The 144,179-nt window shown below is 43.9% G+C and overlaps 6 protein-coding genes across 8 annotated transcripts in view; 3 read left to right on the top strand and 3 right to left on the bottom strand.

Annotated features, from left to right (window-relative positions):
* Positions 1-4,469, top strand: part of ca5a (carbonic anhydrase Va) — a 15,015-nt gene extending 10,546 nt beyond the window's left edge. For both annotated transcript variants that reach the window (XM_063000311.1, XM_063000312.1), the window contains one exon: positions 416-4,469. In XM_063000311.1, coding sequence (XP_062856381.1) covers positions 416-571 — 156 coding nt within the window. In that variant the 3' untranslated portion in view covers positions 572-4,469. The remainder of the gene's footprint in view (positions 1-415) is intronic.
* Positions 4,470-11,113: 6,644 nt separating this feature from the next.
* Positions 11,114-38,675, top strand: slc7a5 (solute carrier family 7 member 5). Its single transcript, XM_063000310.1, has 10 exons — positions 11,114-11,739; positions 21,056-21,181; positions 30,815-30,920; positions 31,751-31,795; positions 31,885-32,008; positions 32,268-32,371; positions 32,969-33,065; positions 34,447-34,596; positions 35,567-35,744; positions 36,806-38,675. The coding sequence occupies exons 1-10, from the start codon at positions 11,202-11,204 to the stop codon at positions 36,859-36,861; spliced, it is 1,524 nt and encodes a 507-aa protein (XP_062856380.1). The 5' UTR covers positions 11,114-11,201; the 3' UTR covers positions 36,862-38,675.
* A 9,783-nt stretch (positions 38,676-48,458) lies between these two features.
* Positions 48,459-115,187, bottom strand: zcchc14 (zinc finger, CCHC domain containing 14). Of its 2 annotated transcripts, XM_063000306.1 has the most exons (14): positions 115,028-115,187; positions 110,359-110,467; positions 79,309-79,435; positions 70,687-70,757; positions 63,427-63,498; positions 63,170-63,249; positions 62,727-62,818; positions 59,935-59,971; positions 59,498-59,780; positions 56,763-56,851; positions 54,114-54,235; positions 53,823-53,939; positions 51,654-52,625; positions 48,459-51,530 (listed from the first exon to the last, which is right to left on the bottom strand). In XM_063000306.1, exons 2-14 carry the CDS (start codon positions 110,428-110,430, stop codon positions 51,475-51,477), a joined length of 2,190 nt encoding a protein of 729 aa, XP_062856376.1. In that variant the 5' UTR covers positions 110,431-110,467; positions 115,028-115,187; the 3' UTR covers positions 48,459-51,474. The 2 variants fall into 2 exon arrangements, with proteins under 2 accessions (XP_062856376.1, XP_062856375.1); XM_063000305.1 differs by lacking the exons at positions 110,359-110,467; positions 115,028-115,187 and adding an exon at positions 83,292-84,106.
* On the top strand, positions 92,456-115,528 carry jph3b (junctophilin 3b). The gene is made up of 5 exons (XM_063000307.1): positions 92,456-92,837; positions 103,071-103,875; positions 107,649-107,773; positions 109,499-110,265; positions 115,053-115,528. The coding sequence occupies exons 1-5, from the start codon at positions 92,456-92,458 to the stop codon at positions 115,131-115,133; spliced, it is 2,160 nt and encodes a 719-aa protein (XP_062856377.1). The 3' UTR covers positions 115,134-115,528.
* Positions 115,529-122,562: 7,034 nt separating this feature from the next.
* On the bottom strand, positions 122,563-131,182 carry klhdc4 (kelch domain containing 4). Its single transcript, XM_063000309.1, has 12 exons — positions 131,008-131,182; positions 129,774-129,865; positions 128,786-128,864; positions 127,930-128,028; positions 127,688-127,824; positions 127,514-127,606; positions 127,252-127,414; positions 125,965-126,043; positions 125,649-125,857; positions 124,706-125,108; positions 124,185-124,313; positions 122,563-122,752 (listed from the first exon to the last, which is right to left on the bottom strand). Exons 1-12 carry the CDS (start codon positions 131,104-131,106, stop codon positions 122,580-122,582), a joined length of 1,755 nt encoding a protein of 584 aa, XP_062856379.1. The 5' UTR covers positions 131,107-131,182; the 3' UTR covers positions 122,563-122,579.
* Positions 131,183-133,633: 2,451 nt separating this feature from the next.
* map1lc3b (microtubule-associated protein 1 light chain 3 beta) lies at positions 133,634-142,243 on the bottom strand. Its single transcript, XM_063000303.1, has 5 exons — positions 142,191-142,243; positions 142,030-142,090; positions 137,971-138,026; positions 136,104-136,210; positions 133,634-134,997 (listed from the first exon to the last, which is right to left on the bottom strand). Exons 2-5 carry the CDS (start codon positions 142,067-142,069, stop codon positions 134,823-134,825), a joined length of 378 nt encoding a protein of 125 aa, XP_062856373.1. The 5' UTR covers positions 142,070-142,090; positions 142,191-142,243; the 3' UTR covers positions 133,634-134,822.
* Positions 142,244-144,179: the final 1,936 nt, after the last annotated feature.

The following is a 144,179-nucleotide window of genomic DNA, read 5'->3' as shown; positions in this document are numbered from 1 at the left end:
GTGTGAAAAGACCGGACTAGTAAAGTGGTGGGGAGTTCAAACACTGTGCGAGGACCCTGATTAGTAGTCTGAGGCGCCTGTGCAGAAGTGGTGGAGCTTTGTGTGTGAATCCACTGAGGCACGGGGGAAAAAGAAGGGGTCGAGGAACGCAATCGGGATTCCCAGCAGCGCAAGACTGTTTGGCTATGAAAAAAGGGAGAAAATGCATAAATAAATAGGAAACAAATGTGTGTATATATTTAATTATTGATTTAGAATATCTACAAATCAATAATCACACAGAAGAACGTGACGCATGAGTATTTTTTTTTTACTAAGACCATTACTGTGAGTTTTTCCATTAATCTGTCACACTCGCGTCAACTAATTTCCTTCGTTTTCTCATCCTGTCCGTCTTCCCTCCTCCGTTCCCCAGCTGGCCGTGTTCCGTTCCCTGCTGTTCACCTCGGCCGAGGAGGACGTCCAGAAGAGCATGGTGAACAACTTCCGAGTCCAGCAGCCGCTGAGGGGCCGGGCGGTCCGCTCGTCCTTCACGCCGTTCCTCCAGAACGCGCCTCCTGCCGACCCCTAAGCGCCGAACCCAGTTCTGTGTATGGATGGAGCAGAGAAGTCTTAAACGTACCAGGCATTCAGGTCTGGGTCTGAAATCAAGGGAACATTAAGGTGCAGTTTAGTCACGAGCAGGATTCTGAAATGCTCCCAGTTTTCTAGATTTTAGTCTGTATAAACGCTGACATTTCAATCGTGTAGGATTTTAATATAGGAGGATTTTCCAGCTTTATTTAGGATGTTTTTGTTACAGTCGCAGCTTCATAACAGACTTAATTCTGTTTTATTTTACTAGCCACCGTCCGTGTGCCTTACAATCGTTTAGAATTTAGAAACGTTCCTGATGTAGAAACGGGAACGTGTTGATTTTAATGACTGCACAATTACATACGATATGTACTTTTAATACCTAGTTGTTTTATCTCGGTGGACATACTGGATCATTTCAATTTATATAAGCTATATGACCAAAAGTATTCGGACACCTGACTGAGCTTGTCGGACGTTCCATTTAAAAAAGTCTGTGGGAATTTGTGCCCATTCTGTCTAAAGAGCGTTTGTACGGCTGGGCGCTCAGCTTTTCTTCATGCAGTTGTAGCCTAGTGGTTAAGGTACTGGACTAGTAATCAGAAGGTCTCTGGTTTAAGCCCCACCACTGGCAGGTTGCCACTGTTGGGCCCTTGAGCAAGGCCCTTAACCCTCAATTGCTTAGACTTTTTATTGTAAGTCGCTTTGGATAAAAGCATCTGCTAAATGCTGAAAATGTAAACGTTAATCTTTTATCCAGCATAAAGCTGATTTGACACCTTTTGCAAACCAAAGCCTAGTGGTTAAGGTACTGGACTAGTAATCAGAAGGTCACTGGTTCAAGCCCCACCACTGGCAGGTTGCTTAGACTGTGTTGCTTAGACTGTGTACTATAATTCACCTTGGATAAAAGCGTATGCTGAAAATGTAAACGTTTATAGATCTTGCTCATGTTGGAAGCGTGTAGTTTTCTTTATATATAATTAGAAGGGGTGTCCCAATATTTTTGTGTATATGGCAAAAGTATGCGGACCATTTGTTTTTGAATAGGATGTCCGACAAGCTCACGATCAGGTGTCCAAATACTATTGACCATGTAGTGTAAATAGGGGTTCCATTTGAGAATCTGAATGACACCACGTTGGTGGTGTGTTGTATTCCAGAGTGTCTTACTGCCCAAAGTATAGAGGAACAGCGTTCCAGGAACGGTTACTGACATCCTTACGTATTAAATGCAGTTTTCCACGACTTTATCTCCTCCATGTGTGTATTATGCAAGTAATAGTTGTATATATTTAATAGTAGCACCTTATCATCCTGAAATCATTATTATTATTATTATTAACATTTTGTTTCTGAGGTTGTTTCTGAGGTTCCTGAACCTCGATTCTGCACAATATAATGATGCGCACAGTTACTGGTTCACTTTTGTTTTTGTTTGTAGTACAGTTTCCGAAGTCAGACGTCCAGAACCACAGTGCCTTCCAACACTGTTACTGTCCCAGTGCTAAAATCCTTCCATCATGTTGATTCATCCTGGTTGTAGGTGCTGTCGGTGATCACCCTCTTGTTCAAGCCTGATTTCAGCCATAAGAGGGCAGCAGAGCCTCAGGAGGGCAGTTACTTTCTCCTCTGGGTACTGAGTCTGGCATTATGCTGGTGGTGGGGTTGGGGTGTTTTTTCCTTTTTTTTTTTGTCAATAGACTGATGAGTGGAATTAGAAATTTTAGATCCAGTTAATAAATCTATAGCCAGGTTTCAGCCTTCCCTTCATTTAAGGACAGTGCAAAGTTTAGCATGTTCTCTTTGTTTCCACTTAAGTACTCCAGTTTCTTTCCACCTCATCAAAACATGCTTGTAGGTGGCTTGACACTAAATGACCTATAACGGGTCAGTGAGCATGCATGCAGGGTAAAGCCAGTCATGAATTTCTGTAGCTGCGTTTTACAGGGTTGCAGGTGTCCAACAAGCTCATGGTCAGGTGTCCAAATACTTTTGACCATATACTGTATATATATATATATAATGTGATTTCAGTCAGTGAAATGATGTGATGTTCCTCAGCGTGGCTTTAAAATCCTCTTAAAGTTTCTGCATTCGTCTGTTACGTACAAGTTGTTGCGCACAGGTCAAAAAACATCCAGAATTCAATGTTCAATCAAATAAGGACACACACAAAATCAGAAAATACGAATATTCATTCAGGAAAGCAAAATAACACACCGTGAGTAATAAAACGAAGCCCAGGGGTCACGGTAAAATCCCTCTCCACGTAAAACCCTGATCTGATCTCGGTTTATCACCAGAAGCTTCTGACCCTGCAGCAGCTCGGCTGCTTTCAGTCTTTTTTGTCAACACAGGCCTCGAGTCTGGTGTTCAGCCCTTTTTTCATACGAGGCGACTAGACACTGTCCTATTTTGTGGCTGAATGACGGACTTTCTGTACCAATCCCGCCATGGTGCCTCCAGTCTGAAAGGGCCACCTGGTCTCGTCTTTGTTGGGCTCAACGCTCAGATTCAGCCACACTAAACGGTCCAGAAAGCTGGAACCGCCACAAACAGACAATGGCTGGAGAGCGTTACCCTCATTCAAAGTTTGGGAGTGCCAGATCAGATCAGATTGGGTGAATTTATCACGCTGGGCTGAATAAGAATACTTTATATGGCCAAAAGTATTTAAACACCAGACCATGGGCTTGAGCTGAGTGATGTCTATGTGATCCTTTCAGCTAGAACAACAGCCGCTCTTCTAAGAAGCTTCTCACAAGACTTTGAAGCATGTCTGTGGTCATTTGTACCCGTTCAGTATAAAGATGACAGCATTTGTATGTATGTTGGTCAAGAAAGCCTTTATTGATGTTCTAGTTCATGTTGAGTGGGGCTGAGGTCAGAGCTGGAGCTTCTTTAAACCAAGATTTTCTTCATGTCTTTATAGAGCTCGCTCATGCTAAAACAGGAAAGCACCTTCCCTAAACTGTTGTATAGTCTGTATAGTGTATTTTTAGTTTATGGGTGTGACACTGTCCCAAACAAACCCAGTTCTTATGTCGACCTGTGCCGACCCTTGCTGTGCGTCTGTCCGGTGTTCCTGATTACATGTTCAGTCACACATTACATTACTAAAAGTGTCCTGGATCGTGTCCGTTCTTTTATCTGAAGGGTGAGGGATCCAGATTGGGCTGAAATTCCAGAGGGAAGGAAAGCGGTGAAATAATAATGGGATTTAGTATTGTGGATCATGTGATCCTCAGAGCTCCGGGACTTAAGCTGCTCACTCGCACGTTTGCCAGTGTTTCAGTGTTACTGTTGGTGGTGGAATGATTTTCTGCAGACTTGCACACATGCAGTACTGGAACTGTGTTTTCCTTATAGCTCTCGGTTTGTTTTCCTGCCTATTTTTTGGATGTTGTTTAAATAAGAAATGTTAGATTTTTTTTATTTATTTAGCATTTACTTGTCCAAGATCGTAACAGTTTGGTATTAGAAACTGGATCTGTGCATTTTTATTTACTAACAGTCATTTACACAAACACAAATGCCTATTTAAAAAATAATCACGCACAATATTTGTCGATTTGTGTAAATTGGTGTAAAATGTGACCCAACGATTGTTTGTGATGGAATGTAAGAAATGTTTTCGTGTTTTTGCTGCTGGATCTGGTTTGAATCCATCCCAGGGCGTTTTCCGGAGGTGTGCGGAGGCCTTTTCCCAGCATGGTACGATCCAGCTGCACTGTGTTTTCTTTCCTCCTGATTGGTGTCTGTCAGAAGGGGAAACATCTATAAAAACACTGCAGTCACCTGCGCTACAACCTCTCGTTCATGTGGTCCGAAACACTGTAGTGAAACGAACGTCTTTGATGTAAAAGATCAATAAAACCTAAATAACACAAGTCGTGCCTGCGTCTATTGTTTTTATTGGGGCGTGGCCAGCAGTGAAAGAAAGTGCTGTCCACTTTTTAAAGAACAATGTACAGACATTTATGAGTAGTATTTATTTTATTTACATTAACTGCTTCATCCTAGTCAGGGCTGCGTCACATCTAGCAGGTGCAGCATTGTTGGCACGGCAGTCTCGACGTGTGCAGTCTTGTTTCATACATGTACCTCAAGATAAGATAAGATAGCCTTTTATTATCCCACAGGGGGAAATTTGTAGTGTTACAGCAGCTTTCAAGAATACAAAAAATAGAAAATTACAAAGTGTTTTCACGTATGTACACATATATTAAAAAGTAAAAATATGTAAAAAAGACGTGGAAACGAAATGATCCAAAGTGGATCGTCACTATCCAAAGCGAGAATGTTACAATCCTCATACACTAGTTTGTAGCTGGCATTTCAAATAAGAGGACGTCGGTGAGCCAGGGTTTGAGCCAGGGTGTCGACTGTTAAATAAGGGAGCTCTTCTGGCTCTTTTGTTTAAGTGGAACATTTTCTTGGTTCCAGTCTCAAGACCTGGGGTTTGGGACAGGGAGAGAGCAACCGGCAGAGAATGCCACACCCAGCGAGGAGGCTAATACCATCCACGAGGAGCACAAAAACGCTATGGCACCAAATCCCGTAGTTCTGGAGTTGGCTCTGGATGAGATAGTCTCTCGGAGAGGAGATCCAGCAGGTGAGGAAACAAATTAAGAAGCTAACTATGAAGTAGAGGTTTGGCGTTCACTGTTGGTGGTTCGGACAGACTTGGATTACGAGTAGATGCACAATAATCCGACCGTAAGTCTGGGCGAGCGTTGACACGTTAATTCGTAGGCGATAACGAACAGTTGGATACGAACACCAGAAGTCAAAGAGCTAGCAGACTCGGAATGTGGAAGTAGGAGCAATCGTGTCTGTGTGGGCACCTAGCGGGTCAATAGCACGGCTAAGATTCGAACTCCAGAACCTGAGATTTTAGAGTCTGTCCATAGCACATGCCATTAAACCGTATCTTCTTAGCAGCAATATTTACCACGACTTCTTGCACCCATCAGCCCTGAAAAAAACCCAAAACGTTGATTTGTAAAACCCTTGGTCCACACAATGGGTCACTTATTCGTGAAGTGGCTCTTCAAAGGTGCGCTCGGACCGTTTGATGAGAACTCGCACAATAACGCTTGTGTAAAAGGAATTCACTCGTCTGAGACACGGACCCAGACGGCACCGGGCAGGAGGAAAAGGTGCGCAGGGTCAGGGGTGTGGACCGTTTGAGTCCCGCTTCAAAAAGATCCTGTTCTGTTCCGTGTTTATTGTGCTTCACTCAGGGGGGTCACAAAAGGGGCCAGGGTTTCTTTTTTCCCCCTCATTTTCGGAAAATCGCAGGTTTCCCATCATTGTGTGCAGAAATGAGGACTTTGAAGATCACAGAACGAGCAAAAGCAAGGACCTGGAGGGACGGGAGGAACATCTGGAACATCTGAAGAGTTCATTTGCAAAAACAGCTTTATTACTTTTTAGGAATTTGTATAAATCGTGTATATAAAGTTTGTGTAGTCCAGGTAATATAGGTCACATTGCAGCTTGTTCTGATTGAGTGAAAATACTCAACAAAATACTAAATAATTTATTATTTATTATTAAAACTTCTTTTTTTAAGTTTTTAAGTGTTGTTTTTATTTTAAAAAAGCAAATTTTTTATGTTTCAGAGTAAAATAAAGACATCATGGATACAGGATTTATTTACATTTAATATTTACATTGCAGACGCCTGACAAACTGCCTGACAGGAACTTTTTTATTGCCAATTTTGGTGAATGACTTTCCTCATTCCTCATCTTTGTACACCCTAAAGTAGAAACATGACTAACTGATGAGTGTCGTCCTCTTCCTCTTATTGTATTTAATGATTCATGTTCAAGGATTTTCGCGCCAGAAATTCCTGTCAGACAGCAGCAGCATCAAAACCGATCTAAACATGTTGTGTCACATGACCTGAATACAGCGCGCTGATTGGCTGAATGGTATTATCGTGCTGCATTGAAGAACAGCACCAGTGTTGAACGTTTTGTAGTGACAAAAACGTGTTTTGGAAAACTGCTAAACTCTTGATACCCAGCTCTTTTATTATTTTAAAGGATACATGTATCGTTGTTTTTGTTTGTTTTTTGCAAATGAGCTCTTCATTTACTTTATATTCAAACACAATTTCATTTCACCTTTTCATTCATGTACAGTATTCATTTTTACCTATGTTTTTTTTTCCTGGTCAGGGTCACTGTGGGTCCATCAGCACTATTAAACACTGGGGTCCAAGGCGGGATTCCTGTTGCGTCCCAGTCTGTCACAGGGTTTCCAACATTCACACTCACTTGTTCATGCAGGAGAAACCACTGATTCATGGTGTGAATGGAATGTTTTTAGGAAACCGGAATAACAAGCAGACGCGGGAATGTTCCTCTCTAGTAGTAGGGTAGTAGAGGTGAGATTCGAACTCTACTGGCTTTGTTTTTACATTTTACCTCCAAGGGTTGCCAGTGGCATAGGTAGTAGTCCTAGAGATTTGGGGTTAAACCTCACCTTCAATTACAGTTTGTGGGGAATTTTGGCATGTTCGCCATGTGTTTCAGCACAAAGTATGACTGGGTGAATGTGGAATGGATCGGCATCCTGTCCAGGCTGTATTTCTGCTCTGTGACCGGTGTTTGCAGTTGGTCTGATATACATTTTGACCACATTTGCATGCTGGTACTTGACAAAAACGCCTCAACCAATCAAGTTTAGTTTAAAGAACTGAATGTAGATTTTGGATGTGCTGTTTTGTCTGGACCTGTCCTGTTTTTGGTCCTCTGCCTGTCTTGTTTTATGCTTTCTCCCAGTCTATCTCTTTATGGTGTCTTCATTGTTTCCATATTCCTGTGATTTCCTGCCTAGACCTGTCCTGTCTCAGCCCAGGGCAATGTCCATGTCTCTCTCCTCTCCTGTCTGTGTGCCAGTCCTTGTGTCATTCCCAACCCAGTCTTTGGCCCTGTTGTTCTGTGTGTCCTACTCCTTCTCTGTCCTCGGTTTTGACCTCTTCCCTGCCCTCTTCTGCCTTGTGTTAATGTCCTGTCCAGTGTGATCAGATCCATTCCAGTTAAGCATGTTTACACAAGCAGAAATGAGCATATCACTGGAACGTTCTCATGATGTTCCCTGGACTTGTTGCTCTCTGTTAATTTTGTTCCCCAACTGGATTATTTTTTGTTTATCTTTTATAAACAGGAACCGGTGGCCTCTCAGAACTTCTATCCAGATGTTCTTTGTCTGATCCCAGCGGGAGGGCTATCGTTTAGCATTTCTAATCATGGTCATTGAGAGACCTGGCAGAGATTTGGGTCAGAAAAACCATAATGTGAGATAAGTGTTTTCCCCAGAAGCCTCTAAACTACTGAACACTAGTGCTTCGATTTTAACCATTTCAGCTCCATCCTTAAGTCATGAAACGGCTGTGATTTGTTCTTTTTTTCTTAGTAAAACATTTTTTTCATGGTTTATTGCATTTTACAAAATGTCCTAACTTTTCCGGAAACAAATCCAGAGAGCCACGTGTAATTTTGAATCTTTACTTTTGGACTACAGTCTCCATTTAGGTTCTATTAACTTTTATGGTATTTATCAGATGCTGTTATCCAAATTGGGAAATAAAACTAAGAGAACACATAGAACATTGAGAGTTAAGGGCCATCCTTTAGGGCCCAACAGGGTCAACTTCGCAGTGATGACGCTTGAACCAGCATGCTGATCACTAGTCCAGTGTCAAGTCAAGTCATTTTTATTTGTATAGCACTTTTTGCAATAGACGTTGTCTCAAAGTAACTTTACAGAATCCAGGACTGACAGACCAAATATCCCTGTTGAGCAAGCCAAGGGTGACCCTAAAGCAAAGTAACACAACCCAGACATGGTACCAGTTTATCACAGTATTTATCTATATTTGTTGTAGTCCAGTGTCACAATGTAAATAAAATATAGTGGTAGCCTAGTGGGTAGAGCTTTGGGCTATCAACCGGAAGATTGGCGGTTCAAATCCAGGCTCTGCTATGTAGCCACTTTTAGGCCCTTGAGCAAGGCCCTTAACCCTGTCTGCTCCAGGGGCACCGTACGATGGCTGACCCTGCACTCTGACCCCAGCTTCCAAACAAGCTGGGACATGCGAAGAGAGAATTTCATTGTACTGTACAACTGTATATGTATATATGACAAATAAAGGATATCTTATTATGAATTAATGTTATAATTAATATAAGTATTAATATTTGTATATATAATGTATATTTTGCTAGTTGATTACCGCTGGGATCCAGGGTTTGAATCACTCAGTCAGGTGTTTACATAGAGACATTGAAGATCTGTGAGGATCTACCACTGGATGGTGTTAAAGAAAAGGCTGGTGACTTTACAAGTTTGGTCTGGCCTTTGTTGGCTAGCACAGGAGTGGTGCAAACAACAGAGGAATGGGAATTGGCAATGACTAGATTAAAAGAAAAGGGCAAAAGAGAAAAGTCTTTCTAACATCTTGAAGCGTTTACAGAGCCGGTAAATGAGGGTGAGAAACATGAAAACCTTCAGTGAGTCAAAACAAGCATCGTTTACAGGAGGAAACTCGATATTCGGCTCGGTTTGATCATTCTCTTTATTTGTTTTTAATACCTAGCAGCAAAATGAAAGCTCAACAGATCAGGTCAGGAGAGTTCAGTGCTTCACGACCAGTCATGTCAGAAGAAACTGTTCCCCCCTGCGGAGTGGTGGGAGTGTGTGCATGATCCCAGCGGGTGGGTCCGATCTGTCCAGTTTAGTTTGGATTTAATATCGGTAGGACCTGCGGGGTCAGTCTGGCTTCCATCATTCCTTTACCTGCTCACAGGAAATGAACGCAGAGATCAATAATATTCTACTCAATCAAGCAGGTCAGACACAAATACTTAGATCAGACAGTGCAGGAATTCAGACGCACGGATATCCGTGGGACGGTGGTATTTTCATCTGCTTTCCCCCTTTTAAACCTTCTCATACACCTGATTCATTTCTCTTTGCTCCCCATAAAAACACGTTCTAATAATACAAGACATAAGCACAGAAAATACAACACAGTACGTCTGCCATGCCAATGTATTCACTATATGAACAAATGTATTGGGACACTACTTCTAATTATTTAATTCATGTTTAAGGCACAGCATTAGCGAAACATTGTAAGAAACCAGTATTATAAAGGCAATTATACGCATCTGACTTTGCAGCATCAGTTTAGGGAAGGTCGTTTCCTCCTGTGGACAAAGCAAGCTCTATAAAGAAAAGCCTGTCCTGACCTCAGCCCCACTCAGCAGCTCTGGAATTAACTGGAACGTCAACTAAGCCTTTCTTGACCAACATCAGTGCCCAGCTATACAAATACTCTGTTGACTGAATGGGCACAAATTTCCACAGACATATTTCAAAGTCTTGTGAGAAGCCTTTTTATAAGAAGCGTGGCTGTTGTTCTGGCTGAAAAGATCACATGAAGATCATTCTTTTAATAGTGTTTTTTTTTTTTAATGGGATGTCCGACAATCTCATGGTCAGGTGTCCAAATACTTTTGGCCATATACTGTAGCTATTTACTGCGCTTATTAATTTACTTACATTGTTTTCCATCTTTCCTCTATTTGTTTGGGTTCTTTTTTTATTTTAGGTTCCATTTTGTTCTGTTTTGTTCTGTTTCATCCTCTGGTACACAATAGAGCCAAAAATATTTGTACACCCTTTATAGTTATTAGCTTAGGTGATTGCTGCACCACCCAAACACCCAGTTCTGTTATATGCGTTTTATTTTGCTTTGTTCGAGTCAGTTTTGTCCTTTTGTACTCGTTTGTTTTGTATGGGGTGGCATGATAACACAGTGGCACAGTGGGTAGTGTTGCCTCATGGCAAAAAGGGCCTGGATTTGATTCTCCGATCAAACAGCGAGGGTCCTTTCTGTGTGGAGTTTGCATGTTCTCCCTCTGTCTGTGGCTTTCCTCCTGGTGCTCTGGTTTCCTGTGTGTGACTGGCGACCTGTCCTGGTTCCCCTGTTGTTCTACAGTATATCATCATTCTGTTGTGCTTTATTATTCTGTTTCTTTTATATTCTATTGTAAGTGAGTAAATGTGAGTTGTGCTGTGATGGACTGTATTACTGTCTTGCGCTCAGAGTTTATGGGTGCCACCAGACCCACCGCGACCCTGAACTGAGAAACATTGTGATTAAATGAATAAATGAATGGATGGCTGAATGAATGAATGCGTAATCTCTTAAACACTCTGTAGGACTGTAACATATTTTAGGTCCATCACCAAAAGCGCAAAAGCGTAAATTCGATCTCTCTGTAGAACTGAACCAACCAGTAAAACCAGTACAAACCTGATGGGTTTTCGCATACAGGAAGTGGTAAAGCTCAAGTGGAACACAGTGCTGGTTCAGTTGCTCTTTTTGTCCACAGGAGGGGGTGCTGTAAGTGGGTTGGTGGATGCGTGACGTACTGAGGAAGCGATGCGTGTTCCAGCTTTAAGGCTTCCCTGCGCGCTGACTTTCACTCATTCATCCGAACCTGCCACGCTGCGTGACTCGTGGAGCGCGACTGTACTGCGTGTTTCCTTCCACGCCGTCTGATCTGTGTGATCCAAAACTGATTCGTGGACCAAAGATGTCGGGTCTGAAGAAGAGGAGCTCGAACACGTCGGTGAACCAGGGTGAGGAGGCGGCGGAGAAGATGCTCGGTGGGGAGAACGGCAGCTCAGCCAAGGCAGGTGGCACCGAGACGGGAGAGGAGACGGTGGTCCTGCAGCGGACCATCACGCTGTTGAACGGTGTGGCCATCATCGTGGGCACCATCATCGGCTCGGGGATCTTCGTGACACCCACCGGGGTGGTGAAGGAGGCTGGATCGGTGGGCTTGTCGCTGGTGGTCTGGACGATATGCGGCGTGTTCTCCACCATAGGCGCGCTCTGTTACGCAGAACTGGGCACCACCATCACCAAATCCGGCGGGGACTATGCCTACATCCTGGAGGTGTATGGTTCTCTTCCGGCCTTTCTCAAGCTCTGGATTGAGCTTCTTATTATCAGACCTTCCTCCCAGTACATCGTGGCTTATGTGTTTGCCACCTACCTGCTCAAGCCTTTGTTCCCGGCGTGCCCGGTGCCCGAAACTGGGGCCAAACTGGTAGCCTGCTTGTGCATCCGTGAGTATTCACTCTTATTTTTGGAATCCAGTACCAAACTAGTATCCTTCCCTTTCATTCACGAGTAGCCAAGCTATGGTGGCACCAGTACCAAACTGGTAGCCTGGCATTGCATCATTAAGGATGTGCATCTGAGCACCTACTGTCCCACTTGAGGTCCTGAACTGCATGGTAGCCAGTTACTTCACCCATGACACACACCAAAGTCTGGCCTGGTTGTGTCTGGCACTGGTACCAAACTAGTTGCCAGCCTCTGTTTTTAAAAGTGACACTTTCATCCAGGAGTACCGACACTCCTAACACATAATTATGATGAGGTCCAAACTGGTACCCAGTCTCTTTAGGTAGCTGGTATCTGTGGGTATTGACTTGTACACTTTTCAGTTCCCACTAAATTGTTAACTGGCACTGGTACCAATCTAGTAGCTCAGCTCCACCCTTAGGATCTGTCCAGCAATATAGGGTTCTGAGTTCTGGTACCCTGCCTGATCATACTCTCGTATTTAATTTGGGGTTCTGTATATCACCCTGTTTTTAAGCACCAAGGTTGTAATCACAATATATTGGGGTAATATTAGTGTTCCCATTAGTTCTTGATACAGCAGTGATGTTTTAGAATGACAGGAACCCTACTTGGAAAATTTCATTCATGGCTACAGCCTTGTTAAGTACAACCATCACAAAGAACCCTTGACAGGACACTCCAGAATATTGAACAAGTGTTTTTGGATGCCTGGAGAAATTTAAGCTTAAATTCAAACACTAGTCGGTACTGAAATAGTTCTAAGTTTAATATCAGGTGGTGCAAGTTTGCATATTAAGAAGCATCTTTATTTATTGTGATTATTTTTTAATTTAATCATTATTATGAACATGATTGATGTGCTTGTGATCACAAAGCTTTAAATAATACATGTAAATTATTTCACATAGCCTCAAAAGCATAATTAAAGCTATTATAAATAAATGTAGTACAAAAATACAGTTTGTACATGTCCTGTATATTTAGAATTTGTATATCTAGTATAATCAGTATGATGTATGATGATGGACTGACATGTTTTCACCCCCTGCACACTCTCCACCATGCGCACTGATGCTCTCTCACGCTGTGTGTTTGCGCGTTTTTCCACGCGGTCTCTTTGTTGAAGCACGTGGTGGTGCACTGACGCAATAAGGTGAAGTGATTTCACTGGAGTGGGGTGATGAGTGTGATGAGTGTGAGGGATGAGTGGCGCTGTTGCTGCTGGAGGAGGAGGAGGAGGAGGAGGAGGATGCGGGTGGTGAAAACGTGCAGCGCTGTTTCATCATCTCATAACTGCGCTTCAACGAACTTCCTGTGGTTCATGTAGTGCATTATACAGAGAGGGTGAGGCTAGTAACAGCTCTGTGTAGCTCTGTGTTGTTCACTATAGGGAGGATGAGACATTATTAAAAGCTTTAAGTAGCTCTGTGTATCTGTATGTAGTGCACTATAGGAAGGATGAGACTTTATTAAAAGCTCTATGTAGCTCTGTTTAGCTCTATGTAGTGCACTACATAAGAGAGATAGAAAGATATCCTTTATTTGTCATATATACATATACGGGTGTACAGTACAATGAAATTCTTTCTTCGCATATCCCAGCTGGTGTTGGAAGCTGGGGTCAGAGCGCAGGGTCAGCCAACTTACGGCGCCCCTGGAGCAGACAGGGTTAAGGGCCTTGCTCAAGGACCCAACAGTGGCTACATAGCAGAGCCTGGATTTGAACCGCCAATCTTCCGGTTGATAGCCCAAAGCTCTACCCACTAGGCTACCACAGGCCCTAAGAAGGGGGTGAGGCTAGTAACAGCTCTATGTAGCTCTATGTAGTTCACTATATAGGGAGGACACTTATTAAATGCTCTGTGTATCTGTATGTAGTGCATTATACAGAGAGGGTGAGGCTACTAACAGCTCTATGTAGCTCTGTGTAGTTCACTATAGGGAGGATGAGACATTATTAAAAGCTTTAAGTAGCTCTGTGTATCTGTATGTAGTGCACTATAGGAAGGGTGAGACTTTATTAAAAGCTCTATGTAGCTCTGTTTAGCTCTATGTAGTGCACTACATAGGAATGGGTGAGGCTAGTAACAGCTCTATGTAGCTCTATGTAGTTCACTATATAGGGAGGACACTTATTAAATGCTCTGTGTATCTGTATGTATGTGTATCTGTATGTATGTAATTATTAATAGCTCTATGTAGCTCTGCATAGCTCTATGTAGTGCAATGTATAGGGAGGATAAGGTCAATACATGCTCTGTGTAGCTCTATGTAGAGCTCTGCGTAGCTCTATGTAGTGCACTGTATAGGCAGGATGAGACATTATTAAAAGCTCTATGTAGCTCTGTTTAACTCTATGTAGTGCACTGTATAGGGAGGATAAGACATTAAAAGCTCTATGTAGGTCTGCGTAGCTCTATGTAGTGCACTATATAGGAAGGATTAGACATTATTAAAAGCTCTATGTAGCTTTGTTTAGCTCTATGTAGTGCATTGTATGGGGTGAGGTTATGAAAAGCTCTATGTAGCTCTGTGTAGTGCATTATATAGGGATGACAAAGCATTGATAAAAGTTCTATGTAGCTCTAAGTAGTGCACTGTATAGGGAGGACGAAGCGTTAATAAGAGCTCTATGTAGCTCTGTGTAGTGCACTATATAGTGAGGGTGAGGCTAGTAACAGCTCTGTGCAGCTCTGTGTAGTGCACTGAATAGGAAGGGTGAGGCTGTTAACAGCTTTATGTAGCTCTATGTAGCTCACTGTAAAAGCAGGATGAGCTTAATAAAACTATGTAGTGCACTATGTAGCTCTATGTAGTAAACTGTAAAATGAGGATACTGTTATTAAATGCTCTATGTAGCTCCATGTAGTAAACTGTAAAATAGGGACGAATCATTAATAAAAGCTCTATGAAGCTCTATGTAGTGCACTGTATAGGATGGGTGAGGTTATGAAAAGCTGTATGTAGTGCACTCTACAGGGAGTATGAAGCATTAATAACAGTTCTATGTAGCTCTATGTCATGACCTTTAATCTTGTTAGAGTTGATTTAAAGGTTTTTTGTGCCTTTAGTCTGTATGTCATCATACATAAAGCGTAAATCACAGAAGATTTAACAGTATTTTGTATTTTGTACCTTTAATAAATGTAAGGAATCATATTTGTCCAAAAGAGTGTGGAACGGTTTTGGAATGCGCTGGAAGTTTTGCCTCACAATGAACGCATCATAAAGGTGCTCAGTGGGGTCGAGGTCGGGGATTAGCGCAGTCCACTGTGGTCCATTCATACCAAACTTATCAAACCACGTCTTTGTGCATGCCGGCACAGTCATGCTGGAGCAAGAAACGGCCACGCCCAAACTGTTGCCACAAAGTTGAAGGAATGTGGTTCATTTTCTATAATTAGGGTCGTATTTTTGAAGAGCCTTAAGGGAAGTGGTGAAGGTGCTGGTTCTGAGCGCTTAATGAGAAGCTAAACGTGCGGTTTAGTTTGGCTGCAAAATGGTGTAACCAGTCTGGATTAGTCAGGGATTAGTACTGGTGCTTATGGCTAACGGTCTGGCAAAAACACACAACCGTTGTATTACCGCTTCCACGCTACTATTGTTCCAGCGTCCTCCCCCCTCCATCCCGAAGCTGGAACCTGTACAAGCCGTACGAGAGTCTTAACGCTGTTTGTGGGATCTGATAATCTGTTGCTGTTGGTCACAGACTTAATCCTCTCAAACCAAAGCATGTGATGGAGCGCGGAGAACCTGAACCATTAAACGAGACGGGAGACGCAGAACAATAACGGGAATCCGATTGCAGGGGGACCCACGTTGCGTCCAGTCGTAGGCGAGTACGGTTAGACGGTGTGGTCCAGTCTGTGGGCGATCTGGATGGGGTCCCCATTTCTGTGGGCATCTTTACCAACTGGTGTTAAAAGTGCACTGTTGCTTTACACCTTGTGACCAAAAGTTTAACACGGGTGGGGCGCTCAGGTGGCGCAGCGGTAAAATCACTCGCAAGTTCGAATCTCAGCTCTGTTACCGGCAGGCTGGGCGCCCACACGGACGACCATTGGCTCAAAACTGCTGCAGTTACGACCTCTGCTGGCTGATAATTGAGATCAGTGTGTGACTCTCAATGCGCGATATGGATCCCCATATGAACCCACACACGTCGGCGGAAGAGTGTTAGTCACTAGAGAGGAAGCGTAATGCAGTCGGGTAATTGGATACGACTAAATTGGGAGGAAAATTGGGCAAGAAAAGACAAGAGTAATATTTATATAGCTCCCCCGGCCCTGGTTTAGGTGGAAGGACTGTTCCAGTAATTTGAAATAGAAATGTTTATTTTATATGCTACGAGTGAAAAGCTGTTCTGCAGAAGAGATGACGTTTATACTGTTAACTTTAAAAGATTTAGAAATAATTAGCGGGGCACGACGTCTTCCTCTCGCTCCGTCTTTATTAAGTAAACATGAACGTTTTTCTGAGTCCGCCATCATTTTAAAGCCATTTAAGATAAACAAACACGCCGACTGTATCTCAGGTAACGTCCTGCTGCTCGTCTTACTCTGACTGGACTCAGGTGATGCTGGTTGTCACGGTAACTTGTAGACTAAGCGGTACTCAACACATGCACGTCATTTTGGACGGGATTGCTCGTAGCGTGGACGTAAACGTAAGCACGCTAAGCAGGCGGTGCGTCCCAGAGGGGACCCAAGACGGCCACTCTCCACATTATGAACACCGAGTCTTCACCTATAATCAGAATGAATCAGAATTCACACGGATTGGAGAAAATTGTTGCATGTGAAGTGACCTTTTGATCACTAGTCCAGTTCCTGAAGCGCTGAGTTACCACTCAAATGTGATCAAGTTTTTATCTGTTTTATTTGTGAATATTTTTATGCCGGCTTAAAATCATTAGAGAAAACAGAGGGGTTTTAGAAGTGTATAAAATTCATTTCGGTTTGTCTTTACCCTGTGACTTTACCTTAATTTTTATTATTTTTTGCTTTCAACAAGTATACATGCCTGACACAGGAACAGTTTTAACATACCTCACAACCATACAAATATAAAAGAAGTCAAAATATAAAGACAAGATAAAATAAACAGACAGAAACTTAATGCTTATTTTTGTCATTAAATGACACGTATGTACAGGTGCCCAGGTGGCGTAGCGGGATATTCCGCTATAGCACACCAGCGCCGAGATGTTGCCACCGGTCAGCTGGGCGCCATCTAGCGGGCATAATTGGCAGTGCCTGCAGCAGACACGGTTCTGTTAGGGTGGGATGACCGGACTATGTGGGTGGGTTCTTCGAACGTTGTGTAAGGACCCTGATTGGCAGATAGGGAGGTGTCTGTGCAGAGTGCACGGGTGAAAAAGGGTTCCGCGCGGGTCGGAGGAGGCGTCTGCAGCAATATACCCACCACCTCGACTGCAATCAGGGATCCACCAGCAGCAGGAGACAGATTGACTACGCTAAATTGGGGGAAAATGCAGAAATAAAATAGAAAAAAATTACACATATGTGTTAAACTTGCTGTTAAAACCCAAATAAATAAATAAATACATTTTTAATATTTTTGACTTTCAGTTGTGTATGCTGTGACATTTGGCCCTAAAATCAGATGGGAACGTTTTTAGTATGGTTGTAACTTTAAACTGACCCAAGTCGAACTCGGATTCGATGTCGACCCCTGCGTTCCCGGAGCGCAGCTACTTTGCGAGCCGTTAGAACGAGGCTACAAACGCTTCGGTGCAGGATGGACGGAATCCTCTGCTGTTTGTGCGGCGGTACTGGGTGTTGGTTTAGCCCAGCCGTGTTATTTCCGTTGACCTGTTTTACACAACGCGGCTCTGATAACCGGCGCTCTGATAATGGCGCCCCTGTGGGTCGGTCAGTGAGGGGCCCACTCTCCCAGTATGTGATGGTCAGTCGGACTGTGTGCATTTGTGTGTGTGTAATTGGGTGTGCAGCAGTATATTTTCTGGCATACACTCTACATAGGTTTCTTTGTGTGTGTGTGTGTGTGTCACTCGTGAATGGTCGCTCAGTACAAGACCTCTTTGTTTTCGGGCGGCTAGCGTGCTTTGATGTGTTGAAGTGTTTGTTGGTTAATCATTTGAAATGACTTGATGTCACATGACATGTCACACACACACACACACACAAATAGGTTTGGCTATTTCAGCCTCATATCAAGCATCCAGGCGTCTTTATAGACCATCACTGACTGTAGAATGGGTACTAAGAGGCTCGGTGACCCTTACGAGACGCCCTGCTGCCGCTGCCACGCTACAGTTTGCTATTATCATGAAGTAGAAACCTCCAGAAGCAACGACAGCTCGGCCATTAAGCTTCTTCCTCTGGAACAAACGTCGGCACAAGAAATGTTCACCAGGATCGTGGTGTACGGCACACCGCTCTCGGACATTCTCTGCTTTAATAGTCGTGCTTTAATATTGCGCACCCTAGTGGACGAATGAAGGTTCAGCAGATGTCTGGAAAACGCTACTTGAATTCACAAAGCCACCTGTGAAGCGCGGTGGAGGAGGAATATTAAACTGTTTCAAGAAAATGAGCCACTAGGCTTCACCATCCTGACCTGCTCAGTATTCACCAGCTTTGAGATGAACTGTAACTCCGACTGTGAGCCAGCCTCACCAAGGCTTCTGTAGACGAATGACGTGAATCCTCATAGTCGTGTTCCATAAATCGAACCCATGTGTTTTGATGATACCACATGATGGGTACCGTGCGCCACAGGGTGCGCCACAGGGGGCGGCACACGTCTGTTTCTCATTTGTATCTGGCGAAGGATGTGAGGATTAGAGGATTTGCTTAACACCCATCATGCCGTGCTGCAGTTGGATGATGCAAGGCTGGCGGGAAGTTTCTCGGGCGTCTCTGTGAAGCCGGTGAGACGCACCGCTTCTAGGCGTGACCTCGCTCTGCCGGTCTAGTTGTTTACCTGCGGCGGCTCTGCTCCATTATATGTGTTACCTGATCGTGCTGACGTCTGTTTCGTGTCGCTGACGTTTACAAGAGCTGTGTGTGTGTGTGTGTGTGTGTGTGTGTGTGTGTACGTCACTTGGCTGTCGTTCCACATGTCACGGATGCTGTATTACCCATCTAGTGTACACAATATGGACAAAAGTATCTGGACACCCCTTTTAATTATTCAATTCAGGTTTCAGCCACAACAGTTACTAACAGGTGTAATAAATCACTAATATAAAGGAAAACATGCTTCCAGCTCATACGCAGCAACAGTTTAGGGAAGGCTGTTCCAGCACAAAGCAAGCGCTCTGCTTTAATAGTCGTGCTTTAATATTGCGCAGCCCGGTGGACGATTGTAGGTTCAGCAGATGTCTGGAAAACGCTACTTGAATTCACAAAGCCACCTGTGAAGCGCGATGGAGGAGGAATATTAAACTGGTGTTGTTTTAATACTTTGGGTTGTTTGGTAGAAGTTGAGGGAAACTGTGTGCGTCTGACTTTGGTGCAACAGTTTGGGGAATGTTCCGTCCTGTTTCTTGCCTGGAAGAGCCACCCAGCTTTACCATCCTGACCAGCTCGGTCAGTCGACTGTGAGCCCAGGCCTGAGTTCCTTATGAAAAAAAATTGGATCATGCACCTCTCTCTTCAATAAATCAACTATATAAAGGATAAATTAATCAATCAATTCAATATATAAAGGAGAGTCTGTGCTTCAGACTTTGCAGCAGCAGTTTAGGGAAGGTCCTGTCCTGTTCCAGCATGACTGCGCCCCTGTGCCCAAAGCAAACTATATAAAGAAACTCCAGTGTCCTGCACAGACCCCTGACCTCAGCCACACTCAACAGCTCACATCAACATCAGTGCCCAGACATAGAAATGCTGCCCTCTTTATATATAAATGGGCACAAATTCCCACAGACCTACTTAAAAACCTTGTAAGAAACCTTCTCAGAAGAGCAGCTATTGTTCTAGCTGAACTGGTTCGTTCCAGGGCAAGCTGTAGCCTAGTGGTTAAAGTACTGGACTAGTAGTCAGAAGGTCACTGGTTCAAGCCCCACCACTGCCAAGTTGCTGCTGTTGGGCCCTTAAGCAAGGCCCCTAACCCTCAATTGCTCAGACTGTATACTGTAACAGTACCGTAAGTCGCTTTGGATTTACAGATAGAGCAAATATATGCACATCACATATACAAACACAAGAGTCAGAACAACAGGAGACGCACCGCTACGTTATTATTACTTTCTCAACACTTAATGTGAAGTAAATACGTGCATGTCAGCGCGTGCATGCGCTTGTGTTGGTTTTTGAAACGAATAACGACTCGTTTTCTTGTTTTTTAACTTTGGGATTTGAAGTGAAAAACGAATGAAGGTACACGGAGCTGGAACCTTTTGTCTGGACTTGTTTTCGACATTCTCTACAGAATACATTATTCTGCTGCTCATCTGACACTTTGAATTCGAACCATCTCCAAATAATTCCAAAAAGAGTCATTATTATTCTTTTTAGTAAGCAGCTCCTCCTCGATAGCTTCTGTCATGTCTTTATCCGTCTCCATGCTATCGCTGCCTGCAGGACTTACTGGTGAAGCGGTGGGGAGGGGTGAGTTGTGTTCAGTGAGGGAGAGAGGCGGGGCAGGTGAGGGAGAGGGGCGGGGCAGTGAGGGAGAGAGGGGCGGGGCAGTGAGGGAGAGCGGCGGGGCAGGTGAACATGTGCAGAGACTAACTGGGAGAAGAGAAAGACGAACTGTCGGATCTAACTGGAACGCAACATCTATATCGATATATGCGATATTGTCTTATCTCATATCGCGTATGAAAATATATCGATATTTTATAAAATCTCGATATATCGCCCAGCCCTACTTCAGCCTCACTCAGCAGCTCTGAGATGAACCGGAACATCAACTGAGGCTTTCTAGCCTGGCTTTAGTTGGCATTAGAAATGCACAAATTCCCACAGACCACTTTGTTTGGGATGTCTGACAAGCTCATGGTCAGGTGTCCAAATACTTTTGGTCATATAGCGTAAATAAACGTGTTGTCGATACAGTTTGCTTTGTATGCTTTTATTCTGTTGTAGCCTAGAGGTTACGGTACTGGACCAGTAATTAAAGGGTCGCTGGTTCAAGACCCACTACTGCCAGGTTGCACCTGTTGGGCCCTTAAGCAAGGCCCTTAACCCTCAATTGCTTAGACAGTATGTACTGTAAGTCGCTTTGAATAAATAAAAGCGTTTGCTATAGGCCTAAAATATAAACGTCATCGTCATTTCTGTTTTGCTTCGTTTGCAGTGTTACTGACCGCCATCAACTGCTACAGCGTCCGGGCCGCCACCAGGGTGCAGGACGCCTTCGCCGCCGCCAAGCTCTTCGCCCTGGGAATCATCATCATCATCGGCTTCGTGCAGATCGGCAAAGGTTAGACGCCACACACTCGGTCTCTGCACCGACATCAACGATCGCTTTTTTTATCTGAGCCTCTGTGGAACTCTGTTAGCTGCATCACGTTGAGTTTCTCTAAAACGAACCACCTCAGTTTTACTTCTCCATGATTCACTATTACTATGTATTATTTTTCCAGTTCCTCTTCCTCCGCTGGAGACCCCAATGGCGTATGGAGGGTATATTCTCCTGACACGCCCTCCCGCAGACGCGTGCGCGCTCCACCGACGCCTTCTTATTCTCCTGTTCTTCGGTGAATCGGTCTCGTGCATGGAGAGTCACGCGCTGATCACCACTTCTGTACAGTCACCTCGGGATTCTAACCAGGGTCCTTACACTGCCTCGAAGACCACGCCCACTTTCTTTTTAGTCCGGTCTTTTCCCACCCAGCAGACTAGTGGTCGCTAGGGGGCGCCCAGCCTACGGGCAGCAGATCTGAGATCCGAACTCGGAGAGATCAAAACCCAGAATATCCCAGATAATACGATTCATCACGGCGTTCGGTTTGTGCTCCGGGGTCCAAATTCTACCCGTGTTTTACATTATTGGCTCGTTAGTCATCACACGGAGCTGAAAACCTGAAACCTGGCGGTGAGAGATTTGTGAATCAGCAGCCGTTAGAGCCGCCCGGCCAATCAGGAGCGGCTGATGCAACACACCTTCCACATACACACGCACACACACCTAGCTGCTAAGCTTCAGGTGTGCCCACAGAGCAGCTGAGTCAGAAGAAAGGCAGGATGTAGGTCAACCCGACAAAGAGAAGGTCGACATCAGGAAAAAAGAAAAACGCGCCTTCCTAAAAACATCTAAATAAACAGATTAAGACCGGGTGGCACCCTGGTACAGCTGGTAACATATTCGCCACACCATGACACGGTCCTAGAGTCTGTGGGAACTTGTGCCCATTCATTCAAAAGAGCTTTTGTAATTCTGGGCTCTGATGTCTGTCTATAAAATCTCAGTTGATGTTCCAGTTCATTCTAAGGCTGTCTAAAGGAGTATAGAGCTTTGCTTTGTGCACAGGGGTGCAGTCATGCTGGAACATGCTGGGAATCGGCCTTCCCTAAACTGTTCCCTAAAAGTCAGAAGCATATAATTTCCTGTTAGCAATTATTGTGGCTATTCGACGGTGTAAATTTTTCTAGAACGTCATTTACTTTGTGGCCCGGCCTCCTAATTCCTCATTAGACGTTAGCACTGGCTATAGCTGGTAACGTCTCTGTGCCCGTATAAATGTGGCCAGTTTGAGTGCATGTATTACAACTGGAAGTCGGTCAGCGGCGTCACAATTATTCACTCACATGAAAAAAATTGTTTATCGATAAGGATGAGGATAGTTGTAGTCTGATTATAATTTCATATACTTTACAAAGCCAATACACCAATGTGTGTGTGTGTGTGTGTGTGTGTGTGTGTGTGTGTGTGCACTAATCCTGCAGAAAAAGGATTAACCTCCTGCTTATTCACACAAACTTTTGGAACTGTTGAGGGTGTGTTCACGTGTACACGTGTTCATTTGTGTTTCTAAGTTAAAAAAGAGTTTGTGTGTGTGTGTGTGTGTGTGTTTGGTAAAGATAAACAAATGCTTAATAATCTGCTGTTAAGTCCTTTACAAGTGAGAACACAAACACACACACACACACAACCAGAATATTACAGAAACACACACACACACACACACACACACAACCAGAGTGTCACAGAAACACACACACACACACAACCAGAATATTACAGAAACACACACACACACAACCAGAATATTACAGAAACACACACACACACACAACCAGAATATTACAGAAACACACACACACACAACCAGAATATTACAGAAACACACACACACACAACCAGAGTGTCACAGAAACACACACACACACACACACAACCAGTGTCACAGAAACACACACACACAACCAGTGTCACAGAAACACACACACACACACACAACCAGTGTCACAGAAACACACACACACACACACACACAACCAGTGTCACAGAAACACACACACACACACACAACCAGTCACAGAAACACACACACACAACCAGTGTCACAGAAACACACACACACACACACACACAACCAGTGTCACAGAAACACACACACACAACCAGTGTCACAGAAACACACACACACACAACCAGTGTCACAGAAACACACACACACAACCAGAGTGTCACAGAAACACACACACACACACACAACCAGTGTCACAGAAAAACACACACACACACACACAAACAGAATATTACAGAAACACACACACACACAACCAGTGTCACAGAAAAACACACACACACACACAACCAGAATATTACAGAAACACACACACACACAACCAGAATATTACAGAAACACACACACACACAACCAGAGTGTCACAGAAACACACACACACAACCAGAGTGTCACAGAAACACACACACACACAAACAGAATATTACAGAAACACACACACACACAACCAGTGTCACAGAAAAACACACACACACACACAACCAGAATATTACAGAAACACACACACACACAACCAGTGTCACAGAAAAACACACACACACACAACCAGAATATTACAGAAACACACACACACACAACCAGAGTGTCACAGAAACACACACACAACCAGAGTGTCACAGAAACACACACACACAACCAGAGTGTCACAGAAACACACACACACACACACACAACCAGAATATTACAGAAACACACACACACACAAACAGAATATTACAGAAACACACACACACACAACCAGTGTCACAGAAAAACACACACACACACACAACCAGAATATTACAGAAACACACACACACACAACCAGTGTCACAGAAAAACACACACACACACAACCAGAATATTACAGAAACACACACACACAACCAGAGTGTCACAGAAAAACACACACACACACACACAACCAGAATATTACAGAAACACACACACACACAACCAGTGTCACAGAAACACACACACAACCAGAGTGTCACAGAAACACACACACACAACCAGAGTGTCACAGAAACACACACACACACACACACACACACACACACACACAACCAGAATATTACAGAAACACACACACACACAACCAGAATATTACAGAAACACACACACACACACACAACCAGAGTCACAGAAACACACACACACACACACAACCAGTGTCACAGAAACACACACACACACACACACAACCAGAATATTACAGAAACACACACACACACACACAACCAGTGTCACAGAAACACACACACACACACACAACCAGTGTCACAGAAACACACACACACACACACACAACCAGAATATTACAGAAACACACACACACACACACACAACCAGAGTGTCACAGAAACACACACACACAACCAGAATATTACAGAAACACACACACACACAACCAGAGTGTCACAGAAACACACACACACACACACAACCAGAATATTACAGAAACACACACACACACAACCAGAGTGTCACAGAAACACACACACACACAACCAGAATATTACAGAAACACACACACACACAACCAGAATATTACAGAAACACACACACACACAACCAGAATATCACAGAAACACACACACACACAACCAGAATATCACAGAAACACACACACACACACAACCAGAATATCACAGAAACACACACACACACACAACCAGAATATTACAGAAACACACACACACACACACAACCAGAGTGTCACAGAAACACACACACACACACACACAACCAGAATATTACAGAAACACACACACACACACACACACAACCAGAATATCACAGAAACACACACACACACACACACACACGCAACCAGACTATCACAAGAACACACACTTTACACACACAAAGTATCACAGAAACACACACACACACAACCAGAATATCACAGAAACACACACACACACACACAACCAGAGTGTCACAGAAACACACACACACAACCAGAATATTACAGAAACACACACACACACACACAACCAGAGTGTCACAGAAACACACACACACACACACACAACCAGAATATTACAGAAACACACACACACACACACAACCAGAATATCACAGAAACACACACACACACACACACACGCAACCAGACTATCACAAGAACACACACTTTACACACACAAAGTATCACAGAAACACACACACACACAACCAGAATATCACAGAAACACACACACACACACACACAACCAGAGTGTCACAGAAACACACACACACAACCAGAATATTACAGAAACACACACACACACACACAACCAGAGTGTCACAGAAACACACACACACACACACACACAACCAGACTATCACAGAAACACACACACACACACACACACAACCAGAGTGTCACAGAAACACACACACACACACACACACAACCAGAATATTACAGAAACACACACACACACACACAACCAGAGTGTCACAGAAACACACACACACAACCAGAATATTACAGAAACACACACACACACACACAACCAGAGTGTCACAGAAACACACACACACAACCAGAATATTACAGAAACACACACACACACACACAACCAGAGTGTCACAGAAACACACACACACACACACACACACAACCAGAGTGTCACAGAAACACACACACACACACACACACAACCAGAGTGTCACAGAAACACACACACACACACACACACACAACCAGAATATTACAGAAACACACACACACACACACAACCAGAGTGTCACAGAAACACACACACACACACACACACAACCAGACTATCACAGAAACACACACAGAGTACCAGGAACACACACACATATAGACACAATGTTGCACAAATAGGTCATTTCACTGAAACGCACACATGCCTGCACCTCACATACAACCAGACTATCACAGAAACACACACACACTCCACATAGACACAAAGTCGCACCTATTGGTCATTTCTTAGAAACACACACACACTCCACATAGACACAAAGTCGCACCTATTGGTCATTTCTTAGAAACACACACACACACACACACACAGCAAATGGAATACCAGGAACACACACACAAACACACACACACACACACCATGGATATACAAAGTCACACCTGTAGGTTATTTCACAGAAACACACATATCACACATACACACGGGTACCAGGAACACGCAACACGCATACACACACACACACACACACACACACACTCGGGTCTGTCTGTGCAGTTAGCACATATCATTTTGGTGTGAGGGGCGCGTCTGGTCATCAGGTGAACCCTAGCCCATGATCTAGCTCATAACCTGCTGAGATCCGGGTTCGAATCTCGGCTGTGCTATCAGCCGGACACGATTGTCTATGTCTGTGTTTCTGGGTGAGACTGGAACTGACACAATCCCGACCAGTATGAAGCGTTTGATGGAAATGAAATGGAAATAAGCAGCCTGTGGTCATTTTTTTTGCGTCCGATATTCCAGATTAATCAGAAATATGTAAACATGGTGCAGGACCGTGTGCAGTAAAACGTGGAAGGTGAACGGGGTGTTAAAACTTTTGCATAAGACTGAGATGTGCCACCAGGCTGGTTAAGCTTTCAGTTGACGACAGAACATGGACTAGGTTTTAGAAGGTTGCCGGTTCAAGCCCCACCACAAGCTGTTACTTTCACTGTAATTATCCAGAATTGGAAGTCATGCTGAAGGTGGTGGAGGAACACAGAGAGCGTATCATATCAACTTTGCATGGTGTTCATGCCTGAGACCTATAGCACGTGTGTGTAGGGAAATTAGGCGTATCCAAATCAGGACAGTGGATGGATGGATGGACAGATAGATTGATGGATGGACAGATAGATTAGTGGATGGATGGATGGACAGATAGATGGATGGATGGACAGATAGATTAGTGGATGGATGGATGGACAGATAGATGGATGGATGGATGGACAGATAGATGGATGAATGGATGGATGGACAGATAGATGTATGGATGGATGGATGGATGGACAGATAGATTAGTGGATGGATAGATGGACAGATAGATGGATGGATGGATGGATAGACAGATGGATGGATGAATGGATGGATGGACAGATAGATGGATGGATGGATGGATGGACAGATAGATTAGTGGATGGATGGATGGACAGATAGATGGATGGATGGATGGATGGACAGATAGATTAGTGGATGGATGGATGGACAGATAGATGGATGGATGGATGGACAGATAGATGGATGGATGGATGGACAGATAGATGGATGGATGGATGGACAGATAGATTAGTGGATGGATGGATGGACAGATAGATGGATGGATGGATGGATGGACAGATAGATTGATGGATGGATGGACAGATAGATGGACAGATAGATGGATGGATGGATGGATGGACAGATGGATGGATGGATGGACAGATAGATTAGTGGATGGATGGACAGATAGATGGATGGATGGATGGATGGACGGACGGACGGACAGATAGATGGATGGATGGATGGATGGACGGATGGATGGATGGACAGATAGATTAGTGGATGGATGGATGGACAGATAGATTGATGGATGGATGGACAGATAGATTGATGGATGGATGGACAGATAGATTGATGGATGGATGGACAGATAGATTGGTGGATGGATGGACAGATAGATTGGTGGATGGATGGATGGATGGACAGATAGATTGGTGGATGGATGGATGGATGGACAGATAGATTGGTGGATGGATGGATGGATGGACACAGAGGTTTCCATGCTGTAAGAAAGCAGCACTACGGTCTCTCAGCGTGAACGTAACGTGAAACCTCCATGTTTTATTCAGTACAGAACCACCAGCGCACCTACAGGTGTTTGTTCAGGTACCAGACGTGTGTGTGTGTGTGTGTGTGTGTGTGTGTGTGTGTTAGCTTTAGCTGACTTTACTTTTACTTTAGGTTCTTAAGAATGAAAGGGAAGCACAAATCCCATCAATTACTAACAAGCGTCCCATAAACCCCGGCTCAGATCTTCAGCAGGTTGGATCCTGGATGATCTCAGGGTTGTTATTACGCTAAACCCCGGGTTGTTCCAGGACTAACTGTCGTGCTGCAGCTGAAAACTGGGATCAGGGAGCCGTTTACCCAAACAGCTCAGAATCTGCCAAACAGGAAGTTGATATGTGCTAATATTAGCAAACGTGTGCTAAAACATCAAACGGACATAAAAGAACTTCCTGTGCTGTTACTGTCAGTCTTCTTAGAGTTGGACTTCCACCACACTGCATGCCAAACAGAAAATAAACCAGGTTTATAACAAGACACTTAACATGTTAGATCTGAACCCGGGTCCCAGTGTTGGTAAGCTGGTGTAACGGACCACCGCGCCACCTGAGCGCCCATTTGAAGGTCATGTAAAACAAACCCAGGAAATAAAAAAAGACATTTCGCTAGCAAGCTCCGCGAGTTCGAATCTCAGCTCTGCTACCGGTCGTCTGGGCGCCCCCTAGTGCCTGCTGGGTGGGAAAGGCCGGACTAAAAAGTGGGCGGGGTCTTCGACATTGTGTTACAACCCAGGTTAGTAGCTGGAGGCACCTGTACAGAAGTGGAGGGGCATGGAGATCAGCACTTGTGCGAATCCGGTGAGGTACGAGCGAATAAAAAGGGGTCACGGCACTGCACATGTGTCGGAGGGGGCATGGGGCAGGTGAATATACCCTCCTCGGGCGTGATCAGGGTCTCCAGCAGCGGAAGACAATAAAACAGGAGAAAAAATAAAAGAAAAAAAGGAGATCTGCGCGTTTCCATCAATACTAAGTATTTACACCAGTGTAAACAAACAAGCTGCTCTCTTAGTTACACAAAATATGAGGTTGCTATACATTGTGCGGTCAGTATGTGTGTGTGTGTGTGTTTAGTCGGTTTCTCTCAGGCTATATCCCTCACACATTTCCTCTCCTGCATCATGTGCCCCTCGGCCCCGGGGCCCCACAATCACACCGCTGATCACACTCGAGTGTCACATGAGCTTCTCCGAATTTCTTTCCCTCGTGTGCCACCCACACGTTCCTCTGTTCATTCACTCCACGCCGGTCAGATGACTTTCACGTCTGTGGAACTGACCATAGCTTCAGAAAGTATTCACACCCCTCGACTTTTGCATCCTGTATGGGCAAAAGTATAGGGACGCCCCTTCTAATTTTTAATGTATGTGTTTCAGGCACGACAGGTGCTAAGAGGAGTAATACATCATTCATATAAAGGAGATTTTATGCTTCCAAATGTGCAGCAACAGTTTAGGGAAGGCCCCTGTGCAACTCCAGATTTCGCCCCCTACGGAACGGCTTCGTAATGAACCGTAACATCTACGTTTTGACCGATAGGGCACAAACTCCCCACAGATATACAGCGGTACCTCGAAACTCAACCTCAATCGGTTCTGGGAGTAACGTCGAGTTTTACAGATGTTGAGTTTCGAGGTATTTTTCCCCATAAGGATGTTTGGGAAACCTGTTAATGCGTCCATGGTCCCGTGGAGCTGCAGATATTTTAGTCTCGTAAAATAATGAGGTTGTTTTTGACACTTAAACACTGAAAATAACACAAATATAGTATAAACACACTGAAATACAATTACAAACAGTTAAACATCAATAAAAATACAATAAAAGCTGCACTTTATAAAACATTTACTTCTTTATTGTTTCCTGACGCTTCTTAGTGGTGGAGATGCTTGATCTTGGAATACCGTATTCCCTTCAGCACCGGCGCATTCACACGAGAAGAGACAAAACCGCTTCTGCGATATTTGCTGTGACGACGGTGCACAAAACTCACCGTGACTTATTGTAGTAAAACAGCGAGTGAGGAATATGATTAGTGGAGGAACTTATGAGCAGTAATAATGAAGAGAAGTTTAGTGCTCCTGTCTCCTTCTTTTACTACATTAAACCACGTTAAGCTTTATTTTCAACCAGAAGCGTTTTAGACTCTGGGAGAAGCTGATTCTGATTCTCACCATTTCTCAGAAGCTGGAGCTGTAACACAAGTTTAAAAGTGAAACAGGGAGGAGAATCCAGATAAACACAGATACATGTGGAGCTGTAACCCTGGATCTGACGCTTATTCCGCACTGATGCAGATTCAGCTCATATTCACACGCTGATCAGGTTAAGGGGCGTCGAGTTATAAGGTACCGCTGTACTTCAAAATGTCATGAGAAAGATCCACCTTTGATCTTTCGTTGTTCTCCTAGTCTGGCATATTTAGATTTAGCATAAGTGCATGATGGGAGAAATTCCCAACACTGGTGATGAGTTGGAGGGATGTTGGACCGTTCTCGCCCCTGCTTTTCCCAGGACGCCCCTGTCCAAAACAACACTGCTCGAGCAGTCGATTCAGCAAGTCTGCTGGCGCCCGGGATAAAGAATGCCAATCCCTCGCAGCTCTTTTGTCTCTGACATTCTCACGTCGCTGCCCCTGTACCCCCGCGCCCACCGTAGATCACGCGTCTCTCGGAGCGACCGCCAGGGTCTGGCCGCTCTCCGGGAGGTTCTTTGTGCGCCGTGGACGTCTCACGCCGTGCTGTTCGTCACCGATAGTAAATGTCATGTTGTGTCTCTCGCCGCTCCTCAGGTGACACCGTGGCGCTCCTGCCCGAGAACTCCTTCAAAGGGTCCAACGGCGATTTCGGCAAAATCGGCCTGGCGCTCTACAGCGGACTGTTCGCCTACGGAGGCTGGTAGGTTCTCTCTTCCATACGGCCCAAAGTATTCGGACGCCTGACCGGCCCATTTTAAAAACAAACTCTGTGTGATCTTATCAGCTAGAACAACAGCCGCTCTTTTGAGAAGTATGTCTGTGGGAATTTGTGCCCATTCAGACAAAACATGAGTGCATTTGTATGGCTGGGGCGCCCCTTCTTATTCCAGTTGCTAACAGGTGTAATGAATCAATTCTATGCTTCCAATTTGTAATAACACTTTAGGGAAGGCCCTTACCTCTTCCAGCATGACCTCAGCCCCTCTCAACAGCTCTGGGATGAATTGGAACCACATCAGTGCCCAGCCATACAGACGCTGTCATGTTTTGACTTACCAGGCACAAATTCCCACAGCCATACTTCAAAGTCTTGTACAAAGCTAAAACGATCACGATTTATAGTCAGGCGTCCAGATACTTTCGGCTTCTCGACCCTCAGACGCCGGGTTTAAACCTGGGTTCTGTAGGTGGTGCACCAGCGCATTCAACTCTTTCTGCATCCATGTATCTCTTCAACATAGTTCATGTTTTGGAAGAAGCTCCAGCATCACATGAGTTTTTAATAAAGAAGAAATATTTCACCACAGCTCTATCCTGGTCAGGGTCCAGGTGGGTCCGGCTTTCCGGAGTCACCATGTGTGATGTAGTAACACCCCGAAGAGGACGCCAGTTTATCGTGAGGCTTTGGCCAGCCATTTCTTCATCAGACACAGTCGATCATGTCTATACGCAGATGCCCGACTGGCTGATGCTCCTCTAGGGATTCGAACCCTCGACATTAATTTTCTGTTTTTGTTTTTTGTTCTTCAGGAATTATTTGAATTTCGTAACGGAGGAAATGATCGAGCCGTACAAGTAAGTACGACTGAGCAATAGCGAACATTTTGAATGATCTGACTGTGTGACAGCACTAACGCGTGTGTGTGTGTGTGTGTGTGTGTTAGAAACCTGCCGCGTGCCATCATCATCTCTCTGCCCATCGTCACCATCGTCTACGTTCTCACCAACCTGGCGTACTTCACCACCCTCAGTCCTGAGGAGATGCTCAACTCTGAGGCTGTTGCTGTGGTGCGTACACACACACACACACACACACACTCACACACACATCTGTTATAATACAGATAGTATTATTATTTGATATTTCTGATACGGTGGTCTTGTGTTCATATGCATCTGTTCCTTTGACCAGTCTGATCCAGGCATGTGTACACACACACACACACACACACACACACATACATGCAGCATACAATGAGGATATGTATCGCATAATAAAACGTGTATATCATTACACCATATGTGTGGTGTTTTTTTTTATCTTTAGGATTTTGGGAACTACCACCTGGGCCCCATGGCGTGGATCATCCCGGTGTTTGTGGGACTTTCCTGCTTCGGATCCGTCAACGGCTCACTGTTCACGTCATCCAGGTACACACACTACATGGACAAAAGTATTGGGACGCCCCTTCTAATTACTGAGTTCATGTGTTTAAGCCTGAACAGTTGCTAACAGGTGTAATAAATCACTTATACAGTATAAAGGAAATGATATGCCTCCAACTTTAGAGCAACAGTTTAGGGAAGGCCGTGTCCTGCACAGAGCCCTGACCTCAGCACCACTCAACAGCTCTGGGATGAACTAGAACTAGAACTAGAATGCAGTCATGTTTTGACTGAACGGGCACAAATTCCCACAGGCGTACTTCCAAATCTTGAGTGGATGTTTATCTAGCTGAAAAGGTCCCAGTGGTCACTCTGTTTTGACATTTACTTATGACTTACAGTTATGACTGATACAGTTTGAGCAATTAAGGGCCTTGCTTAGGGGCCCAACAGTGGCAACTTGGCGGTGGTGAGGCTTGAACCAGCAACCTTTTGATTACTAGTTCAGTACCTTAACCATTGAGATACCACTGCCGGGTCGGGTGTCCAAATACTGTAACAGGAATTTGCAGTGTGTGTGTTTGTGTGTGTTTCCAAATCTCTGCTTAACAGCCTCGTCTGTGTTGTTCTGTCTTCGGTCAGGTTGTTCTTCGTGGGGTCGCGTGAAGGTCATCTTCCCAGCCTGCTGTCCATGATCCACCCGAACCTGCTCACCCCTCTGCCCTCGCTCATCTTCACTGTAAGAGCCTGAGGAGCTAAACTTTATAGTCCACACACACACACACACACACACACACAATTGAATGTAAGGTCATCTGTCCATGAGCTGAAGCTAACGTCATTTCTGAGTTCAGATATTTCGGACACACCCGTTCCTGTCAGACCATAAAATAAATTTCATGCCTCTAAATATGTACCAGCAGTTTGGGGAAGGTCGTTACCCTTTGTTCTAGTATGGCTTTTTTAATAAACATGCCATCCGGTTTGTGCAATCCCACAGGCACACTCCGAAATCTAGTGCAAAGCCTTCCCAAAAGTTAAAACAGTGTCCGAATACTTTTGACCATGTCGTGTATGAAAAGGCAGACTTGATTTTCTATTTTGAATCTTGACTCGAACCCGGTGGTGACGTGGCGAGACCCGAAATGAGCAGTTTGTGTTGCGGCGGACGGCAAATAATCTAATCTGATAGGGGGCGATTACTTTTTCACACCACTGCAGTTTCTTTTTTGAGCTGTCCTTATTTTTTTTGACTCGTCTTTCCTGTCGCGCTGGTTTTTTCCCGCAGTGAACGATAACTGCCTCGTATATGAATCCAGTATTGTGAAAACAGTTTAAGGAAGGACCCTTCCTGTTATAGTACGACCCCACTGAACACCTGTTGGGATGAATTATTGACAGAATGGGCACAAATTCCCACAGAGATCTTTCAAAATCTTGGAGAAAGTCTGTGGTGGGGGTCCATGTACACTACCAGTCAAAAGTTTGGACACACTTTCTCATTCCTGTGGTTTTTCTTGATTTTTTTTTTATTTTCAACATTGTAGATTAATAATGAAGACATTCAAACTATGAAGGAACACATATGGAATTATGTAGTACACAAAAAAAGTGTTAAACAAACCAGAATATGTTTTATATTTTATATTCTTTAAAGTAGCCATCTTTTGCTCTGATGACAGCTTTGCACACTTTTTGACATTTTCTCAATCAGCTTCATGAGGTGCCACCTGGAACGGTTTTCAATTAACGTTTGTGCCTCGTCTAGAGTTAATTTCTGGAATTTCTTGCTTTTTTAATGTGTTTGAGACCATCAGTTGTGCTGTGCAGAGGTAGAGTTGGTAAAATATAAAACATATTCTGGTTTGTTTAACATTTTTTTGTTCACTACATAATTCCATACGTGTTCCTTCATAGTTTGGACGTCTTCATTATTAATCTACAATGTTGAAAATAAAAATAATCAAGAAAAACCACTGAAGAGAAGGTATGTCCAAACTTTTGACTGGTACTGTAAATACACACTGTTAAATAACCTAATCTGCCAGGGAGCAATTACTGCATTTTTCGTGCTGTCCTTATATTTTTGACTCGTCTCTCCTGTCGTGTTTGTTCCTCAGTGCTTGATGACTCTGCTCTACGCCTTCTCCAACGACATCTTCTCCGTCATCAACTTCTTCAGCTTCTTCAACTGGCTCTGCATCGCCCTGGCAATCATCGGCATGATGTGGCTGCGCTACAAAAAGCCTGAGCTGGAACGGCCAATCAAGGTGAGCCGTGGGCGGGACTTCCACACAATACCCCGTTCTTATTGGCCTCTGCTTGAGGCCGGTATTGGAGTGGGTTAGCTGGGTTCTTTGAAGTACCCCCCTCTTCCTCGGCCTTTGCTCTGGGGGTACATTCTTTCCTCCTTCGCCTCCCTCATCCATTGTGTTCGCTCAGTTGTTTATTATCATCCCCCCCGTCTCCGTATGGGCCCAGTCTGGGGCCACCAGAGGAGCCGCTGGTGGCTTGTTCTCATTAAAGGTGGCGGAAAATTTACGACCGCGCTCGCAAAGTTGGAGACTGTGTTCCTCGGGAGACTGGGGTATGACCAAAAGTATCTGGACACCCTAAATAAATATTGACTTGGCTGCTCCAGGATCTAGATTTCAGGTGGCCACAGCACCCCCCAGTGGCTAGACCGGACAGAACCAATCATGTCTGTGCAGATGCCCTGCAGGCTGATAGCACTGCGAATATTCAAAGCCCAGATCTTACCTGTAGAGCCATGCTGACTTGTATAAAATATATGTGATAACACTTTAGGGAAGGACCGTCTGGATGAATTCAAACCCCATATGAAAGCTCTGTTGACTGAATGGGCACAAATTCCCACAGACTCACTTCAGAATCTTGCAGAAAGCCTGTCCAGAAGAGTGGAAGGCACTACAGCTCCTTCGTAGCTTTAATATCATCCACTTATGTGGGAAGCCTTTCTACAAGACTGTGGAGTGTGTCTGTGGGGATTTGTGCCCATTTGTTTGACAGTCAGCCAACTCGGTGTTCAGTTGGGTTGAGACCAGGGCACTGAACTAGTCAAACCATGTTTTTCATCTTTCAGCATATCATTTACCTTATATCATTTTCCAACTATTAGTAATGGATGTGGCAGAAACAACTACATGAACTCAATCATTATTATGGGTGTCCAAATACTTTTGGCCATATAGTGCATGAACCGTTTCTCTTCTTTGGCAGGTGAACATCCTGTTGCCGATCTCGTTCGTGTTGGCGTGTCTGTTCCTCATCATCGTCTCCATCTGGAAAACTCCGGCCGAGTGTGGAATCGGGTTCGGGATCATCATCACCGGCGTTCCCGTCTATTTCTTCGGGGTCTGGTGGAAGAACAAACCCAAATGGCTCCTGAACCTAATCTGTGAGTGACTTCTCACTTCTGAAATATTACAGACGCGCACACAAAGCCGTTAGTCTTGTGTTTAAGCTTCAGACCTTATCATGGGCGTGTAGCTGGAAGATGTCACACTGTCACTTCAAAGCAAGTAGGGTCTGGGTTCGATTCCCGAGTGGACCGGTCCGGGTCCTCTCTGTGTGGAGTTTGCATGTTCTCCCGGTGTCTGTCTTGGTTTCCTCCAGGAGCTCTGGTTTCCTCCCACAGTCCAAAGTCCAAAATTGCACCTAGGTGTGTGTGTGTGTGTGTGTGTGTGTGTGTGTTTGCCCTGTGATGGACTGGCGACCTGTCCAGGGTGTTTCCTATCCAGTGAATTGCACCCACCGCCACCCTGACCAGGATAAAGCGCTGGTAAAACAGACATTTCATTTTCATCAGCTGCTTTATTCTGGTTCGGGTCACATCAGGCATATCAGACCAGAGCAGATCATGTCTGTGTGGATGCCCAGCCGGGCGATAGCACAGCTCATATTCAAACCTGGATCTCTGCAGCGGATTTCCTTTCCATCGCTGTTACTTGATTTATTCTAGTGTATTTATTTTGTTAAAATAATGATAGTTTATTAATTTCCTTAGTGATCAATAAAGTATCTATATACACCGACTAGGCATAACATTATGACCACTGACAGGTGAAGTGAATAACACTGATTATCTCTTCATCACGGCACCTGTTAGTGGGGGGGATATATTAGGCAGCGAGTGAACATTTTATCCTCAAAGTTGATGTTAGAAGCAGGAAAAATGGGCGAGCGTGAGGATCTGGGCGAGTTTGATAAGGGCCAGATTGTGATGCTAGACGACTGGGTCAGAGCATCTCCAAAACTGCAGCTCTTGTGGGGTGTGTCTGCAGGGGTCAGTATCTATCAAAAGTGGTCCAAGGAAGGAACAGTGGTAAACCGGCGACAGGGTCATGGGTGGCCAAGGCTCACTGATGCACGTGGGGAGCGAAGGCTGGCTAGGAAGGTGGTCATAATGTTATGCCTGATCGGTGTATCTCTGACCTGATTTTTTTTATTATTTTCCAGTCTCCGCCACGGCGACGTGCCAGAAGTTCATGGAGGTCGTACCTCAGCAATCGTGAGGACGTCGAGGACCGTCTGCAAACCCTCCTGCGCACAAATAAAAAACAGACAAACGTTCGTTTCCTCCCTGTTAACCTGCTGATGTAGATCTCCGTGCTCTGTCTGTGTAGTTCGTCGCGTTCCCCCGCCGTTAAAATGGAAAACCAACCACGAGGGAGAGACGCTGGGATGAAGGCAGGTTATAGAAACACACCGGGATGGATTATTCTCCCGTTTATTTCACATTTTGTTGTATTATAATCGGCCAAAACATTCCAATTATTTTCCACCATTTTTTATAATTAGTTTTGTTTTTTTACCTGCATTGTTTGTTACATGTGTGTATGTGTGTGTGTGTGAGCGATAGTCTCAGTGTAGCTGCAGATTCGTTGTGCTTGTTCTACGCTGCAGTTATTCCGTTTGAATAAACAAGAATATCCGTTAGCCGTCTGCATTCGCTGCGGTCAACAAAATGCCTAGCACGGCACGATTGGCGAAATGGCCGTACGATACATAGCAGTGTATTATAATATACAGTATATATAATATATAAGTAATTCTTTCCACCTGTTTGAATTTAACCGAACCGGAACCTCACCAGAACCATCTCGGGATCTCTGTGACTTTTTTACTCTGTGACTTGAGGAAGCTGGGGTCAGAGCGGAGGGTCAGCGCCCCAGAGCAGGCAGGGTTAAGGGCCTTGCTCATAGCTGCTTGGCAGAACTGGGATTCGAACCCACAATCTTCCGTTTGATAGCCCAAAGCTCTACGCTAGATAGAGCTGAATATCACGTCTTTATATTTACTTTGCAGACAAACGTTAACAAGTTTAAACTTTTAGTGCCTCGTTTATCAATAAAAAATAACATTACTGTAGCTGTGTGTGTGTGTGTGTGTGTGTGTGTGTGTGTGTGTGTATGTTATGGCATCATGGGTTAAGTTATATGAATACACTATAAGGCCAAAAGTATTTGGACATCCTGTTTTAAAAACAGAGTGATCTCTGTGTGATCTTTTCAGCTAGAACAACAGCCGCTCTTCTGAGAAGGCTTCTCGCAAGACTTTGAAGTATGTCTGTGGGAATTTGTGCCTGTTCAGTCAAAATATGATGGCATTTGTATGGCTGGGCGCTGATAATGATGTTCCGGTTCATTGCAGAGCTGTTGAGCTTTTCTTCATGCTTCAACAGGAAAAGGCCTTCCCTAAACTGTTGCTGCAAAGTTTGAAGCATATTATTTCTGTTATATGATTGTTTTATGACACCAGTTAGCAGCTGGTGTGGCTGAAACACATGAATTCAACAATTAGAAAGGGCGTCCCAATACTTTTGTCCATGCAGGATGTTTTTGTCCAGCTTTTCTGAACTGAATACAGTTTGTTTAAACCTGGAGAAAAATCTGACGTGGCAGCGTTTAGATTCAGTAAATATTTACAGTAGAGAAGAAGCTGCTGGATTTGATCTGATGTCAGTGTTAAAAGTGTTCTGGACGGATTCCTGATGTGTGTGGATGTATAAAACAAGTGCAGTTTCTTTTTTAATAGTTATAAAACAGTGCAGATCGTTCAGGTTTTGGATTTAATTTGGGGTCGGTGTAGGGGATGAAGGAATTGTATGACAGACAGTAAGAAATGTTGTAAAATATAATTTTTCTGGTTTTTTTATGCTAATATGGAGCCAGAATTGCTTATAACAGAAGTTTAGACACTTTGCTTTATGTTTTAGAGAAATCAAACTGTTAAACTAACACTCCAGACTAACTTATTTAGAGATATTCAGTTATACACGTATTTATTTATTTGTAGAGACTTAGTTCTCTAATATTTTATATCAGATTAGTGCACTAATATTAGTTGGAAGTCTTTCCAGTATAAATTCTTATCAGGTTTTACTTCTTTATTGTGTTAGTGTCTTTATTTTAAGTCCTTAGATTCATTCGACTTGTTCTTTTGTACTAAAACACTGTTTATGAAACTTACTGAATCTAAACTAACAGAAAATGCAAATGTGTTCTTGTTTTCTGTATTTTTTTCCTTTATTATTTTTTGAAACTCATCAGTGGCTCTATAGAAATGTCTGCTTGCTTGTCCGAGTGTCATGACTATGCATGATGAAAAGAATGTTGCCCCTTAAGCAAATTGGTCATAAAATATACCATTAATGCACAGATTTTAAAACAAACAGGTGCCTAAACCTAACATCTTTTGGCTGGTTTGGTAAAACTAACCAGCGGTGGTTGCCAGATGGTGTAAAATCCAGCGTGGAACCAAAAACGTGTTTCTCATAAACTCACACAACACTGGGCAACAGAAGCAAACTGGTCCTAAAATAATCTGTGTAATGTACTAAAATATACTATTAATGCACAGATTTTAAAACAAACCTGTGCCTAAACTTAAACTTTTTGGCTAGACTGGTGAAACGGATAAGCCGTGGTTGCCAAATGGTGTAAAATCCAGCGTGGCACCAAAAACATGATTCTCAATAAACTCATACAACAACTGGCAACAGAAGCAAATTGGTCATAAAAAAAAGTCTAGATGTATCTAGATGTACTAAAATATACCATTAATGCACAGTTTTTGGGCTAGTCTGGTGAAACGGACCAGTCGTGGTTGCCAAATGGTGTAAAATCCAACAGACACTGATCTGTTAGTTTTTAGTACCATAATTTTGTTTGCATTCCGCTTGTTTGTGTGTGTGTAATTGGATCATTTATATGTTTATATTTTTAAGTCACATGGTGCCGTGAGTTAATATGAGTTTTTTACTGTGGTGAGTCGAGTAAAAACGGCATCTTTGGTCTCTGGTTCGAGGCGTGTGTCTATAAACCAGAGAGCCAAGCACCCTTGATCAAAATGAATAAAATGAACCGATGCTAACACTGTACTTTTCTGACTCTGTCCATAATTGCTCTATACTTTAAGTACTCTGTACTTTTGGCTGCTCTACGATCAGTTGTCTTAAAGTTATTTTATAAAGTAAGATCAATTTTAACTACGGGGATAAATGACGCCACAACATCGAGTCCAGCAGGAAAAATCTACTGTGATTTTAATACTTGTCCGTGTTTTACACAGTCATCTTGGATCAGACTTGGTGTTGGACTTGACCTTGCTGTTATGGGTCTGATCCAACATCTATCTGTCTCTGTATGGTCCTACATCGTGATCGAGCAGTTCTCAGATCTGTAGATGTATTCGTGTTGAATTGTTTGTATGGTTAGTGACACTCAGATCTGTCTTCTACAGTTTTTTTTTTTTTTATTGTTAAAAAAAAATAATGTCAGCGTCCTTCTGCTTGTTGTCCATGTAAAATGTCTACTTTGCGTTCTTTGTTGCATTTTGATTAATAAAGGATTTGATTTGATTTGACCTGGAGTTTGTCAGTTTTGTTGTGGTGAACTTTAAACAGCAGTGTTATGCCTAGTTCACACTATACTGTTCAACAATTTGATTTGAGTGGCTCGCAGACTCAAGAAAAAATATCCAGCTTGTTAAATATCTGGACCTGTCTGCGACTCAAAATCATGTAGTGTGAAAGGTGTTGCGATCAGGTTGTAATTGTTATGATCGCAAAATACAGAAGGGAAATCCTGGGGGAGGAAAGTAAATATGTGGAACAGGGGCATAGTATAGTTTATATTAAAATACATCGACACACACACAAGCTTTACAGTATTTGTGACCTTAACGTCTACGCCAAACCACAATACCCACGCTGCATTGTAAAAAATATTTATTTGACTTCCAACTCTCTCACTACAGAACAGAGCAGACGATCACTGATGGTCTCGTAACCAAATCCACTCCTTTATTTAGATTAATTTATTTTTCCTTCTTGCTTTTATGCTGCACATAAGTGAACAAACAACTTTGATCGCTTTTTGCTGGCGTGCATTTTTGGACGTGGTATTACTAAACCCTTTGTAGTTTGGGAGACCAGACAGACTTGTCTGAGATTCCTCCTGGTGATAGATGGTGTAGTGTGTGACCCCCTATCGCCAATCAGTCGTGACTTAAACGACTGCCGATTACAAGAGATCCAGTCGTGTAGTGTGAACTGTACAGAGATCTGAACAACTTGAAAGTCGTGTAGTGTGAACTTGGCATTAGCGCCCGGACCGCGTCGAGTAAATCCAGACTGATTTATGACGTCTCGTTAGGTTGTGCACATGTTGACTTTGTTTGTTTGGTGCTAATTAAAGACAGATTGGTGTTAGCTTGTCGCAGAGAAAGACCCACGACTAAAACAGCTGTCGGCTGAAAGGAATATACTGACCGCTGACACTGTAAACATTTCACTCCAGCTTTAACTCTGTCCTGAATTGAAAATATCATAACGCCAAAATATTTTTGCAAACAATGTGAATATTCCAGATTCTTTCACTTCTATTCTATTTATTCCTGTTGTTTCTCTGTTTAGTTGTTTCCAATTCCCCAGTTGTATCTCCACTATTACTGCCGACCCCGATCCTGCCCAGGAAGGGTCGTACCTAACACACAATCTGTACCAGGCAAGTCACACAGAGATCAGTATCGCGTATAAAGAGTCATGCACTGCTATCCATTATTCACCGTCTCTGTGCAGCGCCTCGACCAGCCAGCAGGGACCGCAGTTGAGGCAGTAATTCCAATGATTGTTTATAGACCAACTACTTTATAAAAAGTTAAATTATTTAATAATTACTTCAGAGATGCCAGTAAAATGCTGAAAAGAAAGTGGACACTTGAACACTTAGCATTCACTAGCAGTTGTGTTAGTACATTCACACAAATTGCTCAGTCAAGCCTAAGAAATAAAAACAAATGTGTTCATTTACACTATTGTTGTTTTAATAACTTCTGATCGAGCTCCTGGGCTTAATCCTGAGACATATAAGCTTGTTTGAGTGATTAAGGCAGGATAAACACTCACTATTTTATTTAAATGTTATTTTCCAGGATGTAAATCCGGAGTCTCAGGTGAATAAAGCTTTTTATTAGCGCCGGTTGCTTAGCTGCATGTGGGCTGTAACCCCTGGAGGAATAAATTTATGATCTGAGCCGGTGTGTACGGTTTCTCCTCAGGTGATCTAGTCACCGGGCTTCATGATTTCATGAACCTGTATACTTAAATTAGGCTAAATTGGGTCTGTGTGAAAACCGAGGGCTCTCAATACACAGGCGCATCCTACACTCCTGAGAAGAGGGCATGTCTAAATTCTTAGATCCCTAAAATGCTCCTACTGAGGCGCCTTAATTCTAAGTGATAGATGTTTTAGAAACCCGTCTGTGCTTGATCATGTTACACTGGCTGTATTAATGGGAATATAAAATGACATGTTTATATTTGTTAATAGAAGATAACATCAGTAAATAATCCAATAATCAAAGTGTGGAAATGGGAAATGCTAACAAAGGAAGCTCGATATTTTCAGCCGGGCCTGAGAACGGTCCCAGGTGGTGGATAGCTCAGCTTTGATTTTTGCTCCTGTCGATTTCTCACGCCGTGACGCCAAGAGATAAAAAAGAAAAAAGAAAAGCCACACTGTGTACAGCTCCAGCGCTCAGATTGTATTCAGGTGTCACCAGAGTGGATCGATCCGGTCTGCAGGTTGTACATCAGACGATCTTGCATCAGACGCAACCCTCCTCATATTATCAGGTCCTGGGATCAGTACTGAGATGGCGAGGCTGTTCAGCACCCCATCGTCCAATCAGACGTGGCCAATCAATACTTTAACATTTAAACTAGTAATATAACATTTCTTTACTAGTATTATAACATTTCTTTACTAGTATTATAACATTTAGACTAGTATTATAACATTTAGACCAGTATTATAACATTTAGACCAGTATCATAACATTACTTCACTAGTATTACAACATTTAGACTAGTATTATAACATTACTTTACTAGTATCATAACATTTAGACCAGTATTATAACATTTAGACTAGTATTATAACATTTAGACCAGTATTATAACATTACTTCACTAGTATTATAACATTCAGACTAGTATTATAACTTTTAGACTAGTATTATAACATTACTTTACTAGTATCATAACATTTAGACTAGTAGTATAACTTTTAGACCAGTATTATAACATTTAGACTAGTATTTTAACATTTAAATTAGTAATATAACATTTCTTTACTAGTATTATAACATTTAGACCAGTATTATAACATTACTTCACTAGTATTATAACATTTAGACCAGTATTATAACATTACTTCACTAGTATTATAACATTTAGACTAGTATTATAACATTACTTCACTAGTATTTTAACATTTAGACTAGTAATATAACATTTCTTTACTAGTATAACATTTATTGACTAGTATCATAACATTTAGACTAGTATTATAACATTTATTTACTAGTATAACATTTATTGACTAGTATCATAACATTTAGACTAGTATTATAACATTACTTCACTAGTATTTTAACATTTAGACTAGTAATATAAAATTTCTTTACTAGTATAACATTTATTGACTAGTATCATAACATTTAGACTAGTATTATGACATTTAGACCAGTATTATAACATTACTTCACTAGTATTATAAAAAATGTTACTAGTATTATAACATTTAGATTAGTATTATAAAAATTTTTACTAGTATTATAACATTTTTACTAGTATTTTATACTAGTACTTATACCACATTATGAGATCTGCCGTATACTAATACCATATTGGTGCTCCCATCCCATTTTATGTAATTATTTTCACCTCTTTTGGCCTGACCAAGGGTTCCTAGTGCACCTCGGCCCCCCGGCTGGGAACCACCGGTGTAGATGATGAAGGACTTTTGATAGATAAATGTGCTTCCAAAGCCTGATGTGCAAACACTGACTTTAAATATTAATACTAATTCCTAATATTGTACCTGAACCAACACCAGCACCTATTTAATAAAACATTGTGATGAACTCTGCTGTTCTCACCTGCACTTGTTCCATAATGTCTAATCCTAAAAGAACGTTTACATACTAGTCTGACCTTCGACTTCTCACTTTTGTTATTAACGATCTAAGTAAACATGTTTTCATAACAGACCTTGGGATCATGTCGGCCAATCACATCTCCAGTCAACACAGCAGACATGATGGCCTTCTGAAGGGAGGAGCAGAGACACTAAGCTTGTTAAACATCACGTTCCATAATCAGGGGCAAAAAATATCCAGTCAAAACCCTGAATCTCAGCTCCGCTATCGGTCGGCTGGGCTCCCCCGAGCGGGCACAATAGGCAGCAGACAAAATCAACTACTAGTCTGCTGGGTGGGAAGATAGAGGTTTTTGTCTACGCCAACAATTACATGAAATTACTTTGCCTATCCAACCCCTGCTCCTCAATAAATAAATGTATTTAACAATTTATTACCCCATCCCTCAAGCAAACCTCCATCTCCATCTTCATGCTGCCATCCTGCCAAGTGTCCTTTTTTAAAAACCAAAATATGGTCACCCTGTAAAAATGTCTGGCATCAGTATCTTCATTTCAAAGTTCCCTGCACAGATTTGAGCAGTTTTGTTTACAGCAGACGGTGTAAAAGTTCTAGCTGAACACACACTGACCCTGAGGTCCAGATCAACTTGTTTATAAACGTCCCAGGTCAAGGAATCAAGAATCCTCCAAATTTTGTGCAAACTCAGTGAATGTAATGTGTTTAAATCCTCGTGGCATTTATAGTATGGTCACTCGAGGACGCTGTAATGGTCAGTTAATGCTTTATAGTCAGACGACTATAAAGTGTTTTGATAGAACACGTGCTTTCGTCTAGACGAGGTCTTTGCAAGGTACAGTGCATTCCTGCTTGTTTTAGCAAGACATGAGGTCTGTCTGAGAACCTAGCTCTCTCTCTACACAGACGTACATCCCATCATCCTACGCTCCCGAGAAGAGGGCGTGTCTAAATTCTTAGCTCCCTTAAAATGCTCCTACTGAGGCGCCTTAATTCTGAGTGATGATCTGACTGAATAACGAGGTAGTAGGTACGAGGGAGCAGGGCGGGTCAACAGGTTTTCACACAGACACATTCTGCACGTTTTACAACAGCGTTATTTTATAGCATGGTGGTTCGGTGGGTAGCACTGTCGCCTTACAGCCAGAAGGTCCTGGGTTTGATTCCCAGATGGAGCGATCTGGTTACTCTCCGTGTCTGCGTGGCTTTGCTCCCACAGTCCAAAGACCTGCAGTGTGTGTCTGTGTGTCCTGTGATGGACTGGCGACCTGTCCAGGTTGTTTCCTACCTATCGCTCAGTGATTTGTACCCACCGTCAAACCAAATCAGTTAAATCGGTGGTAAAACAGAGCATGAATGATTTTTTTTGTCCACCTAAAGGGGCGTCTCAAAGATCCAGTTCCAAAACATCTTATGTTCCAATCCCGGGGAGAAAGCTGCGAAAACATTACGTGGAAAGACACCTTGAGAGGACCAAGCCTTAGAAAGCATCTAAACTCTTTGTGTGGATGGTATTTAGCTCTAAGGTGATGCTAAAATAAATTCTAGTTGTTCGTCTTTGGACATTATGTTCCCTGACGTGGGTGCGGTCACTTCAGATTCCCAATGACGTCCTGCAGTTATTGCGGAATGACTTCTTTACCTGGACCAATATGAATCATCCATTACAGGTAACATCAGCCTGCAGATGACCTAGGTGAGGACGTCCTTTGTCCAGCTGAAATGGCTTTAATAGCTGGACAGATTTCTAAAGTACGAGTGTCATTTATTAGAGATTAGATTTTAATTTTCAGGATTTATGGAAGCAGGTGATGAGAGTGAATCTGACGTCCCTAAATTACGAGCATCATCACACGTGTTTGTGAATGTATCCCTGTCGTGGTTTGTTGGTGCAGCAGAGAGGTGAGCAGCTCGTTTATCAGACTGTATTGTTCTCTCTAATCTGGTTCGATACGGCTCGGAGGCAGAGTAATTTCCGACGGCTCGTCTCATCTCCGGATCGTCCAGAGCGCGGTCACTTCTCTCCACAGCAACCGGCCGTCTGCGGTGAGGAGGGTTCTGTTGACGTAGGTCATGTTGACTCATCAGTAAACACAAACACACACACACACACACACTGTGTTCCAGTGTAAAAAGCATGTTTACAAGCACACTACATGACCAAAAGTATTTGGACCCCTTACCATGAGCTTGTTGGACGTTCCATTTAAAAAACAAAGGGGTATTAAAACAGTGTGACCTCTGTGTGATCTTTTCAGCTAGAACAATATCCGCCCTTCTGAGAAAGGCTGTGTGTGGGAATTTGTGCCCATTCTGTCAAAAGATGACAGCATTTTTATATCAGTCATGAAAGCCTCAGTTGATGTTCCGGTTCATCCCAGAGCTGATGAGTGGGGCTGAGATCAGGGCTCAGTGCAGGACGCTGGAGTTTTTAGATTTTTAAATAGGTCTTTTGGAATTTGTGCCCATTTATATATAAAGAGGGCAGCATTTGTGTGGCTGGGCACTGATGTTGATGTTCGGGTTCATTCCAGAGCTGTTGTGTGGCTGAGGTCAGGGGTCTGTGCAGGACAGGACAGGACCTTCCCTAAACTGTTGCTGCAAAGTTGGAAGCAAATTTTCTTTATATAATTGATTTATTACATCTGTTAGGGGCAGCACGGTGGCTAAGTGGGTATCCATCCACCCTTAAGCACTGCAGCAATCAACTGGCGCCCACCTTCACTCACATTTTTAACAGATCATTAGAACTTTGCTCTGTTCCTTCATACCAGTCCCCAAAAAAACATTTCTGGACTGAATGATTACAGACCTGTAGCCCTGACATCTGTAGTCATGAAGGTCTTCGAACGCTTGATCCTAGCCTACCTGAAGACCATAACAAATCCTTTACTGGATCCCCTGCAGTTTGCATACAGAGCAAATAGATCTGTCGATGATGCAGTCAACGTAGCCCTGCACTTCATGCTACAGCATCTCGACAGTCCTGGAACCTACGCTCGAGTTCTGTTTGTGGACATCACCTATTTCAAACTCTTCCATCTGGCAGAAGACTCAGGACAATAAAAACAAACACATCCAGACACGCTAACAGCTTTTTCCCCAGAGCTGTAACACTTTTTAACCAAAGTTGGTAAATACTGGTTAACAGTCCGTGTGCTGTCGGGTCTGTTAAATATGTTCTATGTTACATGTCATACATGTGTAAGTATCTGTACTATTATGTGTATTGTGTATATGTGGACTGTTGTGTGTATTATTATGTGTATCACCAAAGCAAATTCCTCGTATGTTTAACATACCTGGCGAAATAAAGTGATTCTGATTCTGATCACTGTCGCCTCACAGCAAGAAGGTCCTGGGTTCGATCCCCAGGTGGGGCGGTACGGGTCCTTTCTGTGTGAAGTTTGCATGTTCTCCCCGTGTCTGTTTGGGTTTACTCCGGGTGCTCCGGTTTCCACCCACAGTCCAAAGACGTGCAAGTGAGGTGAATTAGAGACACTAGATTGTCCAGGACTGTGTTCGATATAACCTTGTGAACTGATGAATCTTGTGTAATGAGTAACTACCGTTCCTGTCATGAATGTAACCGAAGTGTAAAACATGACGTTAAAATCCTAATAAACAAACAAAACAAACAAACAAACAAACAAACATCTGTTAGCAACTTTGGTGGCTGAAATACATGAATGAATAAAAACAGTTAGAAGGGGTGTCCCAATTTTTGTCCCGGAGAAAGTCAGTGCACATGTTTACGTTTGTGTTTTCACTTGTTTATCTTTATAAATGAGTCAAATCCTCAAAGTTCCAGCAAATATTGATCAATATGATGATTTCTTTGTTCTTTTCCCTCCATTTGATCCTTTTATCTTGTTTTTATAGCTGGTTGATCCTCATGTTAAGATGAAGAAGCCTCGAGCTTTCATGTCTTGATTTGAGCTTGATTTTGTTTACGTCTCTCTTTTGATCCTGATTGTTTCAGCATCAATAAAGAAAGAATGATTTTATCTACAGGCTCGATGCAAATCTCTGGACTTCTGAACTGGTAGGTTTGTGATTTTGCATGTTATCACACAGGATTAGTGTTGAATCACACATTGATAAGACCACACAACGTAAAACTTCAGCCCGAGGACTACTACTAGATCCTTATGAACATGTTGGGTTGGTTGGTCCTAATACATGGACCAAAACACAAAGCTATTTAATTATTTAAAAACGATTTAATCTTTTAAACGAGGGTGAATGTGGAGGATTTTCTCAAATGCTCCTCTAACACCCCTAGAAGCTCACTACTGAGATCACAGTGCTGCGAGTTTGGTGTTTTGGTGTTTTTGGAGAATTGGTGAATTTACCGAATAAATGCTGGTTATTTGGTGTACACTGCCACCTAGTGGACAGACTGACTCATGTGTTAACAATGGCATCAGTCAGTGAGTGAAAATACCAGTTGGTTGGCGTTGTGGTCCAGCACAAACACCACTATAAGTATCAGAAGGACATCAGGCCAAACACAAGACCAGTATAACGTGACTGGGATTAAAAGGTCGAAGTGTGACCGCCAGCAGGGGAGCTGGAATGCAAACGTATAATCCTCCACTTCCACTGAACACAGTATTTATACTGTAGTAAAACTCAAACACGTCAGTAAATCTGAATATTTTATTTCTAAAAAATCCCAAAATCCATTAAGTACAAAATGAACACAAACTCATTCAGCGTCTAAATATTAAATACAAAAACCATCAAATTCGTACAAGAAAAAACAAACGATTCAAGTCGCAACTTTTTCCTCGTAATAATAAAAATAAAAAACAATAAAAAATGCTGCCCATGTCGTCCAAACATTTACATTGATGGCACTTAGCAGACGCCTTTATCCAAAGCGACCAAACACAGTTTAAACAACTGAGAATTAAAAGCCTTGCTCAGGGACCCCAACAGTGGCAACTTGGCAGTAGTGGGGTTCAAACAAAAACCTTCTGATAACCATTCCAGTACCTTATTCGATACTGCTGCCCGTACATTTACGTAGATTTACAGAGTCTTTCAGTAAAAAACAACGTACAGAGCGCAGAAATAACATCAATGTGTTTATAAAAAGAAATAAATGTCAAAATCATCATTCTGCTGAGCGACCTGCTGTTATACACCTGAGCTCAAAAGTTTATAGTCACCTGTAAAACATACACGTTTTTCCAATCATTCATTCATTCGATGGCTGTTGAACTGGGCTGCACGGCCTCCTGATTCCTCATGAGGATTAGGACACGACCGCAGCTGCTGTAAAGCTACTATATGACCAAATGTATTTGGACGCCTGACCAATAGGCTGGTCGAACATCTGATTTTAAACACAAATGGCATTAAAATAGAATGACTCTTTTAAGAAGGTTTCTCACAAGAATTTTGGCCAAAAGTACCAAAAGTATGTAGACGTCTGGTGTGTTTTGAACACATTGTGGTAGTTTTGTCTGCTCACCGAAAGGCACTTGTCGTGTTTTGAACACATTCTGATGTCTGTTGGTGTCCAGACAAACACACATGTTGTGTTTTGAACACATTATACTAGTTTTGGCTGGTCGTGTGTTGTGTTTTGAACACATTCCGACATGTTTGTTTGGACATCAAATGACTTGTGTTGTGTTTTTGATGTTTCTGATGTGTTTGTCTGGATATTAACATACACGTGTTGTGTTTTGAACACATTCTGAAGTGTTTCTCTGGACAGCTAAGTGCACGTGTTATGTTTTGAACACATTGTACTAGTTTTGTCTGCTCACCGAAAGGCACTTGTCGTGTTTTGAACACATTCTGATGCCTGTTGGTGTCCAGACAAACACACATGTTGTGTTTTGAACACATTATGCTAGTTTTGTCTGGTCACCAAAAGGCACGTGTTGTGTTTTGAACACATTATACTAGTTTTGGCTGGTCGTGTGTTGTGTTTTGAACACATTATACTAGTTTTGGCTGGTCGTGTGTTGTGTTTTGAACACATTCTGAAGTGTTTCTCCGGACAGCAAAGTGCACGTGTTGTGTTTTGAACACATTCCGACATGTTTGTTTGGACATCAAATGACTTGTGTTGTGTTTTTGATGTTTCTGATGTGTTTGTCTGGATATTAACATACACGTGTTGTGTTTTGAACACATTCTGAAGTGTTTGGCTGGTCGAGTGTTGTGTTTGAACACATTCTGATGTCTGTTGGTGTCCAGACAAGCACATGTTGTGTTTTGAACACATTATATTAGTTTTGGCTGGTCGTGTGTTGTGTTTGGACACATTATATTAGTTTTGTCTGGTCGTGTGTTGTGTTTTAAACATATTACACTAGTTTTATCTTCTCACACAAAGGCACAACAAAAGGTTGTGTTTTAAAAACATTCTCATGTCTGTTGGTGTCCAGACAAACACACATGTTGTGTTTTGAACACGTTATATTAGTTTTGGCTGGTCGTGTGTTGTGTTTTGAACACGTTATACTAGTTTTGGCTGGTCGTGTGTTGTGTTTTGAACACGTTATACTAGTTTTGTCTGGACGTGTTGTATTTTAAACATATTACACTAGTTTTGTCCTCTCACCAAAAGGCACATGTTGTGTTTTAAAAACATTCTGATGTCTGTTGGTGTCCAGACAAACACACGTTGTGTTTTGAACACATTCCGAAGGTGTTTGGCTGGTCGTGTGTTGTGTTTTGAACACATTCCGAAATGTTTGTCTGGACATCAGCGTACCTGTTGTGTTAGTTTTTTTGGCAGCAGAAACAATTTCGGTTGATTCCCCTCTGTGATATTTTCTTTTCTCCAGAGCTGAGTAGCGAGGACGGTAAAGACAGAACAAAAATTGTAGTTTTTAATAAAAATATTCAGAGTTGGAAGCTGCCAAAGTGTAAAATGAAAGATCTAGATAAAGCTTTGCTAAAGACAGAATTGTTTGGTATGTACAGAATATTTCCATTTCCTCTGAAGTTCCTCTGAATGAAAGAAGCCAGTGCTAATGTGGACAAGCTAAGGTGCTAATTTTAGGTTCGTGAACCTACATTCGTTTAAAGCTGCGAAGGCGGCGGCTGGCGCGAATATGAGAAAGAACTAACATGAGTCTGTACATGTGAGGAACAGGATCCACCTCCGGTCAGGAAGTTTGTCAGGTTCAGGTCCGAACAAAATACGGGACGTTCAGGCTCGTCCAGCCGGCGTCCGTGCAGAAAACGGTACCGTGCGCCGAGTACAGCTGATTGTTGGCACATTTATTATGGACACGCGGAGGATTTTAAGGCTTTGAAACATCGTCCTGTAAACACTGCGTCCTCTGATTAAAAAAAAATAAAAACAGCTCAGTAAAAACTCCTCAACTGACTAGAAACGATTGTAGAAATACAAATACGTCACCAAGTCTAAATAAAAGTCGGTCGTTCCTGAAGAGGGCCGCGATTGTTGCGTGTACTCCGTCCCGAATTCCTCCGAAATGAAAGGTGCTTGTGCTTCATTCTCTCTCGAGTCCCGACAGGAAGGTGCGAGTGGCGTCTGTACTCACTGTTTAGTGCCGAACACCGCGGGGCGTGTGGGAACAGGACTGAGCCAGAGGGGGGCGACAACACACCCTCTGCAGCAAGTCCTCACGATAATTCTCCGGGCTCCGAGAAGGTCATGCACCTCCTGTCTAGTCGCCGGAGTCCTGGCTGTCCGACTGCGGGGAATACTTCAGACGAAACATGCCTGCACACACACACACACACACACACACACACTAATATTAATATTTCTGAAAATTGCAGGTAGTGCTGGGCCCACTGCAACCCTGACCGGGATGAAAGAATGAATGAATGACTGAACGGTTACCTTGCTGAGCCGAGTCCATGGGCGGTTGTTTGCAGTCGTGCGCGCGATGCCCGCTCATCCCACAGTTGTAACACGACACGCTGCCCGCCTTCTTCAGCCCCACACCTCCGTTCCCCATCATGCCGTGGGGCTGGTACATGTTAGCCCCGCCCCCTGGGAACCCCTGCACGGGGGGCAGCACCAGGTTCTGCTGCGAGTCGTGCGCCACGCCGCTGCTGTAGACGGGCGGCGTGACCAGCGGGTACGAGAACGGGGACGCGGAGGCGCCTCCCGCCAGCAGCGGGCTGAAGTGCAGGAGCGGCCCGAAGGTCAGCAGGGACGTCCCGGAGAACGGGTGCGGGAAGTAGAAGGAGCTGCAGTTCCCGCTGCAGCCACACGAGCTGCACACGCACGACACCGGGCAGCTGGACTGGGCGGAGCCGTAGCACGCCGTCTCCGTGGTGACCGGGCTAGACGTGGGAGGGGCCGGCACGGACGCGTTGCTGGCGCTGTACGTGTTCCCGGAGACGGCCGCCATGGGGACGGGCGAGAAGGTGTGTTTGGAGGAGGGCGACGAGGACATGAAGGTCGAAGTGCAGGACGACGAGGAGGCGGGGCTCGGGTACGGCGTCAATCGGGCGTGGCCGGGCGACGAGGTAACTTGGAAGTGTAGAGTGGGATGTGAAATATGATGGAGGACGTTCGAGCTCGACGACGACGTCTCGGCTTCTTGATGCCCCGGAGGTGGAACCTCCACACCCACGGTGGAGCAGAGAGGAGGAGGGCGCGGCTTACGAGAGGAAGAGGCGTGGCCCCGACCCGGGGGGAGGAGGGAAGGAGGGAGGGATGGAGGGTTCATGCTCGGATGAGACAGACAGACGGACGGGTCGTTCTGGACGGGAAGAACCTGAGCCGTGGGGCGACTCGGACCGGATCCGGCGGGACCGAGAACGAAACACACACGGTCTTTTTCAGCGGACTCCACATCGACACCTACACACAAACACACACATCCAATAATCATCAACGTTATATTAATAATAATAATATGCGTGGCAGTGCGTGTGTATTGGTGTGTGTGGGGTGTTTGTGTTGGAAAGTGCGTGTGTATTGGTGTGTATGTTGCCGTGTGTGTGTGTTGGTGTGTCTATTGGTGTGGGTGTGTGTATGTGTCGATGTGTATATTGAAGTGTGTGTGTTCATATATGTGAGTATAGGTGTGTGTAGGTGTGTGTTGGAGCATGCATGCGTTTGTTGGTGTGTGTGTGTTCATTGTTGTGTGAATACGTGTGCGCGTGTTGGACAGTGTGTGTGTTGGAGTATGTGGTGTGTTGGTGTGTGTGTATTAGCGTGTGTGTGTATGAGTGTGTGTTGGAGTGTGTTGTGTGTATTGGAGAGTGTGTACGTGTTAGTGTGTGTGCTGATGTGTGTGTTTATTAGTGTGTTTTGGTGTGTGTGTGTGTGTGTGTGTGTGTGTGTGTTAAGGATGCCGTACGTCTGTGCGTCTCTTTCAGTGGAATCCTGTGACTGGATGGACAGTGTGTGTGTGTGTGTGTGTGTTGGTGTGTGTGTTGATGTGTGTATTGGAGTGTGTGTGTGTGTGTGTGTGTGTGTGTGTTGGTGTGTGTGTTGATGTGTGTATTGGAGTGTGTGTGTGTGTGTTGGTGTGTGTGTTGATGTGTGTATTGGAGTGTGTGTGTGTGTTGGTGTGTGTGTTGATGTGTGTATTGGAGTGTGTGTGTGTGTGTGTGTGTGTTGGTGTGTGTGTTGATGTGTGTATTGGAGTGTGTGTGTGTGTGTTGGTGTGTGTGTTGATGTGTGTATTGGAGTGTGTGTGTGTGTTGGTGTGTGTGTTGATGTGTGTATTGGAGTGTGTGTGTGTGTGTGTGTTGGTGTGTGTGTTGATGTGTGTATTGGAGTGTGTGTGTGTGTGTGTGTGTGTTGGTGTGTGTGTTGATGTGTGTATTGGAGTGTGTGTGTGTGTGTGTGTGTGTTGGTGTGTGTGTTGATGTGTGTATTGGAGTGTGTGTGTGTGTTGGTGTGTGTGTTGATGTGTGTATTGGAGTGTGTGTGTGTGTGTGTGTTGGTGTGTGTGTTGATGTGTGTATTGGAGTGTGTGTGTGTGTGTGTGTGTGTTGGTGTGTGTGTTGATGTGTGTATTGGAGTGTGTGTGCGTTAAGGAAGACGTACGTCTGTGTGTCTCTTTCAGTGGAATCATGGGACTGGACGGTGAGCTGGAGTAACCGGATGATGAGCTGCTGTCCCTGAGAACCGGTAGAGACCCGGCGTCCACCTCCACACGCAGCTCTGTTCACACACACACACACACACACACACACACACACACACACACACACACACACACACACAGAACATTGTTATATAGGTTTAAATAAATGTGTAATAAAGCAAAATCTACAATACTACTAATAAAACAGTATTACAGTGTGTGTGTGTGTGTGTGTGTGTGTGTGTGTGTACCGGTGCTGCTGCCTGACTGTGTGTGTGTGATGGGACCGTTGTAGGTGGACGGTGTTACTCTGGCGACTCCGGTACAGGACAGAGGGAACTGAGCCGGCGTGTATCTCTTCTCCAACTTCTCCCTAAAACACAAACAACAACCGAGAGATGTGACATCACAACTACACAATACACAACACAACTACACAATCCCACAACACACAACCTCACATCACAATAACCAGGGAGCAACAACAGGTCCAAATCTAATTACACAACTATTCAACACAACTAAACACCACTACACAACAACAACTACACAATCCCAAAACACAACTACACAATCCCACAACTACACAATCCCACAAGACAACTACACAACACAGCACCACACACAATCCCACAACACAGCACCACACACAATCCCACAACACAGCATCACACACAATCCCACAACACAGCACCACACACAATCCCACAACACAGCACCACACACAATCCCACAACACAGCATCACACACAATCCCACAACACAGCACCACACACAATCCCACAACACAGCATCACACACAATCCCACAACACAGCACCACACACAATCCCACAACACAGCACCACACACAATCCCACAACACAGCATCACACACAATCCCACAACACAGCACCACACACAATCCCACAACACAGCATCACACACAATCCCACAACACAGCACCACACACAATCCCACAACACAGCATCACACACAATCCCACAACACAGCACCACACACAATCCCACAACACAGCACCACACACAATCCCACAACACAGCATCACACACAATCCCACAACACAGCATCACACACAATCCCACAACACAGCATCACACACAATCCCACAACACAGCACCACACACAATCCCACAACACAGCATCACACACAATCCCACAACACAGCATCACACACAATCCCACAACACAGCATCACACACAATCCCACAACACAGCATCACACACAATCCCACAACACAGCATCACACACAATCCCACAACACAGCACCACACACAATCTGACAACACAAAACACAATCCCACAACTACCTCAAATCACAACAACCAAAGAGCATCAACAGGTCCAAATCCACCTACACAACTATTCAACACAACTAAACACCACTACACAACAACACAATCCCACAACACAATGCAATCCCACAACTACACATCCTTACACCACAACAACCAAGGTACATCAACAGGTCCAAATCCAATTACACAACTCTTCAACACAACTAAACACCACTACACAATCCAACAACCCAAATACACAACACACAATCCAACAACACACAATCCCACAACGACACAACACACAATCCCACAACGACACAATTTCACAACACAACTTCACAATGACCTCACATCACAACCAAGGAGCATCAACAGGTCCAAATCCACCTACACGACACAAATAAACACCACAACACAACAACTATACAACCCCAGAACAACACAATCCAACAACACAACAGCTATACAATCCCACAACAACACGATCCAACAACATGACAACTATACAATCCCACAACACACAACCAAACATCACAGCAACCAAGGAGCATCAACAGGTCCAAATGCACCTACACGACACCAAAACACAACAACACAACACAACAATTACACAACACAACAACTACACAATGCAATAACTACACAATCCCACAACAAAACACAGGATTCTAATGTGTTTTACAGTGGTGTTTAGGTTTGGTTCTTTCAGGTCACTGAACCGAACAGCAGACCAAACGGCAGCAGATTCAGGATTCAGATCAGCTGGTTGCTACTGGGAATCGACTCCTGATTCGGTTCAGATTCGGTTTTAACACTAAATGATGTCGTTCTTTGTCCTAATTCCAGTGTTAACCACTAGATGCCGATGTAGCGCCACAAACTCTACAGGACAAAAACGTCTCGTTTGATTCACCACACTCAAACAGATAAATTATACTAAATGGTCTAAAGTATGTGGACACCCATCTGAATAACTAAATCCAGATCCAAATAAATAGCCCATAACATTTTATTTAAAGGAACTCCAGTGGCCTGAACAGAGCCCTGACTTCAAGTCCATTCAGCAGTACTGGGATGAATGGGAGTGCCGGATCACTGCCTGGCCTTATAAATGCTCTTTTATAATGTTTTTGGCCACAAATTCCTACTCTGACATTTCAAAACCTTATGGAAAGTTTTCTGAAGAGCGCAGGCTGTTAGAACTGCAAGGGAGCAGACGGATGGAAAAACACTTGATAAAGGCCTGTAGTTCTTTATCAGGTCGATATCAGACCTGCCGGAGTGGAAAAGGTGCTGATGGTCGGCGTGGAAAAGAGATTAAACCGCTGCGTGTTTTATTGGTTTTCCTTACTGTGTTAACCCGCCGTCAGCCTGACCTAAAGTTTGATTATTCAGAGGAGGTTCACACACAGATCAACGGAAAACGTGACGTGATCAGCCGGATTAACCATTCACTAAAAGTGCTGGTGAGAACTTGGCCTCCTCTCCACCTGCTGAAGTTCAGAGATAATGGAAGGAAAAGCTCCTGCAGGGTTCAGGGTGGAGCTCTGGCGCATCAGCTGTGGAAGTTTTTGTGGAGGGACCGGGACCAGCGTGTAATTTAGGGCATAAACAACTCACTTCTGCAGCTCCAGTTGGGTCTTCAGCTTCTTCTTGGCTCCCTGAGTCAGGTCGTACTTATTCAGGTCCTCCTCTGTGAGAGCAAGGAACTGTGGGAAATGCGGGAGGGGAAAAAGTGGATTTAAAAGCGATTAAAGGCGCAGTGAGTGAACTATTAGCTAGAAAAGAGAAACAGTCAAGCATAGAGAGGTTTCTGATTTTTTTGTCCACTCCAGTAAACAAATATGAAACTGTAGATAAAGTGAAATACATGTAAGAGAAAATGTCTCAAACTTTGTATATAATCTTTTTGTTTTAAATAACATAAAGACCGCCAGTGCTCGGGTGGCACAGCGTTCTATAAATGGATCAGCGTCCTGGATCAGGGTATTCCTGCCCTGCGCCCAGTGTTCCCTGGTGAAACTCACCCACCGTGACCCTGACCAGGATAAAGCGGTTGATGTAAAAAATGTAATAATGTATCCGCTCAGGTGGCGCAGCGGTAAAGTACGCTAGCGCACCGGAGTTGGGTTTCTAGATGCGTCGTATCGGAACTCAGCTCTGCCTTTCCGACCGGGTTGGGCGGCAGTATGAACAACGTTTGGCTGTTGTTCGGGGGCTCAGGGGTAGAGTCGGAGCGTAGGTCCTCATAACTGGTGCGACTGCGGCCCCTGCTGGTTGACTGACGGCGCCTGCACAGGGCCGAGGAATAACGTCGAGGGGGGTGCGGCCCTCCGTGCACAGTGTCGCTCGGTGTATGAACTCGGTTCGTGCGGGTGAAAAATGCCGGCTGTACTGACTGCGTGCCGGAGGGGGCGTGGCGTCCTCAGTCGGCGGCAAAAGGGTCGAATCAGTATAGAGGACGAAATCGGGGTAACTGGACACGATTAGAATGGGGATAAAAGTTGGGGGAAAAAAGTGGGAAAAAAATAGATAATTTAAAAAAATAAAAATGTAATAATGTATTAGATAACGGGTCTATCTAAGAACCTTGTGATCTCTCTACAGACACATTTTCCCATCATCCTATGCTCCCGAGAAGAGGGCGTGTCTAAATTCTTAGCTCCCTTAAGATGCTCCTACTGAGGCGCCTTAATTCTGAGTGATGATCTGACTGAATGACGAGGGAGCGTCCGGCGCCTCCTCAGCGCTGCAGATCAATCCCAGCATTCAGTATCAATAAGAATTTATTTACATTTGAAAGGAACTCCGTTGGTTGCTCTGCATTCATTCGTCCACCATGTTTGTAGTTCTTTGTGAGAGAAGTCGTGCCCTCTCACAAAGAACTACAAACATGGTGGACGAATGAATGCGGAGCAACCAACGGAGTTCCTTTCAAATGTAAATAAATTCTTATTGATGTGCACAAGTGTTGTTTATTTGTAAATTGGCTGGCATGCTAGCTGGTTGTGCCACCTGAGGCTAACTGTGTTAGCTTAGTAAGCTAAAACTGCGGGGACGTAATCTCTAAGTAGAGCATCTAAATAATCTGCCTTATGACAGTCGAGCCAAAACATTAGGACCACCTCTCACAAATGTGCATGGCAATCAGATTTGTGTGAGGGATCTGTTAGATGTTGGGCTGATGCCGACTCCCCATAGTTCTTGTGTTGAATGCATCAGATCTGATCAGTAGAAAGACCTGAGGGGTGTCTCAGCCAGTCGTGGTTCGAGGAGTGACTAGCCACTGACAGGTTCCTGGGCAGCCAAGACTCAGCGATGTGGTCATATGATGAGTATGTGATTTTATTAGAGATGGAACGATCGATCGGCTATGTATCGAAATCGGCCGATTTTTTATCAAAATATGCGATCGGCGATCGGTGGATATTTCCTAAATTCAGCAGATCCGATGGTGTGATGTATAAAGATCACCTCCATGTTAAGCTTAACAGCTCAGTGGATCGATCCAGACTTTCGCATCGTATCACCATTCAACAACCATCGCATTTCACAACCTAAATTAACATAATTAACGTTGTGCATCGTACATACGATGCAATTTTGCTGATTGAAATATTTACTTTAAAAAGATAATTCAACCCGGTCACATCTGAGTCGATTCTATCAGCACGTTATATAAACTCCTGGTTCACTTTGGTAAATCGTGAGCGGTTCTTGCTTGTGATGTAGATGAGAACAGAAAACGTTACAGAGCCAATCCGAGGCAAAAGTTTATTAATTACTAAATTGGTTAGTTCAGGATCATCTGCTCTGACTGACAGAAAACGTTTAGCACCACAGGCAGAACGAGTCTGACTCGGTTACCGATCTGTGGTAATAGCAGTTTATTTTTTTAAAGCTTTTTAATGTAAGAGAGTCACACAGAATGTTCTGTAGTAGCTGGTGTTTATTTAAAACCACGACATTTATTAATAACAGTAAACACGGAGAGATAACTGAGAGGAGAAACTTACGCTTCACATAAAATGAACCGACTCCTGAATCACTTATATCGATAATGTGAACAGAGCGTCTCAAAGACACACACACGCCGTTTTTAAGGTTTATTCAGACTGAACTGGATAACATTAAACCTGCGTGTGTGTGTGTGTGTGTGTGTGGTCAGTTAGACTAATGAAATATGTCTCCTGTGGGTGAAAAAATTAATTGCTTTAGTTTTCGAAGTGATCCCCCCAAATCAGAATCGGCTATCGGCCGATCGCCCTGAAAGGAGATCGGAGATCGAAATCGGTGCCAAAAACCCCGATCGGTACATCTCTAGATTTTATCACACCAAATTACGCGGTGCTCACCTCCTCCATGGTGAGCTGTTTGAAGACGGGGTAGTACTTGTGGAGGCGGAGCTTACGGAGCCAGTCCAAGATGCCGTTCTGCTCGGGGCCCGGTGGCGGGTGCTGGTGGTGCAGCGGTTGCTGCTGCGGTTGCTGTAGAGCGGAGCTGTTCTCTCCCAGGGGTACGGCGGGGGTGGGGTGAAAGGGCTGGATGGGCGGAGGGGGCGGGTGTGCAGGTGAAGGCTGGGGTAACGAGGCGAGGACGTTCACCACCGGCTGTACGCTGGCCACGCCGCATAACGTCCTGACAAACGGAGAGAGAAAAGCGGTCAGTGATGCTGCAGCATTAACAGCGTGGTGCAAACTGTGCATCAGATTAGTACCCGTGCTTTTATGCTAGTCAGTATTCTATACATTAGATCTTCAGTTCTGTGATGAGTTGTGAGTGTAACACTCACCTGCTGGATCCTTTATACTGCAGCAGACAGCTCAGATCTGTAATCCATAAAACACACTCGTAACATACACACTCGCATGCAAACGTTTGTGCACCCCCGGCTAAATGACACACGTCGCTGTTGACTTCCTCTCGTAAGTAACACACGCCCCCTCCGACACACGTGCAGTACCGACCGCTTCTTTTCACCTGCGCCAAGCGGGTTCATACGGAGATCCGTATCGTGCACGGAGAGCCACACAGTGTACGTCCCAAACCTGTTTTGTCAATCAGACAGCAGCTTAAATGTCCAAAAGTACGCGGACGCCTGACCATGAGCCTGCTGGGCATCAAAAATCGTGTGTATTTATATATATTATATTGCTCAGTATTTACTTTGCAGCTTTAATATCATCCACTCTTCTGAGAAGCCTTTCTACAAGATTTTGGAGTGTGTCTGTGGGAATTTGTGCACGTTCAGTTAATAAACTCAGTGACTGATGTTGGAAGGCCTGGCTCACAATCCAGGTTGTATTCATTCCAAAAGTGTTGAGCTGGGTTGAGACCAGGTGACTAGAGCTCCTTTGATAGATGTAGTCAAACCATATCTCTATAGAGCTCGCTAAAAGAGAAAGGGGACTTCCCCAAACTGTTGCCACGATGTTAAAAGCCTATGATTAACCTTATATCATTTTATACACCTTTAAGCAATGGATGTGGTAAAATGATTAAATTTAATCACCTACTTTTGTAGGTTAGAGGTCAGTCTTGTCCACCACACACATGTATTATTGTATAGAAACGAATGGCTCGGGGGCCACAGGCTGAGGGCCCCTGCATTAGAGCCAAAATTCTAGACCCATGCACGTTTAAAGAGAGAAATGTCTCACTACCACACACACACACACACACACACACACACACACACACACATTCCAGTGCTCTCCCATGCTATTTACAGATGAGGTGCCCTTGATAGCCTCACACACACACACACACACACACACACACACACACACATACACACACACACACACAACCCACCAGCTAACTCACATTCTATCCGACCAAAATAGAAACAACCCCCCTCAATGCCCAGGAGGTGGTCTCGCCCACGCCTGGGTCTCTAACAGTGAACCCTGCATTCACACCAGGTAACGGGGAAGGGTACAGAGGACACGCCTCCTTTACTAAGACTGACAGGTACAGAGGACACGCCTCCTTTACAAGGACTGACAGGTACAGAGGACACGCCTCATATACTGGGACTGACAGGTACAGAGGACACACCTCCTTTATTGGGACTGACAGGTACAGAGGACACGCCTCCTTTACAAGGACTGACAGGTACAGAGGACACACCTCCTTTACTGGGACTGACAGGTACAGAGGACACGCCTCCTTTACTAAGACTGACAGGTACAGAGGACACGCCTCCTTTACTAGGACTGACAGGTACAGAGGACACGCCTCCTTTACAAGGACTGACAGGTACAGAGGACACACCTCCTTTACTGGGACTGACAGGTACAGAGGACACGCCTCCTTTACTAAGACTGACAGGTACAGAGGACACGCCTCCTTTACTAGGACTGACAGGTACAGAGGACACGCCTCCTTTACAAGGACTGACAGGTACAGAGGACACACCTCCTTTACTGGGACTGACAGGTACAGAGGACACGCCTCCTTTACTAAGACTGACAGATACAGAGGACACGCCTCCTTTACTAGGACTGGAAGGTACAGAGGACACGCCTCCTTTACAAGGACTGACAGGTACAGAGGACACACCTCCTTTACTGGGACTGACAGGTACAGAGGACACACCTCCTTTACTGGGACTGACAGGTACAGAGGACACGCCTCATATACTGGGACTGACAGGTACAGAGGACACGCCTCCTTTACTAAGACTGACAGGTACAGAGGACACGCCTCCTTTACAAGGACTGACAGGTACAGAGGACACGCCTCATATACTGGAACTGACAGGTACAGAGGACGCCTCATATACTGGGACTGACAGGTACAGAGGACACACCTCCTTTATTGGGACTGACAGGTACAGAGGACACGCCTCATATACTGGGACTGACAGGTACAGAGGACACGCCTCCTTTACAAGGACTGACAGGTACAGAGGACACGCCTCATATACTGGGACTGACAGGTACAGAGGACACGCCTCATATACTGGGACTGACAGGTACAGAGGACACGCCTCCTTTACAAGGACTGACAGGTACAGAGGACACGCCTCATATACTGGGACTGACAGGTACAGAGGACACGCCTCATATACTGGAACTGACAGGTACAGAGGACACACCTCCTTTATTGGGACTGACAGGTACAGAGGACACGCCTCATATACTGGGACTGACAGGTACAGAGGACACACCTCCTTTACTAGGACTGACAGGTACAGAGGACACGCCTCCTTTACTAAGACTGACAGGTACAGAGGACACACCTCATATACTGGGACTGACAGGTACAGAGGACACACCTCATATACTGGAACTGACAGGTACAGAGGACACACCTCATATACTGGGACTGACAGGTACAGAGGACACACCTCCTTTACTAAGACTGACAGGTACAGAGGACACGCCTCATTTACTGGGACTGACAGGTACAGAGGACACACCTCATATACTGGGACTGACAGGTACAGAGGACACGCCTCCTTTACTGGGACTCACAGGTACAGAGGACATGTAATGTTATAGTAATTGACTGGTAGTTGGATGCTAGAGTAAACCAAGGCAATAGTGTGTGTGTGTGTGTGTGTGTGTGTGTCCTTACTGGTGCCGGTTGGTAACTGAGAGCTGGACGATGAGCAGAAGAGACCGACTCGCTCGTGTTTTAGAACGTGAGCCGGAAGAGAACCCAAACACCTGCGGAAACAGAAACAGGAGCGTGTAGGCTTTAATACAATGTGTGTGTGTGTGTGTGTGTGTGTGTGTGTGGTTTTATTCTGTTTACTAAACAGAATGAGACTTTCTATATGCTACAAGGTTTATTTCAAATTAAAGTCTGTGATTATTGGAAACAACAGAAACACCAAGATGTCGATTATACGTCTCTGTTTACAGTTGTACAATCCTCTGTATCGGTATGAACACCGTATCGAAAGGATTTCTATTTTTTGTGTGCTCAGTATCAGTAGTGTAAAAGCAGATTTCTCCACAACACTCGACATGACACACTGGGTGTGAATCTGGGGTGTGTAGAGCGAGCGCAGTTACCTCAGGTCCACATGGTGAGGGTCAGAGCCTGTCTGGGGGAGGACGTTCTCCGTACAGTTATCAGGGAAGAGCTGGGAGAGCTAAACACAGTGAAGAGAGAGACGATGATCAGTTTCGTACAGTATGAGAATTTCTTTGAAACACTAACAGGGGTGTTGCTTTACGATTAGATAATAATACGTGAGTGCCTACTCTTAGTTATTATTTGGAGAGACAATAAAAACACCTCCATCACATTCACATGTACACACACTTACCCGAGAGAGCAAATCCAGCAGCTCCTGAGACGTCTTGGTAATGATGGATAGTGTCGAATCAGACCAAAAAACCTGAGAGAGAGAATGAGAGCGAGTGAGAGACATAAGGGAAAGATAGAGGAGAGGTATATATATAGAGAGGGGTATAGAGACATAGAGAAAGATAGAGGAGAGAGAGAGAGAGAGAGAAACATAGGTAAAGATTGAAGGGAGAGAGAGGTAGAGAGACATAGGAAAAGATAGAGGAGAGAGAGAGAGAGAGAGAGAGAGAAATGTAGAGAGACGCATAGGGAAAGACAGGAGTGAGAGAGAGGTTTATAGAGAGAGACATAGGGAAAGATAGAGGAGAGAGAGAGAGGTAGAGAGAAATAGGTAAAGATAGAGGAGAGAGAGAGAGAAAGAGGTAGAGAGACATAGGTAAAGATAAAGGAGAGAGAGAGAGAAAGAGGTAGAGAGACATAGGTAAAGATAGAGAAGAGAGAGAGAGAGAAAGAGGTAGAGAGACATAGGTAAAGATAGAGAAGAGAGAGAGAGAAAGAGGTAGAGAGACATAGGTAAAGATAGAGGAGAGAGAGAGAGAGAAAGAGGTAGAGAGACATAGGTAAAGATAAGAGGAGAGAGAGAGAGAAAGAGGTAGAGAGACATAGGTAAAGATAGAGGAGAGAGAGAGAGAGAAAGAGGTAGAGAGACATAGGTAAAGATAGAGGAGAGAGAGAGAGAGAGACATAGGTAAATATAGAGGAGAGAGAGAGAGAGAGAGAGAGAGAGACATAGGTAAAGATAGAGGAGAGAGAGAGAGAGAGAGAGAGAGACATAGGTAAAGATAGAGGAGAGAGAGAGACATAGGTAAAGATAGAGGAGAGAGAGAGAGAGAGACATAGGTAAAGATAGAGGAGAGAGAGAGAGAGAGAGAGAGAGAGAGAGAGAGAGAGAGAGAGAGAGAGAGAGAGAGAGAGAGAGACATAGGTAAAGATAGAGGAGAGAAAGAGAGAGAGAGAGAGAGACATATGGAAAGATAGAGGAGAGAAAGAGAGAGAGAGAGAGAGAGAGAGAGAGAGACATAGGTAAAGATAGAGGAGAGAAAGAGAGAGAGAGAGAGAGAGAGAGAGAGAGAGACATAGGTAAAGATAGAGGAGAGAAAGAGAGAGAGAGAGAGACATAGGGAAAGATAGAGGAGAGAAAGAGAGATTTGATTTTTGATTTTTGACGGTCTTTTATTTTAACCAAGTATGGACACTTGACAGTTGAATTAAATCATTTCATTCAATAAGTTAAATAAAACTGTGCAATATGCATTCGTCAATAAATTAAATAAAATAAAAAATGAAAAAAATAAAAAATAAAAAACGATTTATGTGCATTTAACAGATTTCTAGAGCAAAAACGAGTTCATCATCGATTACAGAGCATATTGCCTCTCTGTAGCACCATATCTCTATAAAATTCTCAATGTTGTTCATGCTTTTATAAAATTTAAAATCAACTAAAATCCTGGTTTTAGCCAGTCTGGAGAAAGTTCTCACAACATCACAATCTGTATCTTCATTCACCTTGTTTTTTCGAGTAATGTATATCGCGGTTTTGGCCTGGCCGAGGATAAAATTTATCAGTTGGCACTTGGACCTCTTTCTCCTTACGTATTTAAAACCAAGGATAAAAGTCTGAATGGTAAAACTCTCATTAAAAGACATGAAAACATTCTTTAAAATCTCAAAAAGGGGACGTAGCCTAAAACAGTCCATAAAAGCATGAAACACAGTTTCTCTAAAAGCACAAAAAGGACACTGTGGTAAAACTTCAGGATTTAAAACAGAGATAAAAGCATTGACAGCTACAATACCGTGTAAAATTCTCCACTGCAGGTCAGCAAACTTTTTTGTTAATGGTGGTTTGTACAAAGCCCTCCATTCTGGTTTAGTGTCATCACATAGCCCCAATACATTTCTCCATGGTGTATCAGTTCTTTTGTCAAGCTTCTTCTTGTTTAAAACCTTTACACAAGCCTTATACAGTAGCTTACCTGAAACTGAATTAAAGTTCATCTCCATTTCCCCTTCACACTCTATGAGGGGTCCTTGACAGTCATGTAGAACTGGAGAGATAGTCAGTTCAGGAAAGGGGTCATCCTCTGTAGGGTGGATCGCCCCTGCACCATAGTCCTTTACCATTGTTTGCTCTTCCGAAGTTAGTGCTGATCTCCAACGGTGTAGGAGCTGGCCCGAAACTCGCAGGGACCTCAATCTTAGTCCTGCAGCTAGGTTCTCTGTGTCAGTAAGTTCTGGTCCTGCAGCGTCCACCAGCTGTTGGAGGGTTGTGACTCCCGAAGAGATAAGTATTCTGTCTAGTGCAGGTGTAGTTGTGTTTGTAATGTCCAGACGGGTTCCATAGAGAAGAGGTTCTTTAAGGAGCCAGTGTAAGGTGGTAGAATTCTGTTTTTTTGCTTTAAACAGACTCCAAACCTTTAAAAGTCCCCTATAAAAATTCGGTAATCCAGCCGTGTTCAATGTTTTTGTGTCCATTAAAAACAGGGTTTTGTCCAGTCCTAGTCCTTTTACTGTGTGTAGAATTCTGCAGGCCACCTCCTTCCAGACGAGCTCCTTGGGGCCACTGAGAAGTCGTTGGATGAACTGTAGGCGGAAAGCAGCGGTCCTGCTAGCCAGGTGAATGAGTCCTTGTCCCCCCTCTTCCTTGGGCAGATGAAGTACTCCCTGTGGTATCCAGTGTAATCGGTTCCAGAAAAAGTCCACCAGCAGGGCTTGGATGTTAGCTAGCAGGTGTGGTGGGGGGTCAACACAGGCTAATTTGTGCCACAAAGAGGACGCAGCCAGGTTATTGATAATAAGTACTCTCCCTCGGTAAGACATTTGGGGGACCAGCCATTTCCATTTTCTGAGATGCCCTTTTACATTTTCAACAATGTTGTCCCAGTTTTTCTGTACAGTGTCACTGTCCCCCAAATACACCCCTAGATATTTGAACCCTCCTGTTTTCCATGTCAGTCCATCAGGGAGTGTAGGTTCCCCTCCATTCCATTCTCCAACTAATACAGCTTCACTTTTGTGCCAGTTTACTTTTGCTGATGATAAAACCTTAAAATCATTTAAAATTTTAACTAAAATGTCCACATCTGTCTGTGTGCTTACCAGGATGACAAGGTCATCCGCATATGCAGACACACATAAAGGGTTATTACAGTTAGGTACATAAAAACCAGTGATTCTCTCTCTTAGTTTACACAACAGGGGTTCAATGGTTAAAGCATATAACATTCCTGAGAGTGCACAGCCCTGTCCGACACCCCTGTGAACCTTAAAAGGGGCACATAAACCACCATTAACTTTAAGTACATTCTCAATGTCACTATACAATACCTTGATCATAGCTATGAAACCAGGGTTGAAGCCAAAGTTTTCCAGAACTTTCCATAAGTACCCGTGTTCAACCCGGTCAAAAGCCTTTTCCTGGTCTAGGAAAATGAGACCAGTCTTCAAAGCCAATAGTCTGGAGATGTCCAAAATATCTCTAATTAGACATACATTGTCGAAAATAGATCTGCTAGGCACACAGTACGTCTGGTCAAAGTGAACCACCTGCTCCATCACCTTCCCCAGTCTCGAGGCTAATGTTTTAGAGAGCAGCTTGTAGTCAGTGCACAGCAGGGAGACTGGGCGCCAGTTCTTTAAACACGTTAGATCTCCCTTCTTAGGTAACAGTGTCAGCACAGCCCTCCGACAGCTGAGAGGGAGCTTCCCTTCCTGCACGCTCCTCTGAAGAACATCTAGCACATCTTGTCCCAACACTGACCAGAAAGCCTTGTAGAACTCCACCGTAAGTCCGTCAATGCCAGGAGCTCTGCCATTCTCCATTCCTTGAAGAGCTTCATATAGCTCCCCAAGTGAGAGTTCACTGTCCATTTCTGTAGCTGATTGTTCTGTGAGTTTTGTCAGGTCCTGGAAGAACTCTGTCTCTACCTTTTTTGTCACTGACCACTCGCTCTGATAAAGCTTTGAGAAGAAGCTGACTGTCTGCTTGCGAATTTCAGTGGGCTCTGATAAGAGATCCCCTGATTCTGTTCGCACAGCATGCATAAATCTTTTCTGTCCATTTTTATGCTCTAGACCGAAAAAGAACTTTGAAGGAGCATCCATTTCAGTGGCATTCAGAAAACGTGAGCGGACCAGCGCCCCCTTAGCTGTAGTACCTAGCAGATCATCTAGTGCTTTTTTTTTTCTTTTAAGAGTCTTAATATGCTCTTGATTTCCTGTGGCCTCTGCTAAACATTGGAGTTCCACTACCTCAATCTCCAAAGCTTTTAAAGATCTAGTTATGTCCCTAGTGACATTGAGAGTATATTGCTGACAGAATGATTGAATCTGTACCTTGGCTACATCCCACCATTGTTGCAGTGAAGTAAAATATGTTTTCTGTGCTTTAAAAACCTCCCAGAAGAATATAAAAGATTCTTTAAAATTGGCATCATTTAAAAGCTCTGAGTTAAAATGCCAATATGCACTTCGTGGTTTCACATTACCCTTAGCGACTGTACACTGGACCATGCAGTGATCTGTAAAACCAACTGGGAAAATCGAACAATGTGTAAAAGCAGACAGTTGATAATTAAAACCATAAAAACGATCTAGCCTTGCCAGTGAGAGTGTATTATCTCTGGCATGAGCCCATGTATACTGTCTCTGTTTATTATGAAGGTTTCTCCAGATATCACACAAGTCTTGAGCCATCAGTATTTCACGTAAGCGCTTACGTGAAGCAGCATGTGGTTCTATATGGTTTCTATCTATGCTGTCTGCTGTGCAGTTAAAATCCCCACCCAGTATTAAAAGGTCTGTGGTGCTACAGTCTCTAATCACATTGCTCAGTGTGTCTAAAAAGATCATCCTATCTATTCCCCCAGTCGGAGCATAAACACAAATAAAAACAAACACATGGTTTTCAAAGACAGCTCTTACTTTTAAAAGTCTCCCACTTAAAATTTCATCTACAGTATATGAATATGGGATAAAACTTTGTGATAAAAGAAGAGCAACGCCACCGCTAAGAGACGTATTGTGACTTAAAATTGCAAGCCCCCTCCATTCTTTCACCCAATCAGCAGCATTACTGGCATCACTATGTGTTTCTTGTACAAAGGCAACATCAATATTTTTCTGTTTTAACAGCTCATAAAACTTTGCCCTTTTTTCAGTGTCTCTTGCTCCATTTATGTTTAAAGTAGCGACTTTAAAATCTCCCATTAAAAAATAAATAAGATATAACACACTGATAATAAAAACTATTTCACCCATGGATATGCTAAATAATTTAAAACTCTTCTTCACTGTTTATCTTATTAAGTTTAGTCAAAATTTTCTTTAAACGGAAAAATTCCAAGTCATTAAAAGCATCTTCCTTTTTTAACTTTTTAACATCAAGAGTGAACTGGGAACTATCAGGAAAATGCTCTTCTACCTGTACACCCTTCTGTCCTTTAGTTACTCGCAAGAACTTTTTAATTTGTTCAGCTGTATATTTAATAGGTCTGTTCTCTTCTTGTGAGCACACAGACCAGCCTGAATCAGAGATGGAGCCATCACTGTCAGATTCTCCGTTGTCCTCTGTTCTGACCTCTTTCTTGGCCTGTTTTTTTTTGTTGCTTTGTGCTCGCTTCTTTCTCTTATGAGGAACTTTAAACACAGACTCGTCATCCATTTCTATCTCAACTTCAGCCACATTTACTGCTATTTGGTCTGGAGTCATCTCAATACAGTTATCCCCTGTCTCTCTATCCTGCTCTTCACCGTGAGGTTCCTGTACCTTAGGTTCCTCCACGTCTGGATTGACACAGGAGAGATCATCCATGACTGGAGTTGCCATGATGGTTTCATCTGTGGCATGCTCAGTCATGGGTTCATTTTCTTCTGGTGTTGATGTAGTATTGGGGACTGTTGCGGGCAGCTGCGTATCAGCTGTAGGGGGAACAGCGTCCACGAGCTCCACCACGACTGACCCCATCCGCTCAGCACTGCCAGCCTTGCCAACATGATCATTAATTTTTTCGGGACAAGCACGGATAAGATGTCCCACTTGCCCACACCTGAAACACTTCATACTTGTTTCTGATGTAGCATAAACCACATAATCAAAATTCTCCACTCTGAACTTTAAAGCTAAATCTAGCTCGTCAGCACCGTCCCTGAGCACCATGTAAACCAACCTCCTAAAAGACACTAAGTGTTTAATTAGGGGTGATTTACAGCTAAGAGGGATTTTTTTAATTGGGGAAACTACTTTTCCAAAATAAGACAGTTCTTTTACAATCATTTCATCTTTAATAAAGGGGGGAACATTAGACACAATGATTTTCCTAGCTGGTGTACTGAGGGGCATTACCTGAGTGAACTGACCATTTATCACAATGTTGTTCTGAATCAGTTCATTCGTTTTTTCCACCGAGTTCAAAAACACCACAACCGCTTTATTCATGCGTGAGGCAGAAACAATGTTACAATGCCCCACGACATTCCCCACCGCCAAACAGCATTCCTCCACGCTCACCCGGGATTCCACCTTTACACTGTGCCGGCGTGTCAGGTGTTCGCACGCCGTAGTGTTTGGAAACGCCATACTCCCAGCAAAATGCCGGTAGCAGACTCCCCGCACACCTCGCACGCGCACACACACACGCAAGCAAACACGCAAACACACACACACACACACACACACACACAACACACAAACACTCAAACTTCAGAATCTATCTGAACAACTTTCAAAACTGTAGAAAAAGAAAAAAGTTTGGCATTAAACGCCACTCACGCTCACCACGCTCCGCTCTCCACAGCTCACAACCGCGCATGCGCACACACACAGAGAGAGAGAGAGAGAGAGAGAGAGAGAGAGAGAGAGAGAGAGAGAGAGAGAGAGAGACATAGGTAAAGATAGAGGAGAGAGAGAGAGAGAGAGAGGTTGATGTTTGATGATGCAGTTATTAATATGGTGGTGCAGTGGGTAGAGCTGTTGCCTCACAGCAAGAAGAGCCTGGGTTTGATTCCCTTTCCGAGTGGCCAGGGTCTTTTCTATGTGGAGTTTGCATGTTCTCCCTGTGTCCCTCCCACAGTCCAAAGACATGCAGTCTAAGTGTGTGTGTGTGTGTGTGTGATGGACTGGTAATCTCTCTGGGGTGTTTCCTGGCTTTTATTCAATGATTCAAACCCACAGCAACCCTGATGTGTGTGTGTGTGTGTGTGTGTGTGTGTAACTCACCTCCAGTGTGTATTCCGCTGTAGTATCTGGTTTGTGCGTCACGCCCTTCAGCTCGATCCTCTCGACCCAAACTGAAACACACACACACACACGCCAACGTGTTACCATCACCGCGCCGTCAACATCGTAATCAGCAACAAACAAAAATCATTTGCTTCTAACATTAAGGCAGCAGTTTGGGGAAGGTCCATTATAGTTTCAGTCTAACTCAAGACCTGACCTCAACCACCTTAAACTACCTCATTAAATTCAGGCATGAATTTCATCCAACATCACTGCCTTTGGACTGATATATAAACAGTATTGTGTGTTGTGCTGGTATGAGTGGATTTTTTAAACACCGTGTCCACTCACTGTCCACTCTATTAGACACTCCTACCTAGTCGGTCCACCTTGTAGATGTAAGGTCAGAGACGGTCGCTCATCTATTGCTGCTGTTTGAGTCGGTCATCTTCTAGATCTTCATCAGTGATCACAGGACGCTGCCCACGGGGCGCTGTTGGCTGGATATTTTTGGTTGGTGGACTATTCTCAGTCCAGCAGTGACAGTGAGGTGTTTAAAAACTCCAGCAGCGCTGCTGTGTCTGATCCACTCATACCAGCACAACACACACTAACACACCACCACCATGTCAGTGTCAGTGCAGTGCTGAGAATCATGCACCACCTAAATAATACCTGCTCTGTGGTGGTCCTGTGGGGGTCCTGACCATTGAAGAACAGCATGAAAGGGGGGTAACAAAGCATGTAGAGAAACAGATGGACTACAGTCAGTAATTGTAGAACTACAAAGTGCTTCTATATGGTAAGTGGAGCTGATAAAATGTAGAAACAAGGAGGTGGTTTTAATGTTATGGTTGATCGGTGTATATATATATACATACATCCACCCACACAAACACCAGTGTGTTAAATGTTAAATATACCCCAGTGTCAGCACAGTGTGTGTGTGTGTGTGTGTGTGTGTGTGTGTGTGTGTGTGTGTATAAAGTGGACAGAACGGAGCTCTGTGTGTTCAAGGAATGCAATCAGAGGATCAAAAAACGGTCAACATGAACCCCCCTCCAAATTCCCCTCAACTTCCCTTTTACTGCCCCGCCCCATGCTTCATCAGAACTTCAGAAGTACTTCAGAAGTAACGTCAGAGAGCCTGAAGCTTTCATCTGAGCAGCTGGAGGTTCACAGCGGGCAGGTAATAACCATCCTAACAATCAACAATCCTAAACGGGCACAAATTCCCACAGATATACTTCAAAGTCACGTGAGAAGCTTCCCAGAAGTGCAGCTGTAGTTCTAACTGAAAGATCACACAGAGGTCACTTTGTTTTAATACTATTTGACCAGCAAGCTCATGGTCAGGTGTCCAAATACTTTTGGCCATATAGTTTATGGTTTGGTGTTTATGATTTTTTGGGCATTCTTGATGATTTGATGATGATACTTGATCAAAACTTATATAATTACATTAAAAAATACTTAACACTTTTTAAGGCACTGAAGCATAACTAATAAAGCTTCAGTCTAAGTGTGTGTGTGTGTGTGTGTGTGTGTGTGTGTGTGTGTGTGTGTGTGTGTGTGTGTTCTCTACCAGGCGAGCTCGGACCCATCTGGAATGTTTATGAAGACACGCCGCTCCGCCCTCAATGCCCGCGCAACCCATCATTACACTCCGTGTGCTTAGCTACCGTGTGTGTGTGTGAAAACACACACACACATTCACACACACAGGCCACGCCTCCTTTATTAATACTGACAGGTATAGAGGACACACCTCCTTTATTAATACTGACAGGTACAGAGGACACGCCTCCTTTATTAATACTGACGGGTATAGAGGACACACCTCCTTTATTAATACTGACAGGTACAGAGGACACGCCTCCTTTATTAATACTGACAGGTACAGAGGCCACACCTCCTTTATTATTACTGACAGGTACAGAGGACACGCCTCCTTTATTAATACTGACAGGTATAGAGGACACGCCTCCTTTATTAATACTGACAGGTACAGAGGACACGCCTCCTTTATTAATACTGACAGGTATAGAGGACACGCCTCCTTTATTAATACTGACAGGTACAGAGGACACGCCTCCTTTATTAATACTGACAGGTATAGAGGCCACGCCTCCTTTATTAATACTGACAGGTACAGAGGACACGCCTCCTTTATTAATACTGACAGGTATAGAGGACACGCCTCCTTTATTAATACTGACAGGTACAGAGGACACGCCTCCTTTATTAATACTGACAGGTATAGAGGCCACGCCTCCTTTCTTAATACTGACAGGTACAGAGGACACGCCTCCTTTATTAATACTGACAAGTACAGAGGACACGCCTCCTTTATTAATACTGACAAGTACAGAGGACACGCCTCCTTTATTAATACTGACAGCTATAGAGGACACGCCTCCTTTATTAATACTGACAGGTACAGAGGACACGCCTCCTTTATTAATACTGACAAGTACAGAGGACACGCCTCCTTTATTAATACTGACAGGTATAGAGGACACGCCTCCTTTATTAATACTGACAGGTATAGAGGACACGCCTCCTTTATTAATACTGACAGGTACAGAGGACACGCCTCCTTTATTAATACTGACAGGTACAGAGGACACGCCTCCTTTATTAATACTGACAGGTATAGAGGACACGCCTCCTTTATTAATACTGACAGGTATAGAGGACACGCCTCCTTTATTAATACTGACAAGTACAGAGGACACGCCTCCTTTATTAATACTGACAGCTATAGAGGACACGCCTCCTTTATTAATACTGACAGGTACAGAGGACACGCCTCCTTTATTAATACTGACAAGTACAGAGGACACGCCTCCTTTATTAATACTGACAGGTATAGAGGACACGCCTCCTTTATTAATACTGACAGGTATAGAGGACACGCCTCCTTTATTAATACTGACAGGTATAGAGGACACGCCTCCTTTATTAATACTGACAGGTATAGAGGACACGCCTCCTTTATTAATACTGACAGGTACAGAGGACACGCCTCCTTTATTAATACTGACAGGTATAGAGGACACACCTCCTTTATTAATACTGACAGGTACAGAGGACACGCCTCCTTTATTAATACTGACGGGTATAGAGGACACACCTCCTTTATTAATACTGACAGGTACAGAGGACACGCCTCCTTTATTAATACTGACAGGTACAGAGGCCACACCTCCTTTATTATTACTGACAGGTACAGAGGACACGCCTCCTTTATTAATACTGACAGGTATAGAGGACACGCCTCCTTTATTAATACTGACAGGTACAGAGGACACGCCTCCTTTATTAATACTGACAGGTATAGAGGACACGCCTCCTTTATTAATACTGACAGGTACAGAGGACACGCCTCCTTTATTAATACTGACAGGTATAGAGGCCACGCCTCCTTTATTAATACTGACAGGTACAGAGGACACGCCTCCTTTATTAATACTGACAAGTACAGAGGACACGCCTCCTTTATTAATACTGACAAGTACAGAGGACACGCCTCCTTTATTAATACTGACAGCTATAGAGGACACGCCTCCTTTATTAATACTGACAGGTACAGAGGACACGCCTCCTTTATTAATACTGACAAGTACAGAGGACACGCCTCCTTTATTAATACTGACAGGTATAGAGGACACGCCTCCTTTATTAATACTGACAGGTATAGAGGACACGCCTCCTTTATTAATACTGACAGGTACAGAGGACACGCCTCCTTTATTAATACTGACAGGTACAGAGGACACGCCTCCTTTATTAATACTGACAGGTATAGAGGACACGCCTCCTTTATTAATACTGACAGGTATAGAGGACACGCCTCCTTTATTAATACTGACAGGTATAGAGGACACGCCTCCTTTATTAATACTGACAGGTACAGAGGACACGCCTCCTTTATTAATACTGACAGGTATAGAGGACACGCCTCCTTTATTAATACTGACAGGTACAGAGGACACGCCTTCTTTATTAATACTGACAGGTATAGAGGCCACGCCTCCTTTATTAATACTGACAGGTACAGAGGACACGCCTCCTTTATTAATACTGACAAGTACAGAGGACACGCCTCCTTTATTAATACTGACAAGTACAGAGGACACGCCTCCTTTATTAATACTGACAGGTACAGAGGCCACACCTCCTTTATTATTACTGACAGGTACAGAGGACACGCCTCCTTTATTAATACTGACAGGTATAGAGGACACGCCTCCTTTATTAATACTGACAGGTACAGAGGACACGCCTCCTTTATTAATACTGACAGGTATAGAGGACACGCCTCCTTTATTAATACTGACAGGTACAGAGGACACGCCTTCTTTATTAATACTGACAGGTATAGAGGCCACGCCTCCTTTATTAATACTGACAGGTACAGAGGACACGCCTCCTTTATTAATACTGACAAGTACAGAGGACACGCCTCCTTTATTAATACTGACAAGTACAGAGGACACGCCTCCTTTATTAATACTGACAGGTATAGAGGACACGCCTCCTTTATTAATACTGACAGGTACAGAGGACACGCCTCCTTTATTAATACTGACAAGTACAGAGGACACGCCTCCTTTATTAATACTGACAGGTATAGAGGACACGCCTCCTTTATTAATACTGACAGGTATAGAGGACACGCCTCCTTTATTAATACTGACAGGTACAGAGGACACGCCTCCTTTATTAATACTGACAAGTACAGAGGACACGCCTCCTTTATTAATACTGACAGGTATAGAGGACACGCCTCCTTTATTAATACTGACAGGTATAGAGGACACGCCTCCTTTATTAATACTGACAGGTACAGAGGACACGCCTCCTTTATTAATACTGACAAGTACAGAGGACACGCCTCCTTTATTAATACTGACAAGTACAGAGGACACGCCTCCTTTATTAATACTGACAGGTACAGAGGACACGCCTCCTTTATTAATACTGACAAGTACAGAGGACACGCCTCCTTTATTAATACTGACAGGTATAGAGGACACGCCTCCTTTATTAATACTGACAGGTACAGAGGACACGCCTCCTTTATTAATACTGACAAGTACAGAGGACACGCCTCCTTTATTAATACTGACAGGTATAGAGGACACGCCTCCTTTATTAATACTGACAGGTATAAAGGACACGCCTCCTTTATTAACACCTTCATTATTGTGGCTAAAACACATGAAATCGATCATTTAGAAGGGGCGTCCCGATACTTTTGTCCGGCGTGCTAAGAATACCACGGTAAAATACCGGCGGTGTGGTTGAATAACAGGAAGTGGAAAAAAAAACCTCAGAAAAGATGAAATAATGTGTTTTGGTGCTGTTATGCCGGCTCAGCTCATGACATCATGCGTCCGTGTATAGCGCTGGCCTGTGGTTACAGCCGAAATTCACATTAACCTGAAGCTTAACTTAGTGCTCACACACACACACACACACACTCACACACACACACACACACACACACTACTTTGTTAGCCGGCTTTCACCCTGTTCTTTAATGGTCAGGACCCCCACAGGACCCCCACAGAGCAGGTATTATTTAGGTGGTGGATGATTCTCAGCACTGCAGTGACACTGACATGGTGCTGGTGTGTTAGTGTGTGTTGTGCTGGTATGAGTGGATCAGACACAGCAGCGCTACTGGAGTTTTAAAACACCTCACTGTCACTGCTGGACTGAGAATCGTCCACCAACCAAAAATATCCAGCCAACAGCGCCCCGTGGGCAACGTCCTGTGACCACTGATGAAGGTCTAGAAGATGAGCGACTCAAACAGCAGCAATAGATGAGCGATCGTCTCTGACTTTACATCTACAAGGTGGACCGACTAGGTAGGAGTGTCTAACAGAGTGGACAGGGTGTTTAAAAACTCCAGCAGCGCTGCTGTGTCTGATCCACTCATACCAGCACAACACACACTAACACACCACCACCATGTCAGTGTCACTGCAGTGCTGAGAATCATCCACCACCTAAATAATACCTGCTCTGTGGTGGTCCTGTGGGGGTCCTGACCATTGAAGAACAGGGTGAAAGGGGGAAACAAAGCATGCAGAGAAACAGATGTACTACAGTCAGTAATTGTAGAACTACAAAGTGCTTCTATATGGTAAGTGGAGCTGATAAAATGGACAGGGAGGTGGTTTTAATGTTATGGCGTATAATGAGGTGCCCACATGACATCATTGTAGGCGGCGTTACAGGAATCAGAAGACGTATCACCCATAGTCGGATCACGTATGTAGAGCCACGACAAGTGGACTCCCTGCCAGGTCGGTGGCTCTGCTGAGATTCGAACCCCCAGTACTTTCATGTTGGAACATTTCTTTTATTTAAGCAACACAGACTCATGATGTCCTGATCCATTTTCCACCAGAATCCCTTGATTTATTATAAACAAGCCACTAGTCCCCTTCTTAAAAAAAGAGATTAAATCTTCCCCCGGGACACATTTGGGCGCTGAGCTTGACTTTACACGTCCCTGATATACACCTACGTTTAACAGGCAAACAACGCTAATAAATCTACCGCAGCGGTCCGGAGTGATCCCGACTCTGTTCCTCATCTAACAGTCAGAACTCATTTCGCTGGAGCCGATGGAGTAACGGCGCGGCCGTACAGAAAAGCACCAGGGGTTAAAGCGGGAGGAAACGACCTGCGTGTTAAAAACATTAGAAGAAAAAGATTCCACATAAAATAGAGCTCCTGCTATAAATAAAACCATTACAACGATATTTTGCCGATAATAAAAAGTGCAGGCGGTTCGTAAGCTCAAACCGGGCTCCGCTTCAGACGCGGCCTCGTGCCGACGTCCCGCTACGTGTAATTACACCGTTACACACCACAAAACCTTTCCAAAAATATCACACACAAATAACACACATCGGTCCGAACGAACGGAGTGGACAGAGCGGCTTCAGGCTCCTTAAAGTGGACGACAAGCACCAACACCAGGCCTGGGGTTCTTTGCCTCCTCCGGACTGCTCCTGTATTCAGGGGTCACCCCTTTTAATAATAGTGTCCGGACCTCACAGCCCGTCATGTCTGTGTAGACGCTTGTCCTGCTGAGACATCTCCGCGTTTTAACTCCCCCTTTCCTGCGTCCACAGAATTGGTTGTTAGTTTTCCAAACTTAGTTACCCGAGTCGTGGTTTTAGTTGCTTTACACTAGGGCTGGGCGGTATATCGTGAAATTCGATATATTCGATATTACTTTTAACACGATGTTAAAAAATGGCCATATTTGATATATCGAGTATGTCTAGGACAAAAGCGCTGTTCAGCACACTGCATGAGCGGGTGGGTGAGTGCACGCACACACACGCAAACCGCATCACTGTCCGAAACGACTCTTTTCAAACGAATGATTCATTGGAATCGAATCAGGGAGCTGTGCTCTTATCTATGGTAAAGATTCATTCTTTTTGCTCACACAAATGAATCAGTCAATTTGTGATAGAGATTCATTCGTGGTTCAAGCCTTAAAAACAGCTGTATAAACCAATCAGAGCTTCGGAATTCAGATTTCAGGCGGAATTTCAATCTCTCTCTTGATTGGTTGTAAAGGCATAAGTGAGAGCTTAGTGAACGAATGATCTAAGACGGTTTTTATTAGTTTGGTGGACAAACACAGTTGGAAATGGATTTATATATTCTGGAAACATATTATACCTGGTTCACGCTACACGATTTTTGCCCTGATTTTCGGTGACTGGTCGGCGCTAGATTTGCTGGCTCGGGAACTCAGCCTTCGCTCGGCGATCAAAACCCGGCTCCCAATCGCTATGTGTGAACTACTCAACAACTCCATCCGAGCGGCTCGGCAACTGAATCGAGATTTCTAGCATGTCAGATATCTGATCTGAGTTGCCCGACTGGCAATGAGTGCGGTGTCGAACAGCCAATGAGAACGCAAGATACGGTGTGAAGGGAAACGCAGGGGAGGAGTGTAAAAAGGTGGGATAGGGGCGTAATATACTGTAGATTATATCAGAATACATCAGCACACACACGAGTTTTACAGTATTTCTGACCTGATCGTTCTCTACAAAACACCCACGCTGCATTGCAAAACATATTTATTAACCTCCAACTCACTATAGAACAATCCATGCTGTTCACGTTGCCAAATCCACCCAGATTCATTTATTTATCCTCTTTGATTTTACGCTGCACATCAGCACACAAACTTTGATCGCTCGCTACTTGTTGACGTGCATTTTAGGACGCGGTATCATTAAACCCCTCGTCACTTCTCGCGTTTGTTATCGTGACTAAACGTAGTTTGGGAGACAAGAGAAGCTCGCCTGAGATTCCAGTCGGTGATAGATGGTGTAGTGTGTGACCCCCTATCACCGATCAGTCCTGTAGTGTGAAATACACACCGACCTGAAAGACTCCCGATTACAAGAGATCCAAGATACAAGAATTTCCCGTGACTGGGAATTCTGGAGCTATTCGGGAGACTGGACGGGGGAGACATTCCTTCAGCTCCTCACATGTACCTTCATGTTCCAGAATCTGGCTCGGCTGCTCGCCGTCTCGTCCCGTGAAGATCGAGACACTCACCTTTTCCAGACTTCCCAGAATGCACTTTCGCCGGCAGCTCCTGAGGAGAGGGCAGCGGGGTCGGAGACGTGACCTCAGAGCCCAAATCGTCGTCGGCCGGGCCGGTCGTCGCCTCTCTCTGTACCGTCTGAGGAAGGAAACAAGTGAGTGAGAAAAAGTCATTGCCCCCGGTGACACTGAGTAAATATGTTATTAAATTACTGCACGTCAAGCGCCCCCCCCCCCCCCCCCCCCATGATCAGTGCTCGCACCACGTTTAGAAGGACTGTCTGAAACTGAACACGTCCCAGAATTCGATGTTGACCTTTCACATCGCCGTGGAGGAATTTCAGCTCCCTGCTTCACAAAAGCACCTCAGATCCGACACGCTGCTCATCTCAGGTCTGATCACAACATCCCTACTGGAATCCAGTCAGGACTTTACTAGGACGTCGCTAGGAAACTTTCACGTACTTAATTTTTAGTGGGTAGCTCTGTGACCTCACAGCAAGATGGGCGTGGATTTGAATATAGTGGTGGCATGATCACTTTATTTGCTTATTTTATGGGATAACACATTCGAAGAGACACTTTATATAAATTTGCCATTTTATTACTCCAAATTCCTACAGTAAATCTGTCTTATAATTGCAATCTGTGTACAAGATTATGTGTACTTCATGATCATATTGGTGGCATTTGATAACAATTCGAATGACTTTTTTTTATTGGATGGGTGTGGGTTCGACTCCTGCTGTTCTCCGTGTGTCTGTCTGGGTTTCCTCCGGGTGCTCCGGTTTCCTCCCGCAGGTCCGATGACATGCAGTCAGGCCATAGTGGAGCTACTAGAAATTGCCCTGTGTGCCCTGGACTACTGTGTTTTGGCTTACTGACCCAACTACACTTCAGCTTCAACACATGGACGGCTGGTCTTACATTCTCCTCTTTAAGTCTCTGATAGAAAGCGGATCTAAATGTTTCCTAGATAACAACAACAAAAAGTCCGCCGATATGGATCGGCACCCCCGTTCAAGGTGTTTCACGGTGGAACTGGAACCGCGGCGACCCTGACCAGGATCAGAATGCTGAAAATGAAACAAACAGTAATGTTGTTTATAAGAAAAGCACATTAAGCTAAAGTTGCTTTTAATAAAACGGGCGGCACGGCGGCTTGGTGGGTCGCCTCACAGCAAGAAGGTCCGGGTCCTTTCTGTGTGGAGTTTGCATGTTCTCCCCGTGTCTGCGTGGGTTTCCACCAGGAGGTCGCAAGTGAGGTGAACTGGAAATACAAAATTGTCCACGACTGTGTTCGACATTAAACTTTATATGTTTGTATGTTTTTGTAACGCCATGTTTTCACATGTGTGATATTTATGGAACAAACCGGTAGTTTGAGCTTGTTTTATTGGTCTCGTACACCTGTTAGCAACGGGGTGTCCGCATACTTTTGACCCCATGGTGTGTCCCGTCATATCCTGCCCGGGAGGGTTAAACTGGAGGCGAGGGAAGTGAAGTGGAGTGACCGGGGCTGTAAACGATTCGGATCGTTCTCCGTCGTCGGAGGGAGTCGAAGTAAACCGGACGAAGCCGTTTTCACACGGCCGACTCGGTTCGGGTCGCCGCGTCTTAGCGTCGGTGTTTAGCTGAGCGCCAGCGCCGGCGTCTGACTCGGCCGGTGAATCAGAGCGGAGCGTCGCTCAGAGGTCTGACTTCAGCCCGACGGAATGTGCTGAGTTCAACTCCACGCCAGCCAAAACCAACAAAACACTAAATACAGACGATTTCTTTTTTTTCTCTCTCCTGCTGCACCCGGTACTTTCCCTTCCACACACACACACACACACACACACACACACACACACACACACACACACACTTGTATGCAGCTCCTTACTACTTACTATCTTGAGTTTTAGGTTACCGCCATGCCACCGTCCTGATCGGCATGACCAGGCTTTCCGTCGCTACGCTTTACGAATCGAGTCGGATTAGGAATTCCGATCACACGCTGTAACGGGAACGACATCAACCCACAAGTGCCCACGGAAAACTGAACCTCAGAATAAAAACAAATGCTAAAGCGCTGGTGCTGCTGAAATCTGCATCATGGGCGCCATCGATGCCAGTCATTAGTTAGATTAAGGGTTAAGCCCACACACCCCAAAACCGTTCTAGATTTTCCACCAAAGGTATTTGGACACCCCTCAGGACTTAATTTTTTTCCACCCACTTTCACCCAAACCAGTCGTGGCCAATTGAAGCATCGCTGCGTCTTGATCAGGAGGGCCGAGGCTGCCCCCTTCACCGCTTCTTTTCACCGGTCAGGGGCGCGTGGAGAGCCACCCCCTGTGTAGACACCTTGAGTGGTCAGCAGAACCCTGTTCAGCCATCGTCCCTTAGCACAAATATGCTTAGATTTAGTTCGCAGAGTCGATTGCTCAGTCTATGCCAGGATTTTACATTAACCGATCAGCCATAACATTAAAACCACCTCCTTGTTTCTACACTCACTGTCCATTTTATCAGCTCCACTTACCATATAGAAACACTTTGTAGTTCTACAATTACTGACTGTAGTCCGTCTGTTTCTCTACATGCTTTGTTACCCCCTTTCACCCTGTTCTTCAATGGTCAGGACCCCCACAGGACCACCACAGAGCAGGTATTATTTAGGTGGTGGATGATTCTCAGCACTGCAGTGACACTGACATGGTGGTGGTGTGTTAGTGTGTGTTGTGCTGGTATGAGTGGATCAGACACAGCAGCGCTGCTGGACTTTTTAAACACCTCACTGTCACTGCTGGACTGAGAATAGTCCACCAACCAAAAACATCCAGCCGACAGCGCCCCGTGGGCAGCGTCCTGTGACCACTGATGAAGGTCTAGAAGATGAGCGACTCAAACAGCAGCAATAGATGAGCGATCGTCTCTGACTTTACATCTACAAGGTGGACCGACTAGGTAGGAGTGTCTAATAGAGTGGACAGTGAGTGGACACGGTGTTTAAAAACTCCAGCAGCGCTGCTGTGTCTGATCCACTCATACCAGCACAACACACACTAACACACCACCACCATGTCAGTGTCACTGCAGTGCTGAGAATCATCCACCACCTAAATAATACCTGCTCTGTGGGGGTCCTGACCATTGAAGAACAGCATGAAAGGGGGAAACAAAGCATGTAGAGAAACAGATGGACTACAGTCAGTACTTGTAGAACTACAAAGTGCAAGTTAAATAAATAAACTTAGGCAACAACAAGGTGTGAACAGCATCACAAAGCATCACTGCAACTAGGTAGAGATCCTACTGGCGACTGGAACAGCGTTCCTTGTCCAAAATCTAGGATTTCTGAGCTCCTCTGACAGTGACGAGCACAGGATATGACTAACAGCAAACTACACAAAGCCCGTGTAACATGCGGAGGGCACTGACATCCTAATAGAGACCACTCCTGTGGAAAAAATGCTTCCTCGTTGGTTTGCAGTGACCCGCTTTATTGAAGGAGACACGAGGACGTAAACCGTGGCAGCAGAACAAGTGTGAGCGATTCGGACCGGGTCCTGCAGCTGGGTCGCATTAAGTGATTCCCAGACCGCGCGGTTATACCGGGACGCCACCGGGGTCGGACGAGGACGACGGGGCTGCGTCATTTTTCTTTGTTCTTGGGAGCAGGGTTCAATAACATGTGGCTTTAAATGTAAGTTCAGGTTCTGTGTGTTTCAGGGCTGTGTGTGATTCTCAGACTGTAGCAGAATTATTACTGGAGGGACTTGAAGCTCCATAGATGGTTCTCTAGATGTCCATGATTTATACCGCGACCCAGACAACACAAACGATGCACCAAAACAATTAATGGAAATGGTGGCAATCTGGTCCCACTGTGGTTCCCAAGATGTAACGTAAAGCCTCCACAAGGGGGCGCTCGTGTACAAGTTGAACAAACTCATGCATTAGGTAACTCTGGATCGAAGACGCTCTGCACACTTCTGGAGTAACTTTACCTTAGTGCAGCAGGTGAGGTGTGCGGGCGGGCTGGCGTAGGTAGACGACGAAGTCGGCGCAGTGGGTAAACCCGCACTGCCTCCGTGCGGCGTCTCGGCCCCGCTGCTCTGCAGGATCTCCTGGATCTGCACCAGCTGCTGACGTAGCACCTGCTTCTGGTGGAAGCTGAAGGCAGGATGATTGGCTGCCATGGTGAAGAGCAGCAGGAACTGCTCGCCCGTACGCCCGTCGCTCGGCCGCAGCCCGTAGTCGTGAACGACCGTATCGATGTGCGTGAGGGTCCGGTAAAGGACGCCGGCGGCCAGGCGGTTGTCCGATCCGAGCAGGGCCAGCGAGACCAGGAGCTTGCTCCGCACCACCTCGTCCGTCACGTTGGCCAGAAGCGCCAGGTCGGCCGGGTTGTTGGCCTTGATCTCGGCGTCCCTCAGCGAGTGGTAGTCCTTACGGGCGAGGTCCTCTAGGCAGGATCCAAGGAAGCGCAGCTCCACTGGGACGCAAAGGTCCAACAGTCCACACAGGAACTCGGCCCTCCGAGCCGAACTTAATCCCGAGAACCAGCGATAAACCCCTTCTCTCTTGAGGCAACACCTATTCTCCACCATTTTGAACTTTTAGGGGAAAGATTCTCCGGTTTGTCGCTGTACTAAATCCGTACCTTAAAAACGTTCCAAGTCGGGCTCTAGAAAGGCATTTTAAGGTGCAGAGGAGAATTTGGTGCAGCACCGTTCTGACTTTGGTATCTGGATGATAATGGACTAAAACACTGGATTAGATTTGATAGCGTTTCCAGTCCAATCTAATGCAATGTTACCTGAGATCAATGTAAACAAAGGCCACAAAGTGTCTTAAATCCAGCTGCCATCAAAACAAAACCTATTAAAAAAAGGGAAACGGGATCTGTGCATCGTTAGCAAGAATCTGTATGTTTTAAGAACCCTGAATGTATACAGGCAGTGAAGGGGAATACTGAAAAACAAAAACGATACCAAACTAAAGACAGATTTATCGATAAATCATCGATAATAGTGGAAATTAATCGTATTTCATAAAATCCTTGCATTTAGTTGCAAATTGTCCTTCCAAACGACACAAAGCAGAGCAGAAAGGAGTTTGTGTGGCGGCTCTGCCAAAATCCTGATCAACTGTAGAACAGGAAACCAATAAATATCTCATAAGGTCTCATCATGATGCCGGATAACAAAGCTTCGTCCTCGTTTTAGACTTTATTTCATGGTTGGATCTCCAAGAAAGCTCCAGGTATGTCCAAACTAACATAAATTAAATTGTAAACACTACTTTTTAAATCATGAATTACAAGAAGACTTCAATCTGCAACCTTTCAAAGGTTTTCCTAAACAAATAATAATTCATGTCAGACTTCGAGAGGCTCAACAGTGCAAAAACGGTGGAGAATGATGGAACAGTTTGTTTACTACGATCTTCACAAAGAGAAAAATGTGCAGAAGCTGCAAATTAGTTGAGCGTGATTGCTTGGTGTCTGGCTCCGTAGGCTGTAAACATCACCGGAATCCATTGATTAATGGTTATCCTGAGAAATTGATAAAAATGGCTCTTATTTCCTCCAGATTTATCTACCCAGCCTATACAAAACGCTCAAGTACAGGCTCAGGCTCGAAGACAAAACACCAATTTACCAAATTATCCTCAATTATGATTGATGAACAGTTTGTGAAGTGAAGCAGTATATGAAGTACGTCCGAATCTACCCACAGTCCATCTACAGACCTCCTGCTCTGCTTTAAATCAGGAATCAATTCTTAAAATGTAATAAAACACCCTGAGAAGATTAAAATCCATGCAATTCCCATCGGTGTGTGTTTACTTTAGACTTCTGCTTCCACAACATGAGAGTTTTCCTTGGCCCAAAAGAGTCTTTAATCCCGAACTCCAGAATCATCAAACATCCTGAGGGACTCGGGTTCAAGTTCAAGGACTGGACACCAGTAATGGTGGAGAATAAAAGCCCAGTTTTCTTCTTGCTTTATGCATTGTTGAGCAGATTGATCTAAACAAAAACAGATTGAAGGAACTTCAGGGGAAGTTACAGAGAAGAAAGAAAGGAAGGAGAGAAATGAGACTGGAGTTGCTCCAAGTATCTCCAGACTCTCTGTAAACCATCTATCTTCAGCTTCAGGACAGAAAACACTGCTTAGCATTGTTTAGAAATCCTGGGAGGATTGAAATGCATTTTATTTCCATATAAAGATCCTCCAGAAACGCTCCACAAAACCGTTATAAACAATCCAACCATCCAAACAATCCCATCCACCTCTCCTCTCTCAAGAGTTCCACCGCCGACTCAAAACAGGCCACATTTCACCCCGTAATCCGTCATTTAGCTTTTAATTTAACACCTTAAACTCATCCTGGTTCTTCTACATTATAATATAATCCATAAACAGCTAAATTAAATCAGATTTCTGGGTTCTTTTTGTGTTTAAGTCCAGTCGAGAAGTCGAGTGAAAGGCAACAGCGTTCCTCTGTCCAGCCCCGAATACAGCACATTAGGCCCGCCCACTAGTCAATCCGATTGGATGCGCTGGCTGTCAGTAGCGCTTCTACGCGCTCTGATTGGTTGAGCCCTCCCCTCAGGCAGCACTCAGATCTGTATTGGTTCTGTAGATGTAAACGATTGTAAATTCATTCCTCACTCATGAAATCAGAGCCAGAACGCTTATAAAACTCGATATAAATACATTAAATCCTCAAATACTTTACTAAATAAATGCAAACTTAAAAAAATAAAGTTACACCGTCTGTAATGTGGATTATTGTACATACAGACCTGGACACATTTGTTGGTAAAAGAAGAACCCACAGTTTCCTCAGAAATCAGTTGACTATTCCATATTGAATAAAATATATTATACATATTTGACTCAAAATAATATTTTATAATATATAATAAAACAAATGGGAATTGCATGGACAAATATGAAAAGTTTATTCTAATAGTTTGTTGCACAACATCTACATTTACATTGTCAGAAGCAGAAGCAGAAGCTTCTTTCCAAAGTGACTTACAGTACTGTGCAGTATACACTACAGTCTAAGCAATTGTGGGTTAAGGGCCTTGCTCAAAGGCAGTGGTGGGACATGAACCAGCAACCTTAGGGGCCCATGACTGGTGCAATTACGACCTCTGCTGGCTGATTGGTGGTGCCTGTACAGAGATGAGAAAAGAGTGCTCTCAGGGTGTGTCTCTCCATACACAACGCTGAGCTGCACTGCACTGCACTCATCAAAGTGTAGGTGATAAGATGCATACGGCTGCTGCCCACGTGTTGGAGGGGGTGTGGGTTAGATTCGTTCTCCTCAATCAGAGCGGGGATCGGCATTGGTGGAGAGGAAGCATGAAGCAATTGGACACGCTAAAAAAATATATATATAAATAAATCAGCGACCTTTTGATTTCTAGTCCAGTACCTTAACCACTAGGCTACAGCTGCCCTTCAGAAGCAATAAGTGGGAATAATCGATTCCTATAATAAGAATAATAAGACACAACTGTCTTCTCAAGACTGCATGTTTGAGCTCTTTCCATAGATGTGAGGGGGCATAAAAAAATAGAAAATTGCCCCCCCCCTAAACACACATTCTTGAGTCTATAACAGCCTCTACTCTTATGACCAGATTTTCCACAAAATTGTATCTGTAGGAAATGGTGCCCATTCTGTCAAAAAAAACGTTTGATAGGTCGGACAGTGATGTGTAAACAGTTTTTTATTCTGTTCTGTGCTCAGTGTAGGAAAATGTGTCGAACTATTGATTGTAATAACCTATCCAGCGCTGTAGGTGTGGTTTATAGAGGACTGGTTGAGAAATGCTGGAGAGTGAGAGAGAGATTTCAGAATAGTCCAGTGTTTTTGTTTTTAGCCCTTGTTGAGTGCTTTTAGCTGTGGGTCATTATCCAGTTGAAAAACCCTTGACTTGCAACTGAGACAGATTTCATTGTGCCTTCGGTGACTTGCTTACAGCCCCAACCTACTGAACACCCTTGGAAGGAATCATAACATCTAATGCAGGCCAAACCTTTACGTCCAGCATGCTTTTACATTATGGGCATAAATTCCTACAGACACACTTCTCAGAACAGACTAGGCTGCAACATCTGTGACACTGTGTTTATGTCCACGGTTTTGAAATGGGATATCCAACAAGCTGATGGTTATGTGTCCACATACTTATGTGTGTGTGTGTGTGTGTGTGTGTGTGTGTGTGTGTGTGGAAGGTAGTAAATTGCTGAAAGGTTTGACCTTTTTCATATTTTTCAAATTACGAAACTGCACTGTTCAAATTCAACCACTAGAGGGAGAAATCAGCTTTCAGTTATTACGAGTTAATAGAACAGAACAGATTCTTTATATAATAATAATAATAACAATAATAATAATAATAATAATAATAATATTAATAATAATAATTAAAATGATAATAGTACGTATAATACTACTACTACTAATAATAGTAAATATAATAATTATAGTGATAATAATGATAATAATAATGACAACAACAAAAAAAGCAACAAAACAATAATAATAGTAATAATAATAATAATAATAAAATAAAAAATAAAAAATAATACAAATAATATTAATAATAATAATAAAAATTACAATAATAGTACGTATAATACTAATATTAATAATAATATTAAATATAATAATTATAGTGATAATGATAATAATAATAATGACAACAACAAAAAAAGCAACAAAACAACAACAACAATAATAATAATAATAATAATAATACTTGGGCGGTCGGGTGGCAGAGCAGTAAATTACGCTAACCCACTACCACTGCTAACCATGGTTTGAATCCCCAGCAGTGCTATCAGCCGGTCAGGCATCTACATAGAGACATGATTGGCTGTGTCTGTATGAGAGTATGGCCAAGGCCCCACGATGGATTGACGTCCTGTTAAGAGTATTACTACCTCTACTACTACTACTAATAATAATAATAACAACAACAACAGTAATAATGAGATAATAATAATAAAAAAATAAATAAAATAATAATAATAACAGTGGCATCTTGGCTTGTTTAGATAGACTGAAGCATGCTATGCCTTCATGCAGGCTAGGAATCTCTTTTCACTTGCATTTATTGCATCTTTTCTGCTCCATATAGAAGCACGTTGTTGTTCTACAGTTACTGACTGTAGTCCATCTGTTTCTCTGCATACTTTGTTACCCCCTTTCATGCTGTTCTTCAATGGTCAGGACCCCCACAGGACCACCACAGAGCAGGTATACTCTGAGAATGATCCACCACCTAAGTAATACCTGCTCTGTGGTGGTCCTGTGGGGGGTTAAAAAGGTATGTAGAGAAACAGATGGACTACAGTCAGTAATTGTAGAAGTACAAAGTGCTTCTATATGGTAAGTGGAGCTGATAAAATGGACAGTGAGTGTAGAAACGAGGAGGTGGTTTTAATGTTATGGCTGATCAGTGTATATATATATATATATAAATGAATGATTTATTTAGAATCGATGCTGTTTTTATTATGGACTTAAGTGCACAAATACAGAATAAGCAGGTGGACGAGCCTCACCATCAGCTCATTTCTGGGATGATTGTGTAAAGCAGCATTTGTATTTTGATATCTGAATGTTCTTAAGGAGACACCTGTGGTGCTTCACATCCTCCTCTGCATTTTCTCTCTCTGTGTTTCTGTGTGTGTGTGGTTTTTTTTCCACTCCTACGCTCTGCATGCCTCACTGTGCTCATAAACCGACCGACCGACCGACCACACCACCACCCCCACCTCGTCCTGCACTAATGCTAATCAACTCAACAGCACACGCTCCAGCTGAAGTGACAAGATCAGCTAAACCGGCTCCCTCAACCCAGGCCTGATTGTACGGACGCGCTCGGCCGTTTGTGTCCTGCGTGTGCAGCCGGGCGGAGTAGAACGAGACTAGCACATGCACATATGCATGTCCAGGGGTACCATCATCACCCCCATACCAAAATCTGTACTCCAGAACCTTCTATGTACAATGTACAAGACCACAGTCATCAAGCCACTCTTGAATGACTTTAGCAGTAAAAATATTGCCTGCACCATAGGGTGCGCCTGCTTCTGTAAACCTTCCTTATATTTGTTCTATCACTTTACCATACAGCTCTCGTGAGAGTCCACTGCTGGCTGGAGTAAAGAAGCAGCCGGCTGATTGCACATAAGTCAAAAACGATGGGTGCTAGTCAGCTCCTTAGTTAAAGGGGTCCTCAACTTCTTTTTGAATTGAGACCCAATTTTAAGAGCTTACAGTGTTTGCAACCCCTTAACAGCGCCACCACAATGCCAAAGCTGGTGAGTGCAGTGTAAACAGAAAGATAGTGTCTGTGTGTGTGTGTGTGAGAGAGAGAGAGAGAGAGAGAGAGAGAGAGAGAGAGAGAGAGAGAGAGACAGAGAGAGCATAAAACAGGCAATTATCTAAATCAATATGAGACTTGAGCTCCCCGAGGAGAAAGAAAGTGAGAATTGTACGTGTTGGCATCAAATTTCTCTCTTCAAAAAAAATACTCCAGCGTTTCTCAACCAGTTGTCTATAAACCACCCGACAGCACTGGGTAGATTATTACCATCAACAGTTCTACACATATTCCTACACTGAGCACAGAACAGAGTAAAAACCTCTTCACACATCACTGTCCGACCTAACAAACGCCTTTCTGACTGAAAGAGCACCAATTCAAAAGCTTTGGTATAAGAGTGGAGCCTGTTAAAGACTCAAGGGTGTGTTAATATTAATGCCCATAGTTTTACAATGGGAAGTCCAGCAAGCTTGTATACAGGTGTCCATATACTTTTGGCCACATGAAAAAATAATGATTCCACACAATTTCCTCAAGTCATTTCTACAGAATTTAATTCATTGCTGTCAAATTTGACTCAACAGTTTAGGGAAGACCGTGTGCACAAACCAAGGTCCATAAAGACACGATTTCTGGTTTTTGGTCTGACAGGTTTGATGTGGAAAACCTTAATTCCATTAAAACACTTTGGGATGAATTGGAATGCTGTCGAATATTAGTGATTTTTACTGGTAACAGATTTAACTGTGTCACACTTTGTTTGGCATGTTCTTATAATAATAATAAAAAAAATAATAATAATAATATTAATGATCAAAATAATAATACATGAATTCATTTATTAATTCATTGTCTGTTTTATCACAGAAAGGTAGGAAACACCCTGGACAGGTTACCAGTCCATCACAGGGTAATAATAATAATAATAATAATAATAACTGTAGAAATAATAATAATAATAAAATAATAACTAATAATAATAATAACTGTAGAAATAATAATAATAATAATAAAATAAGAGTAATAATAATAATAAAATAATAACAATAATAATAATAAAATAATAATAATAGTAAAAAAAAAATAATAATAATAATAACAATAATAATAATAATAATAACAGTAAAATAATAAAATAATAATAACAGTAGTAATAATAATAATAACAGTAGTAATAATAATAATAATAATAATAATAATAATAATAATAATAATAATAATAATAATAATATGGGGAAGGTAGAAAGTCTTTATTTCTCTTATATACCTTTATTTGTGTACAGTACAATATTTTTTACACATCCCAGGTTGTTTGGTAGCTGGGGTCAGAGCGCAGGGACAGCCATCGAACGGTGCCCTAGGAGAGGGTTAAGGGCCTTGCTCAGGGGCCCAACATGTTGCTTCATGGCAGAACCCTGATTAGAACCCACAACATCCGATAGCTTAAAGCTCTACACACTGGGCTGGAACTGTCCCTATAATGAAATCATGACAGTGATTTATTTAAATGAGCCTTCGTTCAGTGAGACGCTCCTGATGGGGTGGCAACAGTTTTAAACCCTTAAAATGGGGTCACTCGGCAAAAAAGACTGCGAGTCCCTGCGCAGAGGGAAGCGTGGTGTCTCTTTAAGTGGAGGTAGAGAGTCGGTGCAGGCGAGGGGGATGGGAGGGGGGCGTTTGGCTCCTCCTGTAATAAGCAGATCTGAGAGAGAGAGAATGTGAGAGAGGATGAGAGAGGATGAGAGAGCCAGAGGATGAGAGACAGCAAAGATAAGCAAAAAACCACAAGCAGCGATACGAGATTCAAGTCGAGCGTTCGAGCCCCGCGTCCAAAATCACGCCTGGAGTCCGGATCCATCAGGGACGTGTGGACGTGCTGGACCGTGATGCTGACCCGAGAGAGAGACTGAGATCGAGATCGTGATGGAGACGGAGGGATAGACGCCGGAAACAGGAGGCCGTATAACGGATTAATAACGACGAACCGCCTGCTGCTGTAATCCTGATCCGCTCGTGTGTGTATCCGTGTATCCGTGTATGTGTGTGTGTGTGTGTGTGCGTCCGCTCGAATGTGTTGCATTGCTGCAACCTGAAGGAAAACCTGCATGATCACGCGCCTCTGTGTTTTTTTCCCCTCGTCTCTCTCTGTGATGGTGTCGGGCGGGGGATCCAGGCACCGACGCCAGTTTGCTCGCTCGGCAGGATTCTAGGTCTCTGAGGTGGAGCCCGGGAGGATCAGGGCCCGAAAAGCCCCCGTTTCTCAGGGGAGGTCGGGCGTCGAGATGCCCCTTCCTTCAGTTGGGTTGCGTGCGTGATGCTCGGCACGGGCCTTTCGCTGTCTCCGGGATGTGGCCGCAGGAGACCCGGCTGGAAATTATAGATAAAAAGCTCGACGACGGATGCGCCGCGTGACGGGAACGGAGATGGTCTGAGGGACGCGGCTGCACCCGTCGGGTTCGTGGTTTTTTAATTTTTGTTGTTGTTTTCTGCAACTCCTGAGTGGAATTTTTACAGGAATATTTTTGATTTGATGCTCCGTAGTTGGAGCAGGAGGAGGGACAGGATCTATTTTTCGATCTGAATGGATTGAAATGCTTCCTTCTGAACATCCATGACAAAGTAAACATTTTTCTTTTTACCTCCAAAGAGCTAGCGTGGCGTCGGCCACCTCGTGGTCGCCCCGTTTTTATATCCGAATCGCCACCGACCGCCCGCGTTCAATCTGCTCCTGCCCGCCCGCACGCTTCCTTTTCTTTTCTTTCCTTTTCTTTTTCACGCTTTGCGGACTTCGCCAGGCCCTATTTCATGCATGTCCACTGGCGGCAGGTTCAACTTTGACGATGGGGGGTCTTACTGTGGCGGGTGGGACGAAGGCAAGGCCCACGGCCACGGCATCTGCACGGGGCCCAAGGGCCAGGGCGAGTACGCCGGCGCGTGGAGCCACGGCTTCGAGGTGGTGGGCGTGTACACCTGGCCCAGCGGGAACACCTTCCAGGGCACATGGGCGCAGGGCAAGCGCCACGGCCTGGGCGTGGAGAACAAGGGGAAGTGGGTGTACAGGGGCGAGTGGACGCACGGGTTCAAGGGACGCTACGGGGTGCGAGAGAGCACCGGCGCCAGCGGCAAGTACGAGGGCACGTGGAACAACGGGCTGCAGGACGGATACGGGACGGAGACCTACTCGGACGGGGGTGAGTGCAGGGTTCAAATTTATATACGCATGTGTACTTAGTTACAGTTATGACTGGATGCAGTGCAAGCAGTTAGGGGCCTTTGCTCAGGGGCCCAACAGTAGCAACTTTGAATATTATAACATTGGGACGCCCCTTCTATTCATGTGTTTCAGTCACACCAGTTGCTAACAGGTGTAATAAATCAATTATATAAAGGAAGTAACATGCGTCCCACTTTGCATCAACAGTTTAGGGAAGGTCCTTTCCTGTTTCAGCATGACTGCCCCCCTGTGCACAAAAAACATGAAGATCTCGGTTCAACGAAACTCCAGTGTCCTGCACAGAGCCCTGACCCCAGCCCCACTCAACAGCTCTGGGATGAACCGGAACATCACCCAACATCAGCGCCCAGCCATACAGAACGAGCACAAATTCCCACAGACACACTTCAAGAACAGCCACTCTTCCTAGAAGGCTTTTCACAAAACTTCAAAGTATGTCTACGTATGGGAATTTGTGCCCATTCAGTCAAAAGATGACATTTGTATGCATTTGTATGGCTGGGTGCTGATGTTGGTCCAGAAAGCCTCAGTTGATGTTCCGGTTCATTCCAAATCTGTTCAGTTGGGCTAGTAGTAGTAGTTATAATAATAATAATAAAATAATAATATTAATAATAATAACAATAATATTAATAATAATAATAATAATAATAACACTAAAAATAATAATAATAATACTTAATAATAACACTAAAAATAAAAATAATAGTAATAAAAATAATAATATTAATAATATTAAAAATATTAATAATAATAATAACACTAAAAAAATAATATTAATAATATTAAAAATATTAATAATAATAATAATAACACTAAAATTAAAATAATAGTAATACAAATAATAATAATAACACTAAAAATTAAAATAATTGTAATAATAATAATAGAGGCAGGTGTAGCCTAGTGGTTAAGGTACTGGACTAGTAATCAAAAGGTTGCTGGTTTAAACCCCACCATTGCCAGGTTGCTGTGGTTGGGCCCTTCAGCAAGGCCCTTAACCCTCAAGTGCTCAGACTGTATTCTGTCACACTTCTGTAAGTCATTTTGGATAACAGCTTCTGCTAAATACCGAAAATGAAATGAAATTAAAAGAAATAATAATATTTATTATTATTATATTTGTATTATACTCTGGTCAGGCAGAAACACCATGATCAGAGCACCAATCCATCCCAGTGCTTCAGCCACACCTCCCCCCAGACACAGCCAATCACGTCTGTGTAAACAAATATTTATATTTATCGCTGCAGACACAAAAACAGCGTGACGTCGCCTCGGTGTTTTAATAAACGTTTAATCTGTGAGGATTTATCCGAGCGTCATGTCACCGCCTGACCCCGGATCAAAGCTCTGAAGTGAGGGAATGTAAAGAATTAGAGCATCCGGATTAGAGATCCACTGAGTCGTAGCCGAGCCTGGAGTTTATGTAACACAGGACAGCAGGAGCTTCTGCGGCGCCTGCAGCCAGACACTGGAACTACTGTCCATCACATCTACATCACATCTACATCACATCCACATCACATCCACATCACATCCACATCACATCCACATCACATCTACATCACATCCACATCACATCTACATCACATCCACACATCACATCCACATCACATCTACATCACATCCACACATCACATCTACATCACATCCACACATCACATCTACATCACATCCACATCACATCCACACATCACATCTACATCACATCCACATCACATCCACATCACATCCACATCTACATCACATCCACATCACATCCACATCACATCTACATCACATCTACATCACATCTACATCACATCCACATCACATCCACATCACATCCACATCACATCCACACATCACATCTACATCACATCCACACATCACATCTACATCACATCCACATCACATCCACACATCACATCTACATCACATCCACATCACATCCACATCACATCCACATCTACATCACATCCACATCACATCCACATCACATCTACATCACATCTACATCACATCCACATCACATCTACATCACATCCACATTACATCCACACATCACATCCACATCACATCCACATCACATCACATCCACACATCACATCTACATCACATAAACAATACCATGTGATTCATAACACTGACACTCTCACTGTTCATCACATCTACATCACATCTACACATCCACATAACATCCACACATCACATCCACATCACATAAACAATACCATGTGATTCATAACACTGACACTCACTGTTCATCACATCCACATCACATCCATACATCACATCCACACTACCATGTGATTCATAACACCGCCACACACTCTCACTGTCCATCACATCCACATCACATCCACTCATCACATCCACTCATCACATCTACATCACATCCACATCACATCCACTCATCAGATCTACATCACATCCACATCACATCCACACTACCATGTAATTTATTACACTGACACACACTCTCACTGCCCATCACATCCACACATCACATCTACATCACATCCATATCACATCTACATCACATCCACGATATCACATCCACACATCACATCTACATCACATCTACATCACATCCACACTACCATGTGATTTATTACACTGACACACACTCTCACTGCCCATCACATCCACACATCACATCTACATCACATCCATATCACATCTACATCACATCCATATCACATCTACATCACATCCACGATATCACATCTACATCACATCCACAATACCATGTGATTCAAAACAACTGACACACACTCTCACTGTCCATCACATCCACATCACATCCTCACAGCACATAACGAATACTATGTGATTTATTACACTGACACACACTCTCACTGTCCATCACATCTGCATCATATCTACATCACATAAACACTACCATGTGATTCATAACACAGACACACACTCTCACTGTTTATCCATCAGAAATTCATTCAAACAGCACAGACCACTCATCCATTCATTCATTTATTCAGTGTCTGTTTTACTATAACTTTATCCTGGTCAGGGTCGCAGTGGGGCTGATTTATTAGATAGAAAGGGAGGAATCACCCCGGACAGGTCACCAGTCCATCACAGGGCAAACACACACGCTCACACACTGAAGGCCATTTCTGGTAGCTCCAATTAACCTGACTGCAGGTCTTTGGACTTGTGGGAGGAAACCTGTGCACCTGGAGGAAACCCACACAGACACAGGGAGAACATGCAAACCACACAGGAAAGGAAGAAAGGACCCTGGTCATCTGGCTGGAGAGTAGAACCCAGGCCCTTTTGTATCTGCATGGGTTTCCACCCACAAGTCTAAAGACATGCAGTCAGGCCAAGTGGAGCTACTAGAAATTGCTCTAAGTGTGAGTGTATGTGTAAATGTGTGTGTGCTTGTCTGCCCAGTGATGGACTGGCGACTTGTCCAACGCCTTTCGTCATCCTGAAACAGGAAGGGCCTTCCCTAAACTGTTGTGACAAGATTGGAAGCATAGAATTTCCTTTATATGACTGATTTATTACCTGTTAGTGACTGTTGAGGCCGAAACACATAAATTAAAATACTTTTGTGAAGCTTCTTGAGCGTTATTGTAAACCAAGTGCAGTTTCAAAACTTTGAGTGGCTGCTCCAGAGTCTGATGTCGCTTGTTTTCTACCACAATGTACGATTTTCCTTTCATTAAACTCTTCGGTTTTGACCACTGGTCAATGGTGCTGATGTTGTCCAGGCTGTAAGATGGGCAGTAATTGCACCCGGAGGTGATTGTATAACTTTTATATGTGTGTGTACACGGCGTGTGTGTTTATTTTTGTGAACAGTATTAAATTCAGCGGAGAATAAAGTTGCATAAAGCTAGAAGTGCACTTAGCAACAGCAAAGCAAACAAGAAATCAGGATCTCCGCTCTCTCTCTCTCTCTCGTTGACTATGTCTCTCGCCCCGGGTTCGAGTGCAGTACAGTAAGTTGCTGTGGAAACACGTTTAACTCCAGCAGCAGCGGGTCAGCGTGTCACCGGGGACCCGACTCTCTGCGCTCTGATTGGCTGACGCTCTGTGCTAATGGTGTTTACTTGCTTAGCGTTAATCTGCCTACCTTAATCGCTACCACAGGAGAGAGGGAGTACGGTGAGGGAACTCGGAAAGGTTACAGTGGCTCTATCGGCGCTCATAATCGCTTCGTAATATCCGGCACAAATTCCCCCCGCTACAGTCCAGAACCCTTTCACGGGATGCCTTCTTCTCACCACTGACTCGGCGTACAAATGATCACGTTCAGTTACTTGTTACTGACGGTTTTAGGCTCAGGGACGTCCTGGTAATGATTCTACTGATGACAGCACCAAACATGGCATCCATACGCTCCAAAATCATTCCAATTTCAACCCTCGCCCAGCCCCAATACCACAGCCTAAACCAAATCAAAATTTAGCAACACTAACCCAGACCCACTACCACAACCTAAACCAAATCAAAATTTAGCAACACTAACCCAGACCCAATACCACAGCCTAAACCAAATCCAAACCTAGCAACCCTAACCTAGTCCCAATACCACAGCCTAAACCAAATCCAAACCTAGCAACCCTAACCCAGACCCAATACAGCAGCCTAAACCAAATCCAAACCTAGCAACACTAACCCAGACCCACTACCACAACCTAAACCAAATTCAAATTTAGCAACACTAACCCAGACCCAATACCACAGCCTAAACCAAATCTGAACCCAGCAACCCTAACCTAGTCCCAATACCATAGTTTGAACCTAGTGTCCAATGTTAAACCAAGCCCCAATAATACAACCTAAACTTAGCAGCCAATGTTTACCCTAACCCAGTCCCAATACCACAGCCTTAACCAATTCTGAACCCAGCAGCACTAACCCAGACCCAATGCCGCAGCCTAAACCAAATCTGAACCTACCAATGAATTGTGATCCTAACCAAGCCTTAATACCAGAGTTTGACCCTAGTGTCCAATGTTAAACCAAGCCCCAATAATACAACCTAACCTAAACCTAAACTTAGCAGCCAATGTTGACCCTAACACAGCCCCAATACCACAGCCTAAACCAACTTTAACCTTTAACAACCAACTGACCCTAACCAAGCCCTAAACAATAACTTACTCCAAACCTAAACCTAGCACGCAGCCAACCAAATCTGAACCTAGCAATATACCGTCACTCTAACCAAGTCTCAATAACAAAGCCTAACTCAAACTTAAACCTGGAACCCAATGTTAACCTAAACAAGACCCCAATACAACAACACATATCTAATCTAAATCTAGCACCTAGTCTTAACTATAACCCAGTCCCAATACCAAATACTATTGCAAATCTAACCTAACAGCCAATGTTAACCCGAACCAAGCCCCATTACCACAGCCTAACTCAAACCTAAACCTACTACCCAATGTTAACTTAAACCAAGCCCCAATAATACAACCTAACCAAAACCTAAACTTAGCAGCCAATGTTTACCCTAACACAGCCTCAATACTACAGCCTAAACCAAAACTGAACCTAGCAAGCATGACCCTAACCCTGCCCCAGTACCACCTACTAACCTAAACCTAAACCAGCCACAATTCCACAACCCACCCCTAATGTGAATCAGGCACCCAGTCTCAGCCCTGACCCAGTCCCAATACCACAAACTAGCACCAAACCTCAGAACAAACCCAGACCCAAATACCACCACCAAACCTAAACCTAACTCAGCCCAACCTCAGCCCAGTCTCAATAACCACCCTTACCAAAACCTAAACCTAAAATCCAAAATGAACACCATCGTACCTCCAGTACTAAATACTAAAGACTAAGTCTAATCCAGTTCAATAATTAGGCCCAAACCTGAACCTATCACCCTGTTTTAAATCTGAGCCCAGACCCAACCCCACAGCCTAACCAAAACCAAGACCTATCACCAAAGCTGTAACATCCTTTACTCTTCTACAAGATTTTGGAGTGTGCCTTTGGGGATTTGTGCTCATTTAGCCAAAAGAGAATTTGTAAAGTCAGCCACCGATGTTAGATGGGAAGGTCTGGACAGGAATCAATGTTCCAATTCATCCCAAAGGTCTTCAGTGGGGTTGAGGTCAAGGCTTGTGCAGGCTACTGCAGGAACAGAAAAGGGCCTTCCCTAAAGTTCATGATCAATTTCTTTTATATTTGGCAAGTCCTTAAGCTAAATCTGGGGTTAGTCATCATGATCCTCGGGTCTATTTCTGATCACTAGGGCTCCACGGATATTTTACTAGCAGGACTACTCTATTTTTCTTCCACATTAAGCACACACACACACACACACACACACACACACACACACACACACACTACACAATCACTCTGAGCTAAAAGCGCTGACCGTAAAAAAACAGGTATTAATAATTCATAGTGGACTTGTTTAAAACACACTTTGCTCTCTGCAGGAGTCTAAATCCTCTCCTGGCACAAATTCTTCCTACTATAAGTGGCGTCCCAAAAAATCAGGAACGGAAAAGTCAAAAGTCATGGCAGCAGATACCAAAAAAAGAAAAAGAAAAAAAAACATCATCAGCAAAGAGGAACGGTGATCGCAAGCGGAAGCTCACTGAGTGAAACAGATAGGACGTTTTTTAGGGACGTAAATAAAAAAAATAGATAATATTAGCTTAGATTTTTACTGACTGATAGCAGGGCTGCCATTCACAAACTCTCTGTACTGAAGCTTAATAAGTAAAAAAGTAAAACCTGGTGTAAGGAGCACAAACCTGGACCCTAATCCTAATCCTGAACCATAACCTTCAATTATAACCCCCCCCCCCCAACTTAACTCTACATAACCCTATCCCTGAACTGTAGGCATAAACCAAAACCCTATCCTTAACTCTACCATAACTCTAACCCTAAACAATAACCTTAAACCTCAACCCCAACCCTATTATACCCCGAAACCTACTATAACACCACTGTAACCCTGACCCTACTATAATCCTAACTCTATAGTAACCCTAACCCTATAATAACCCTAAACGTATCATAACCCTAACCCTGCAATAACCCTAACCCTACTATAACCCTAACTCTATAGTAACCCTAACCCTATGATAACCTTAAACGTATCATAACCCTAACCCTACTATAACCCTAACTCTATAGTAACCCTAACCCTATGATAACCCTAAACGTATCATAACCCTAACCCTACTATAACCCTAACCCTACTATAATAATAATACATTTTATTTATATAGCGCTTTTCAGGACACTCAAAGACGCTTTACATAAAAACATAACCCTAACCCTAACTATAACTCTAACCCTAATATAACCCTAACCCTACTGTAACCCTAACCCTATTATAACCCTAACCCTATTATAACCCTAACCCTACTATAACTCTAACCCTAATATAACCCTAGCCCTACTGTAACCCTAACCCTACTATAATTCTAACCCTATTATAACTCTAACCCTATTATAACCCTAACCCTACTGTAACCCTAACCCTATTATAACCCTAACCCTACTGTAACCCTAACCCTATTATAACCCTAACCCTACTGTAACCCTAACCCTACTATAATTCTAACCCTATTATAACCCTAACCCTACTGTAACCCTAACCCTACTATAATTCTAACCCTATTATAACCCTAACCCTACTGTAACCCTAACCCTACTATAATTCTAACCCTATTATAACCCTAACCCTACTGTAACCCTAACCCTACTATAATTCTAACCCTATTCTAACCCTAACCCTACTATAACCCTACCCATATAATAACCTTAACCCTACTATAACCCTACCCATATTATAACCCTAACCCTAATATAAACCTATCATGTCTGTGTAGACTCCCGGCTGACCGGGTGGGCGACCCGAGTGCCTTTCAGTGCCACGATCCCGATCCTTCAGTCTGATTCACATCATTTATTCAGTACAGCAGGTCGGTATTCATGATGAGGCCGATGCCCGGTTTACAGTGAATGAGCTGATAGGATTACACACTTAATAATGCTTAATAATGGGCGCGGTGCTCCGGCGATCCCCTTCCGACTTTCAATTCTTCCCGGCTGAACGTGAAACTGTAGCAGCGACTCGTTTAGAAATCTGTGTGTATGAGGGCAGAGAGGCGTGACTCGACATGAAGGGCTCTGATCATATCACTGTCTGATTAGTTCCGCCAAATTCTGGAGCTCATTGTACGGGGAGGTCGATACGGTAAAAATCACGCTCTGTAAAATTGGTGAGGAATGCTTCAGGTACAGTACAAACTCCAGTTCCAGAAAAGTTGGGACAGGATGAGAAATGAGAAAGTGATGATCTGTCATTTTTAAATATTGTAAATATTGAAAATATATGGTAGCTCAGTGGTTAGGGTACAGGAGGCTGCTGGTTCAATGCCAACTACCACCTGAGGTAACACACTCCCTCTCGTGTTCTATTGCTTAAGTATGTTGCTAAATGCCGCAAATGTAAATGACCCAAACGTCTAAACAAGCTTGGTTATGTAAAGAAAAGATGTCATTGCACTGTACACGTGTATCAGAGGGGAACCATCAGGACCCTCTACACCCTCACAGAGGACCTAAGATATTCTAAATATAAAATAATATTTCAACAGTGATCAGTTTATTTTTATTTGATCTACTCATAATAATAAACTAACACAAATCTACGCAAATAAACCCTTCATACCTGCATATTCAATCTGTGTTGGAATATGAAGGTCTGCTTTAAAGGATTTCGGTGATCAAAATCCAGCTATAAATTTACAGAGGGCCAAGAGACCTATATGAAACAACAGTAAAACTGACCAATCATATCGTTTCTTTAAACGGGTGGGCTTTGGTATCGCTAACTTTAAGACATGTTCCGCCAGCTGTGCCAGCTGAAGTTGTTCTCGTAGGCTAGCATAATAGACTGCAATCTTTTATATGATTATTAATATATTATAAATTATAGGGGGAATTTGGGGGGGAGGTCTAACCCTTATAAATTAATACTTAAACCCCCCTTCCCCCCAAAAAAAAGTGGTAAAAACAACAGTTCAGTAAAGAAGGGGGGGTCATTATGTAGCTAATATATAATAAAGTTGACCCCTCCAAATGTCACTGTATAATTCATAATTTGATGCAGTGGGAAGCGCTACAGCCTCACAGCAGGATTCCCAGGTTTCGATTCTCTGTGTGTGGTTTGCATGTTCTCCCTGTGTTCATGTGGGTTTCCTCCGGGAGCTCCGGTTTTCCCCCACAAGCATTGATCTAAGTGTGAGTAAATGTTTGTCTGCCCTCTGTTGGACTGGATGAATGATTGAATGAATGAGTGAGTTTGGTATCAGTCTTGATCACCAGCCCTGAACGCAGGGCGTGTATCGTCTCTCAGAAGCGCTCGTCGTTCTCAGGACAGGAAGTGGGAGCAGCTGACTGCTGATTCTGATGATTCACGCTTTATAAGTCGGTTTGCTGAACCCACGTTAGTCCGGGTCCCAACAGACACGAACGCCGGGCGTATAATTACGGCGTTCTCACAGGAAGGCAGAAACACCGTCAACAACGATCTGCTTCCCCGAGCGTGAATCACAAACCTCAGCGGTTACCGGCTCCGACAGCTCAGAGCATCATATAACAACGTACACTGTACGGCCAAAAGTATTCGGACACCTGACCGTGAGTTTAAAATACGGACGGTATTAAAACAGAGCTGGAAAAACAGCTGCTCTGTGTCTGTGGGAATTTGTGCTCGTTCTGTATGGCTGGACGCTGATAGTGATGTTCCGGTTCATCCCAGAGCTTCGTAATGGGTGCGGCGCTCCGGCGATACCCTCCAACTTTCAATTCTTCACACCTGAATGTGAAACTGTAACAGCGACTTGTTTAGAAATCTGTCTGTGGGAATTTGTGCTCGTTCTGTACGGCTGGACGTTGATATTGATGTTCCGGGTCATCCCAGAGCTGGTGAGTGGGGCTGAGGTCAGGGCTCTGTGCTGGACACTGGAGTTTATTGGTTTTTAAATCATGCTGGAATAGGAAAGGGCCTTCCCTAAACTGTTGCTGCACAGTCGAAAGCATATCATTTCTCTTATTGATTTGATTGATTTATTACACCTGTTAGTAAAGGCAGGGCTTGAACCCTTAACCATCTGATTATTAGTCCACTGTGTTACCCACTGACGTTTGTGCTACGTTTGTTTCTCTGCAGGTACCTACCAGGGCCAGTGGGTTGGCGGGATGCGACACGGCTACGGCGTTCGCCAGAGCGTTCCGTACGGCATGGCCGCAGTGATCCGCTCTCCGCTCCGCACCTCCATAAACTCCCTGCGCTCGGAGCACAGCAACGGTACGGCGGGCACCCCGGGCACCGGGGGCGGCATCAGCCCGGCAGCGTCTCGCGGCGGCTTCGTGCTGACGGCGCACAGCGAGGCGGAGCTCCTCAAAGCCAAGAAGAAGGGTCTCTTCTTCCGGCGCTCGCTGCTCAGTGGCCTCCGGCTGCGCAAGTCCGAATCCAAGAGCTCGCTGGCCAGCCAGCGCAGCAAGCAGAGCTCGTTCCGCAGCGAGGCCGCCATGAGCACCGTCAGCTCGGCCGCGTCCGACGTCAACTCCACCATCAGCCTGGGCGACACCGAGGCCGAGCTCCTGCCCACCAGCCCGAACGCCAACGACGAGGCTAACGACGACGACGCCGTGGACGCGACGGCCACCGAGAGCTACACGGGCGAGTGGAGGAACGACAAGCGCGCGGGCTGCGGCGTGAGCCGGCGCTCGGACGGGCTCTGCTACCAGGGCGAGTGGCTGGGCAATAAGAGGCACGGCTACGGTTGCACAACCTTCCCCGACGGCACCAAGGAGGAAGGGAAGTACAAGCAGAACACCCTGGTCAGCGGGAAACGCAAGAACCTCATCCCGCTGAGGGCCAGCAAGATCCGGGAGAAGGTGGACCGCGCCGTCGAAGGCGCCGAGAAGGCGGCGGATATCGCTAAGCAGAAGGCGGAGATCGCTCTGTCAAGGTAAGCGCCAAGTCTAGAACTTTTTGTGTTTCTGCAGCAAATTAACACTAACAACACTAATATGTGTGCCTCCGTGCCCCCTCTTCCAGCCAAAAATGGCAATGCAGAAGGACACGAGCCTTAACCTGACTCACTGCTGAATTCACTCACCACATGAACCATGTTACAGTTTCAGGTCGGAACTAAATAGAATTTTTAGAAACCGTTTTTTTGACTGGGTCAGTTTGACCTCCGCCAGGTCCAGCTGACTTTGTAGTCTGTAATCATATGTGACTCAGATTGTGAGCTGAATAGCAGCGATTCTCAACCGGTGCGTTCTCGAGACTTACATTTGCACTTTATTATTGCCTCATAACCCAATACGCCCCTCAAAAAAACTTGGGTGGAACGGGATGTCCGGTGGTGTCCGGTGGTCCTGGGTTCTCATACTTTGACTTTACCAGCACAAGCGCACCACTAAAGACCCGTTCGAGCTCCCAGACGAGGTGCGTTACAGATTAGCGGAGATCTAGCGGACTGACGTGCAGGGTAGGATATGCGCTAACGGCTAAGCCGATTAGCTTCTGTGTCACCGCAGTTAGACGCGGTAAAGGAAGCTAAACACCTGCTGATGGGCTCACAGTGAAAACGGGTATGACTCAGAGCTGGAGGGTTAGAGAGGTCAGCCCCAGATTACACTGCAGGTCACTCGAATCTTTTTTCACTTAACGCTTCATTCAGGTCAGGGACACGGTGGGTCCAGTGCCACAACGAAACAGTGTGAGCGAGGCAGGAACACAGCCTGGAAACGGTGCCAGTCCATCACAGGGCAACACACACACACACACTCACACACACACACACACATGTGATGAGGATCAGGCCCTCAGGACGCGTGTTGTTGTGAGGCAGCCACGCTACCAGTTACGCCACCATGCTGCCCCCCAGAGTAATAACAGTAATAATAATAATAATAATAATAATAATAATAATAATAATAATAATAAATTAATAATTACTATTACAAATAATAATAATAATTATGATTAAAAATAATAATAATGATAAAAAAGTACTAATACTAATATAATAATAATAATAATAACAATAATAATAATAAAAGAATAAAATAATACTAATAATAATAACAGAAATAATAATAATAATAATGATAATAATAATAACAACAATAATAATAATGATAATAATAATAATAATAATAATAATAATTATAGTAATAATAATACTACTAATAATAACAGAAATAATAATAATAATAATAATGATAATAATAATAATTATAGTAATAATAATAATAATAATACTAATAATAACAGAAATAATAATAATAATGATAATAATAAAAATTACAGTAATAATAATACTACTAATAATAACAGAAATAATAATAATAATGATAATAATAATATAATAATGATAATAAAAATAATAATAATAATAGTAATAATAATAATAATAATTATTATTATTCCTTTATATGATTGATTTATTACACCATGTCGTGTCGGTGAACCTCCGACCTTCTATCACTCAAACTTGGTGTAAGGAACACAAAATCTGGACCCCTGAGCAACGGAACAACAGTATTATGATCCGACCAGAGTCCCTACATCCTACACGGCGTCTGCAGTCAACTGTCGATACAGGCAGCATGTTGTGGAAGTCATGATGAGATATGTGCACCCTGTGGTGCAAACACCGTCCTGCTGATGTTCCAATACATGCAACTTAACTTCTACCACAGATCTGAAGGACTCCAGATTCATCATGGAGGCTTTAATGGAAGTTCTAAAGAACAGATGGTTACAGTAAGACGTTTTCCATCTTCTTCATCCCTTAAAGAATCAGAAGGTTTTTGGTTCTCGAGTAACAGAACGAACGTTCCATCACAAACCGAGCGTTCCAAAAAAAGATCCTCTAGATGTGATGGCTGGTCCTGCTTCTTATGAGTTCCTTCATATTGCAGTATTGTTATGCGTTTCCGTTATTTGTCCACCCCACACACACACACACGCGTATCTCCTGGACGTTGGCCGAAAGCGAATAAATGATTTATTTGTGCCAACTCCTCTGTCTTTTCTCTTCCTCCTACGATCCAACTGCCTTCCTCTCGTCCCTCAGTATCATCTCCAACCTTCCCTCATTCTCTCTTCCCTGCTGTTACCACGACAACCCGATGGTCCTGTCCCACCTCGGTTAACCTCACCGTCACACACACACCCCCACAAACACACACACACACACACACACACAACAGTGCAGATCACTAATCACGGCTCGGACCCACTCAGAACCCCACACACACGTTCATACACACACGATGCTAGGTCTCACCAACCAGGATCAGGAGCTCCGCCGAATTCCTCTCGTTTATTCAGTTACTGTTGATCTTCTAATGATCATTTTTATATTAATAATCATTTATGATGACGCTTTTCAAACAACTGATGGTTCGCTGAAGGTCCCAAGAGTGAGGATCAACGGTCCAGTACCTCAGTCATGAAGCCACCACTCCATAAAATATCATATCATCATCATCACACACTCATACACACTCAAATCATCATTATAAACCACACTAGCCCACCAGTACTTACATCTCACACTCACGGGTTCAAATATCAGCTCTGCTATCAGCTGGTCGGGCGCCTATACGGACAGTGATTGGCTGATCTGAGGGAGGGAGGGACGTAGGGATTCCTCATAACTGCTGCAATTACGACTTCTGCTGGTCAAAAATGAGAAGCAGTGTCCCAATACTTTTGTCTATGATGTTTTTTTGTCTTGACTGAAATGTGTTTGAGGCAACAGGTTTGTTGTGTTGTGTGCGAGTGAATGAGTGAGTGAGTGTGTGTGTGTGTGTGTGTGTGTGTGTGTGAATGAATGAGTAAGTGAGTAAGTGTGTTTGTGATTGAATGAGTGTGTGAATGAGTGAGTGTGTGAGCAAGCAAGTGATTGAGTGACTCAGTGATTGAGTGAGTGAGTGTGTGTGAGTGTGTAAATGAGTGTATGAGTGAGTGAGTGTGTATGAGTGAGTGAGTGAGCAAGCAATTGATTGAGTGATTCAGTAAGTGTGTGTGAGTGAGTGTGTGTGAGTGAGTGACTGAGTGAGTGTGTGAGTGAGTGAGTGATTGTGTGAATGAATGTGTGTGTGTGTTAGCAAGCGAGTGATTGAGTTACTCAGTGTGTGAGTGAGTGAGTGTGTGTGAGTAAATGAGCGTGTGAATAAGGGTGTGTGAGTGAGTGAATGTGTGAGTGTGTGTGCGAGAATGTATGAGTGAGAGTGTGTGTGTGTGTGAATGAATGTATGAGTGAGTGAGTGAGTAAGTGTGTGAGTAGGTGTGTGAGTAAATGAGTGTGTGAATAAGGGTGTGTGAGTGAGTGAGTGTGTGTGTGTGTGAGAGAGTGAATGAGTGTGTGTGTGAGTGAGTGTGTGTGTGTGTGAGAGAGAGTGAATGAGTGAGAGTGTGTGTGTGTGTGAGTGAATGAGTGAGTGAGTAAGGGTGTGCATGATTGGGGGTGTGAGTAAGTGTGTGTGAGTAAATGAGTGAATTAGTGTGTGTGTGTGTGTGTGTGTGTGTGTGTGAGTGAATGAGTGTATGACTGAGTGAGTGAGTGTGTGAGTGTTTGCACCATAGGGTGCACCTGGTCCTGTAGGATAACCTCATGATTTCTTATTGTTACTAATTCTGTATGTGTTTCTTTATTCTTATAAAGAAGGAACTTCTTATTTCTTCTTATTCCTTCTTTCTCCTTCTTATTGTTCTTTTCAGGACGGCTCATGCGAGAGGGAAGGCCGAGGCGGCGGCGGCGGCGGCACAGAAAGCTCAGGACGAATCCAGACTGGCCAGAATCGCGGCAAAAGAATTTTCACCTTCGTTTCAACATCGAGGAAACGGTGAGAGACTCACACAGGGCCCTTTCTGTGTGGAGTTTGCATGTTCTCCCTGTGTCTGTGTGGGTTTCCTCCGGGTGTTCCGGTTTCCTCCTACGGTCCAAAGACATGCAGTCAGACTAACTGGAGATACTAGAAATTGACCTAAGTGTGTGTGTGTGTGTGTGTCCTGTGATGGACTGGCGACCTGTTTGGGGTGTTTCCTACCTTTTGCTCAATAAATCAGACCCACCGCGACCCTGACCAGGATAAAGTGATAGTAAAACATTTACATTTACAGCATTTAGCAGACGATTTTATCCAAAGTGACTTACAGTATACAGTCCAAGCAAATGAGGATCAAGGATCTTGCTCAAGGGCCCAACAGTGGCAACCTGACAGTGATGGGGTTTGAACTAGCAACCTTCTGCTTACTAGTCCAGTACCTCAACCACTAAGCTTCAACTGCCTAGTAATAACAAATACATAATATTGATTCATCTTCGGATGGCACGGTGGCTCGGTGGGTAGCACTGTTGCCTCGCAGCAAGAAGGTCCTGGGTTCGATCCCCAGGCGGGGCGGTCCGGGTCCTTTCCGTGTGGAGTTTGCATGTTCTCCCCGTGTCTGTGTGGGTTTACTCCCACAGTCCAAAAACATGCAGTCAGGTTAATTGTATGACTGGCGCCCCGTCCAGGGTGTTACTGTGTGCCCTGCGCCCATTGAAAAGCTGGGATAGGCTCCAGCACCCCACCCCACCCCTCGCGACCCTGACTGGATAAGCGATTAAGTGAATGAGTGAGTGAGTGATTCATCTTCAATAATTATTTAACCTCTTCACCATCGTGGTGGATCTGGCAACTCCTAACAGCACCGATTCCCTGGAAAGGCCGTCAGTACGTCGCAGGCCAACACGTGCTTCCTTTTTCACACCTATCATCACTGTAGTATCCACACAGACACGGGAGCACCAACGAAACATCCAATCCAGGATTCTAACGTGTGTAACAAAACAAGCCAATAGACGTGTGTATGTGTGTGTGTGTGTGTGTGTGTGTGTGTGTGTGTTTTCTGACCGTGGTGTTGGAGTGATGGCAGAGGGAACAGAAAGGCGAGGGGAGGTCAGAATTGACCTTTCTAGCTCTCCCACGCATAACAAGTTAACACACACACACACACACACACACAGTGAGAGTACAATGCAGGAGTACACCCTAGACAGGGTTCAAATCCATTCACAGACTTACTCACATACGAATGCAGTCATCTTTTGACTGAATGGGCACAAATTCCCACAGACGTACCGTTTGTATTTGAAATGGGACGTCCAGCAAGCTCATGGTCAGGCGTCCAAATACTTTTGGCCATATTTGGGTGTGTAGTCCATCATAGCACAAGAATTGGGGCCTTGTTTAAGGGCCCAACAGTGGCAACCTCAATAACTAGTCTTGACTGTTGAGCTACCACTGCTCCAGTCTGGTCTGGGTGAATGCAGCCCTGACCTCAACCTCATTAAACAAATTTGGGATGAATTAGAACGTTGAATGTGAGCCCGGCCTTCTCATCAGTCCCTGCCTTCTTTCAAATAGATGGTTGCAAATTTCCACACACACTCCAATCTCTTGCCTGTGAAAAAAGAGGCAGGGCGACTTCATATTAATTCCTATTGGTGGGATAGGATGTTTAACAAGCTCATAAACTGGTGTCCACATACTTCTGGCCATACGGTGTGTATTTATGTTTCTGTGCAGGCGTGGAGTGCGAGCGGCCGAAGCAGACGAACCTGAGCGACAACGACGTGGAGCTGATGTCCAGCGAGACCCCGGACAGCACCGAACTCTACATGAAGGGCTCCACCCCTCCAGAACTGACCCCGGACGCCAGCCCGGGTCCGAGCCCCAGCCACAAATCCCGGGCCAGGCCCAAGAACGCGCGTTTCCTCCGGCAGAGCGCGGTGGACGACGAGAGGGGCGGGGCCTCCGAGATACAGGTCCTGGTGGAGGGGCGTAGCCAGGGGAGGCCGAGCGGAGGCGCGGAGGAGCACGCCAGGACGACCAACGCCAACGGGCACCGGCACTCCTCGTCGAATCACAAGCCGTCGCGGGAGCACGCGTCGTCCAATCACAGGCGGGAGAGGTGGGCGGAGTGGACTTCGCACCGGACGCACTCGCGCCTGCTGGAGCAGGACGAGGAGAAGCTGAGCAACTACGAGATGGAAATGCGGCCGCTGCAGCCCATGGACTCCAACTCTCAGAAGGCGTACGGGCACGGGGAGGAGCGCCACAGGGGCAAAAATCGAGGCAAAAATCGGGACCGGGATAAGGACAGGGAGAGAGAGAAAGAGGACACGGGACACGCCAACCTGGACTCGGTGCAAAAGCTGGACAGTCTCCGTGCGGGGGAGAACCTGGAGGCTCGGCCTCTGCGCAGGGACCTCACGCTTTCACCCCCCAAAAAATCCTCACCCATTGCACTAGAACCCGACAACAAGAATCACAAACAGATCAAAGCCAACGCGGTGAGTATCGGCACACGATCAGCTCCAAAAGTATTCACACCCTCTCGAAATAATAGCTTATATAAATAAATGCGGCTTTATTTTCATTCTTACCTTCACTTTATCCTGGTCAGGGTTGCGGTGGGTCTGGTATCCCCCGGAACCACTGGGTGCGAGGCAGGACATCCCGGACGGGGCACAAGTCCATCCGTCTGTGTTGTGTCTGAAACACATGAGCAGAAGCAGGCAGATGTTTTGTTCGTATCTCCTGGTACTTTATGGAGTCAGTGATGCCGTGCAGGGAGTCCGTGTCCCAATCGTGTGTCTGTGCAGGCGCCCGGCCGGCTGATAGCTTGAGATCTCAGCGCTGGTGGTCAAGAGTGTTTTACTGCTGCGCTACATGACCGCCTCTTGTGCCCAGGGTTTCCCTGTGGAAACCGCACCCGCCGAGACCCCGACCAGGATAAAACAGTTAATAAACAGATCTGTGTAGGCGCCCGGTCGGCTGATAGCAGAGCTGAGGTTCAAACTTGAGACCTCGAGATCTCAGCGCTGGTGGGCTAGTGTGTTTTACAGCTGCGCTACATGAGCGCCCCCTTGTGCCCAGGGTTTTCCTGTAGAAACCGGACCCGCCGAGACCCTGACCAGGATAAAGCAGTTTATAAACAGATCTTTGTAGGTGCCCGGCCGGCTGATAGCAGAGCTGAGATTCAAACTTGAGAGCTCGAGATCTCAGCGCTGGTGGTCTACATGAGCGCCCCCTTGTGCCCAGGGTTTTCCCTGTGAAAACCGGACCCGCCGAGACCCTGACCAGGATAAAGCAGTTTATAAACAGATGTAACTGTAGAACGTTACTTGAAGCATCAACCACTCTATCCTGGTCAGTGCCACTTGCTGCCAGACTAGTAATACACCCGGGAGAGGGTGCCAATTCAGGGTGCCAACTCAGGGCTCATTCACAGTCTACTTCCTGGAGTACTCAGAGTGAACCCATGCAGATATGCAGATAGAGTGAGAACATGCCAAACTACTCACAGAGCAGTAGTTTGTGAAGGTCAGCCTGGTGCTGTGCGCCACTCACGCTTACCTGGTATCTTTTGGTGTGTGATGCAGATTCTAAATTCACAAGTGAACAGGTGGATGGAAACACACCACAGCACACACACACACACACACACACACACACACACACACACTGCAGTGTGTGCACCCTGGTAACAGCAGCCAGGTTGAGTGGCTGGTTGCGTACCGCCGCCTCACATTGGCTGCACCGCGCTGTTGCTAGGGAACAGCGTATGCCTCGCTCGGCTGCTAACCAATCGAAGTGTGTGTAAGTGTGTGTGTGTGTGTGTGTGTGTGAGGGCTTCTCTGCATTCACACACACACACACACACACACACACACACACACACACACACACACACACACACACACACACTGTGCAAAGTGGTATAGAACATGTCCACACACAATAACACTCTGTTCACACAGTGCAGCAGGTAATCAGGCTGAATGTAAAATACACTATATGGACAAAAGTATTGGGACGCCACTTCTAATGACTAAATTCATAGTTTCAGCTACAACGGTTGCTAACAGGTGTAATAAATAAAAAGTTTAGGGAAGGCCCTTTCCATGTTCCAGAAAGACGTGAAGAAAAGCTCCAGTGTCCTGCGTGCACAGAGCCCTGCGCTCAGTCCCCCTCAACAGCTCTGGGATGAACCGGAACCCCGACTAACATCAGCGCCCAGCCGTACAAATCAGCTCGTTTGATTAAACGGCAACAAATTCCCACAGACTCTCCAAACAGAGCTGAAAATATCGACTGTAATACCGTTTGTTTATGAAGTTGGATGTCCGACAAGCGCATGGTCAGGTGTCCAGATACTTTTGGCCATCTAGTGTTACATATTTATTTCATTTACAGTTTAAATAGTGGAACGGATTTATGAATCCACCCCCATAAATATGCTCATGGTCTCCACATGAATGAGATGTCCATATACATTTGACCGTACAGCACCGTGTGTGTGTGTGTGTGTGTGTGTGTGTGTGTGCAGTTCACTCACGTCCATCTGATTTCATGCCCTGCGTGTTCCTGTACGTGTAAGACATGTTTGCGTTTGCTGCAGATGCGTCGGTTAAAAAAACGGACGCGTCCCAATACTTTTTTATCTCGGATGCTCCTCATTTCCATTCTGATCATTGTCATGTGTGGAGTGGTGCAGAGGAAACATCAAACAAAACACAGGGCCAGTGTGTGTGTGTATGTGTGTGTGTGTGTGTGTGTGTGTGTGTGTGTGTGTGTGTGTCGTTTAGACGGAATATCATGCTAATCAAATCTACACTTTATGGCCAAAAGTATATGGACACCTGACTGTGAGAATGTTGGACCTCTAATTTCAGCCTTCTTTATTTAGGACAGGCTTTGTTACAGGATTTTGAGTGTACCTGTGGGAATCTGTGCTCATTTGTTAAAAAAAAAAAAAGATTTCCAATGTTTTCACTGATCAACTTTATTGTATTTTGTAAATATTACCATGTATAGAATTTGATCCCTTCAAAACACTCCAAAAAAAGTTGGGACGGGGGCGTGTTTCCCCCCGTGTTCCGCCAGCGTTCCTATTAATGAGACGTTTTAATGCTTTGGGAACTGAGGACACTATCCGTTGCTCCGTTCTTGCTCGATATGAGACTTCAGCTGCTCAACAGTCCGTGGTCAGATCCGCAGTGTGTGCAGAACGAGGCATCGTTTTGCAGAAATACAGTGGACTTCCCGTGAAAAAGATGTCACCTTGATGGCAGCATATATACACCTCCGCATGGAGAACTAGACCAGATCTTTTGAACCATCTAAGATGAGCTCAGGCCCGGAGAACTCGGTGACGGTTCTGTATAGAATTGATGTATTGCTTTCTCTTTGTGTACCAGAGTTTCAGGCTGCATTTATCGATGCAGTGGCGGACTGTGTTAAGTGACAACGGTTTTCAGGGTGTGTCTCTCCGTACACAAAGCTGATCCGCATATGAACTCGCCTCGTGCAGGTGAAAACGTGCAGTCGTCTACTGCACACGTGTCGGAGGGGGCGTGCGTCAGTCTCGCTCTCCTCAATCAGGACCTGGATCGGCATCAGTAAAGAGGAAGCGTAATGCAATTGGGTAGATGGAGATCTTGCATTGAGAAATGTGTTTTTTTACTGAATTGAAGTCCTTTACAAAGTTTGGAACACAGTGGTGAGCTACGACCCTTCATTGCTTGTACAGACTGATCCTTTGGTGGATCCACCTTTTATTCCCAATCACGATTCCTTCACCTGTCACTAATTCACCTGCTTATATTGGGATGTTTCAAAACAATGAGACTTCTACGTTGTACCAACTTTTTACTCTATTTTGCCTCTGTCTCAACTTTTTTGGAGTGTGTTGTAGGCATCATATTACAAACTACAATGAGTTAACTAAAGATTCAGATGAGTTAACACCACACAGATTCTTCTTTTTACTGCAACGACCTTCACAAAGCGTCCCAACTTTTTTGGAAATAGGGTTTTGTACATATTTAGAATCTTTGTGGCTCCCTGTCTATTTAAGGTCCCTTGGAATCATTGACCCTACAGGGCGGTGGTAGGTCAGTGGTTAAGGTAACGGACTAGTAATCAGAAGGTTGCCGGTTCAAATGGCAGCAATGCCAAGATGCCACTGTCGGGCCCCTGTGCAAGGCCCTTAATCTTCAATTGTACAAATTGTTTAAGTTTATTTTGGTACAGTAAATCACTTTAAATAAAAGCATTTGCTAAACATGCTTAATGCTGTCTGAAGTGGTTCAGCTAGGGTTGCCAACCATCCTGTAAAATACGGAATCGTTCCTTATTTGGAAACTAAACGTGGTGTTCCGTATTGAACTGATACTGGACGCGCTTTGTTCCGTAGTTTTATCAATGGGAGAGAAATGCAGCAGATTAGACTGAGACGGGGCGATATGTATGAAACAGAAGGAAACTGCTGCTACCGTGGGAATTAGAAAGCGTTTGGTTATTATTTTCAGTAGTTTTTACTTTTAGTCTCAGTAACGCCGTGTGTGCGCAGGGATATCAGCGTAACAACCTGTTTATTACTCCGCTGTTTGAGTAGCGCTGTGGGCAGAGCGCATCGCGTGTATTTTCCGCCCTAGGTTCGAATCCGGCTTAGGGCGAAACTAAAGTAACACAAGCAGGGCCGGCAGAACCGGGGCTGCATGTCAGTGTGAAGATGCATTATGTAAAAATGTTGTTTGCACTATTGAGAACAAATGTCACCTATGACGGTGTAAGACCCGTTATATTTTTTATAGGTGCAACCCTAACCACCTACCCCCGCTCCCACCCAGGTAAACACCCGCCATACCACCCCCCACCCTATGCCCTCCACCACCCCGCCAGCCCAGGGTGTTCCTTTTTTCCAGTTCTGAAAGTTGGCAACCCTAGTGGTAGGTCAGCGGTTAAGGTAATAGACTAGTATTCAGAAGGTTGCCAGTTCAAACGCCACCAATGCCAAGATGCCACTTTTGGGCCCCTGTGCAAGGCCCTTAATCTTTGACTGTACAAATTGTTTAATTGTTAAAAGCATCTGATAAATGCTAAACATGCTAAATGCTGTCTGAAGTGGTTCAGCTAACCCGGGTCATCTCACTTCATCACCTGATAAATACAAGAATATGATCTTACATGATTACACAACAGATTATAATAAATAATATAAATAATAAATAATAAACAATAATGATGATAATAATAATAAACACTGACGTTTCTTTTCTATTTGCATTCACAGGGCTCCAGCTCGATTCTGGTCATCTTGGTGATTTTGCTGAACATCGGAGTCGCTGTTTTGTTTATTCACTTTTTTATTTAAGACTCTTGTTATTTCTCTTGGATGAAATTCTTCTTATTTATCTTATTTATGCTCTTATGAATCAGTTATGGATGATCAGTTTTGCGGTCTCTGCTAATCCCGATCTGATCGATGGAAGCATGAATCACGGACAGAGGAACGTTCGGGTTTAACATGTTCTCTCCCAGTTTTTCATCGTTGGCATTCATTTTAATATATTATAATATTATAAGATACGCTGGGTTTTCTTTTTGTTGACTGGGCACATTTTCCATGTATTTTTATGTTTTTCGGCTGGTGGACTAAACGAGTGGTGGCAGCGGGAGACGTAGTGCGCATGCGTGTGTGTGTGTGTGTGTGTGTGTGGTGGCATGAACATCATTCATTAAAATATTCGTGTTGATGTTAAAACGGGAGTCCACCACCTCACCATCTCATTACTGGACACACTTACACAAACACGTTCCGTCCTTTCATTCCTTGTTTATGAAGAGCAGCAGCAGATGTGTGTACTGTACCTTTAATGTTAAAGAAATACCGCGATACAGATGTGGACTCTTATCTACCACATCTGTACCATACAAACGATAAACATGGACTATCATTCTGAACAGGAAACCAGGGTCAGTTCAACCTTAAACAATAATTACAAACAATAAATGCAGGGTTGATTGTTTTTGTTTTCATTTGGGAGCTTAATCTGGTCTCAAAGCTTCATAAAAGAACCAAATATCCTCCTACATGTACACTAATTCAAGTGGCCACTTCCATAATCCCCCCAAAAAAGGACATTAGACCCTAAAAAGAAAGACATCGGACCCCCCCAAAAAGGAGGGCATCAGACCTCCCCCCCTAAAAAAAAAACAGGTGAACATAAGACCCCCCAAAAAGGAGGATATCAGACACCAAAAAGGACAACATCAGACCCCAAAAAAGGAGGACATCAGACCCCCAAAAAGGACCTCAAACCCCAAAAAGAAGGACATCAAACCCTAAAAAGGAGAACATCATACCACAAAAAGGACAACGGACCCCCCAATAAAGAAGGACATCAGACCCCCATAAAGCAGGACCTCAGACCCCAAAAAGGACATCAGACCCCCCAAAAAAGAAGGAGGGCATCAGACACCAAAAAGGTGTACATCAGACTCTAAAAAGGAGGACATCAGACCCCAAAAAGGAGAACATCAGACCCCTAAGAAAACATCAGACCTCAAACAAGAGAACATCAGACCCCAAAAAGGAGGAACATCAGACCCCCCAAAAAAGGAGGGTATCAGACACCAAAAAATAAGGAGAACATCAATCCCTCAAAAAATAGAAAATCAGACCTCAAAAAGTAGGAAATCAGACCCTAAAAAGAACATCAGAACCCAAAAAGAAGGACATCGGACCCCCCAAAAAGAAGGTGGGCATCAGACCCCTCAAAAAAGAAGGTGGGCATCAGACCCCCCAAAAAAGGTGAACATCAGACCCCAAAAAGGAGAACATCAAACCCCTAAGAAAACATCAGACCTCAAATAAGAGAACATCAGACCACAAAAAGGAGGAACATCAGACCCCTTAAAAAAGGAGGGTATCAGACACCAAAAAGTAAGGAGAACATCAATCCCCCCAAAAATAAAAAATCAGACCTCAAAAAGTAGGACATCAGACCCTAAAATGAACATCAGACCCCAAAAAGTAGGACATCAGACCCTAAAAAGAACATCAGACCCCAAAAAGTAGGACATCAGACCCTAAAAAGAACATCAGACCCCAAAAATAAGGACATCGGACCCCCCAAAAAAGAAGGTGGGCATCAGACCCCCCAAAAAAGGAGGGCATCAGACTCCCCCCAAAAAAGGTGAACATCAAACCCCAAAAAGAAGGGCATCAGATCCAAAAGAGGAGAACCTCACCTCAGACCCCAAAAAGGAGGACATCAGACCCCAAAAAAGGGTGGTCAGGATAGCATCTACAGCACACAAAATTAAAACCTTAATTGATTCAATTGCGATGAAACTAAACTCAGCACAGTAATGAAGGTTCTACTCACCTCATTTAGAGTCGACTTGTGATACTTTAGTACGGATACTCTAGTTATTGCCAGTGTAGTAGTTTAAACAGTCTACAAACTTCTAAATACATTTTAAATAAATTTAGAAATATTGAGAATAAAGACACAATAATCTTTTATTATCGAGATAATGCAACATGTAAATGGACCAAACCAAGTCGCTGCAGTTCTTCATTAAACCTTAAACATAATCACTTTATGTTTTCATAAAACTCCTACGTGTGTGTGTGTGTGTGTGTGTGTGCGTTTTATTATTATTATTTTTCTCAATCACACCAATAACACTCAGATCCCCCGAGGTCACGGCATGACACTGTTTCTGATAATGAAGTCTTCTGAATGAAGTCTCGTGTGTAATCTGGAATTGTTCTGGTTGTCACTACAAACCCCACGAGTTCCTGCCACTAAAACAACGAGACGATGACGATTTGTGATGACAAACACATCCAGACAGAGTAACTGACAATTCCTCATAACCATCGATCCTTCCGTTCATGTTATATACAGTCAGGCCCCAAAATCTGAAGCTGCAACCGTGACGTGTTTCTTCTTATCGGTTAATAAACACCAAAACATGATTCTACACCAATACAGGTCCGGAACCCACCGGAATATCCAGTACGTACGATATCGCTTGTGCTATTACAGAAGGAGATTTTAACTAGCTGTAAGTCAGTAACTAGGCTGTGGAAGGGAACACTGACTGATTAAAGCTTTTTGATTTATGAATCGTTTCAGAGGGGTGTAGGTGCTCTCCTTCCTAAATTACGTCTCATTACTATCTGGCACATTTAAGTTCAAAAACACACCCGAATTCAGGCATGATTGAGCAGGTTACATTCACCTGAAACAGAAAAATAAAGATATAAAAATGCTTTTTAGGACCTTAAAGGTGAGTTGAATAAAAAACACTCGCTCACTCACTTTCTTAACCGCTTATCCAATCAGGGTCAGGAGGGGGGGCTGTCCCAGCTTTTTGATGGGCGCAAGGCACGCAGTAATACCCTGGACGGGGCACCAGTCCATCGCAGGGCAGACACACACACACACCCATTCACCTATAGGGCAAGTCAGTGTCTCCAATTAACCTCACTGCATGTTTTTGTACTGTGGGAGGAAACCGGAGCTCCCGGAGGAAACCCACACAGACACGAAGAGAACCCGCCTGGGGATCGAACCCAGGACCTTCTTGCTGTGAGGCGACAGTGCTACCCACCGAGCCACCGTGCCATGGTCATGTAAAATTTAATCATATTTAAAGGGGCATGTCTAAACACCCTTGATGTACCAATAAATTACTGGGAACAACTAAGGGCAGTGGTAGGTCAGTGGTTAAGGTGCTGGTTTAAAGCCCAGTTATTGTGAAGCTGGCACTGTTGGACCCCTGAACAAGGCCTCTAACCCTCAGTTTCTCATTGTCAGCAATGCTAAAATGTGTTTGTACTGGTTGGGACACGTGTACCATTCAAAGCAGTTCCTTGTGATGGTGATGATGGTAAAAATGCTTGAAAACCTGCTGCTTTTAATATTTATACAACACGTTTTAAAACAACACTGCTGGCAACCACACTGGTCCTAAGAAATGACCACACAGATCCAAAACAAAACACAAGACGTCTTAAAGCAGCACTAACACATTTTAGGATCAGGCGTTGAAATGAAACTGGAAGGTGTTTAATGACTGATAGAATAAACATGGTACATGATCTGTAGGTTGATTTTCGGGCTGTTCGGTATATTAAATAATTCACACATTCATCCATTATCGATTTTTATAACAGGTTTTGTTGTTTAAACGTTGTCTGAATGTTGTATGAGGGCTAACACGCTATTCTGTACAAAAACGCCTCGTAAACGAATGTCCGCTTCACCACACGACCCAGGACGCCGCTGTTCCCCACCAGAGCTTCAGAGACTGTTAATGTTATTTTATTATTACTATTATTTTCATTTTTTCTCGACTGCTGCTTTGAAAATAAATATTTCTTGGAGATTTTAACAAGGGGAGGGGAATGTTTTTAGCTGTTTGAGAGATGTCCGGGGAGAAATGCCAACTGCCTTGTTTTTTTAAAGAAAAGAGAGAACTCTGCATGCTCATGTATGGTTTTACGGTTTAGTTTTGTAAAGCTACCTTCTACGACAGAATCTATATAAACTCTTCTAGTTTTGGACACCGTATACGACGGCTACCGATTTTTATTCCTTTATTTATTTTTAGTTTGTGCTTTTGGCAAAATCTATATATATATATATATATATATAAATATAAATATAACTCTACGGAATCCCTGCAGGGATGTTTTCTGCAAAACCCAAGAAGAAACTCACAGTTTGAGCAGAACTCGAGGACCACGGGATGAAATCTGTTGGGTTTATTTTTTCTAGCCGGCTCACTGAATTCAGAGACTCGGAGCTGTTTTTTTATAGCATGTGTGTGTGTATGGGGCTGCACTTCCTCCTGCCTGAGTCCGATCGCTCACGGTCTGTGCTTTATACCACGATTATTCCGATTATTCCGTTCTGATCCCACCTCATCTCTCTGACGAAATGTAGGAACGTGTGATCACGAGGGATTCGAGTCAGAGGTCAAACGTGGAGGTTCGAGCCACATTCCAGTCCCGTTTACAACGTGATGTTATGAATTTCTATTTTACTAAAATCCGGGGGCTGGTTCTAGACCATTTTGACTGGGGAAGGGGGGAGTGGGGCTCAAATGTTCCATTATAGGAGACAGTCACATTAAACCTTTTTGTTAAGCAAATATAAAAGTCATTCCTCATTTCTATTATTATTATTTATTAGGATTTTAACGTCATGAAAACCACACAGGCGGGGGAGAACATGCAAACTCCACATACACAGGATTTTAACGGCGTTTTACACTCATTAGTTCCATTCATGACAGGACAGGACAGGTAGTTATTCGTTACACAAGATTCATCAGTTCACAAGTCTAATATCAAACACAGTTATGGACAGTTTTGTATCTCCAGTTCACCTCACTTGCATTGCATCTTTGGACTGTGGGAGGAAACCGGAGCACCCGGAGTAAACCCACGCAGGCACGGGGAGAACATGCAAACTCCACATAGACAGGACCCGGGCCGAACCACATGGGAATCGAACCCAGGACCTCCTTGCTGTGAGGTGACAGTGCTACCCACCGTGCCACTCACCATTACATTTCATGAGTGACCTTTGTGTGATCTTTAGCTAGAACAACGACCTCTCCTCTGAGAAGCGTCTCACAAGACTGTGTATGGGAATTTGTGCCCATTCAGTAATACAAAAGAGCATTTGTGTGGCTGGGCATTGATCTCAGTGAGGTTCCGGTTCATCCCAGAGCTGAAATCGGCGCTCTGTGCAGGAACAGTCATGCTGGACCTGGAAAGGATCCGTCCCTAAACTGTTGCTGCAATTCAGAAGCACATTATTTCATTTCTATGATTGATTTATTACACCTGTTAGCGACCGTCGTGGCTAAAACACATGAATTCGACAATTAGAAGGGGTGTCCAGATACTTTTGTCCGTATAGTGTGTATTTAATGCACTTTATAAACAGTAATGCTGGAATGTGAGCTCATGAACCTCCACGTGTTACATATCACGTAATCTGATGCACAATGAGAGGGGGAATAAATATTCAACCACTTTTTTATATTTATTTATTACACTTTTAGTGCATAAAACCACTTCACACATACACACACACACACAGAGTGTATTCTGCTTTTGTACGTATAAACAGAGAAGTATAAAAATGTGTGTGAATCTGAGGTGGACACATATTCAATCCATCGTCACTTAGATCCGGGATCCAATCTCAGCAGTGCTATCGGCCGGTCGGGCGTCTACACAGACATGATTGGCTGCGTCTGGGGAGGGAAGGGGGGAGCAAAGTCCTGAATTTCTGCCTCGCGCCCAGTATTTCTCAGTGAAACCGGACCCACCACGACCCTGACCAGGATCAACCAGCGGTTGATGACATTTTGCAGTAAGTCGCTTTAATCCAAAACAACTTACATTACTGTGACAGTATATAGTCTACACAGCAACTGAGGGTTAAGGGCCTTGCTCAAGAGTCCAACAGTGGTGGGGCTTGAACCAGTGACCTTCTGATTACTAATCCAGTACCTTAAACAAAAACAGCTGGTTGAATATTCGTTCCCCCTCACTGCAGACGTTACACCCGTTGTAAGATGAGAATGAAGCATGCCGTGGCTGAAATCTACTCTGTAACCTGCATTCTGGCCAGGAAGGGGCCGGTCATCACCCCTCACCCACCCCCCGCGTTCGGTCATCACACGCCTGAGCATGCCCACTTGAGTTTCTCTCTTCCTCCGATTCTGTTCTTTCAGGGTTTATTTCGGTTGGTTTGTTTGTTCGTTTGTTTTATTCTGGGAGTTTTCGGTTGTTTTTCAATGATTTGGAGAACATAATGAAAGTGTTTAAAAGTCACCCTGTGTTCTGTGGTCCTTGATTTATCGTTCTGATGAGGTTCTCTGTACGACTGTAACGTTTTATGACTGAAAAGTTGATGTTAGAAGCAGAGAAATGGGCGAGCGTGAGGATCCGAGGGCCAGATTGTGACGGCTAGACGACTGGGTCAGAGCATCTCCAAAACTGCAGCGTTGTGGGGTGTGTCCCGGTCTGCAGTGGTCAGGATCTATCAAAAGTGCTCCAAGGAAGGAACAAAGGTAAACCGGCGACAGGGTGATGGGCGGCCAAGGCTCAGTGATGCACGTGTGGTCCGATCCAACAGACGAGCTCCTGTAGCTCAAACTGCTGAAGAAGTTCATGCTGGTTCTGATAGAAAGGTGTCAGAACACACAGAGCATCACAGTTTGTTGTGTATGAGGCTACATAGCTGCAGACCAGTCAGGGTGCCCATGCTGACCCCTGTCCACCACGAGAGCGCCAACAATGGACACGTGAGCATCGGTAACTCGACCAATCAGGTTTTCTTTTACATCACGTGGATACCCGGGTGCGTGAGCGCCGCTTACCCGGGGGACACACGGCACCAGGATGCACTATGGGAAGAAGGCGAGCCGGCGGAGGCAGTGTGATGCTTTGGGCGACGTTCTGCTGGGAAACCTTGGGTCCTGCCATCCATGTGGCCATGTTCTCCCCATGTCTGTGTGGGTTTCCTCCGGGTGCTCCGGTTTCCTCTCACAAGTCCAGGGACGTGCAGTCAGGTTAACTAGAACTACTAAAAATTGGCCTAAGTGTGAATATGCAGGACTGGTGACCTGTCCGGGGTGTTTTCTCATTTTAGACCAATGAATCGGACCCACCGTGACCCTGACCAGGATGAAGCGATGGTAAATCGCTGGTGTTATTACAGCACACACACACACACACACATACACACACACACACACACACACAGATTCAATCATTCGTTTAATTACTGTCCTCGTAGAACACCTTGGCCATGGCGACGGCCACTTTTTGTACTTTCTTCTCCTTGGCATCGGGGCCCATGTTGGCGCGTGCCAGACCCTGCCAGTACGTCTCGGTCCGGCCCTGATAATCAGACAGACTCTCTCCGGACTTCACCGCTGGATGTTTATCCTCTGTAAAATACAGACAGTCATATATGGGCACAGAGAAGTCCCCAGATCCAGTCTTTTAATAAGTAACAGGAGTCAGAAGGTCGTTCTGTGTGGATAAGTTCGACCCAGAAGGTTCTCCTGTGCTTCTGGAGGTCGTATCTTGTTCCGTATCTTGTTAGGAAGCATTAATATTTGTTTATGCACGACAGGGCAGGAAAAATGAGCTCGCTTACAGAATCAGAATAAAATTTACTGCGCAAACAAAATCATTTCTCAAGTCAAAACTTTTAAGAACCTGAGAAGGAGGCGAACATGGTGGGAGTACAGAGCTCATTACTGCAACCTGCTGGCCAAACAAGTCTCTGGGCCTTTCCCCTATAAGATAAACAACTTCATTTTTTTTTAATCTGTTCAACACTGAATCTAGTAACACACACACTTCACTACTCAGAATGTGTTTTGGTCGAATCTCAGGCACCTTTGTTTCATTACATCCTAGTAGCTAGGAGCTCATGGGCCCCAGTGCAAAAAAACAAAACAATTTGGGCTCCCTCAACAAATTTATATATATATATATGTATATGTATATGTATATGTATATGTATGTGTATATATCAGAAGGATGTATTGTATATACACAGAATATGTTAAGCAGGTTACACAGATTCCCCAAATCCCTTACTCTGCACTCACTGTGTATTTTGATTACATGTATTCTGACATTTAATTGTCTTTTTGTTATTTTAATGTTTTACTTTTGTTTTTTGTTGTATATTGTAATATAATAATAATAATAATGAGAGCCCCCCCCCATGGGCTCCAGTGCACCTGCCCCCCTGGGTAGTTACGCCCCTGTTTCTAAGTGGAAGATGAGCTGTATAAGAGTAACAGGACTGAAAGTAACAGGACTGGGTTTTTAATCTAGGATTAGTACATACATTAAATATAGCAGCATGGAGAACATGCTAAAGCATAAGAACACCGGGCACAGTCTAATGCTCTTAATTTTTCTAAATGTGACCTGATTGATCAGAATATTCCCACATTTGTATTATCAGAAGGATGAATATGTGAGGGTAACAGGACTGAGGGACTAAAACATGGAATTTAACCACATTATTCTACATTTCTGATGGAAAATAAAGATTAAAAACATCGATGGAATCTGGAGGCACCGAACACTGCAGGATAAAAGGATTTCTGACAGATCTTACTCTTATATTTCATCATAAAGTGTCAGGTTAGAGAGTGGGGACGTGAACAAACACTATTTTTCAGTGCTATAGGGGGTTTTTATGAACGTTTTCAATCACAGATCCTAAATTTGCGATTAGATCCATGTGCGGGTCACTTTGCTCAATAAAAAAATGCATTTAAAGTTTATTTTCACTTACATTTATTCATACAATGGCCTCGCGATGGAAACGGCACCGTTTGCGTTTTGTTTTCTTACCTTCGTCTTCGTCGCCGTCTTCCTCAGAAGACTCCTCATCCTCGTCTTCGTCCTCATCCTCCGCCGCTTTACCCTCCTCTTCCTCACCTTCGTCTTCTGATTCCGACTCCTCTAACCACTCCTGAGTCTCTGCGACGAGATCAAGAGCGCCGTTTATTTACTAGAGATGCATTTTTCCTACAGTTTCGTTCCCCATTTAGTCATATCCAATTCACCTCTAATACTGCATACCTGCACTTCTGACCGAGGAGGGTCGTGACTATCACACGCCTCACACTCTCCGACGTGTGCTGTACTGACTGCTTCTTTTACCTGCACCAGGCAGGTTCATACGGAGATCCGTATCGTGCACGGAGAGTGCAGCACCATTGATCAGCCAGCAGAGGGCGTAACTACAGTATCCCTCTATCAGACGACCTGATGACTATGTAGGTCTGTGTAGGCGCCTGGTCGGTCAATAGCAGGCCGAGATTCGACCTCACAAGAATTTATGTAGATCTATAAATAAACGTAGGACTTACTGGGGTCCATCTCCACCAGCACGTCCCACTGGTCCATCTTGTGCAGGTCGAGGCAGTACAGGTCGTTCAGGGTGAACTGTCGGTCTCCCACCTCGAACATCCCGCCGTATAAGTACAGCTTCCCGTGCTTCACCGCCGCCATGGCGCTCGACCTCGGGCACGGTTCCACCGCCGGACAGGAAGCTCCTTCTTCCTCCTCTTCCTCGTCCTCCTCCTCCTCGCTCTCCTGTGCCCCTGTGATCGCCTCCTTTATGGTCATGACGGTTCCGTCCTCAGTGACGATTTCCTTCACGATCTCGGCCGGCCCTTCTGCACCGCGCTCCTGCTCGCTCTGGTTCTCCTGCCCGCCCTCCTGCGAGTCCTTTTTCCCCCTGCGCCGCTTCTTCTTCTCCGACTTACCCCCCTGTTCAAAGAGAATTTAACGAGAATTCGTTAGCGGTCGAACTTGGTGTTTAAATATCGTATTTTTATAGAAACGGAGCCAAAGTGATTTAAATGATCACATAATTTTTTGTAAAGCAGCAGTATAACGCTTTACAGTAAGTCTAGGAAACTCTGAACGGAATGTCGTCTGTAGGAGACAAGAAAATAGGGTTCCTTAATTAGGAATAACAATATTTTAACTTTTATAAACATTTTATTCCTTACAAATAGCTGTATTAGTTGTGGGACTTTAATTCTGTACAAACCAACCGCTGTAGGACTTTTATTTTGTATAAGTAGCTCTAGGACTTTTATTGGGACTTTTATTCTGTACAGACAGCTGTAGGACTTTTATTCTGTACAAACAGCTGTAAGAGTTTTATTTTGTACAGCTGTAGGCATTTATAGGACTTTAATTCTGTATTAATAGATGTAGGACTTTACGTACAAACAGCTGTACAGACAGCTGTAGGACTTTTATTCTGTATGAACTGTTGGACTTTTATTTTGTATAAATTACCTTTAGCTGCGCGGGGAACCAGCGGCTCTTGATGATGTCGTACAGGTAAAGGTCGTTGAAGAAATCTCCCTCCAGCGTCTCCTCGTCCTCCTCGTCACACACCCCCCCGAACAGGGCGGCTCGCCCCCCCGGTCCCACCGCCAGGGTGAAGCCGGAGCGGGGAGGAGGCCTCACACCCGCCGGACTCACGCGGCTCCAGCACCACCGCTCTACACGGGACCATCAGGGGCGTTATTTACACCCATCCCAAAATATGTGTGCACACGTGAACGTGAGACTGTTGTACGTTTTCACGTGTTTGGATTTCGGACTGTACCTTCATCCTCTTTGTCGTCTCTCTTCAGCAGGAACATGTCTGAGTGGATCGTTCCTTTATCCACGTCTTTTCTGGCTCGCTGGGGAGAAAGACGACAGCAGAAGATTTAAAAGCAAATAAAAAAACCAGAAAGATCAAATCCTCATAGTTCTGGACGAGGAGAGACGCAGACTAGCACGTGATTCCTCAGACACAGGCAGTTGCAGACCACTATTAATCAACTAGCAGACAGTAGTAGATGTAGACACGTAGATATCCAACCCCAAACACGCCCACACACACCCCCTCATACACATACACACAAACACACCCCCATACACACACACACACACACACACACACACACACACCCAAACACACACACATACCCACACACACCCAGGCACCCCCCATACACACACACACACACACACACACACAAACAACCGCCATACATACACACACACACACACACACACACCCAAACCCCCCATACACACACACAAACACACACACATACCCACACAAACACACCTCCATACACACACATACACACAAACACACACACATACCCACACAAACACACCTCCATACACACACATACACACAAACACACCCCCATACACACACACACCCCCAAACACACACACACACACCCCCTCATACACATACACACAAACACACCCCGATACACACACACACACACACACCCCCAAACACACACACACACACACACACACACAAACAACGGCCATACACACACACACACCTCCATACACACACACACACAAACAACCGCCATACACACACACACACACACCTCCATACACACACACACACAAACAACCGCCATACACACACACACACACACACACACTTTCATACACACACACACACAAACAACTGCCATACACACACACACACACCTCCATACACACACACACACACACACAAACACACCGCCATACACACACACCCAAACACCTCCCCACACACACCCAGACACCCCCTCATACACACACACACCCAAACACACACACCCAAACACATACCCACACACATCCCCTCATACACATACACACAAACACACACACATACACACACACACCCAGGCACCCCCCATACACACACACACAAACACACACACACACACACACACACACCCATACACATACACACAACCCCAATTTATACAAATATATATACTACTGTAGCTGAAACACATACATTCAGTAATTAGACGGGGCGTCCAAATACTTTTGGTCATACAGTGTAGTTTTAATGACAGTCAGGTTTAGGAGAACGTACAGATTTGAAGTACCCCCCGTAGATGATGACCCCGGTGCCGTCGGGCGTCGCGGTCATTTGGCAGGCGGAGCGTGGCGAGGGTCCGGTTCCGGACGGGGTCAGTCTGGACCAGGTGAAGGTGTCCAGGTTGAACGAGTGAACGTCGTTGTAGTAGATGTAATCCCTGAAATAAACACACACACACACACATACACACACACACACGTTTACAGACGTTCGGTCCTGGAGCGTGGAGTCTGATGGTCATTCCGGCGTTTCGTACCTCGCACTCTCGTGAAATCCTCCAAAAACCAGGAGCTGCCGCTTGCACAGGACCATGCGATGCCCGCTCCGGCCCGACGGCGCCCCGGAAGCCCTGAGGAACACCAGCAAGGAGAGAAAATAATCAGAATGTGATAATCATCGTGGTTTATGAGGAGATCTGAGATCCTCGTACCTGATCTCCTCCCAGGTGTGGGTGCTGAGGTGAAGAACCCACAGATCTCTGTAGTGATAAAACTGCTCACCGTTCGGAGACGCGAACTCTCCCCCGAACACCCAGAGCTGCCCCCCGGCCTGAGGTACCACCACCGCCTGAGGAGAGAAAACCTACGTCATCCTACGCTCCCGAGAAGAGGGCGTGTCTAAATTAGCCTTTATTCCGAGTGATGATCTGACTGAATGACGAGGGAGCGTTACCTGGTGAGCGCAGCGGCGTGGAGGAGGGTTCGGGATCTCCGATTTCACCCAGGAGTTCTTCTTTATGTTGTAGAAGAACAGATCGTTGTACAGGTAGGTCTGAGAGAGAGAGAGAGAGAGAGAGAGAGAGAGAGAGAGAGAGAGAGAGAGAGAGAGAGAGGCAGATTAAAGCGGATACTAGACATGCACAAAAGCAACATACTTAAGTGCACTATCTGGTCAAATATACACCGACCAGGCATAACATTATGACCACTGAGAGGTGAAGTGAATAACACTGATTATCTCTTCATCACGGCACCTGTTAGTGGGGGGGATATATTAGGCAGCAAGTGAACATTTTATCCTCAAAGTTGATGTTAGAAGCAGGAAAATGGACGAGCGTGAGGATCTGAGGGCCAAATTGTGATGTCAGAGCATCTCAACATCGCATCACATCTACATCGCGCTTCGACTTTCGCGGCTTCACTCTATCGCGGATTTTTCGCGAGTCTTTTTATTTCTGATACACGCTTCCTCAGTTGGTTTGCCCAGCTGATTTCATACACGGGACGCTATTGGCGGATGGCTGAGGAGCTATCCAATCAGAGCACGCGGTTAAGTATCCTGGGTGCTGATTGGCTCAGCGAAGGAGAGACGCGTTAGATTCCGCTTTATGCTGTATAACTGTGCGGGAAATGTTTATAAGAGTGTGGGAGGGTTTATAAGGGCTTAAAATATATCAAATATAACCATATGAACACATGGTTTTTACTTCGCGGATTTTCACCTTTCGCGGGGGGTTCTGGAACGCGACCCCCGCGATCGAGGAGGGATTACTGTAGACTGTAATGTTCCAGCTGTGTTCATGCTCTACCTTCTTTCCGTTGAAGAACTCTCCTCCGAACAGAATCAGCTCGTCTTTCTCGGGATGAGCACTCAGAGACGCGTTCAGTCTGAAACATGAAACTTAAAATCAGGCACGAGGAAACAACAGCGTCCGATATAAGCCTGAACGTCTGTAAATGACGTTGCTGGTATATTAATAACACAAGTGAACACGTTTGGGGTGAATTGGAACGTCGATTGCGAGCCAGGGTTTTTCACTCTGCCCTTACAAATGATCTTTTTTTTATTTTTTATTTCTTTTTCTCCTTTTTAGAGCGTCCAATTGCCCGATTGCATCACGCTTCCTCTCCACCAATGCCGATCCCTGCTCTGATTGAGGAGAACGAAGCTAAAGATACGTGGGCAGCAGCCGTACGCATCTTATCACCTACACTTTGACGAGTGCAGTGCAGCTCAGTGTTGTGTACGGAGAGACACACCCTGAGAGCGAGCACTCTTTTCTCATCTCTGTGCAGGCGCCATCAATCAGCCAGCAGAGGTCGTAATTGCACCAGTCATGAGAGAGAGAGAGACTCCATCCGGTTTAGTCCCGCCCATATCTGAACAACAGGCCAATCGTCGTTCATGTGGCCGCTCAGCCTTAGACGGCAGGCAGAGCCGAGATTCGATACGACGTGTTCGAGATCCAGCTCTGGTGTGTTTTTACTGCTGCGCCACCTGAGCGGCCTAACAAATGATCTTTTGACTAAATGGGGACAAATTCCCTCAGACGCACTGCAAAATCTTGTTCTCTAAATAAGTGGGTCTTTTAATGGTCCGTGGATTTAAACCAAGCTCAAGTTCAGGCGTCCACATGCTTTCGGCGTATGTGAGTGATACAGCAGTTCTCACCGGTTCAGGTACATGACTAGCAATCGTAAGGTTGTTGGTTCTAGCCCCGCCACCATTCAAATCGATATCAGTGATAAATAGATAAAAGCGTCCGCTGAATGCTGTGAATGTAAACGAGTGAGTACCTGGGAGACGGAGGAGGACACGCGCTCTCCATCACCTGAGTTTTCTTCGCATCCAGTAACTGAAACTCGGCGATGAGCGCCTCCAGATCCTCCTGATCCGAAACACACCAGAACACACGGGGTTAGGTACAGTGACTTGAAAAAGTAAGTGCACCCCTCTGTATTCGTTCTGTATTTGTTTATTAGGATTTTAACGTCATGTTTTACACTTTGCTTCCATTCATGACAGGAACGGTAGTTACTCATTACACAAGATTCATCAGTTCAAGTTTAATATCAAACACAGTCATGGATGATTTTGTGTCTCTAGTTCACCTCACTTGCACGTCTTTGGACCGCAGCTCCCGGAGGAAACCCACGCAAACACGGGGAGAACATGCAAACTCCACACAGAAATGACCCGGACCGCCCCGCCTGGGAATCGAACCCAGGATCTTCCTGCCGTGAGGTGACAGTGCTACCCACCGAGCCACAGGTGTAAAACATGACGTTCAAATCCTAATAAAATAAATAATGATCTAAATGCTGTATTGCACATTTCACTTTACTTTTGGTCTTCAAACGTTCATGCACATGCACTTTGTATCTGAGTAACTTATAAAATATAAAAAATAATTGTTAATAGCTGCGTGTAGAAATGTTTGGACACTCTACTATGTCAGTAACACCTCTCAGCTTTTTTCCTCCCGACATGATTTTAATAATTGTGGCTCGAGTTACTAAACCAGACTAATCTTTTAACTACATCTTCTGTTGTTCTGACGGAAACCTGTTTACACACCCGAGGTTGAATCCTGCAAGACGAGACTGCTGTGCAAACAATGCTGCTCCTGCTAGATGTAACGGAGACCTGGTGTGTTTGCACCACAAATGTCCAGAACTCACTATGGATTAAACTCAAATTGTTCATAGCATCATTATTTGCTAGTTATAACTTTTAGTTTGAATTAGTTCTGTGTTTCTTCCTGTAATTTTAAGGAAGTTTTTTCTGCCCTGTCACTGTCGCCGTCGGTTTGCTCAGTGAGGAGGTTTTTGGTCTGTCGGTCCTGGATTCTGTAAAGCTGCTTTGAGAGGATGTTTAAACAAATAATTTTGACTTGACATGTAGGATATCTATCATAAATACTGTATATAGATATAAATACTCTCGTACATACTTCTGTAAATGTAAATCGTGCTTGTGCAGGAAACGTTGTGTTAGCCATGTAGCTAAACAAGTCTATAAAACACCCACCTCTTCTTTTTTGGATCTCTTGGAGACCTTCTTTTCCATTTTGGCAGCGGTTTTCTCCGCGCCCTTTACTTTCTTCTCTTTTTTACCCTTTTTACCCATATTTACTGTTTAATAAGTAATAAACGAGCTCGTCAGATGATCCACATGGACAATGTTTAGCTGCTCTTCTTCTCTGTCAGCTCTGTCGGTGGTTTCAAATTGAGAGCGGTTTTACCGCCACCTAGTGGCAGCTTTACTCACCTGCAGGGACAGACCGAGTGCTCAGGAATATTCACTCATTCATTCAGTCTGTTTTACCTTCGCTTTATTCATTCAGGGTCGCGGTGGGTACGATTCCCTGGGCTAAAGGTAGGAAACATCCCGGACAGCTCGCCAGTCCATTACAGGACAAACACACCTGGAGCACCTGGAGGAAAGCCACACATCCACAGGGAGAACATGCAAACTCCACACAGAAAGGACCCATACTGCTTCACCTGGGAATCAAATCCAGGATCGAGCTAATATTAAAGGTTTTAAACAAAAATATGTTTTTTGTACCACATTTTTGTTCAAAACTTGTTAAAAGCAGAAATAAACAAAATTTATCTTTTTTTTTTTTTGTCTGTTGGTCCTGGATTCTGTAAAGCTGCTTTGAGACAATGTCCATTGTAAAAAGTGCTGTATAAATAAATTTGACTTGACTTGACACATGCAACTTGAATACATACAACTACTGTATTGTACTACTGTGACTGTATTACCTGCATATTTGCACAACATTGCAATTTGCACAAGTTTTTGTATTTTTGCACCTTACTCTTTTTATATCTCTGCTGCTATAAAAACCCTACGCTGCTAACTGCATATCAGAATATGCTTTTCTACCTCATGTATCATTTACTCAGTACCATGTACTGACAACAACACTCGTCTCTAGTCTTGTCTCCCTTAATTACTTTTTAGATTAGAAATGTCTTTTGTATTTATTGTACTGTTGTGAGCTGTATTGTCTTGCACTTTTGTTCTATGTTGCACCCTGGTCCTGGTCCTGGAGGAACGTTGTTTCGTGTCAGTATGTACCTGTATAGAGCTGAAATGACAATAAAGCCTCTCTTGACTCTTGAAAATAAACGACACTCATACACAATGTGCATTAACATTCATAGCTACAACAGCACTTCCAAAAATAGTTCGGACAGTAAATTAAATGCAAATGAAAACAGAAAGCTGTGATTTGTAAGAACAACACAGAGATGTTTAATGTTTTACCACATGAACTTCATGATTTGCTTTTTCCTTTTTCACCCAGTCCAGTCATGACCAACTGGAATGGACAATTAAAGAGCGTGTTTGATTAGATTTTTTGTACATTTATGCTAATTCATAATCTAGTGACTGTAACTCATTTAAAAAAAAGTTGTTACAGGTTGCATATAAGATTGTTAAAGGTGTCCGAATACTTTTGACCGTTTAGTGTATTAGTGCTTGTGCAGTTCTTTATCAGTCCACACGGTGGCAGCAGCAGCAAGGGAAAATCACTCAGGTTTATAGTCACTACAGTAACTCGGCATATTTTTTATATTTTATTGATTTTAATGCTACTGTAGTTAGTTGTTGTTGTTTTTAATCACCCATTATCTGAACTATTATATGCATTTATTTTCTTTTTGGCGTGTCTGTGACCCCAAAATGATCCTCCTTTGAGTCTGTTTATCGAGACGGTTTATTGAGGTGTACAGATGTTCTAATGAAGTTCTAAAGGAGTTTCTGACCTCAAACTGGTTCAGATTTCTACTTTTGTGAAGCATTTTGTACCATTAAACATTGATAAGTGGTCCAAAACCTCTAATGATGTTAAGAGTAGGAAACACTGAGAGAAACCAGGCTTAAAACGGGTACCCATCCTGGTGGCCCGGGTTGGGTTCGCTAAATGGTTTGTTATAGTTTCGTATGAAGAAGAACATGTCAAATATATATGTACAGGTGTACAGTACAATGAAATTCTATTTCAGCCATTGTACGACGCCCCTGGAGTGTAGAGGGTTAAGGGCCCTGCTCAAGGGTCCAGCAATGGCAGAGCTTGGATTTAAACCGACAATCATCTGACTGACAGCTCAAACCACCGTATCTTTAGTCCCTGGAAGAAAGAATATCCGTCATTACTGACATGTCAACATGGAGTGTGAGGCAACTTGAAAAAAGAGGGTTCAGTTGTAATTCTACTCAGTACAGAACACAAGGATGTTAGAATAGAATAAAACACCTTTATTTGTCATATTTACATTTACACGTGTACAGTACAATGAAATTCTTTTTCCGTGTATCCCAGCTCGTTTGGAAGCTGGGGTCAGAGCGCAGGTTCAGCCAAAGGGTTAAGGGCCTTACAGAAGGGCCCAACAGTGACTGCATGGCAGAGCAGGGATTCAAACTCTCAATAGCCTTTCTTCTCCTCCTTCTTTCTTCTCTGCCATTTTTAAAATCTGATCCTCTATCATTGTCTTTCATCATCCTTGATTATTCTTAGACCCCCCGTGTTAAAAAATAGTGCTCTTAAGGTATCGAATTCTACTTTATAACACTGTAAAAAAAAAAAAAAGTGTAAATCTGCTTTTAGATGCTGATCAGAGACAGAAAACACACCAGCTTTCAAACAAAACCTTTTTTAATAGGATTTATTTTGTTCATTACAGAGAAGTAAAGCATATGAACATTTTATTGTACAAGAAACATTTCTTTAAATAAAAACAGGTTGAACGCACGAGGATAAAAGGCATCTAAAGGATGTATTTTGATTTCTCGCACAGTTACGTGTAAGACGGCGACGCTGGAGTACAGAAGTACAGGGGTGCGTTTATAAAAGTGTAAATAAAATAAGCTTGGATAAAATCAGGACTCTAAAAGCGTGCGGGGGAAGAAAAGCGGCGGCGGCGTTCCAAACTGAACCTGGCTCCCTTTTGTTCGCCCCCCCCAAAAAAATGATCCTGCCTAAACAATGTACACGATTGTTTACCTACGAAAGCTCCGCACTACATTCATAGCATGTCCTCAAAGCTTGTTTTTATTTTAGTATTTTCTTTTAATGCAACAAACGACGTGTTCTGTCTGTGACTGAATCAGGAGGAAAACAAAACACCTCCGACTTTAAAGGAGGGAAGAAAATAAAACCAGAACTCGATTAGATTACAGATTTAGTGATCAGTGTCGAGCAGGAACGGAGATAAAGCAAGACTGTAGCTGAATATTATTTTTAAATTGTTCTTTAGGAAATGATTCCTCATTTCTTAAGATATTTAGACAGACTGTTGCTTTAGTTTTATATCTTTAAAATATTAAAAGCTCTATTAAACAGATTTCTGTATCTGAGAGGATTTAAACAGCAGCTCAAGCTGAGAAACTCTTCCTCAGGGGGTAAAATCAAAATTAAGAATCATTTTTTGTCTAAAATAAAGTATAACTTCTTGTCTGGATGATTTAGAGATGAACTGATTGCTGTATGTGAACTCAGAACCTCTGCGCTGTGAGATGTGACAGCCAATCAGCTCTGATAACAGACACACCACACACTGCATTAGAAAACGATTATCACGATCAGATGAAGCTACAACACCGATATGCAGGTCAGGACTTCCCTTGGCTAGTGTAATCTGTCCTACATCCATCCAATAACACAACCGCGTATTAAATCAAACAAAAACGTGTGGGCATCTTAAACCGAAGCTAAAGAAGTGCGAGGCCGGCGTCCCCTCCGAGCCTCGGCCTGCTTCAGCGTGGACGATGGAAGGAGAGACGAGGGATCGTGTTTGTCAGAGTCCGAATCCGAGATCCTGGAGCGTTTAGTGGACGCCGGCCGAGCCGAAGGTCTCCTGGGAGGCGTAGACCATGTAGAGGAAGCCGTCCTCGTCCTTCTCCCGCTCGTACACCTCGGAGATGACCGCCGAGACCGACACCATGCTGTGACCGTTGACCAGCAGGAAGAAAGCTTGGTTGGAGTTCAGCTGGAGGCGCCTCCTAGTAGACACACGGAGGAACAGAACGTGTTTATTTATTTATTTATTTAGATAAACAGAACTTCGTTAGAGCAGCAGGAACAAAAAACTCTACACATCACGACTTATAGTGCACAACCACAGAGAAAAACAATAAACAGAAAACACAATAATAAAGGATATACAGGGGCTCCGCTATATACACATATGGAGCAATATAATATATACACCGATCAGCCATAATATTAAAACCACCTCCTTGTTTCTACACACACTGTCCATTTTATCAGCTCCACTTACCATATAGAAGCACTGTGTAGTTCTACAATTACTGACTGTAGTCCATCTGTTTCTCTGCATGCTTTGTTTCCCCCTTTCACCCTGTTCTTCAATGGTCAGGACCCCCACAGAGCAGGTATTATTTAGGTGGTGAATGATTCTCAGCACTGCAGTGACACTGACATGGTGGTGGTGTGTTAGTGTGTGTTGTGCTGGTATGAGTGGATCAGACACAGCAGTGCTGCTGGAGTTTTTAAATACCGTGTCCACTCACTGTCCACTCTATTAGACACTCCTACCTACTTGGTCCACCTTGTAGCTGTAAAGTCAGAGACGATCGCTCATCTATTGCTGCTGTTTGAGTCGGTCATCTTCTAGACCTTCATCAGTGGTCACAGGACGCTGCCCACGGGGCGCTGTTGGCTGGATATGTTTGGTTGGTGGACTATTCTCAGTCTAGCAGTGACAGTGAGGTGTTTAAAAACTCCAGCAGCGCTGCTGTGTCTGATCCACTTATACCAGCACAACACACACTAACACACCACCACCATGTCAGTGTCACTGCAGTGCTGAGAATCATCCACCACCTAAATAATACCTGCTCTGTGGTGGTGCTGTGGGGGTCCTGACCATTGAGGAACAGGGTGAAAGGGGGTAACAAAGCATGTAGAGAAACAGATGGAGTACAGTCAGTAATTGTAGAACTACAAAGTGCTTCTATATGGTAAGTGGAGCTGATAAAATGGACAGTGAGTATAGAAACAAGAAGGTGTAGTTTTAGTCTCTCTTCTGTGTATTTGGGACGTTCTAGCAGGTTTGTAGGGAGGATGTGTTAGGAGGACGTTTTACCTGATGATCTTGATGAGTTCGCTCATGTTGACGTGGTCGGGAACCAAGAATTTCGTCTTGTCCAGAATGGGGAGCTGCTTCTCACCCTTGTAGCGCTCAATAATCACCTAAAACAAAAACACAAGAAGTGAAATATGTTTTACATAACTGCAGTGTTTGTGATGAGTCTGTGCTGGGTCGTATGTTCACTTCCTGTCGTGCTGGCATGTGCACTTCCTGTGGTGTGTGTGTAATTTGGCCACATCAAACACACATGCTTCTAATTACTAGAGGCTGCAGATGCAGCAGCAATGAGGAACCCACTCGACCTCACCGCCCCATCAGACACAGCCGATTGTGTCTGTGTGAGCACCCAGTTGATTGTTAGCACAGCTGAGGTTCAAACTCTGTTGTTTATTGTTAGTGCTGTTACTATAAGACTTAAGTAATAACTTCAGATCCTCTCGACTGAGGCAGCTCACTATGGTTTGAGACGGACCCCAAGTTACCTTCGCACCACACACAGGAGGGTCTTTGTTCTCGCCCCTGAGAGGCAGGTGGGAGCAGCGGGACTGTGAGGAGGTTTTTGGGTGATACAGCAGATGGGAAGTTGATTGTTATTTAATCCTGCTGCTTAGTTTAGTGAATGGACGTCACTCCTCTCATTCTCTTAATGGATCTTTAGTTTAACACGACGCTGCTTTGACATGTAAATGTAATCCTGCGCATCTGGAGGGGGCGGGTAGGTGATTTTAAAAGAGCCCCAGGTGGTCATAAGGTTACTGACCTAACGACCCGATTAAACCTCACATCTAATTTCACTTCTATTTAAGTTAAAATGAAATGTATGTGATTCTTTAAGGTTTATTATGCTACATTCTTGTTTATCTTGAAGGTGGTTGGGTTGTGCCAGTGTCTGTTCCAGCTCTCGTACATCAGGGTCCTGCTGCAGCACACCTTCCCATCTATTTAAGGACGGACCCTGCAGGCCCGACATGCCATTAAAACCTTTTCTGTTGGACTCTTGGATATAAAGGCAGCCTGGTGGGCCTGAACCTTCCTGACACCCTTCGTCCAGAAACTCACCACTACACGGGGGTGTGTAGGCTTTTTATATTCACTATAAGTCTGCATGATTCCTCTTTCCACGGTAGCTCCCGTTAGGGGTCGCCGGCGGACCTTGATCCGCATTATTGATTTGGCACAGTTTTTACGCCGGATGCCCTTCCTGACACGACCCTCCCTATGTATCCGGGCTTGGGACCGGCACTGGTTTATGCATCCTAGCGGCCAGGTACCTATAGAACAATTCAGTGTCTCCAATTAGCCTGACTGCATGATTTTGGACTGTAGGAGGAAACCGGAGCTCCCGGAGGAAACCCACGCAGGCACGGGGAGAACATGCAAACTCCGCACAGAAAAGACCCGGACCGCTCCATCTGGGGATCGAACCCAGGACCTTCTTGCTGTGAGGCGACAGTGCTACCCACTTAGCCACCGTGCCGCCCGCACGATTCCTCTTTTGTTTTGTTTATTTTGTTTCTATCTGTTTTAAAGACCAGCTGAGCTGCACCAGGAGGACGGCTTCCTTTTTTAAGGATTGTTTATGTTTAGAAGGTTTCTCCCTACCACTGTTGTTCTAGACTGCTTTCTAAAAACAATATTTACCATAAGAAGCCCTTAAATCATCAATTTGACCCAAGTTGACTAAAAATCAGGCAAACTAGGGTGTCTACGTTTATGTTTTGTTAACAAAGTTGTTTAATATAGCATAATAAATCACATTTGTTTAAGGTGAGCGAAACTTAATACTACTAATAACTCAGTAGTTTGACACTTTTTGGGTGCTTTGCCGTTACCCGTGTGTAGGGGGGATTCAGTGACTTACTGGGATTTTGTTGGGGTGCTGCTCTCGGATCTGTCTCACATCGTCCACTCTCTGTTCTGTACAAACACAATGTGGACAAACGTTAAACACAGATAATCACCACAGTGTAAATGATACAACATCCTGACCTACAGGCACTTTTATACACACACTGTATGATCAGAACTATGTAGAAATATTGACAGAAAAAATATTTCATGCTTTCAAATTGGTGGTAACAGTTTGAGGAAGGCCCTTTCCTGCTCCAGTCTGACATGGTGTAATAAGTTTGGCATCAAGGAACTTCGCTGGCTTGCATAAATTCCTGACCTCAACGCGACTGAACACCCTCTGACCTTTTTGTCCAGCATCAATGTCTGACCTTACAGATTCTATTACAGTATCTCAAGGGCACAAATTCCTACAAACACAGGTCAAAATCTTGAAGAAAGACTTCAAGACCCAGAACAGAATAGGCTGTGACATTTGCAAAGTGGGGGCCGACACTATACTCATGCCCATGCCTACCTAGCTCATGGTCATGTGTTCACATACTTTTAGCCATATATCAGTATCAGATTTTAAAGAAAATTGTGATATAGAGGTGCAATCGGAAATATTCAACCCCCCTTATATTAAAAGATTTATATAAACAGGAAAAGTCCACATCATTTTGGGTTTTAAATAATGAATAAAACTAAGTTCTCTTGACATGTCCATGTGCACTATTGTTTAGGGGTCGCCACTGTGAATCATTCTGGTCCCAAAACATGAATTGGCACAGTTTGTACGACAGATGACCCTCCTAACACAACCCTTCTTATTTTTATCTGGGCTTACGACCAGCACAAGAGAACCCTGACAAGTTCACCTCCCGATAGCTAGACTGTTCAGCCAAAGCCCCCCCACCTTCCCCAGGCACAACCAATCATGTCTGTATAGATGCCTGGCCAGCCGATAGCACCGTTGATTGTTTGTTTATTGGTTTAACACTGTGTCAACACATTGCTTACATTAATAACAGATCAGATTATAGATTATTACAGTTCAGTTTTGGTTTTGTCTGTCCTCGTATGTGTGCTTTCAGTTTTATATTCCATAGCTTTAACTTCAAGATGTTGAAGAATTGTAGATATTTGGAACAGTTTGGTCAGTTAGGATATACCTGATGGAGACACGTACATGGCAAGTGTCACATGGTGGAGCCTCTTCTACCCTTATTTGTGTTAATTTGTGTTCAGCCGTTTTTCCAACTGGATGTTTAGCGCTGTTGAGATTAGAACCCCTGATCTCAGAGGTAGTGGGCGAGCGTATTTTACTGCTCTGCCACCCGAGCACCCAAAATGTAATAAAAGATAAATACAGCAAATTAAGCAGTTAACAAAAACCACAGCAACCAGCGCCAAAGGATGGGGATGGACGCCAAATTTCCTGGAGTGGTCTGAAGATTGGTAATATATATATAAATTATGTGAAATAAAACATGTGGGTTCACTTAAATGATTTGAAAGCAGACTACAGATATTCTGATTAGTATTGTGTCTGTGGTATTTGGTGAATTAGGTTTAGACTACTCCTTATAAATAAAGCAACTGTCAAAAATTTATTTTTGCTCTTTTAATGACAAGTGGCCAAAAACATAACAGGAATTTGGCTTTATTAATTCAGTGACACTGAAGTAGCTATATGCTATTAGCTTTGCAGCTTAAGTACATAAAGAGAAGAAAGAAAAAAGCTAGATATGGACACCAGGCATGACACGGCATGATTCAGAGTAAGAACAACATTATGTACATTTCATTTTTGTCCAAAGTGTTTTGTTATCTGCTGACGTGTGAACAAGAAAACTCTGTTCTGATTATAATCGGTTCCTGAGATATTTTAATGTATTTTGTTTATGTAAAATAAATAAAACAAATAAAACTAAGTTTGATAACACTGTAGTTACTTTATCTCACATTTCTTGGTTTTGTTTTTGTTAATGCAGACGGGTGGAAAAGTGAAAGAAAGACGTTCTTTGTGTTACTGATGTTTAGAGTCAAATTCTTTCTTCCTATACAAACATGTACGGTATGAAACAATAGATTTCAACACCCTGTACAGTGTTGTGTATATATGTGATAGCGTGAGTATATGGGAATAAACCTCAAAATCATTAACAAACAGTAAAATGACTCGGCATGAACCAGCAGAGTGACTCAACGCTAGTAACAACAGTCACATGGTAAGAAAACAACACAGACTAGTTAAAACATGACTGCTGTAATTAAAACTGTCGATCAAAGTGCTCAACTATGATTATACAGTATTTACATTTATTAGTGAGCTGGTATGGAAACATTTCCCTTCATATTTACCTTTTACCTCATCTTGTTTTAATAAGCTTTTAGCTTAACCTAAAACTATTAAACAGTTTTATAAAACACTAGTACATGGGCTAGAATTCAGCTGTAGCTGTAGTGGTTATAAGGTGAATCACAGTAAATCATGTTTATCCCAGCAACAGTACTGTAATGAGATCTGGAGTCTCCCATGTTTTTCTTTGTGAGCAGTAATAATATGGATGAGGTAAAGGACTTTGAGGGCATTTCTAGATACAAAAATCTTCGTATACGTAAACACATACCATTATATAATAATTTGGTCAGTAATAGGCCTTTGGTAGATCAGTGATTATGGTAATAACCAACTAACCAGCAGGTTGTTAGTCAAAGCCCCACCACTGCCATGTTGCAACTGTTGGGCCTCTGAGCAGGGCTTATAAAGCATCTTGGATAATTAACTGGTGTTTTACTTATTTAATCAAAGAAGAAAAACAATTAACTAAAATAACTAAAACGTCAAAACTACAATAATATACATTTAATTAGTTCGAGTGTATGTGAACTTTAGATTTTAACTCTAAGAAACAGTAACTTTACTTCAAATCCAATGTAATACATATATGAAATGTGTACTTTGTGAAAATGTACTTTTAGTATTATTATATTAAGTGTTTTATAATGGATAAACAGTTGTTAGGGTATTGTTTGCTAGATCACAACATGAGGTACATGTATTTACATTATTTACTAAAAACTTAAACATTATTCACTTATTGTACTCAAATATTATGACTATATTCGTATAATATCGTGTTAATTAGACAGTTCCTGATATAAACAGTTATATTTTGTGTTATAATTGTCGCCAAACACGATTGTACATAAAATGTTTTGAAGACTTTTGGCTGCGTCCTAATCAGCAGACTTCCGCCCTTGTTGACTACAGCAAAACATTGGTCTTGTAAATACAGGTAGTCATGGCTACCGAAGGTCGCGCTCTGCCTAGGCACACTATGTACACCATAGCGCTCGGTTCGGGACACAGCCGGGCTATTCGGTACACTGGCTGGTACACTAGGCCACAAACAAATACAAGTTCCGAAATAATGATTTTGCTTCATTGGGTCGAATAAAGTGACTTTAAACGTCTTGTATAAGAAGGGGAACGTTTGAGAGGCTTGTTTTAACTCATGTCACGCAAAAATGGTTTGTGTACTTCGTCGGGTTTGGTCCCATCCCCCAATTCTGCAGCGAAATGTCGACTACCATTTGTTTTTGTCCCACACAGCTGGTCTAAATACGAGGACAGCAAGATTATATTTACATTTAAGTATATAATTCAATAAATAATAGACGAACTAAGGTTAGAGAGTGTTGTGTTATATTGTTTTGAATATGACAAGGCTCACAGTCGGGTCGATATGTAAACAATACTTTGATAAGGACACAAACACAATCAACACAATAATATCTATCTATCTATCTATCTATCTATCTATCTATCTATCTATCTATCTATCTATCTATCTATAGTCTTACTTATTAATATTACATATAATATAATAGATACAATGTATAAAATATATATTATACGTCTCACTTATTCACTAATCTAATAATAATAAAACTGAGAACCTTTAGAAAATGTTCAGAATCCATAATGTGACCTTATAAAATGCAAATAAAAGCAGGTTTGTTGTATAGAAGTTAAAACTGAAAGCAGTCCTGAGTTCTAATGTAATAATGCAGCTCTTACCGAAGGTCCTCCTCTGTTTAAATGTTTTCTCTGAAGGCATTTCTGCACTTCTGTTGATCTGCTGAAATATAAATCAGTGTATAAAAGCGGTGTACAGAGATTTAATTATAAAAAGCTCTCTCTGTGTATATAAAAGTCTGGCGGATTGAAACACTCCTCACTCCTCACTCCTCTCTGTTTCTGTTCTTCTGTTCCTGCTGCTCAGCTTCTACTGCAAAACAAAGCGGGCAGCTGATCCGTGACGTCACACAGACCCTGTGCACATGACGTCACCGGGTTGTTATTATTTTTATTTAAGGTTTAGGGACTGGACCTTAATTTTTGCTATTTAATTGCTGAATTTATATTTTAATAAACATTATAAATAAATAAATAAATTAATTAATTAAACATAACGTGGCTTGTGCAGATGAAAAAAATAGAAAGGATTTTTTTTATATAAGGTTTGTTTTTGTATTTAGTCTTGTTTTGTTTAAAGAATTATTTATTATTTATGTTTAAATTATAATGCATATTACATGAAATAAATACAAATAAATTAAATAAATTAATTTTAATATTTTACTAAGCAAAACAACAGCTTTAAATTGTGTATGGGTATTAATTTATGTAGAAAATCAAATAAAAAAACGTTTATACAGTGTATCACAAAAGTGAGTACACCCCTCACATTTCTGCAGATGTTTAAGTATATCTTTTCATGGGACAACACTGACAAAATGACACTTTGACACAATGAAAAGTAGTCTGTGTGCAGCTTATATAACAGTGTAAATTTATTCTTCCCTCAAAATAACTCAATATACAGCCATTAATGTCTAAACCACCGGCAACAAAAGTGAGTACACCCCTAAGAGACTACACCCCTAAATGTCCAAATTGAGCACTGCTTGTCATTTTCCCTCCAAAATGTCATGTGACCTAGTGTTACTAGGTCTCAGGTGTGCATAGGGAGCAGGTGTGTTCAATTTAGTAGTACAGCTCTCACACTCTCTCATACTGGTCACTGAAAGTTCCAACATGGCACCTCATGGCAAAGAACTCTCTGAGGATCTTAAAAGACGAATTGTTGCGCTACATGAAGATGGCCAACACCCTGAAACTGAGCTGAAGCACAGTGGCCAAGATCATCCAGCGTTTTAAAAGAGCAGGGTCCACTCAGAACAGACCTCGCGTTGGTCGTCCAAAGAAGCTGAGTGCACGTGCTCAGCGTCACATCCAACTGCTGTCTTTGAAAGATAGGCGCAGGAGTGCTGTCAGCATTGCTGCAGAGATTGAAAAGGTGGGGGGTCAGCCTGTCAGTGCTCAGACCATACGCCGCACACTACATCAAATTGGTCTGCATGGCTGTCACCCCAGAAGGAAGCCTCTTCTGAAGTCTCTACACAAGAAAGCCCGCAAACAGTTTGCTGAAGACATGTCAACCAAGGACATGGATTACTGGAACCATGTCCTATGGTCTGATGAGACCAAGATTAATTTGTTTGGTTCAGATGGTCTCAAGCATGAGTGGCAGCAATCAGGTGAGGGGTACAAAGATAAGTGTGTCATGCCTACAGTCAAGCATGGTGGTGGGAATGCCATGGTCTGGGGCTGCATGAGTGCAGCAGGTGTTGGGGAGTTACATTTCATTGAGGGACACATGAACTCCAATATGTACTGTGAAATACTGAAGCAGAGCACGATCCCCTCCCTCCGGAAACTGGGTCGCAGGGCAGTGTTCCAGCATGATAATGACCCCAAACACACCTCTAAGACGACCACTGCTTTATTGAAGAGGCTGAGGGTAAAGGTGATGGACTGGCCAAGCATGTCTCCAGACCTAAACCCAATAGAACATCTTTGGGGCATCCTCAAGCGGAAGGTGGAGGAGCGCAAAGTCTCGAATATCCGCCAGCTCCGTGATGTCGTCATGGAGGAGTGGAAAAGCATTCCAGTGGCAACCTGTGAAGCTCTGGTAAACTCCATGCCCAGGAGAGTTAAGGCAGTTCTGGGAAATAATGGTGGCCACACAAAATATTGACACTTCAGGAACTTTCACTAAGGGGTGTACTCACTTTTGTTGCCGGTGGTTTAGACATTAATGGCTGTATATTGAGTTATTTTGAGGGAAGAATAAATTTACACTGTTATATAAGCTGCACACAGAC

The sequence above is a fragment of the Trichomycterus rosablanca genome, chromosome 8 (assembly GCF_030014385.1).
Source record: "Trichomycterus rosablanca isolate fTriRos1 chromosome 8, fTriRos1.hap1, whole genome shotgun sequence".
NCBI classification, from domain to species: domain Eukaryota; kingdom Metazoa; phylum Chordata; class Actinopteri; order Siluriformes; family Trichomycteridae; genus Trichomycterus; species Trichomycterus rosablanca.
This window is presented reverse-complemented; position numbering and strand designations above follow the sequence as displayed.

Bases quoted from the DNA above. Each gene is read 5' to 3' on its own strand.
- map1lc3b (XM_063000303.1), bottom strand. From the start codon at position 142,069: ATGCCTTCAGAGAAAACATTTAAACAGAGGAGGACCTTCG. The intron at 138,027-142,029 runs GTAAGAGCTGCA...GTGTTTGTACAG, and splicing joins TAAACAGAGGAGGACCTTCG to AACAGAGAGTGGACGATGTG. The intron at 134,998-136,103 runs GTAAAACGTCCT...TGTGTCTACTAG, and splicing joins GAACTCATCAAGATCATCAG to GAGGCGCCTCCAGCTGAACT.
- jph3b (XM_063000307.1), top strand. From the start codon at position 92,456: ATGTCCACTGGCGGCAGGTTCAACTTTGACGATGGGGGGTCTTACTGT. The intron at 92,838-103,070 runs GTGAGTGCAGGG...GTTTCTCTGCAG, and splicing joins GGAGACCTACTCGGACGGGG to GTACCTACCAGGGCCAGTGG. The intron at 107,774-109,498 runs GTGAGAGACTCA...GTTTCTGTGCAG, and splicing joins GTTTCAACATCGAGGAAACG to GCGTGGAGTGCGAGCGGCCG.
- klhdc4 (XM_063000309.1), bottom strand. From the start codon at position 131,106: ATGGGTAAAAAGGGTAAAAAAGAGAAGAAAGTAAAGGGCGCGGAGAAA. The intron at 129,866-131,007 runs GTGGGTGTTTTA...GTTTCGGATCAG, and splicing joins AGAGATCCAAAAAAGAAGAG to GAGGATCTGGAGGCGCTCAT. The intron at 125,858-125,964 runs GTACAGTCCGAA...GGTCCCGTGTAG, and splicing joins AGACGACAAAGAGGATGAAG to AGCGGTGGTGCTGGAGCCGC.
- zcchc14 (XM_063000305.1), bottom strand. From the start codon at position 83,894: ATGGTGGAGAATAGGTGTTGCCTCAAGAGAGAAGGGGTTTATCGCTGG. The intron at 62,819-63,169 runs GTAACTGCGCTC...CTGTTTCCGCAG, and splicing joins CCTCACCATGTGGACCTGAG to GTGTTTGGGTTCTCTTCCGG. The intron at 59,781-59,934 runs GTGAGTGTTACA...TCCGTTTGTCAG, and splicing joins CAGTATAAAGGATCCAGCAG to GACGTTATGCGGCGTGGCCA.
- slc7a5 (XM_063000310.1), top strand. From the start codon at position 11,202: ATGTCGGGTCTGAAGAAGAGGAGCTCGAACACGTCGGTGAACCAGGGT. The intron at 30,921-31,750 runs GTAGGTTCTCTC...TTTGTTCTTCAG, and splicing joins CTGTTCGCCTACGGAGGCTG to GAATTATTTGAATTTCGTAA. The intron at 35,745-36,805 runs GTGAGTGACTTC...ATTATTTTCCAG, and splicing joins ATGGCTCCTGAACCTAATCT to TCTCCGCCACGGCGACGTGC.